This window comes from Pelophylax lessonae, assembly GCF_965119305.1.
Source record: "Pelophylax lessonae genome assembly, chromosome: 10".
NCBI classification, from domain to species: domain Eukaryota; kingdom Metazoa; phylum Chordata; class Amphibia; order Anura; family Ranidae; genus Pelophylax; species Pelophylax lessonae.
This window is the reverse complement of record NC_138777.1, coordinates 47,933,671-48,077,849: the sequence shown is the minus strand read 5'-3', so window position 1 is coordinate 48,077,849 and position 144,179 is coordinate 47,933,671. Positions and strand designations below refer to the sequence as shown.

The 144,179-nt window shown below is 43.8% G+C and overlaps 2 protein-coding genes across 2 annotated transcripts in view; one reads left to right on the top strand and one right to left on the bottom strand.

Annotated features, from left to right (window-relative positions):
- RAPSN (receptor associated protein of the synapse) overlaps nucleotides 1-52,380 on the top strand; it is a 73,543-nt gene extending 21,163 nt beyond the window's left edge. Inside the window, exons 2-8 of the mRNA XM_082270444.1 lie at nucleotides 11,559-11,897; nucleotides 30,314-30,472; nucleotides 34,346-34,444; nucleotides 36,864-36,986; nucleotides 39,375-39,428; nucleotides 45,480-45,679; nucleotides 51,364-52,380. Coding sequence (XP_082126570.1) covers nucleotides 11,559-11,897; nucleotides 30,314-30,472; nucleotides 34,346-34,444; nucleotides 36,864-36,986; nucleotides 39,375-39,428; nucleotides 45,480-45,679; nucleotides 51,364-51,436 — 1,047 coding nt within the window. The 3' untranslated portion in view covers nucleotides 51,437-52,380. The remainder of the gene's footprint in view (nucleotides 1-11,558; nucleotides 11,898-30,313; nucleotides 30,473-34,345; nucleotides 34,445-36,863; nucleotides 36,987-39,374; nucleotides 39,429-45,479; nucleotides 45,680-51,363) is intronic.
- A 6,310-nt stretch (nucleotides 52,381-58,690) lies between these two features.
- On the bottom strand, nucleotides 58,691-126,551 carry LOC309565826 (hatching enzyme 1.2-like). Its single transcript, XM_082270831.1, has 13 exons — nucleotides 126,475-126,551; nucleotides 124,972-124,999; nucleotides 124,842-124,895; nucleotides 121,075-121,215; nucleotides 110,846-110,963; nucleotides 101,697-101,875; nucleotides 92,799-92,880; nucleotides 92,580-92,707; nucleotides 90,099-90,208; nucleotides 83,782-84,001; nucleotides 83,041-83,159; nucleotides 80,374-80,581; nucleotides 58,691-58,989 (listed from the first exon to the last, which is right to left on the bottom strand). The coding sequence occupies exons 1-13, from the start codon at nucleotides 126,538-126,540 to the stop codon at nucleotides 58,976-58,978; spliced, it is 1,467 nt and encodes a 488-aa protein (XP_082126957.1). The 5' UTR covers nucleotides 126,541-126,551; the 3' UTR covers nucleotides 58,691-58,975.
- Nucleotides 126,552-144,179: the final 17,628 nt, after the last annotated feature.

The following is a 144,179-nucleotide window of genomic DNA, read 5'->3' as shown; positions in this document are numbered from 1 at the left end:
CCCTCTTTGAGGGTGTATTGTTTTTTCAGGTGAGCTTCAGTTGTTTTGGTTGAGCTCCTGTTACCAGGTTAACTATAGTTTGCCTTGGGAATTTATTTTTTGCTGTTCCCACCCCTCATGTTTAACACTGCTTTGGGATGTCCCAATGGTTAAGAAGATCAGGAGCTGTGTCCGTCAATGAACGACAGAGAAAATGGGATTTTTGACTTAACAAAAAATCAATTTCTCTGATGTTCATTTGCGGACACAGCACCCACCCCTCTGTGGAGTTGTTCTTCTGACACTGCTTGTAACAAAACTGAGTACCTATAGCAGAGAGAGAGAGGGAGTATACCTCCTGGGACTGCCCATAGGCGTAGCCAGATTCTTTTTCTGCCTAGTGCCCTACTCCTGTATGGCCAGTACAACTCAATGGTTAAGAAGATCAGGAGCGTAGCCAGATTCTTTTTCTGCCTAGTGCCCTACTCCTGTAGGGGGCAGTACAACTCAATGGTTAAGAAGATCAGGAGCTGTGTCTTTCAGTGAACATCAGAAAAAATGTCTTACGGTAAGTCAAAAATCAAATTTTTTTACATTCTGCTCTAGAACATATCCAATAAAAAAAATTTAAAAAATCAAATTTCTTCATCAATTTAGGGCAATATGTATTCTGCTTCATATTTTCAGTAAAAAAGAAAATCCCAATAAGTGTATATTGATTGGTTTGTGTAAAAGTTACAGTGTCTACAAACTATGGGATAGTTTTATTTATTTTTCTACTAGTAATGGCTGCGATCAGCAACTTAGCTTCACAGGAACACAGGATTCTAGCTTCTGTAATCACAGAATAACAGTCTGCCTTGTTTACATAGGCAGACTGTCATTCTGTCAGAGTACCGAATGATTGGTGGGTCCCAGAGGACATTGTGTAAAATCACAGCGGTAAAGAGCCGCCGCCGCCATGCGATCGTGCCCAAAACCCAGCAGTGCACAATCATGTATATATGTGATCCTGTACAGAGCATCCACCCTGTAGCAGTAAATCTGCAATGGGCGGTCATAAAGCGGTTAGATTAACTCTCTTTATGTATTAATATTTTTAGGTTTTGTTGTAAATTAAAGAATCTATGGGCAAAGCACACCTGTTCTTTTTATAAGATCAACATTGTACTAACAATACAAACAATAGTTATGTTTGACAAATATAAGGTTCATTGAAATCTCCTCATGTTGTAAGTTCTGCCTGTCTGCTGGTCATCTCTTTCCACAACTTAAAGGATTCCCTGCATACTTTGCAGTGTCTCCTCTGCCATTTACTTTAATTTTCTGAGGACTACATATCCCATGGTACCTTGGTGCCTGCAAGCAGTGATTCCTGTCCTGACTCCGCCTCATGAAGCTCCTCCTCTCAGCACCTCTGTTGTTCAGAAAGCAGTCTCTGTATCATGGGTGGCACAGCAGTGCCTAATTACAGAGAATATATGTCCCAGAATTCAAAGAAGTGAATGTGTGGGAACCTTCACAAAGTAAGTTTACAACTTCCAGAACTTTCAGATTAATAGGAGTTGGCTAGAAATATTTGAAATGCAAAGTGGAATTGAATACAGGATGATACATTTTGACCATAAATATACTTTAACTCCGTTTTAAGTGGCATATAGAATCACTTTAAACTCAGTCAATTTCCAAAACAAAAAAATATTTAACCTTGCATACAGGCCATGAATTTGAATACTTATTGTATACATTACTCTTCTGGAAAGTGAGCCGAGCAACAAAAATAGCTGCCCCCAGAGCAGGGATGAAATACATTTTTTAGCTGAGTTATGCAAAGCACATTTAAAGTATGCAGGGAAGCTCTTAAATGGCCAAATACTTATATAGAATTCTATCAACTCACATTCAAAGGAGTTCATTAGATGTCCTTAAATTAAAGTGGTATTAAAGCTTAGTTTTATTTTATTTTTTTTTTTAAATAACACACGTTATACTTACCTGCTCTGTGCAGTGGTTTTGCACAGAGCAGCTCCGATCCTCTTCTTTCCCGGTCCCCCGCCGGAAATCCTGGCTCTTCCCCCCCTCAAGAAGACCCTCCAGAGAAAGCCACTTGCCCTGGGGGTGCTGCTTGAGGGGGAGGAGCCACTCTCTGTCTCACCATAAGACACACAGCTGAGGCTCGGCCCCGTCCTTCCACTCTCTCCTCATTGGCTCACTGACTGAGGGGAGAGTGTCCTGGGAGAGCTGAGGCTATCGTGAACATCGCTGGATTGAAGGGAGCTCAGGTAAGGATGGGGGGGGGGGGGAGCGATGCACACAGAAGGTAAAAAATCTTCAGCCTTTAGAACCACTTTAATGCACTGCACAGAAAATTTATAGTTGTTTTCATTTATGAACATCTACTGTGGCAAGCTAGCAAATGAAAAGTTGTCCATAGACTTTAGGTGATAATTGGAGACAGTCCTTTGGGCAGTACAAAAGTTTGCAGACTAGTTGCGTCGTGGCATGTTCCTCCCTGTCCTCCTCGTCTCCACCTTGACTAGAGAGGCTGCCCATGGGGAGGGGAGCCAAGACAAGTGGAAGGGTGCAAGTTTTCCTGCCCACAGGTACACTATAAAGAGAAACTTCACTTTTAACAGCAGAAAATGGAACATGTTGTGACTTTGTTCCAGTTTCCTATACACTGATCATTTATAAATATATCAGCACAGGTGAAGTGAATAATAATAATTATTGTTGCAATGGCATCTAAAAGTGGGTGGGAGGATATATTAAGCAGCAAGTAAACATGTTGGCCCTGAAATTGTCTGTTAAAAGCTGAAAAAATGGGCAAGTGTAGGGATTTGAGTCACTTTGGCAAGGGTCAAAGTGTGATGGCTAGATGACTGGGTCAGAGGCAGAGCAAATATGAACCTGAATCTCTAGTGGGATGTTCCCAGTTTGCAGTGGTCAGGACTGACCAAAAGTGGTCCAAGGAAGGAAAACCAGCTACAGGGTCATGGGTGGCCAGGGCTTTTTGATTAACGTGGAGAGCAAAAGGCTGGTCTGTGTAATCAGATAAAATAGAAGAGGTTCAGATAGGTGTCAGAACACACAGTGCATTGCAGTTTGTTGTGCATGAAGCGTCATATCTGCAGACAGGTCAGGTGCTGATTAGAGGCCCAGCCTCGCAGCTTGCAGGCCTTAACCACTTGCATACTGGGCACTTTTACCCCCTTTCTGCCCAGGCCAATTTTTTTGGCTTTCAGCGCTATAGCACTTTGACAATTGCAGGTCATGCAACACTGTACCCATACAAAATTTTTATCATTTATTCACACAAATAGAGCTTTCTTTTGGTGGTATTTAATCACCACTGGGTTTTTTATTTTTTGCTAAATAAAAAACAAAAACTTTGAGAAAAACAAAAGCTTTTTCAAAGTTTGTTTAGCAAACAGGTCATTTTTCTCCTTCACTGATCTGCGCTGATGAGGCTGCACTGATAGGTGGCACTGATAGGTGGCACTGATGAGGAGGCACTAATGGGCACTGATTGGCAGCACTGGAGATGTCCCTTTTGGAGAAGCCGGTTATCGGCTCTCTTCTCCTCTCCTCATGCTGTCAGCATGAGGAAAGATGTACAGATAACCTGCTTCTGATAAGATCCATGATCAGCTGTGATTGGACACAGCTGATCACCTGGTAAATAGCCACTGATTGCCTCTTTACCTCAAACTGTGATCAGCAGTGTCCTCCAGACACTGCGATCACAAATCGTGGTGTGCAGCGGATGTGATCACGGCGCACCGTTGTATGACGGCATCCTAGAACTAGCTAGCCGTGCTGTAGCTGTCATTCAGCTATAGCGAGGTTGGCAAGTGGTTAAAGGATTTTCTACTGTTGACAGGTTATGGTAGGAGGTCAAAATGTTATGGCTGATCAGTGTATATTTTAAATATATCATTTAATAAAGCTGATTTAAACTAAAAGCCCCACACGGTTAAAAGGTACCCATCAAGGATGCCAATGCCTGGTAGCAACGCACTGGGGTGTTAATGAAGTAAATAAAGTCTCTGCTGATGTCAGCACCCATGGTACAGCGCTACTGTAGGTCACATGACCTGAAATCAGAGCAGCGTGGGATCTTTAGGTTCCAACTGAAAGGTAAGATTTACAGTCCAGGACCTTGCTTAGTCTTTTTAAATGCTCATTATTTTATATAGCAAGCATAACCTATTTAGGACATTAACCATTTAAAGCGCATCTAAAACTGAAATTATTTTTTTAAGCGTTTTGCAATGCGGTACTCTTTTGAGGATTCCCCTTAAAAAATGGATGGTTCCTCATTTAGTGGACTCCTCGGTTTCCAGGTTGAATAAAGCCACTGTAATTCCAGTTAAAGAGTCCCTGGTCTTTACAGACCCAGCTGATATGGTGGGTCAAGGCCTCTGACCTCCTATGTTCACTGTGGCTGGTTCGGCACTTAGGCCAGTATTTACTTTTATGGCACTTATTATCACTATTTTGGACTATTTTTACTATTTTTGGCTCTGAGGACTTATATTTATATTTTTATTTGGCAATATACTCCCTTTAAGGCATTTATATTTATATATATATCTACACTTATCTACACTTACTTGAATTCTGTATTTTTTAATATTTTTTATTGGCTCACTAAATATTTCTTGACCACTTTTCTTTACGGTTTTTTGGGACCTTTTTAAGGCTGATATATTTTTTTTTTGTTGATCACTTCTTGTCACGGTTCACGTTATTCACTCAGCCAGGTTCCAATATCTGTTATCACACTCATTAAATTGAGTATACTCCTGGAGGTTTTAATACCTTTTTCTTACAATTTTTCTTACATCACGGTTTAGTGATTTTATACACCACATTTATTTATTTATCTATTTTGGCTCACTCTATATATGTAATTTTAAAGCTTTATCATTGTGGGCACTTTTTTCTTTCCTTTTAAGTTTGGGTGGTGCTTACCACTCATACTGCACATATCACAACATCACTGTTCTCACCTGCACTTGAGAGGCACTAATTTGTACTTATTTTACCAGTTATAGCATCATTTATCATTTATATCTAACCTATGCTGTTTTACATGATTACGAGTTTTACATGAATATGAGTTTTATGTGGTATCACGTTACACCACTGCACTTTTAACAACGATAAGCAATACATCAGGCACAATAATTTATTAACCACTTTATTTATCACACATATATTGGCAGCGCCAAACACTTCCCCCTTTTTCCCCCAGTATTTACTTTTTCCCTGGTGTCGCAAGCTATGACTGAGTGGACAAAACTTCTATGCAGGGACCTGGAAGGGGAACCGCCCCCCCTGCCTTTGCAGGGTTGGCAGATCAGTTGGTCCAAGGGCTACAGTTGCCTGTGACGCCTCTTTGGATGTGGCTCCCTTGATTTCTAGACTGTCTGTCTCAGCAGTGGTCCTGTAGCGTATTATCTGGCTGAAATGCTGGTCTGCGGACCAGGCTTCTAAGAAGGCCTTATCTGATCTTCTATTTGTGGGAGATCGCCTGTTTGGAGCTTCCTTGGGTGACATCATCAAAGGCCTCACAGGGGGAAAGAGTACTCTTCTTCCACATGCTTCCAAGGGTAAGGAGCCCCGTCGCAGGTTCCTTCTTTCCCTGTTAAGGCACACTCTACTCGATCGCTTAGTGCCTCTTGGGCGCGTCATTGATGCAGGTTTGCAAGGCGGCCACCTGGTCATCTGTGCACACGTTCACAAAGTTTTATAGGGTGGATGTGTTGGCATCTGCAAATGTTTCCTTTAGCCTCAACGTTTTGCAGGCTGCTGTTTAGAGGACTTGGTCTTCCTTGAGGGTGTTTTTAATTCTTTTCAGGTGAGCTCCAGTTGTTTTATGGTTGAGCTCCATGTTACCTGGTTAGCTATGTTTAGCTTTGAGAAGTATTTTTTCTTGCTATTCCGACTCCTCATGTTTGACACTGCTTTGGGACATCCCACGTAGTCAAGAAGATGAGGAACTGTGTCTGTCAATGAACAAAAGAGAAAATGGAATTTTTGACTTACCGTAAAATCCATTTCTCTGATGTTCATTGACGGACACAGCACCCACCCCTCTGCGGAGTTGGGTTTTTCTTCTGACACTGCTTGTAACAAAACTGAGTACCTATAGCAGAGAGTGGGAGAATACCCCCTGGGACTGCCTCATAGGTGTAGTCAAGTTCTTTTCTACTCCTGTAGGGGGCAGTATAACCCACATAGTCAAGAAGATGAGGAGCTGTGTCCGTCAATGAACATCAGAGAAATGGATTTTACGGTAAGTAAAAAATCTTATTATTCCCGCCTCTAGGTTGCTACCCTTTATTACTGTATCATTTATCATGTATCTTCCAATACCCTGACATCTCATTCCTTTTGTATTTTACTTGTATTATAATGGTTTACCAGCCTATGCCGTGTAATTATTTAACCTTTGTTATTCTTTATCAACAATTTAATAAAATATATTGTACAGAAAAGAAGATTGTCAAAGACTACTGACGTGATAGGCAACTGTTAAAGACAGCAAAATTAGGCCATGCTAACAGTGCTTTTGAAATATATCAAGTCTAATAGAGTTGTTGAAATTCTTACTATTCCTAGAGACAATTTTGTTCATAGTTCCCTCCAGTGCTACGTAATTGACAAAAAGCTCAACCTAATCTCTCCTGTTATTGTCAGCCAATCTGAACTCCAAATCTTCTTTTTAGACTAAATGCCTGGGCTTTTCTCCAGGAAAGGAAATTGAGCCCTTCTATGCTTTTATCCATTCCAGCGAAACAATTAACATGAGTCGTGTAAACACACACTGTTTAAAGTGGTTCTAAAGTCTTAAGGTTTTTTACCTTCATGCATTCTATGCCTCTGACTATTCTATTCTCTGACCAATCAGAAACAGACTTCATAAGGGTGGCCTAATGGCTTGACGTCCTCTAGTGGGCCCTGTGCTCACTGCCTGGCACCATGGAGCTTGATTGGCATTTGCCACTGAACACCAAAATTCGCAGGTCCCCCACTGGCACCCTGTGCTTTTCAGATGAGAGCAAGTTCACTCTGAGCACATGTGATAGACATGAAAGGGTCTGGAGAAGCCGTGGAGAACATTATGCTGCCTGTAACATTGTCCAGCATGACTGGTTTGGTGGTGGGTCAGTGATGGTCTGGGGAGACATATCCATGAAGAGATGCACAGACCTCTACAGGCTAGACAATGGAACCCTGACTGCTATAAGGTATCGGGATGAAATCCTTGGACACATTGTCAGACCCTACACTGGTGCAGTGGGTCCTGGGTTCCTCCTGGTGCACAACAACGCAGGCCTCATGTAGCGACAGTATGCAGCCAGTTCCTGGAGGATGAAGGAGTTGATACCATTAAATGCCTCTCACGCTCGTCTGACCTAAACCCAATAGAACACCTCTGGAACATCATGTTTCGGTGCCCCTGGGTTGCACCTCAGTCTGTTCAGGAGCTCAGTGATACCCTGGTCCAGATCTGGGAGGAAAAACTCCAGGACACCATACATCGTCTCATTAGGAGCATACCCCGACGTTGTTAGGCATGCATACAAGCATGTGGGGGCCATCCAAACTACTGAGTGCCATTTTGAGTTGCTGCAATTAAATTTCCGCAAAATGGACTAGCCTGCTGCATAATTTTTTCACTTTGATTTTCGGGGTGTCTTTGAATTCAGCCCTCTGTAGGTTGATCATTTTCATTTCCAATAAACAATGTGGCATCCTTTCATTTCTAACACATTACCCAGTCCATATCAGTATAGAAATCCTGCATGATATTTTTCCCTATTGAGATCTGATGTGTTTTCAAAGTGTTCCTTTAATTTTTTTGAGCAGTGTATAAAGCCTGGATGACATCCCCAAGAGCAAAATGGAAATTCCAATGAACAGCCCAAGATTCCCCCTCCCTTTTTTTATTTATCTCTCCTCAACAGATGTTCATATTTAAATCAATTAAGGACTAGAACCGCTGTTGTATTTTTGTTTGCTATTAAGGGCTCCATTGAAGAGACTTTACCTAAAGAGGGAACTCTAAATCATCATTAACTATTTTTAATCTTTATGCTGATAGTAATTAGTAAATCGGAAGGTATATTATATTTTTAAACTATTTTTATTAACGGAGAAAAAGTATAAAGTACATACAACAAGGCACTCAACAGGAGCGCCAACAGAGAAAATAAAATACAAATTGAAACGGTACATCTAATCACAAAGGCATACATTAAAGAGAATTCCATGATATACTCTGTGTCTGGTTATGTTGTCTTAGAAGTCAAGCAGTATACTGCAGTCCACCATGGCAGGTATATTATATTTATTTGTTTTAACCTTTTTTTTTTTTTTTTTTTTAATTCTTTATTTGCTTCCTGGTTTCTGGCCTAGGAGAATTATACAAAATAAATAATAATAATAATTAGTTAAACCCACAAGTGCTTTTTTTGCCACTATTCCTTTATATTGGCTTTTAAAATTTACAAACGCAGCAACTTAGAAACTGGATTAAAGGTTTAGCACCGGGGAACACTTTTTGAAAGATAAAAAGTGCATTTTGTATGCAACTATATAATATAAAAAAAAAAAAGTGAAAATATACGTGACAAAGTTCCTGTCACCATTCACAGCGCATGGCTTAGTGTAATGCCAGAAAAGTTAAAAAAAAAAAACACTCCAGGGGGTCTCCACACAGGGGTAAGCAAAGGAGGGGGGTGGGGTGCTGTCCTTACATTAGTAGCATTTTGTTTAAAATGTATCATTTAAAATTTTTGTTCCGTTTTCTAATTGTTCCAAAATCAAATGTTAACCGCAAACAAAATGTTGAAGTACTTTTGAATATTTCTCAAATATACTAATGATAATATTCATACAAATTTTCATAGTAATGTTCCTACGAACGTTCATATAAAAATCTAGTATTAGTATTACAAAAGAGTGCCGCACTAGTAAATACATTAGTCCATTAGTTAGCAGGTAACCATCAACATTTTTTTTGCTAGTAGACGTTGTGAGAGGAAGAGGGAGTGTCCGGAAAGGAGCCGTCACTAGCACCCATTCACACTGCCTCCTACCCCTTGATGTGGACCCCCAATCCTGCCAACGTTGTGGGCAATTACTTTTGGTTCCATATGGGAGAAGTTGACTATTTGATCCAGTGGCTTGCTCCAGGATTTTCACAACAGTGCCTGTTGACCTTCCAGGATTGGAGGTCCACATCAAGGGGTAAGAGGCAGTGTGAATGGGTGTTGGTGAGGGCTCCTTTCTGGACACTCCCTCTTCTTCTCACAATGTCTACTAGCAACAAATTTTGATGGTTACCTTCCAACTAATGGACTAATGTATTTACCAGCGCTGCACTCTTTTGTAATACTTGTATCTTTTATGCTATTATATCTGCATACTTGTGTTGGCAGCTAATTTGTATATGATTGTAATTTTTGTATATGAGTGGTTTTCTTCTTGCGACCCTTCCATAAATCCCAGATTTGTTGAGTGCACTACTAATAGTTGTCCTTTGGACAGATTCTCCCACCTGAGCTGTGGATCTCTGCAGCTCCTCCAGAGTTACCATGGGCCTCTTGGCTGCTTCTCTGATTAATGCTCTCCTTGCCTGTCAGTTTAGGTGGACGGCTGGGTCTTGGTAGGTTTGCAGTTGTGCCATACTCTTTCCATTTTCGGATGATGGATTACAATGCTCTGTGAGATGTTTAAAGCTTGGGATATTTTTTTATAACCTAACCCTGCTTTAAAACTTCTCCACAATTTTATCCCTGACCTGTCTGGTGTGTTTTTTGGCCTTCATGATGCTGTTTTTTCACTAAGGTTCTCTAACAAACCTCTGACGGCTTCACAGAACATCTGTATTTATACTGAGAATAAATTACACACAGGTGGACTCTATTTCCTAATTAGGTGACTTCTGAAGGCAATTGGTTCCAGTATATTTTAGTTAGGGGTATCAGAGTAAAGGGGGCTGAATACAAATGGATGCCACTTTTCAGATATTTATTTGTAAAAAAACGTTGAAAACCATTTATCATTTTCCTTCCACTTCACAATTGTGTGCCTCTTTGTGTTGGTCTATCACAGAAAATCCCCAAAAAATACATTTACTTTTTTGGTTGTAACATGACAAAATGTGGAAAGTTTCAAGGGATATGAGTACTTTTTGGATGAGTAGCACCCCCCTCCCCAACCTCCAGGAGCCTGAGGGTGACCCCCAGAGACAGGGAGGGCCGACATTCCTGCTCAGGGTGCAAGGTACTAGGCATGGTGGGTGGTGTACAAGATAGAAAAATGGGTGCCAGTCACTTTTATAGAGAAGTTTATTTCTCACAACAGGAACAAAAATGGGAGAGAGGGGTAGGGCACAGGACACCCTCAGTCAAAAACGGCAGATCAGCAGACTCCTTAGACAAAAATGTAGAATAGGCAGACAGCAGTACAGAAAAAGAGCCTTTAAGCTCTGTACTTTGTAGCGTATGCTGTCTCCTGTAGCAACAAAATTCAACAGACGAAAGGTGCAGGAACTCTCTGGATGATTCCATCTTGATGCTTTCCCAGGTTCTCCATGGTTCCCCGGTTCCTTTGGTACTTCATTTCAGGTCTCCATCCTTTCCTTCGTGCTTCCGGGCAGTGTGTAGGCTCCCCCTTACAGAGCCCAGAGCACATGGTTAGGCATCAAGCTTCAGGCCTACCCAGCAGCAGCTGTTCTTCACACACCGTCTGGGTGGTAAGGACACAGATCACCTGAATTCCTCCAAATAAATAGCCTCTCCCAGCATGCTCAGCTATCAGTGTGATTGGCTGAGAGAAATATACGTATTCAAAACCTGTGCCCATTTAGGAGATATTTAATTGCGAAGCCGCCGGTGATGTCACAGCCGCATGTGTCCTGAAGGAACTGCATACCTGTGCCGTTCCTTCAGAGTCCAGTGCCGTGAACAGCGGCTCCCGTGCGTATGCTTGGGAGTGACATCATCTAGGCTCAACCAATCAAAGGACCGGGGCCCGCCAACACATAAGGAAGACCGGGTGAGATGGAAGCCCTGTCTGCGGGGACAGCATACCGCTGTAGGGCTTCTTTTTAAGGTAAGTTTCACATAATGTGCTAGTATGTGATGCCTACTAGCACATTATAACTTTGCCTTTCAGGTTTTCTTTTTTAAGCGGCCGGTTTACTACTGCTTTAAGTGAGTTTTTGTTGTTGGTGCAGGAAAGTGTGCAATTTACACAGTCTTACACAGTATGAACCTAGGCTTAGGGAACACTAGATAGAAGAAAAAAACTGCATCCTTTCCCACTCCATGCAGAAATGTAAAAAAAAATTTGGCTAGGCATACACATTAGTGATGGAAACAAAAATTCTGCTAAAATATTTGGTCAACAATAGAAATGTCATGATAGTGATGGTTGTGTGGTATGGAATTATAATGTATAAAAATAATTTAATTGATTATGCAAAAAAAATTAAAGAATGAAATATTAGCGATTCTGTGTTTGCATGTCCTCACATTTCAGCTCATTTCTGTCCTCAGTTTGCAGTGATCCAGATAGACACAGCTCGGGAGCTGGAGGACCCAGACTTCCTGACGGAAAGTTACTTGAACTTAGCCCGCAGCAATGAAAAGCTGTGCGAATTTCAGAAGACCATCTCCTACTGCAAGACGTGTCTGAACATGCAGGGGACATCTGTCAGCCTGCACCTGAATGGACAGGTGTCACTGAGCCTGGGGAATGCCTATCTGGGCCTCAGCGTGTTCCAGAAGGCCTTGGAATGCTTTGAGAAGGCCCTGAGATATGCTCATAACAATGATGACAAGATGCTGGAGTGTCGGGTCTGCTGCAGCCTGGGGGGCTTCTACACCCAGCTTAAGGTGAGCCATGACTTTTTTTTTCTTTTTACAACAGTTTATGGAGGATGGGGCAGAGGTACTTTTAATGTAACCAGCAACAATTGTCTTCATTTGGCTCATTCATTAAGAAATTGTCAAATACAATGAAAACCTGCATGGTGCAGTAATCCATATCAACTATCAGATTTTACGACTGTTGTCAGATCCAGCAGTGATTTCTGTTGGTTACTCAACCTTTGCTATTTGCGGTACCTAACGGAACATCGCCTGCATGAAAGGTAAGTGTCTATGTTGCCAGTAGCAGCCTTTCAGAGCCTCCATTTATTTTCTAGTCCAGCCTTTCTCAACCTTGTTACCCCTGAAGAACCCTTGAAAGAATTTGTAGGTTCTCTAGGAGCACCTGCTTATTATTATTATTATACAGGATTTATATAGCGCCAACAGTTTGCGCAGCGCTTTACAATGTGAAGGAAGACAATACAGTTACAATACAGTTCAAAACAGGAGGAACTAGAGGGCCCTGCTCGTTAGAGCTTACAATCTAGAAGGGAGGGTCAAGTGAAACAAAAGGCAATAACCGTGGGGGATGGGTTGATGGAGAAAAGGAGGTACATTTGTTAGGGGTTGGTAGGATAGGCTTCTCTGAAAAGGAGGGTTTTCAGAGATCGCCTAAAAGCTAATAGAGTGGGGGATAATTGGACAGATAAGGGTAAGGAGTTCCATAGGATTGGAGAGGCTCTGGAAAACTCCTGGAGGCGAGCATGGGAGGAGGTGATGAGTGAGCTAGAGAGCAGGAGGTTTTGAGAGGAACGAAGAGAGCGATTAGGTTGGTATTTTGAGATGAGGCTGGTGATGTAGCTGGGGGCTAGGCTGTGGATTGCTTTGTAAGATGTTGTAAGTATTTTGAATTTAATTCATTGGGTGAGCGGAAGCCAGTGGAGGGCTTGACAGAGAGGAGCAGTGGACACTGAGCGATTGGTGAGGTGGATGAGTCTGGCGGCAGCATTCATGATGGATTGAAGGGGGGATAGCCTGTGTAAAGGTAAGCCAATGAGAAGGGAATTGCAGTAGTCGAGGCGCGAGATTACCAGGGAGTGAACTAAGAGCTTTGTTGTGTCTTTGGTTAGAAAGGGGCGTATTTTGGAGATGTTGCGGAGGCTGAGGCGGCAAGATTTGGACAGCGATTGGATGTGGGGTTTGAAGGAGAGTTCAGAGTCCAGGACAACACCTAAGACCTTGGCATGTGGGGATGGGCTGATGGTAATGCCATTGATATTGACGGAGAAATCAGGGGAAGGGGCACGAGGTGGAGGAAAAATTATAAGCTCGGTTTTGGATGGATTGAGTTTGAGGAAGTGGTGAGACATCCAGACCGATATATCTGATAGTAAATTAGTGATACGTGAGGAGACTGAGGGAGAGAGCTCAGGGGTGGATAGATAGATTTGGGTATCGTCAGCGTAGAGGTGGTATTGGAAGCCGTGGGAGGCTATCAACTGACCTAGAGAGGAGGTGTAGATTGAAAATAGGAGGGGTCCAAGAACAGAGCCTTGGGGAACTCCAACAGAGAAGGGAAGAGGAGAGGAGGAAGTAGAATTGTAGGTAACGCTAAAGGTGCGGTTAGATAAGTAGGAAGATAACCAGTTAAGAGTACAGTCACGGAGACCAAAGGCATGGAGTTTTTTGAGGAGGAGGGGATGGTCAACCGTATCAAAGGCAGCAGAAAGGTCCAGAAGTAGGAGTACAGAATACTGTCCATTGGTTTTGGCCGTTAGCAGATCGTTTGTCAGCTTTAGGAGTGCAGTTTCAGTGGAGTGTTGAGGCCGAAATCCAGACTGAAGGGGATCAAGGAGGCTATTCTCAGCAAGGTGGTCGCACAGTCGGTTGTAGACTAGACGTTCGAGGAGTTTGGATGAAAAGGGGAGCAAGGAAATAGGGCGTAGGTTGTTCAAAAGGAACAACCTTTTGAACAACCGGGTTGTTCAGGTTGCTTAAAAGGATTTTACCTACAGCCAGGGCTGGGACAAGGGGTGGGCAGCAGGGAGGGCTGCCCTCAGCCACTGTAGTATCATGTGAGGTGGTAGGCTGCCACAAAGAGATTGGGGAAGAGGGTAATTTGTGTTAGATGGTGGAATTGGGGGGGGGGCGGCAGGGGGTAAGTATTGTTCTTGGAGGGGACATTTGGGAGGGGGAGTGCGAAGAGTGGTGATTTAGAGGGATTTGTGTTGAGAGGAGGAATGGAGGGAGGGGAAAAGATTTGTGCTAGGAGGGGCAATTTGGGGAGGGAGAGATTTGAAGTGGGAGGGGAAAATGTGTACTATGAGGGGACATTTTAGAGGTAGAGCATTTCTGGTACAGGTACGGCGGTTCGTGCAACCGAGCCAGCCTGCCGTCATATGACATCCAGGGATTTAAGTGGAGATATCTGAATGATGGGTGCAGCTGCAGACATTATTCAGATATCATTTTTTTCCACCAGCAATTCCCTGCACCGTAAGAACAATTATAGCGGCTGTTAAGCTGCTTGATCATTCTTACAGGTGGCGGGAGGGGACATCCCTCCCGTTGCCCTCCGGTGCTTCTACTGGATCGTCCGTGCGATCGGCGAGCTGGATAAGGAATCTGCCAGCGGCAAAAGTACACCATAGAGTCTGCCGATGACCAGATTGTCCCCGGCAGTCTCTATGACTCTCGGAGGCCTGAGCGTGATGTGATGTCACCACCCCCGGCCTGGCCGAGATAGTTGTTTCTCTATCGCTCATTGACAGACGTAGTCCTCGGTGATACAGCACCTTCGGGTTATGTTGCCTCCACAGGAGCAGGACTAGACAGGAAATTAAAATGCTCTGGCCACACCCTAGGGGCAGTCCCAGAGGGTATATCCTCTCTCTCTCTGCCTCAGCAAATCAGTTATTTTCTGTCTAGTTAGGAGTAAGGACCTAGATACCTTGCTGGGATCTTCGGTCCTGGCAAGATTTTTTTCTTAAAAGATTTTTTAGACAGCTTTTTTTCTCCAGTGTTCCTGTGAGATCTTCAAGCAAGAAGGCTGAACTGGGCGACGGGCTGGATGTTGAGATCCGGTGGTCACCCCAGTTCAGCCTACGAGCGCGTGCAGGCCATAGCTCCGCGCTGGGTCGGCCGCGACAAAGTCCCATTAAGGGACTGACCCCGCGAGTTAAACGTCTCGCTGAAACGCCAAAGACCATGAGTCACGGCATCCATATCGGTCGACAGCCCTCCCGCTCCGGTGGAGAGGGGTACTGTCAGGAGTTGGTGCCCGCCTGGTTCCGGTATGGTGATTAGTATGTTCCCCCTTTTCCCCTGACGGGTCTTGTGGTGAACGCGGGCCCCTCTCTGTATGGTAAGATAGAGTCCCCCTCTATCCTATAACATGACACAGATCCTCCTACTTTGAGTGTGATTTTATGTGCAAAGAGCCAGGAGGCTTGGTTTGGGAGCTAACAATCTAATTGTATACATGTTTAAAAGATTGTAATCAGTGGCATTCTGGGAATCTTACTGTGATAAGAATAAGGTACCTACCAGTCAGAAGCCACGGACATGTAGACTGCCTTCCTAAATCAGATCTCCAGCTATAAGCAGGCCTTCCGAACGGCCATGCGGTCCGCCAGGGCCGGTACCGCCAACCACGCCAAATCCCCATGCAGAGAGAGTGTTGTGTGCCCTGCAGCACACCGCTATTCAGTACAGGCCGCCGCTATTTTTTTTTTTTTTTTGCTGGATTGCACGAGCCGCCATTTTGGCGTAGCCTCGTGTCTCCAGCATGGGGGCGGCCATGTTTGAGGTGATCCAAACACCTCGTGGAGCTAGGGGAGGCGCCGGAAGGCGTGCAGAGGGGCGGAGCCGCCTCCTTTCTTCCTGGGCAGCCAGCCAAAAGACTTCCTGTTTGTCAAGACAGCGCTGTAACCTGTTGCAGTTAAACTCTGAGCATCAAGTGGTGAGCCTGGGGGTCTATCTCTCTCTCTCTCGATCGATAGGGATCCCTAGCAGGTAACACTAAGGGGCTTTTGTGGCGCTGGGGGTCTGAAAAAAAAAAAAAAAAAAAAGTTTTTTATTTTTGAATTATATTATCCAGGAAGTGACTGGAATTATCATGGACCCTGCCACACATATTCCCCCACCTGTTTATCTCGAGGGGGCCACAGGACCCGCCGGTGCACAGAGTGTAGAGGCATTTACAGCAATTTTGGAGTCTATGGTGGCTCGGGTGGAGGCGGCCTGTCAGGGACGGGGGTCAAGGAAGCGACCCCCGCCTACCCCTATACTATCTGACACCTCTGACTCAGATTCAGAGATGGTCACTGCAGTTGCAGGTCCCTCTGCAAGGGCTGTTACCTCAGGTAAAGCTCCCTCAGACAGTGAGGAGGACGTTTCTTCTCCCGCTATAATTCAGGAAGAAGCATTGGTGGACGCACTAGTTGTGGCAGTGCAGGAAACCTTAAAACTTGAGGTTTTACCGGCAGAGGCAACTGAAACAGAGATTCCTTTTGGTACTAACAAGCCCATCAAAACGGTGAAGGTTTTTCCTGTACCCAAGTGTTTTGGTAATAAGATTAAAGGAGAATGGGAGCATTCTAAACTTACCTTTACTATTTCCAAGCGTATTGCTAGACGCTATCCGTTTGAGGAATCCATCATTAAGAAATGGACGGTACCACCAGTGGTGGATCCACCTATTTCCAGGCTGAATTAAGCCACGGTTATCCCAGTGGAGGACACTTCGTCCTTTAAGGATCCGGTGGATCGAAAGATGGAAGCAGAGTCCCGCACCATCTTCTCTCTGATAGGGTCAGCATTTAGACCAGTAATTGTTATTGGTCTAGTTTCCCAGACACTTACGGAATGGGCGAGAATGGTACGCCAAGACCTTAGGGGAAAAGATATTCCCCAGGAGACATCTGATTTGATGGAACAGATTATACAAGGGCTACAGTTTATCTGTGACGCAGCCTTGGACACTACTCCCCTATTAGGGCATGCATCTATGTCAGCGGTTATCCTCAGACGTGTGCTGTGGTTAAAATGCTGGTCAGCTGACCTAGGTTCCAAAAAGACCTTGACAAATCTCCCCTTTCAGGGGAATCGTCTATTTGGGGCCACCCTAGATGAAATCATTAAGGATGCCACTGGGGGCTAGAGCACTTTTTTGCCACAGGCTGCTAAAGCTAAGGGACCTCGCAACAAGCGAGGACCTTTCTTTACCGCCCATAAAGGGCGCCCGGCTGGAACAAGCGGGAAAGGCAAGACTCCTCCAGGAGGGTTCAAGAAGGGCTGGTCGGACAAACAGAGGACCAACTCAGCCAAACCCGAAGCAAAGGAGTACACAGCCTGAAGGTGCGCCCCCACCCGGTTTCAGGGTGGGGGGACGTTTTCACCGGTATTCAGGACATTAGATCGAGCATCAACTACTACTACCGGTGCGATTCTTCCCTTCCAACATTTAAGTACTACAGGAAGCGGTAGTTACCGTTCCCTGAATAGATCTTTTCCTTTACCTTTTCCTAAGATTAGTCCCAATGCCTCACAGGAATCGGATCTGGTTGACCAGACAGGCCAAGAAGCCTCTAGTCGGGTGACTTCGGTCCCTGAGGTTCAACCAGAAAAGATCACCCTTCCTGATAACAATCAGGTATCTGATAAATGTGTGGGAACAGAAAACGACCAGACTTTCTCGGATGGTCGGGGCCAGATACCTCTAGGGACGCCTGGTCCAGATCCAATCAGCGCCAGTGGTCCTAGAAATTCTAGGCTGGCCTCGTCAAGCCGGCCTGGCCGACTTGGACATGCTAGTCGCAGACGTTCCGTGGGAACTTCGTCTCAGGGAGTGTCTGTGGTCTCAAGGACCAATTTACCATCGTGCTTTACAGTCGCTGGTTTTAATGGCCTGGCCATTGAGACCCAAGTACTGAAGGACAGAGGTTTGTCAGCTTCAGTCATCCCTACCCTTATTAAAGCAAGGAAAGCGACTTCCAGCAAGGTCTGGGATCTTAATTTAGTTTTGTCGGTTCTACAGAAACCTCCCTTTGAAAACATCAGGGAGATTCCCTTGCTTACTTTATCCCAGAAGGTAGCCTTCTTGGTGGCTATCACTTCTGCTCGCAGGGTGTCAGAACTGGCTGCATTATCATGCCAGTCCCCATACCTAGTGATTCATAGGGATAAGGTAGTACTTCATCCTAAGCCATCCTTTCTTCCTAAGGTGGTTTCAGATTTTCATCTGAATGAAGATATTGTACTACCTTCCTTGTGTCCTCAGCCCAAGCATCATCGGGAACATGCGTTGCATTCCTTAGATGTGGTTCGGGCAATCAGGGTATACCTGAAAGCTACGGAATCATTTCGTAAGACGGATTCACTTTTTGTGATCACGGATGGCCCCAGAAAGGGTTTGCCTGCATCTGCCGCGACCATTGCCAAATGGATTAGACAGACGGTGGTACAGGCTTATTCTATTAAGGGTCAGAGTCCTCCGTTCCCTGTTAGGGCGCACTCCACTCGAGCGCTCAGTACTTCCTGGGCCTTTCGCCATCAGGCGTCAGTGGTCCAGGTATGTAAGGCGGCCACCTGGTCGTCGGTACATACCTTTACAAAATTCTATAAAATTGATGTGACGGCATCGGCGGATGCCTCATTTGGCCGCAAGGTTTTGCAGGCCGCAATTTGAGGAGACCGGTGGTCTACCTCGAGGGTTTTTTTCTGTTTGAAAAAAAAAAAAAAAAGATTTTTCTTTTTTGTTGAGTCTCATCATTAAGGATGAGCATTGTAAACTTCTAGTTGGCACCGGTTGGGCCTTCTAGATTGGGATTTGATTTTCATTTTCCCACCCCTCATTTGTGATACTGCTCTGGGACGTCCCGAAGGTGGTGTATCACCGAGGACTACGTCTGTCAATGAGCGATAGAGAAAAATGGATTTTCGTAAAATCTTCCCGTAAAAACCTTTTCTCTTAGCTCATTGACAGACGTAGTCCCCGCACCTCTGTTTTTGAGTTGGGTTGGGTTAAAATCTCTAAAGACTGCTTTTTGACATAACTGATTTGCTGAGGCAGAGAGAGAGAGGATATACCCTCTGGGACTGCCCCTAGGGTGTGGCCAGAGTATTTTAATTTCCTGTCTAGTCCTGCTCCTGTGGAGGCAACATAACCTGAAGGTGCTGTATCACCGAGGACTACGTCTGTCAATGAGCTAAGAGAAAAGGATTTTACGGTAAGATTTTACAAAAATCCATTTTTTTGTTTTGTTTGTTTTTTTATTTTAGGCTTTCCAGCCTGTAGGAGAGATCTGAGGTCCTATTGACCCCAGATCTCCCCATAAAGAGGACCTGTCATTCACTATTCCTATTACAAGGGATGTTTACATTCCTTGTAATAAGAATAAAAGTGATCAAAAAAAATGAAAGGGAAAGTGTAAAACTAAAAAAAATGAAAATAAAATAAACATAAACAATAAAATGTTTGTTTTTTTTAAAGTGCCCCCGTCCCCGCATGCTCGCAGGAGCGAACGCATGTGTGCGTCGCGGTCACATATGTAAAGGGCGTTCAATCCATACATGTGAGGTATCGCCGCAAACGTTAGAGCAAGAGCAACAGTTCTAGCCCAAGATCCCCTCTGTAACTCTAAACTGGTAACCTGTAAACATTTTTAAAATGTTGCCTATGGAGATTTTTAAGCATCTAAATTTGGCATCATTCCATGAGTGTGCGCAATTTTAAAGCGTTACATGTTAGGTATCTATTTACTTTGCGTAACATCATCTTTCACATTATACAAAAACATTGGTCTACCTTTAGTGTTTTTTTTTTTTTTAATGCATTAAATATATATATATTTTTTTCAAAACAATTGCATTTGAGAAATTTCTGCGCAAATAACGTGGGAAATAAAAAGTTGCAATGACCGACATTTTATTTCCTAAAAAAAAAAATGATAATGTTTTGGGGTTCTGAGTAATTTTCTAGCAACAAAATTATGATTTTTACATGTAGAAGCGGAGTGCCAGAAATGGCCCAGTATGGAAGTGGTTAAAACAAAAAATATATATATTTTATTTATGCAATGTTTTACCCAACTAGGTATCATTCATTTAGAGTTTACAGTTACTAAGGCCTAACTTAGACAGGAAATAGAAATGGTGGAGCCACGTTATTATGCCCAGCTGCAAATTACCATAGCAAGCGACCATGTCAGTACAGATCCCCATGGTTGCAGCGTGGTGAGAATTACACAACCTGTCGAGTTTGACAAGTGGTTACAAGGCAACATAACGCCTGAGCTGTCTGTTACATTTCTTTGAAAAGTGTAGCTCCCAGAATCTATTATTGTTCTGGGGCAATGACATCACTCACGATCATGCTGAAAAGGTTACTTTAACCACTTCTGGACCAGAAGATTTTCCCCCATAATGACCAGGTCATTTTTTGGCGATTCGGCACTGCGTTATTTTACCAGACAATTGTGCAGTCGTGCGACGCTGTACCCAAAAAAAGTTGATGTCCTTTTCCCCCGAAATAGAGTTTTCTTTTAGTGGTCTTTGATTACCTCTGCAATTTTTATTTTTTGCGGTATAAAACAAAAAAAGAGCGACAATTCTGAAAAAAAAAAAAAAAATCACTTTCTGCTATATAACATTCTCAAAAAATATCTAATTTCTCTGTCGCTCATTGGCAGACGCAGAACTCATATCTTGATATCCGTAGGGTTATACTGCCCCCTACAGGAGTAGGACACTAGGCAGAAAAAAAGTTCTGGCTACACCTATGGGCAGTCCCAGGGGGTATATCCTCTCACTTCCTGCTATAGGTTGTCAGTTTTTTTCTGCCTAGTCAGGAGTAAGGACCTAAGTTCCTTGCTGGGATCTCTGGTCCTGGCAAGCTTTTTTAGATATTCTTTTTTTTAGCTAGTTTTTTCTCCGGATTGTTCCTGTGAGATCTACAAGCAATTATGCCGGATCTGGGCGACGGGCTGGATGTTGAGATCCAGTGGTCACCCAAGCCGGCCTACGAGCGCGTGCAGGCCCTAGCTCCGCGCTGGGTTGGCCGCGACATAGTCCAACTGGACGGGGACTGGCCCGCGAGTTAAATGCTCGCCAGGTCGCAAGGTCACATGCTCCCCCTTTTCCTCATGTCGGGTTCTGGGGTGGACGCGGCCCCTCCCTGGGACGGTCGGACCCCCAATTTTCCGGGTTCCCCTCTGTTCCACTGTGCACCCCCCACCTATGGTGCCCCCTTCCTCCCCCCCTCTTTCCCCCCTCCTGGGGGGTCTCTGTCGCTACTGGGGATATGTGGGGAGGCTGGATCTGCATGCAGGCCGCTGAGGGGGTGGGGGGTCCCGCCGATGCGGACGGCTGTTGTGCAGGGAAGGTTCCTACCTGACTCCCCAGGGCCCATCTGCCGGTCGATCATCTGTCAGTCAGGAGGGGGGTTCCCAGGGGCCCCCTTTACCGCCGCTGCCGCACGGGCCACCATTTTCTTGTAGCCTCCATGTGCTTCACATGTCGGCGGCCATCTTGGTACACCCAGCAATTTTTTTTTCCTCAGAGCTGGGCTTCTGTGGGAGTTCCTGGAGGCGTGTGAGGGGGTATGTTTGACCATTCTTCCAGAAGTGCTCTAATTCAAACATTCCCATAGACACACTCCTAAACCTTGTGGACAGCCTTCCCAGAAGAGTTGAAGCTGTTATAGCTGCAAAGGATGGGCCAACTCAATATTGAACTCTACTTACTAAGACTTGGGAGGCCATTAAAGTTTCATTTGTGTGTCGATTTTGCCGCAATTTGGACTGGGCTTTAAGCAATGTCTATGGACCACAAAACACGTTAAAGTCGGGCCAAAGTAGTGCAGGTCTGTACTTATCTAGTCTGATGGCTGTGGCCTAACCTTACCTAAACAATTTTGTGAGCATCCACCCCCCCCCCCCCCAGATATTCTTAGATATTATCAAGCAATTCACTTGGGGCGTCTAATCGACTGGTGACATTACTCCCCTCCTAAACTTTGGAAAAAGATTGAACAAACCTTATTCTTTGTCCCTTTGCACAGGACCCCATGGTGCTACTTGCATTTACCCTCCATGATTAGATCACACCTGACAGTCCACCCTATTGACAACCGTATAATTTCTACCTCAGACCTGTCCCCCAAAAAATCACTGCTGTATCCTTTCTTAGGCCCCTTTCACACATGTGCGACTTGTGCTGCCACTTGGGACTGTAAAGTCGAATGACAAGTCATACTTAATGATTTCCAATGAGTACCGTTCATATCTGTGTGACTTCAAAGTAGTTCCTGCACTACTTTGGCCCGACTTTGATGCGTTTTGAGGTCCATAGACATAGGCATTGCTTCAAGTCCAATCAAAATCACGGCAAAAAAGTTGCGGTAAATTTGTGACAGAATCGCGCAGCTTTTAGGTCGCACAAGTGTGAAAGGGGCCTAAATGAGAAGTGAGTATAATACGTAGAACGTGTATTTTGTGGGGCCTAAGAAAAACAGGTAATTTTTGGACCAAAGGTAATCAGGTAATTTTCAACGGATTGATCTGGCTGCTAAAATTACCAATAAATAGTCACCATCGGGGGGTCATTTATAGGAGAGTGCAGTGGTGGCTGGTGCATTGGGGGCGCAGGGGTGCCGCCCCCCCATCCATGCGTCCGGCACCCCGCATGTAGATTAGGATGGATTCCAATGGGGTTTTTTTTTTTTTTTTGAAGCACGTGATTAGAGCCAGAGGCTCTAATAGGCTTCAAAAAAGGGTGGGCTCACCCAGTTGTGTGACAATAGCAAATTAATATTCGCTATTGCCTTACTGATTCTCCTCCTGGCCAATCAGGAAGCGAGTCCTGAGACCTGTTTCCCGATTGGTCGAAAAGAAAAGCCATGCTATTGGCCAAGGAGCTGAGGAGGAGGGAGGAGACTGATGGGGAAGTCGCCGCTGCCTGCCCGCCCGCCCAGGGTGAGTGTGCCGGCGACGGGGGGGGACAGTGCAGGCTGGAGCCGGTGTGGTCTGTCTGCTGCCCCCCCGGCCCATGGAGCACCAGCCGCCACTGGTGGATAGTGCTGTCAGATCTTTGTTAAACTCTGCAAGGATATTGCATACCTCTGCCCGTTCATTCATACAAATCTGTAACTTATGTAGCAGAGAGAACTCTGTAACTGGAGGAGAGACCGTCATGTGGCTTTGACAGGTCACAGGATTGGACTTTCCTTCCGGACTTTTTTTTTTTAAAAACAGCTCCCCATTTATTACTTTTAGGCCCCATTCACACTAGTGCGACTTGTCCAGAGATTTTGGACCGCAAAATCGCATGACAAGTCGTTTTCCATTATTTTCAATGAGCCCCATTCATATCAGTGCGTTTTGAAGTCGCACCGACTTCAAAGTAGTTCCTGCACTACTTTGCCACGATTTTAATGCATTTTGAGGCATATAGCCTTGCCATTGCTTTCAAAACCGCGCCGCGAAAATCGCGGCATATCGCGATAAAATTGCATCGCATAAGTGTGAATGGGGCCTTATGCTGCGCTATCGTTTAATATAATAATGTGATAGTTTACATTTTTTTTTGAGATGTGCAAAGAGCGATCACAAAAACAATCCCCCATCTCTTTGCGGCTTCAAACCAGACATGTGTATGAAGCAGCCCTGAGACGGACTACCTTATTCCAGTTTTAGCTGTAACTCTGTGAAAACAGTATTACCTTTTAAGTAACATAGCACACATTCCCGAAGGGGTTTGGCAATGACATTCCTATAGTATGAAGACAGCTAAAGTAACCAGATATTGGTGAGCCAATAAGGAACTATAGCATTTCCCCTTCAGCCATTGACTTCTGAAGCCAGTGGATCGTAATACACATTTGTTCTTTTTTAAAAACAGAGTTTTGTCCATACTGTCCAAAGACAGAGCATAGCCATACTGCTGATTTTTAAATAGACTCCGAATAGTAAGGATCCATAGATAAGCATCAAGAAGTAGATATTCACATACTACTGGATTATGCACAACTATTCCATGTTGCATGTGTAGTTTACACCATAGGGAATCATTTGGGTCAAAAGTCAGCTCTGTGTATTTTAGGAAAGTGAATCTTTCTTCAGCCTCTGAAAATAAGCCTAGATTACCGAAAAAAAAAACTTTTACGCAAGTGCTCTGCATGGGCGTCCGCAGAACTTTTTTCAGGGGGGGGGGGGGGGGCAACATTTTAAGGTCACCCATGCTCTGCCCCTTTTCAACAATGTCATGAATGGGAGGGGCTTAGTCATTATACTTATTTTGAGTATTTATTCGTAAAGAGCAAGCAGCAGCATTTCTTTTTAAAGCATTTGTTAACCTAAAAAAATAAATGTATCCTGTTCCCTTAAAGCATTTTATACAGCACAGTGCTTGTGCTGTGTAATTTGGCCCCTTCTATCGCCTAAAATACCTGGCTGATCCTGCCTGGCTATGTCCCCCCCTCTGTAAACTGACCACACTATACCATGGCTGCTGAGCCCTGACACTGTGGTCAGTTTACGTGCCTCCGTCATCCGCAGCCTTCCTGTCCTCCTCTGTCCTCTCTCCCTACCTGTGTGCTCCTGTGGTATCATTTAAAGTTTCATATCCTGTCTACAGTCTGTTTAATATTCCTGTGTGCCCCTGTGTCTGTGTTTTATAAAAATAAGCCATTCTTTACAGGTTTTCAGAGCGCCACTCACGTGACACGCCGCCTCTCTCCTCCTCTCAGCCTCTCCACCTCTTCTCCTCCTTCCCTCCCGACTGACATCAGAGAGGAATCCTGTGCCCCACCGGCTGCAGGCGGCTTTTAGACAGGGAGAAGAGAGAACCGACGGGTCACGTGAGCGGCGCTCAGCCCTCTGAAAACTGGTAAAGAATGGCTTATTTTTATAAAACACAGACACAGGGGCACACAGGATTATTAAACAGACCAGACAGGATGGTATGAAGTGGCTTAACAATCACTTGAAAGGGGGAAGTTGAGATTCCAGGGGGGCATTTGTCCCCCCTTGCCCCTACCTGCGGATGCCCATGGTGCCCTGAGACTCAAGGTGTTACCCACCGAAATCAAAGAACATGACACAGTCTATACAGCTAACACAGTCCTTTTACCCATGTAGCAGGCCAGTTTAGGACTCCCTGGGGCAGTTAGCAATGTGATATGCCATTAAAAGACATATGTGCACTTTACAGTTATGCTTCCTAGGAAAATATGGAAATATGGAATGCCTCTACTAATAGAGACCGGATATGTGCATAAATGTTGCAACAGCTGAAATCATTTTTATAGAGGCTCTGTGTGTATTCTAGAGAATGTTAAGCCAGACAGAAAGTTGTGGAGGGGATTTAAGAAAGTTATCTACATGGACACCTGCTGTCTATTGGTGGGGCTGCCCTGCTTGGAACCCCCACCAATCAACTATATTACCCTCACTGTCAAGTAGCCCAAAGTCGTGCACATCTAATAATGCAGGCACAGAAACCTGTAGCATTTCAAAGTTTTTTTCAAGTCATGTGTTCATGTGTGCAAGCTGCTTACAGATTAAGATGTTATGGTATTTACATAGTTGCATAGTTAGTCCGGTTGAAAAAAGAAATCTAGTACATCCAGTTCAACCAATAAAAGGGGGAACAATTATACCATCCTTCATACACAATCATCCACCCATAGTTGATCCAGAGGAAGGCAAAAAATAAAACCCCAGCAAAGCATGATCCAATGTTCTCCAGCAGGAGAAAAAAATTGTTCATAAACCCCCGAGAGGCAATTGGATATTCCCTGTATCAACTTTACCTATAAATTTTAGTATCCAATTATATTATGTACATTTAGGAAATAATCCAGGCCTTTTTTAAAGCAATCTAATGAGCTAGCCAGAACCAACTCTTCAGGGAGTCTAATCCACATTTTTACCGCTCTTACTGTGAAGAAGCCTTTTCATATTTGAAAATGGTAAATCTCTTTTCCCCCAGACATAAAGAGGGGCCCCCTTGTCCTCTGTGATGACCTTAAAGTGAAAACTGAAGACCAAGTTCACTATATGGACCACTTTGTTGATCATATCCCCCCTTAGGCCCCTTTCACACTTGTGCGACTTGTCCTGCGATTTGGGACTGCAAAGTCTCATGACAAGTTGGACTCCATGATTTCCAATGAGTATCGTTCATATCTGAATGACTTCAAAGTAGTCCCTGCACTACTTTGGGTCGATTTTAATGCGTTTGAGGTCTAAAGACATAGGCATTGCTTCAAGTCCAGTCAAAATCTCGGTAAAATCGCGGCAACAAAATCACGGTAAAATCGCACAACTTTTAGGTTGCATAAGTGTGAAAGAGGCCCTATTCTCCTCTTCCCAAGAGGGAATAAATTCAGTTCTAATCTTTTCTTCATAGCTGAGCTCCTCCATGCCTCTTATCAGTTTGGTTACCCTTCTCTTCACTTTTTCCAGTTCCCCGATATCCTTTGTGAATTGGTGCCCAAAACTGAACTGCATATTCCAGATGAGGTCTTATTTTTGATTATTAATGATTTGTAAAAATCAATAGTACAGCACTCTAATGCATAAGTCGTGATTTCAAATAGACATCAATCCACTAAAGTGCATAAAAGGTTATCAATGTGTAACCAAAAAAATAACTGAAACAGTCTAAATATAAAGATGCAAAATATAGATTTATAGTCCCACAACCCGTTAAGGAGTCTTCAAGATAACCAAGGTGAAACCATGCACTCTCAGGCTCTGCTTACTGGAACAGATGTGACCCCCTAATAAGAGCGGTCTACAAGAGCTTTCTTTAACATAGCAGACCCGGCTATACAAACCCAAGAATGTTCCTTCCAGAAAGGTAATCAAACAGCGCCTCCAGAAAGGGAAGTAATATCAAATTCATCCACATAAGTGATAAGCTTCCATATATTTGTAAACAGTAAAAAAGTAAAAAATCTGCGCTCAATTGAATGCCACAAAATGACAGCAGCCACTTACTTAATTATAATACCAGCTTATGAACAAACTAAACAAAATATAAGCAGCTCTAAAGATGGATATAACAATACAAAATAATAAAAAGTGCAAGCGGGCAAATTGTGCTAGAATAACCTCCTTAAAATTGCATAAACGGTCAGATGATTTGCTAACAATTAATATAACAACACAGAATAGATAATAAAGTGCAAATAGTGCTAAAATAACCCCCTTAAAATTGCAAAAAGGTTTGTATGGCTTGCAGACATACAAATACTTTGCACATAAACGACTAGTGAAACAGCACAAATCAATAAATCAGTCTGTGAAAGTCCATAAGTAGTGAACAGTCCTTAAGTGGAAGAAATCAACCATCCAAAAAGTGTACTGTGCGATGAAAACGAAAAGGGGATCCATCACCAGCAACACCCTCTTAGCGTATTTGTAGGATCATAAATTATAATGGTCATATAGGCCAAAGATATAGCATGAACAGCTGACCATCCAGTGAAGAGCGGTAGTCAATCGTCAACGGATCCCAGCAAGTGACTCAAAAATGTAAAGAAAATAAACTGCCACAGTGAAGCCCATCAAGTATTCAGACTTTTATTAAAAGTAGTAAAAAGTACTTTGACGTGATTTGTGTTCAGCATATATATAATACAATATGGATGAAGGTTCCAGCAAGCTGTCAGCTCATACACGACCGCTGGGTAGTGGCTAGGCATGCATGATATCATCACCTCCAGGCAACTCCCTACACATTTCGTCACCAATTACGTCTTCGGGGGTGGGCCCATTTAGCACCATTTGCACACTTGTACTTAATCTATTCTGTGTTGTTATATTCATTTTTAGAAAACCATATGATCTTTTAGGCAACTTTAAGGAGGTTATTCTAGCTCTATTTGCATGCTTGCACTTTAATTTTTTGTGTTGTTATATTCATCTTTAGCGCTGCTTATATTTTGTTTATTTCATTTTTTGTAAAGCTCGTCCTCAAAGCCAAAACTGGACTTCCTCTGCTGCCACTTCCAGCAATGTCTCCTCTCTACTTCCTCATGACTCACCACTCACCTGGAACTTCCTCCTGATTCATTTCTCACCCAGAACATCCTTCGAGAGGTGAGTCAGGAGGAAATAGGAAGGAGACATTGATAGAAGTGGCAGCAGAGGAGGTCCAGTTTTGGCTTTCGTTTGAGGACGAGCTTTACAAATATACTGGAGCATATCGCTTATGTGGATGAATTTAATATAACTGCCTTTACTGATGGTGCCGATTTGATTACCTTTCTGGGAGGATCATTCCTGTCTTTGTGATGCAAGGTCTGCTATGTTAAGGAAAACTCTTGTAGACCACTCTTATTAGGGGGTCATACCTGTTCCGGGAAGCAGAGACAGACAGTGGATGGTGTCACATTGGCTATCTTGAAGACTCTTGCTTCCATCACAGGTTGAAGGAATATAAGTCTTTATTTTCCTTTTTTATATTTGGCTGTTTCAGTTTTTTTTGGTCACACATTTATAACCTTTTATGCACTTTAGTAGATTGATGTTTATTTTTAATTTCAATTTATGGATTAAAACTCTGCAATATTGATTTTTACAGTTCATTAGGTGTTGGGTATTAGGACAAGGTGTACAGCTGCTATTTACATTTTTTTTCCCTAGCGCAGGTTCCGCACTATTTTTTGCCCTCCTCATTAAAAGAAATGGGATTCCTCTGACAGCTTCTGTCTTTCATTAATCCATGCTGTCTGCTGCTTAAAATATAATTTTCCAACAAGAACTCATCTGTAGTCTTTTATTAAATTCTCCAGTATCTTCTTATTGGAATGCCTTCTCACCTACAAGCCGACTGTCCTGGGACAAAGGAACAATTGGTTGTGTTGGATTTTTCTAGGTATTTTTTTCATTGAGCGAAACTAGTGCTGGGAAACTCCTTCTACTACCTCCATCACCTTCTTCCCGCACCTTCATCCATATGCATGCAGCATATATAAGTACACTTGGCCAGTCTGAGTCTGAGTATGCATACTCTGTCCCCCAATCAACATTGATAGTTTTATTTCTCATGCTGCTAGCATTAGTAATTACATAGGAAAGTACATCTCATATTTACTTGTTTTAAACTTTTTTTACATTTCTTTACTTCTAGGTTTCTTGCCTAGGCAAATTATGTCATTAATCCCAGGAGTCTTCAGGGGAGGAGGAGCTAAGCACACTCTCCTGCATGCATACTTGAGCTAAGGGCGGGAAGTAAATGCTACATCAATCATTTGCCCTTACTCAAGATGGTCACGGCCAGAAATTCTAGGGGGGTGTTTTTCAAAGTGATTTCTCACCAAAATAAATCATGGCGACATGGATGGATGGGGGCGTTTGCTTTGAATATTAAAAATGAATTATATAGTATTTTTGATTTGTGCTGCTCAGATGCAGTGAAGATTCGCTTTAAGGAAAGATTTTTCAATAGTTCAATTATAATTGTCTGTCTTACCGCCATATAAAAATCCACTTCATTTAAAGGAAAAAATAATAATTTTAACTTTTTAAACTGCTATTTTATATCCCCTTTTATATGTTTATAGACAATCTTTGTTTTACAAATGAACATTTATTACATACCAAAAGCTTCCCAGAGGGCTATGAGTCATTACAGCAGAGCAGCTTGCTTTGCAGCTCCCTTTGTCTTATTGAAATGTTAACTGGGGTGTCTAATATGAGAGTAGTTACCACTCTTTTTAGCACAGAGAAAGCAATATGTTTTATTTGTGAAAAAGAGACTTTGGCTCAAAATAAGGCCAGTAAATATTATCTAATATTTCATACTATCATTTTATTTTTTTAGTCCTAACTGTAATAAATAAACATACATAGAAAACTACTTTACATTCCCTTTAGGGCCTCAAGTATGAACTATGTAATGAAGTTGGTGTTTCCCTTCCAGCACCCAGTCAGTTTTTCATAATGTAAACTGTGCAAGCAACAGGGAATAGAGTATTTGATTGTTTACTGGATAGGAAATACAGAAAATGATACAGTCTGTCCTCAAACATACGGTAAGGCCCATAGTGATTTATCAGGTAACTGTAGGGAATTCCAGATTTTGAGCAATAGCCTCCAGGTATCTGTAGATAAGCAGATAGAAGTACCTAGCAGGGGATGAGCCAGATATGTTTTCTTCAATATTTTTCTAGAGGTTGCATGAGACAAGATGCTCACATCATCAACTGGACTACAAAAACCTATAGATAAAGATGTCTTCTATCTAGCGATTTATGGGCCTCTCCTTATCTCCGGCAATCCTTCATATATTGTATCGTAATCTATTATAAATGTATAGCTGTGACAAAGTATAAATGACTCTGCACTATTTTCTGTTATTCTCATTCTCTTGTTTACATCAATGTAGTGGATCTGTGCTCCTCCATTCAATTTTTTGTATCTTCTCCACAGGACTTTGAGAAGGCCCTCTTCTTTCCATGTAAGGCAGCTGAACTGGTTAACGACTATGGGAAAGGTTGGAGTCTGAAATACAGAGCGATGAGTCAATACCACATGGCCGTGGCATATCGTAAGCTCGGTCGTTTAACAGATGCGATGGAATGTTGCGAGGTAATACATCTGTACCATGTACCTTGTTCTGTGGATAACCATGTAGGACCCATCCTTTGTCAGCACATTGGCTCTTAGGCTGGCCATGCATTATATAATTTGTTTCTTCAATTTCCTTTATATTTACCATCAACTATGTAGTAAGGGGTCTGCTTGATTGCATAAAAATCAAAAGTGTTTAGTTTTGACCTTATATTGTATGGTGTTGCTAAATCTAATGGAAAATTGTAAAATGTATGGCCAGCCATCATAAAAAATTCCAAAGGGGGCATTTGTTCCCTTTGCAAAAGATATCCTAGCACTTCTGGTTGAGTCTATGGGACTGCAAGTGAAGGTTAATCTCCCTGATGGGACATAGATGGCAAAAAACAATAACTGTGTTACAAAAGAATTCTGGTATTCATTTTTTTACATAGCTACATTGGTCAAGCTTGGACCAATGCAACAGGGATCCTTCTAGAAGCTGAAAATTACTGTAGTAGACATCACTACTATGGTGATCGCCACTAGCTTCCAGGCTGCCCTGTTGCATTGTGAACACAAGAGGTCGGCTGCTGGGAATGGTCGTCATTCAGAGAATGCTTTGCGTTTTTCCCAATTAATGCAAAGCATTCTCTGATTAAATGAGGTGGAGAATGTGACATCACCACTCCACCTCTCTATCTTGTCCAATCAGAGAACACTTTGCATTTATTGAGAAAATGCCAATTGATCTTTGAATGGCACCTGTGCCAAACGGCCAACCTCCTGTGTTCACAATGAAGCTGGGCAGCCACTCGGGACAGGACCCCTAAGAAAGTGGAGATCAGTGGAGTAGTGTTGTCTCATTCCCAGGTGCAAAGTATCCTGTGCCTTCCAGTGATAGCAATGGCGAATTGTATTCCCATTTAGCATTCCTGTGCATCGTGTCCCATATTTTGTACACTACTCTAGTCCTTTTGTGTGTACATTCATGTGTGCCCCTATATTTTGGAGGGATCCAAATACTTTTATTTATCTGTGTGCCACTTAATGTGGTTTCTATCTTAATTCATCTTTTATCTTTATTTTTGTCCATTTTATTTTTCGTGATAAAACTACATTGTGGTATCTTTTAAAATCTTGTGATGCTAACCCCTCTGTGTTTTACCTTTACTAAGTGTCGTGTACTATATTCTTGGCTTCTTTCCCTGCCAAATAAACTTTGATATCATTGTTTTCACTGTTTTTAAGTTTGTCTGTGGGATGTCTATTGGTAACATTTGAAATTTATATAGGATTTTAGGAAGTATTACCATCTTAACCATATTTATTCATCCCAGCCATGAAAGGGGCCCTATTGATAGATTTTTAATATCTGCTTTTATCCCATTTAACATGGGGATGTAGTTGGCATGATATCAATTAGTAAAAATTGATTAGTAAAAAATAAAAAGTCCAAAAATTTATCTCGTAGTTTGTAAACGCTATAACTTTTGCGCAAACCAATTAAGATACGCTTTTTGGGATTTTTTTTTTTTTACCAAAAATATGTAGCGGAATACAAATTAGCCTAAACTGATAAAATTTATTAGATTTTTTATTGGGAATGTTTTATAGCAGAGAGTAAAAAATATTTCACAATTGTCGCTCTTTTTTTTGTTTAGAGCGCAAAATCTAAAAACCGCAGAGGTGATCAAATGCCACCAAAAGAAAGCTCTATTTGTGTGAAAAAAAGGACATCAATTGTATTTGGGTACAGCGTCGCACGACCGCGCAATTTTTTGTTAAAGTAACGCAGTGCCGAATCGCAAAAAATGGCCTGGACATTCAGGGGGTAAAGCCTTCCGGAGCTGAAGTGGTTAAAGTTCGATAGCTCCCCGTATTTTTTTAGTTTTTTTATTAAATTTGGGAGGGTTATTCTAGGGTTAGTGATGTAAAACAGGACGTCATCGGCATATGCTGCTACTTTATGTTCTTCAAGTCCCACCTTTGCTCCCCCTATGTCTATGTTATCCCAAATGGTGGCAAATAATGGTTCCAACGACAGGGCAAACAACAGGGGCGAGAATGGATACCCCTGTCTTGTCCTGTTAAATATTCCAAAAGGTGGAGAGAGCCTTCTATTTACTTTTACCGAAGCTGTCGGGTTCCTATTTAGTGCTCTAATCCATTGATTCATCCTAGGGCCAATATCTAATTCTTCCATTGTTTCCAACATAAACCCCCAGTCCACCCTGTCAAATGCTTTTTTAGCATCTATCGACAGTAGTAGATCAGGGGCCTTAAAACCTCTAGATTTTTCTAATAAGAGTAACGTTCTTACCCAATTATCTTCCCCCTCTCTACCCCAAATGAAACCCGTCTGGTCTGCATTAATCCCTTTAGGCATTTAACTATTTTAATCTAGTTGCCAGAACTTTTGCATAAAGTTTTATGTCAGAGCTTAATACCGCTATTGGCCTGTAGCTAGAGCACAAAGTTGCATAATTTCCCTCTTTTGGAATAACCGTTACGAACGCTAGTAATGAATCTGCTCTCATTTCCTTTCCTTCTACTATCCCATTCATATATTGTATGTACATAATTTTGGTACTAATGTTTCCTTAACCACTTGCCGACCAGTCACGTTGACTGTACTGCGGCAAAGTGGCTCGATTCCGTCCAGCGACGTAGACGTACGTCGCTGGACTCCTCCCCCTGTAGGCGGCGCGCTCCCGCTGTTTTCAGTCACAGTGGGAGTCGGGCCAGGGGAGGAGCAGCGGCGATCGTCGGGGAATCTAGTTTGGAGATCCACCCCCTTGTGTAAACAGAGCGGGCGGATCTCCTAAGTGACAAACAGTGACAGATTGCAGGGTTCAGCATAGCTGAACATGCGATCTGTCCCTGTGTCACTCAGTCACCTCCCCCCACACACGTTAGTAAGCACCAGGTATACATTAACCCCTCCCTCTCCAATAAAGTTAACCCCTTCCCTGCCAGTGTCATTTTTACAGTAACAGTGCATATTTATAGCACTGATCACTGTAGTAATGTCACTGGTCCCCCCAAAAGTGTCAAAAATGTCAGTCAAGGGTCCGATCTGTCCACCGCAATGTCGCAGTCCCGCAAAAAAAATCGCAGATCGCCGCCATTACTCGTTAAAAAAAAAAACACCAAAAATTACAGAAATCTTTCCCTTAGTTAGTAAACGCAATAACTTTTGCGCAAACCAATCAAAATACTCTTATTGTGATTTTTTTTTTACCAAACATAGGTAGCAAAAACAAATTGGCCAAAAATGTAAAAAAAATTTGATTTTTACTTTTTTTGGGGGGGGAATTTCATATAAAAAATGTTAAAAATATTGTTATTTTTTCAAAATAAACGCTCTTTTTTTTTTTATAGCGCAAAAAGTAAAAATCGCACAGGGGTTTAAATACCACAAAAAGAAAGCTCTGTTTGTAAGAAAAAAAGGACGTAAATTTCGTTTGAGTATGGCGTCGCACGACAGTGCAATTGTCAGTTAAATTCGCACAGTGCCGAATCGCAAAAAGTGGCCTGGATGTAAGACAGCAAAATCCTCCAGTGGTAAAATGCCCTGTAGTAGCGAGTGGTAAACTCATCGGAACATGAAACCAATGTTCTAAAATAAATACTCTTTGCTTTTTGGCGTTGGCAGTGGTCTTCTGTTTTAGGAAAACATTCTGTACCTTGCTCATCCTAAAATTTACAAAGAGACTTGCAGGAACACAGACATAGATATATGACAGTCATGATCACATACCTTTACAGTCTTGAATATTTCTAACTGATCTGATAATGGCTATTTAGTTGTAACACACAGTTAGTGTAACATAGAATTACATCTGCTCTGGGTTTGATATTCTGCAGAATGGACAGGTGTACTTTTTAATGTTATCTCTTTGATTTAAGGAGTCAATGAAGATAGCAATGCAACATGGAGATCGTCCACTTCAAGCTCTCTGCCTCCTGTGCTTTGCTGACATCCACAGAAGTCATGGGGACATTGAGGTAATTGGTACTAAGGAAAGCTTAAATTTCTAATTGAAGAACTGCTGTAAATGATTTCTAAATGCTTAATCCAAATTTTCACCCAATCTGCCTTTTACTTGCCTAGATCACAGCATTCATTTTTATTTCACCTTTTACCTGTAGTGAGAAACAGCTTTTATAATTCCCTGTGATGTCCTCACCAGGCTTGTTATATTCTTGCAGGGCAGCAACTAGAAGTTCAGTTCCTACTGGTGTAGGCAAGCCCCCAGAACTATATCTCTCAGACCCTCCTCTCTCTACACAGTGTGTGGCCAAGCTCCTGGGATTGAGGGCAGCAGCATTGTTTTTCTGGGAAATAATCAATGTATGCAAAAGGGGAGGGACAGTGAGGGGAGGGGGGTGAGCAGAGTTATGCAGTCTAGCAGACAGGGCTGAAAATGCTGGTTGGGAACAAGAAATTTGGGGCACACTAGATTTCTGAGAGATCAACAGGTATAATATTGCATTTTTAGAGGGCTAAAACATGGGGAAATGAGCATGTATTGGAGAGATTACTGATTTTTTTTTTTTTTTGCACTGGCCTGCACTTTAAAGAGAACAAGTAATTTCTTTAAAACAGAACTGCACCCAAAATGGGAAGTACCGCTGGTTTGCCTTCTCTTCCCTTCCTCGCCACATTTGGCACTTCCACCTGCATTGCCTAGGCGATCTGTGCGGAAGTTCACCCCTTCACCCGCAGCCCTTTGGGACACATCACAGAAGACTGCTGGTCTATTCACAAAGTGCAGCGCAGAATGCGCTTGCGCAGTGGGAAGCCGTCTGTGAAGGGATCCAAAGCCCAGTGAAGAACTGACTTGGGTGGGGACAGCGCTGGGCCCTTGACAGGTAAGCGCCCTTATATTAAAAGTCAGCAGCTACAGTATTTGTAGCTACTCACTTTTAATATTTTGTTGGCAGACTTTTTAAGAACTTTCACACCCCACGCTTTTTTCCCACCCATCCATGCTACCTGTATTGCTGGGCTTTCATTAGCAATCATACCACCTGCCCATGGGATGCAGCATTATTCTGCTGTGATCCACTGATAAGGTTTCAAGGTCTCCCGTGCTGCCTCTTCCAGGCTCTGGTAGCCAGGCCCCTAGTGAAATACAGCAACTCTGCCCATTCATCACTCTGTGAATAAGCTCCCATAGGATACAAGAGAAATGGCCGCACACCAAGCGATGGCTCATGATGAAAGGCTTTATTAAACAAAAATGCAAGGTACAGAAAAATGGATGGTAGACATGTTTCACACGACTCACAGCGTGCTTGTTCAGTAGTGAAACATGTCTACCATCCATTTTGCTGCACCTTGCATCCTTGTTTAATAAAGCCTTTCATCGTGAGCCATCGCTTGGTGTGCGGCCATTTCTCTTGTATCCTGTTTGCGGTGGCGATCCGAGGTCCTGCACCCATGGCTGGCTGTGAAGTTCCAACTGCCTGAGCGGTGTACATCCGTTTCTCTGTGAATAAGCTCCCATAGCCTCCTGGGATATCCCAGGACTAAAAGGGATATCCCAGGAGGCTGCAGCAGTGGAGTGGGGTGCATGACAAAGGTAAGAATGGCGGAAGAGGTTGGGGGCCACAAAAAGGAAAAAAAAAAAAAATAGAACAAACCTGAGAAAAAAAAACATGTTGTTTAGCTAGTGATGGGGTGGCTGAGGTAGGAACTTAAAGTCCCTTTCTTGGGTGAAGGTCTGCTTTAATAGCATGTAGCACTTAGTGCTGTTTCCTCTCTAGTAAAAACGGATTCTTCTCTGTGTCCCCTCCTGTTAGTTCTTAGGGGATAAGGGGCCCGGGAGAGCCCCAGGTCTTTGAAAACTTTAGCAACTCCCTGCCTTTGATCTACTTTTTATATACATATCCATTTTCTGCACACTATCAGAAGTTTGAACGTGTTGCTAAAATTTGATAAAGCAGAGAGACCTAAAATCCATTATAATGATCCAAAGCTGAATTCTCTCCATTCTGAATCTGAAATCAGTATGATATTGTAAACTCAGAGTTGGTAGTAGAGGTATTTAGGGGCAAACAAAGGTTAGAATGTTTCCAGAGGCAGAGTTGACATTCTTTAAAAAGATAATTGTTTAAGAGAATGTAAATCACAGGCTTCAGGGTAAACAGAATTGGTGGCACTGACAAAACCAATGACTGGCTGGTCCAGTTTTGTTAAATTGTATTGTCTCCTCCTCTTTAATGGTGCTTGCTGGATGTCCACCCTGAATGCAGACAATTTGACGTAAGAAACAATATTCAGAATACATTTTACTGGAAACTAGAACAGGCACATTTCTCAAGTCTTGGTGATGTTTCATTTGGCTAAACCTAATGAACATTGGTACATTAATACGCTACATGGTAAATGATAACTTATAATTCTGCTTTGTCTTGTCAGAAAGCAATTCCACGATACGATTCTTCTATGAGCATCATGACGGAAATTGGTAATCGATTAGGTCAAACGCAAGTGCTGCTGGGAGTCGCCAAGTGTTGGCTACACCAAAAAGAAATGGACAAGGTACAATGAGTTTTATGAGAGGAAGTTAGGAAAGTTGTTATGCTAATAAAGCCAATGCACCTAAAGTGTATCTAAAGCATAGTATCTACCTTATTTTAGTCTTGGGTTGAGTATGTAATGGCTTTTGCTGTCTATGTCTGTGGGGAGATTTCTCCCCAATTCCAGTCGACAAAAAAGAAACAGGCGAAGCGCCTCTAAGTGCAGTACATTTATTAAAGTAAAAGCATACAAGATAATGGCAACTCACAAAAAGGTGAATAACAATCGGCTCGATCTGGAGTCAGACGGTGAGTAAGCAGTCCGAAGACCAATTCCGGGAGAGTGGAGGAGATGGAAGAAACCTTTCCCGTGGATGGAGATGGAGGACAGAAAGATGCCGGCTGCTGTCTTCCGGGACCGGCTGGTTCTCTCGTGGTGGGCTGGAGTGCAGCGTCAACTGCGTGACGTCAACAGGGTCAAGTGTTCAGTGAACACTTGAGAAAAGAGCGCGCATGCTCCCCACGAGCTTGGCGCATGCTCTGAAGCGCGTCGTGTACTCCTTGACCCTGTTGACGTCACGCGGTTGACGCTGCACTCCAGCCCGCCACGAGAGAACCAGCCGGTCCCGGAAGACAGCAGCCGGCATCTTTCTGTCCTCCATTTCCATCCACCGGAAAGGTTTCTTCCATCTCCTCCACTCTCCCGGAATTGGGCTTCGGACTGCTTACTCACCGTCTGACTCCAGATCGAGCCGATTGTTATTCACCTTTTTGTGAGTTGCCATTATCTTGTGTGCTTTTACTTTAATAAATGTACTGCACTTAGAGGCGCTTCGCCTGTTTCTTTTTTGCATCGTCCACAGATTTGTTCTTCCTGTGTGGTGGAGCTGGCCCTTTGCTTGCAGATTCAGACCCATCCTTCAGTCTCATCACCTTCATTGTTATTTCATCTCATGGATTTCACCTATCTTCTTTTTCATGCCATATAGGTAATCTGTTCTTACCTGTTTATTGTACCATTGTTATCTTGTCATATCCTTACATTGACCCTACCACACCAGACCAGAGCGCCAGTTAATTCCTTATTTTGTCCAATTCCAGTCCCAGACCCACAAAAATAAGTGAAAAGAAAACTACTGTTAGATAGTTGTCACAGAAGCAGATGTCCCTATTAGAAGATTTCCCATCTATTCCCGCTCTTTTGACAGTTGCAAAATGTTAGATTTCCGGTCACTCTCTGCCCTTGTTACAATGGTCACCTGGACAAAGGTGAAGGTGAATCTACCTATCCTGTGAATACAGACAGTAAAAAAAACTAGACCGAGATTACATTCTTTCCCACTGTATCTATTTAGTATTCTGCTTTTGTAGATAGTGTGGTCTTCTGCTGTTGCTGGTGGGGTCTCCTACTGTTGTAGCCACTGTGGTCTTTTTCTGCTGTAGACCATGTTATATTCTGCTGCCGTAATCATTGTGGTCTTCTGCTATACACTGTAGATGGTGTGGTCTGATGCAGCAGATGGTGGAGTCTTCTACTGCTGAGGACAATGTGGTCTTCTGCTGTAGCCAGTCTGGTCGTTTGCTGCTGTAGATGGTATAGTCTGCTGCTGCTGTAGACTGCTGTCTTCTGCTGTCGCTGTTGTGGTCTTCTGTTGTTGTAGAAAATGTGGTTTTCAGCTTGCAGAGTCAGTGTGGTGTTCTGCTGCTGTAGATGATGTTGATTTTCTGCTGCTGTGAAGGTTTAACTTACTGTGCAATCCGATATATCCCTCTGTACACTTATTGTATTGGACCTTTATCTGCAAACTGAGTTAACTGTTTTGTTTGAACCCATGTCCTTAACTCATGGAGCCAACAATAATTCCTTGGTCAGCATTACTTCGATCTAAGTTTTGACCACTTTAATGCTTGGTTGGAAACCCATTGAACTTCTTGACCATGTCTGCATGTCTTAGGTTGCACCCACATGATCTGCTATTTGTGTTATTGAGGGGATGTAAATAATAATGTTGCCACTGAGTGTGTGAAAGTGTTTGCAGGATCGAGGTTTGCTCTCCCTAATCATGAGATGGATATTCTGGCAGCTGCAAGGGGTGAATACTGATAGTTCCTCTGGCGGTGTCATGGGGCCCCATTTTGATTGATGTTGTTCTATAGCAGATGTGAGGTGTATGATGAAGTGCACATTAATCCACAGATGGTAAGCAGTGGTCTGGCCTGGTATGTACTTGCAGTCTATCTGGAATATGGAGGCAATGTGATGGTATGTCAGGGGGAGGGTGGAAGTTGTAGACTCCGCTATGCGCTGCATCTGTTCTGTCTGTAATCAGGTCAGCCTTGGCTATGGCAGTTACACAATAACAAGAATTTAGTCCTGGTTCTCTGCCTGACACGTGTGCTTAATCTGCAGGCCCTGGATGGACTCCAGAAAGCCCAGGAGTTGGCAGAAGAGATCGGCAATAAGGTGAGGCAATTGAGATTAGTGGAGAGATTTCTTCTATCCCACCTCCCTGAATCCCTCACATGATATCCTCTCCTCTTTCTTTCCCCTATAATGCTCTCAATAGTTTATATTACTCATCATAAGAAATACAATACTTCTCAGCTGTTATATGAGTATCGTTTATAGCAAAGTATTCTGGGAGCAATTTCTTTATTTCTCATTAGAATTTATATACTTTTAGGGCTTGTCTCTCAGTCTTTTCCTAAAGGGAACCCATCATTCTTGGAATTGTGCATGATTCTAAATATTCTTTAATTATTAAAGGAAAACTATAGGCAAAAACTTTTTTTTTTTTTTTTCATTTTGGAAAGAGTAAGGTCCCATTGTGTCCCATTGGGGAGATTTTTCTTCACTTCCTGTCTCATAGCCAAAACAGGAAGTGAGATGAAATCTCTGGGAATTAAGGGTATCTCTTGGGGACCCCCAGGTCACCTGAACTAGTGTCCCCATCTGAAGATTTTGCCTCTAGAACATTTCTGGGGACAACCCAAAATTTGGGATTTTCTTTAACTTTCACCTTTAATGATAATGGGAAGCAGGACAAATAGAAAGGATGGATCTCCCTAACATGGGACACAGACAGAAATAAAAACCTGACAGGTGTTTTAATCCCTCTCCACTCTATCCAAAGCGGAAAAAAAAAAAAAAAAAGTTTTGCCTTTAGTTGTACTCTAAAACTGTACATGTTTATGTATGAAAGATTTATTTTATATGAGTCTGACTCTTCAGCTTGACAGTTGGGTGGGGGTTCAACTAAAGCCTAATAGTTGCTGCTCTGTCCATATAATTATTTATAATTATTTACTTTCCTCTTAATTATGGCTCTCTTTTTTTATATTAATTTCTTGCATGCTCTTTCTTTTTTCACAATCAAATCTTTATTAAAAGTTGAACAGAACAAGAAGTTCTTAATCCCTGGATTAGGGTTGCCACAGGGCTGGCCCAAGACATTGTGCTGCCTGGGTCCAAGAATAAAATGCTGCCCCCGCCCCCCAAAAAAATCATGCCCACCAAAAGGCCCCCACATCCATTATTTTATATAAATATAAAATTTAGAAAATATTATATATCCAGATATCTTCTTCCATAACTCACCACCGGACCTGTCCACCAAATACTCACTGTCTGTCCTCAGTCCTCCTGTCACTCATGTGTCTAACACGGCCACCTCCCTAGAATATCCAGTCTGCCCTCCTTAAGATGGAGTGCGCTAATGTCTGACAATGCGCACACCAGGATCAAGTGAGGGACGTTCCCAGGAGAAGAAGCTCCATACTCATCAGTTTGCACTACGTGCGGCAGCATGAGATGGGGAAATGCGCCCATAAAACGCCGAAAGCTGATGACTCAAAAAATTGCTGGGAAAAAAATCTTGGGAGTCAATTTGCTGCCCCTCTCCAAGTTCTGTCTGGGTCCAGTGGACCCAGCGGGACCCATGGTAGGGCCAGTCCTGTGTTGCCACCTCATCCATTATGAGTAAGCGAGTGTAAACTCGGGAAACGCTTCAACCATTTGTCCTTGTCCGTGATGTTTTGATGTCCAGTTTTGGATCTACAGTGGTGAATAAACTTCACATGTTCACTTACATCGGTGTGCGGTCATCACTTTGTGTCTGAATATATTGCTGGAGACAGCGGATCTGACCTGCACCTGATTATAGATCCTCACCTGAGCGGCTCATCTGCATTTGTCTCCATCTTGCCACCTGATCTCTTTATTCCAGGACACATATTAATTACACAGGTTCTGAGGCTAATATTAATATTAAAGTGAGTTTAATTACCACCATAATCAGCCACATAACCTGTGTAATTAATGTGTGTCTTGGTTTAAAGGGATGAGGTGGCAACCCTACCCTGGATATCTAACAAGGGAGGATGTGAGATGTAGTCCTTGTCACTTGTCACATGGCTATGATGTTTACAGTGATTATATTGTTTTAAACATTTAAAGGCAATCTTTCTTCCTGTAAGAAGATACCACAAGATGCCCAATTTTACCTCTATAAGGCCTCTTTCACACGGCCGTTCAGTTTTTTTTTTCTTTTTTTTTTTTTTTCACGGAGCGGATGACACTTGTGTCATCCGCTCCATATGTCCGCATATCATCCCATCCGTTTGCGGATGATATACGGACATAATGTATGTCTATGGGTATTGCGGATGTCAGCGGATGACACCGCTGACATCCAATTTTGCATCCGTTCCGTTTTTTGAACGGAACAAAAATAGGGTTCTGTTCCGTTCCAAAAAACGGAACAGAACTGAAAGGATGAAAATCGGATTTGTCAGCAGATGGTCATCCGCTGACATCCGCAATGCCATTGACATTCATTATGTCCGTATATCATCCGCAAAAAAATAGAATGATTTGCAGACATGCGGAACGCCCGTGTGAAAGGGCCCTTAATCAGGAAAGCTTATTCTGTGCCCCTCTCTGATGTAGAGTCACTTGGTTACTAGAGACTGACTTTTCCTGACAATAATAATTACAATAATTTTTGTCTTTCTCGATTCCCCTATGTCCTGTTATTTTTCCTCCCACTTCCTATAATATGGTTACAACACCGTTTGTTATGCAGTGAAATTTCACAGCGGCATTGTCACCTTGTGGACAGGGTAGACTTAGGGTAGTTTTGATTGGACTTTTAGTAAGAGACACACAAGTTAAAGCCTAACTTCCACTAATTTAGGCAGTACCAGGAAAAGTTTTTTTTTTTTTTTTCTTTTGAAAAAAGTTAACAAGATATAGATAAAATCTGACCATTTTAAGCAGCCCTGTCAGTGTTAGATGGTTTGTCCCAACCCTGTAAGTTCTCTTTTATGCAGGCAACCGATGTCCGGTAAAAACAGGCGGCTGTGCAATGGCTTTACCACCTCACAGATACGCACCAGAATGCTAACATTACAGCCTGACAGAGCTATACACCGGCTGTAGCCGCAATGCTTTGATTTGCAGCCCTGGCATTTTTAACTTGGGTTGCAGAGTTTGACGGGCGGCACCGCCTATCAAACTCACTCATTTAGATCATTGGGCCTGCACTGTCACTACCAGCCAATTGCTTGGGATGTAGTAAGTAAAAAAAAAAGAGAGACCTAACTGAAACTGCTGGACAGCTTGGGCTGTTAAAGGAGTTGGAAAAACAAAGAAGCTACTTGAAGAATCAAAAAGGCAATAAGGCCTGGTTCATATCTAGAAACATAGAAACATAGAATGTGTCAGCAGATAAGAACCATTTGGCCCATCTAGTCTGCCCAATATATCTGAATCCTATGAATAGTCCCTGGCCCTATCTTGTATGGAGGATAGCCTTATGCCTATCCCATGCATGCTTAAACTCCTTCACTGTATTTGCAGCTACCACTTCTGCAGGAAGGTTATTCCATGCATCCACTACTCTCTCAGTAAAGTAATACTTCCTCATATTACTTTTAAACCTTTGCCCCTCTAATTTAAAACTGTGTCCTCTTGTGGTAGTTTTTCTTCTTTTAAATATGCTCTTCTCCTTTACCGAGTTGATTCCCTTTATGTATTTAAAAGTTTCTATCATATCCCCTCTGTCTCTTCTTTCTTCCAAGCTATACATGTTAAGGTCCTTTAACCTTTCCTGGTAAGTTTTTTCCTGCAATCCATGTATTAGTTTAGTAGCTCTTCTCTGGACTCTCTCTAGAGTATCTATATCCTTCTGGAGATATGGCCTCCAGTACTGCGCACAATACTCCAAGTGAGGTCTCACCAGTGTTCTGTACTGCGGCATAAGCACTTCTCTCTTTCTACTGCTTATACCTCTCCCTATACATCCAAGCATTCTGCTGGCATTTCGTGCTGCTCTATTACATTGTCCTCCCACCTTTAAGTCTTCTGAAGTAATTACTCCTAAATCCCTTTCCTCAGATACTGAGGTCAGGACTGTGTCAAATATTCTATATTCTGCCCTTGGGTTTTTACGCCCCAGGTGCATTATCTTGCACTTATCCACATTAAATTTCAGTTGCCAGAGTTCTGACCATTCTTCTAGTTTTCCTAAATCCTTTTCCATTTGGCGTTTCCCTCCAGGAACATCAACCCTGTTACATATCTTTGTGTCATCAGCAAAAAGACAAACCTTACCATCGAGGCCTTTTGCAATATCACTTATGAAGATATTAAACAAAATTGGTCCCAGTACAGATCCCTGAGGTACCCCACTGGTAACATGACCTTGTTCTGAATGTTCTCCATTGACTACAACCCTCTGTTGTCTGTCACTCAGCCACTGCCTAATCCACTCAACAATATGGGAGTCCATGCTCAATGACTGCAGTTTATTGATAAGTCTTCTATGTGGGACAGTGTCAAAAGCCTTACTAAAACCTAGATATGCAATGTCTACTGCACCTCCACCGTCTATTATTTTAGTCACCCAGTCAAAAAAATCTATAAGATTTGTTTGACATGATCTCCCTGAAGTAAACCCATGTTGTTTTTCATCTTGCAATCCATGGGATTTAAGATGTTCCACAATCCTATCCTTTAATAGGGTTTCCATTAATTTGCCTACTATTGATGTCAGACTCACTGGTCTATAGTTGCTCGATTCCTCCCTACTACCTTTCTTGTGAATGGGCACGACATTTGCCAATTTCCAATCTTCCGGGACGACTCCTGTTACTAATGATTGGTTAAATAAATCTGTTAATGGTTTTGCCAGCTCACCACTAAGCTCTTTTAATAATTTTGGGTGTATCTCATCAGGACCCTGTGACTTATTTGTCTTCACTTTAGAAAGCTTAGAACCTCTTCCTCTGTAAAGACACATGCATCAAATGATTCATTAGTCATCCTTTCGAGTGGAGGTCCTTCTCCTTTTTCTTCTGTAAAAACTGAACAGAAGTATTCATTAAGGCAGTCGGCTAGCCCTTTATTCTCTTCTACATACCTTCCGTCCTTTGTTATATATCTATGCAGTTTTCTTTTGATCTGATTCTGCAGTGCTTTTTGTGGTGCATTTAGCGATTTTGCACTCGTGTTTTTGATGCATTTAGCATTTTTATATTTAGATTAAAAAATGCAAAACGCAACAAAAATGTGGCAAAAACACACTACATACTTCTCTGCAGCTTCTCTATTTAAGTCTATTGAATCCAAAATGCACCAGTTTACATTTAGAAAGGTCCCTGACCCTTTCCAAAAATGCAGAAGCTAAAAAAAAAAGCATAGATGTAAATGTGTCCCATAGGAAACCATGTTAAATGGACTGAAGTGCGTGTCTGGGAAAAGCAAAACACTAAAAAACGCATAGGTGTGAACCAGGCCTTAAACTATGCAATAGACAAAAACAGCTTTATTAATGGAGTGAACAGACTGCACCATATACACCACCACCTACCATTCCTATCTAGTGAAATTACTTTTATTAGGGACTGGCAAAGTCCCATTGACCCCAGGCATAGCAATTGGCTGGGCTTAGCCATTAAGTTAAAGGACTTCAGGCCTTGGTAACAAAGAAAACACCCAAATCAGAAATGGATACATAGGACATTTTTTTGAGAATTAAAAGTGACAGCAGAATTTTGTGGTGTCTGCTCTTGGACAATATGTTTACTTTAAAACTATAAAAAAAAAGAACACTGGGTAGTTCATCCCTCCATAACGGCATCTTATAAAATTGTTCACCAGGAAAACATTGGGGCAGTTTGGCAATTTATAAGGACTGCATGTCTTTAATTTTTTTTTTTTTTTTTTTGCATCTTTGTTAGTTTTTCACATCCATTGGCTATGAATTCCTTCTAAATCCTACAGTCATAATACAGGCAGCCGGTGGCAGGTCCGCTAGCATATGAATAAAAAGTTTCCAACACAAATACAAAGAGAAAACTACAAAAATTGCATATTATATCAGAATAAAACTTCATATTGTCATCTCACTCATTTTTTTTTTTCTCCTGTTCTATTTTATTTCACAAAATGTTCTTTGCTGATCCTTTATATTTTTTTTATATGGGGCCTCTGTGTCTTGCTTTTCTTTTATAGCTCTGCCTGTTGAAAATTCATTGTTTAAGTGAGATCATCTATCGTACAAGACAGCAGCAACGGGAACTCCGCACCCATGTTGTCCGGTTCCATGAGTGTGTGGAGGAGATGGAGCTGTATTGTGGAATGTGTGGGGAATCTATCGGAGAGAAGAATTGCCAACTCCAGGCATTGCCCTGCTCCCACGTATTTCACCTCCGGTAAGGAGAGCTAAGATGTACAGTCGACCCCTGCAAAGTCGCGGTTCAGTCCTTCGCTGATTTTTCTAGTAAAAAAAACAATAAAAATGACATAAATCTTTCCCCTAGTTAGTAGACGCAATAATTTTTGCGCAAACCAATCAAAATACGCTCATTGCGATTGTTTTTTTTTTTTTTACCAAAAATATGTAGCAGAAAACAAATTGGCCTAAAATGTTAAAAAAATTTGATTTTTAAATTTGATTTTGGGAATGTCATATAGCAGAATGTGAAAAATATTGTTTTTTTTTTTTTTGTTTTTTTCAAAATGGTCGCTTTTTTTTGTTTATAGTGCAAAAAAATGAAAATTGCACAGGTGATCAAATACCACCAAAAGGAAGCTCTATTTGTGGAAAAAAAAAGGACGTCAATTTTATTTGGGTACAGCGTCGCACGACCGTGCAATTGTCCGTTAAAGTAACGCAGTGCCAAATCGCAAAATAGGGCCTGGTCATTAAGCAGGAAAATCTTCCGGTCCAGAAGAAGTTAAAGCCCTAAGATGCTGCCAAAATGCCCTGCACCTTTTTTATAGGCATTTTTTTGACCACATCCAAAATTCACGTTTTTTTTCTCAATTCATGGGTGCTCTAGGAATGGAACTCCTGTGAATTTCGGGGGTCGACTGTAATACAATTTATATCTTCTTTAGAAAAATCTAAATTGTTCAGTTTGGATACAATTTCTTCACCCCTCAGACACCTTGGCCTTGGCTCTCACCACAAGTGTGATATACTGTACATCAGTCAATTATGCCAAGCTCTTTGTCACCAATCCAATGCTTGATTCCCCATAGTGGTCAAAGGGGTATGAGGCAGGTAATGGTAAAGAAAGGCTCCACCTTGTCCAATGAGCACTGGAAAATTAGTAGGATGATTGGTTCCTGAAGTGATTTCCATTCTGGAAACATTAAGTCGTTTTTAGAATTTAGTCACAAATGTATTTAGTAAGAAGATTTAAAAGACAGTAAAATATAGTAATTGAAACATATCTAAACCCAGAAACAAACATGTAATATATGGCAGCATACCAATGCTCAAAGTAATTCTGAGGGTCATTTTTTTTTTGTTTTGTTTTATTTAAATAAACCTGTCATACTTACCTGCTCTGTGCAGTGGTTTTGCACAGAGCAGCCCAGATATTCTTTTTCTCAAGTCCCCTTCCAGTCCTCCTTCCCCTTCTCCCTCTTGACCATTGCCCCCTATAGCAAGCGTCTTGCTATAAGGGCACAGGGACATGCTTGCTTCTGAGCCCTGCTCAATGCCTCCATAAGACATAGAGCAGTGGCTGGGCCCCACCCCCACTCTCTCCTCGTTGGCTCACTGAATGTGATTAACAGCAGTGGAAGCCAATGGCTCCCGCTGCTGTGTCTCAGCCAATGAGGGGAGAGAGACCTGGGACAGCTGAGGCTCTCGTGCACATCACTGGATTAAGAGAGGGCTCAGGTGAGTATTGGGGGCGGGGGGGGGGGAAGCGGCACACAGAAGGTTTTTTACTTTCATGCATAGAGTGCATGAAGGTAAAAAAACCTTCTGCCTTTACAACCATTTTAAATGTGGCCATTACATGTTATTTTATTTTTTATTTTTTCCTTTGTTCCTATCTGGTGATCTGGGCAGTATGACACTTCCTGTCTTAAGGTGGTTCCATTCTGTGGAGGAATAATTAAGCCATTTTTGCACAACAGCTTTGTCAACTTGTGGAGAGGGTAGTGTTAAAGCGAAGTTCCAGCCTCTACAAAAAAAAAAAATTAAGTTAGCAGCTACAAATATTGTAGCTGCTGACTTTTAATAAATTACACTTACCTGTCCAGGGATGCCACGATGTTGGCACCCCAAGCTGATGCGTCCATGAGCTCCGGGTGCAGGCACCAGCATTGCAAGTGAGGAAAACCAACAAGCATGCATGAGTTGCTTTGAGTTTTCTAAATGGTCCCATTGTCTTCTGGGACACACACACACAGGTCCCAGAAGGCAGCAGGGGGGAAGGAGGAGAGGCCGACAGAGATCAACATGCGGCGAGCTTACCAGAAAGTGGGAGTGGGTACCTGTCGAAACCAGGTACCCACTACCCCCCCCCCAAGAAGTGCCAAATGTGGAAGTGTAGGGTGGATGTATGCGAGCTGGCTGAGCTTCCCTTTTTGGGGTGGAGCTCCCCTTTAAGGGAGCCATAGATGGTTCAAATCTCAGGTGGTTCAGCAGGGACCCGAGGAGATTCGAACTATGTATTGGCAGGCTGATTGTACCCAAGTTGATTGATCAATCAACATGGGTACAACCAGCCTGTCAGATTTTTCATGTGATTATTGTTAGCGGCTATAGCTGTCCCGGTTGTGCGTTCCCCCAACAGGGACAGCTCTCCCTGCCCCCCACTGGGAGAACACAATAGCGCAGCGGTAGGGCTTCCCCATTAAATCTGACTGTGCTGATGGAGGAATTGAGCGATTTTCTTTCCTGCAAACACGCACCAATCACACCATCTATGAACAGCTTTAGATGCATTAGCAAAGTCATTTGGACTTGACTAATCAATCAAAGCAGAACTCCAGCTAACACATTTTAAACAGTTATGGAAACAATTTAATTAAACGCTGACTATTTTAAGCATCTCTGTCCATTTTTAATTAATTTCATCCTAACTGCTACTGGACAGTTTGGTCTGTGGAAAGAAGTTGAATAAATGACAGGTTTGTTGGGAGGATCACCAGGTGAAAGTAAAGGTTAAAAAAAAAGGAAATGCATGATTGATTTTTTTTTCATTTCCTGGTAGAAATCTTGTCTCTGGTTTCCTACAACGTTTACTTTGACCCCAACATATCTTACTCTATATGTTATACAGCATTATCTGATTTGGTTTCTTCATGCATTTCCTACAATAATACCTGCAAGAGTTACGCAAACAATTTAAACAAATGACGACCATTTTAAGCACCTGTCAGTGTTAAAATAATGTAATCCTCTTAAAGCGGTAGTAAACTCATCGATTTAATCGTTTCAAAAAACAATACCATTCCCAGCAGTAACTGTCACATTGTTTGTGCTCTTAACCAATGTCATAACTGATCACATAAGCAGTTGAAGATTAACCACTGGACCAGGCCATTTTTTGCGTTACGGCACTGCGTTAATTTAACTGACAATTGCGCGGTCGTGCGACGCTGTACCTAAATCAAATTTATGTCCTTCTTTTCCCACAAATAAAGCTTCCTTTTGATGGTATTTTATCACCTCTGTGGTTTTTATTTTTTGCGCTATAAACTAAAAAAGGGACAGACAATTTTGAAAAAAATATATATTTTTTTTACTTTCTGCTATAAAACACATCGAATAAAAAAATTTTAAAAATCGAATTTCTTCGTCAGTTTTGGCCAATATGTTTTTGGTAAACAAAATTGCAATAAGCATATATTGATTGGTTTGCGTAAAAGTTATTGTGTCTATGGGATATTTTTATGAATTTTTTTTTCTTTCGTAATGGTGGCGATCAGCGACTTATAGCGGGACTGCGACATTGCAGCCGGCATATCAAATACTAATGTGACACTTTTAATGCTTTTTTGGGGACCAGTGACACCAATACAGTGCTCAGTGCTAAAAAAATATGTACTGTCATTGTACTAATGACACTGGCAGGGAAGGGGTTAACATCAGAGGCGATCAAGGGGTTAAATGTGTTCCTAGGGAGTGCTTGTACTGTGGGAAGACAGAGATCCGTGTTCACACAGGAAACACAAGATCTCTGTCTTCCCTGCTAACAAAACGGCGATCTGCCTTGTTTACAAAGGATCAGCAGGTCCTGGCGGACATCAGGTCTGCCAAACCTGCTGATTGGCTCTCGCTGTGTCCAATCACAGCAGCAGCGGGTCGCTGGTACCTGTACGGGATTCTGCCCAGAGGAGCTGCCGCCCTGCAGTAAAAGTACATAGGGGGGTCGGCAAGCAGTAAAACATAGGCCAAGATGGCAGCTTCCTTGGCTGAAAATAAGAGGCTTTACTTTTCTACTTTATCTGCCATTTTGTCTGAACAGTTTGGTCTATTAAAATAAATTGAAAATTAACAGATTTGTTAGGAAGGGGTAAATAAAGGTAAAAAAAGAAAACTAATGTTTTTTTTTTTTTTAATTTCCTGGTGGATACTTTGACTCTGGAAAGTCTTATTTGACCCTAACATATCTTACACTATATAGTGATAAGCATTATCTGATTTGGTTTCTTCATGCATTTCCTACATAAAAAATTGCAAGAGGCAAGTGACCGATCCTTTTGCCCAGCTTAAAGAGGTTCTCCATTTATAATTTTAAAATACTGTGATGAGGCAATGTAACCTTAACATAAATTTCAGCTTCTCCAAATTCGCACTCCTTGTGTTAGGTTTAGATCAGCTTTTTATCCCACTGATCTTGAAAAGGGCCTGCAGAAGTTTTTCTGGTGGCCAAGGACCATGGTTCTTACCAACCAGCCAAGATCTCTGGTCCCTCTTGATAATATAACTAGGTGAGCATTTATCTCTGGCTCCCCAGGGTTCCTTAGACCCAAAGCTAAAGCAGCCGCATTACTGATTATCAACCTATTAAAGTAAATAGCAAAAGCATGTCAAGATTGCTCAGACTGCAATGCCATGAAGGGGCAGATCATCTTGGTTTGATTAAGGGTCCTTACGGGAGAATTATAACCAAAACTTTTTTGGCTATACATCTTTCAGCCGACGGGCTAAAACCTGCTGTCAGCCAACATCACTCAGCTTGTCTAGGCTGGGGAAAGACCCTAACTTTAAATCTGGGATCCACCCAGATCCCTGGACTGAAAGCTGGCTCAGCCTCTCAGCAGCTAGCTGAGAGGCTGAGCCAGCTGCTTTCAACCCTTTCCCAGCCTGGTGCTCTCCCACATGGAAGAAAAATATATTAAAAATATATTTAAAAAAAAAACATTTTTTATTTTTCCCAAATATATTGGAAATATATTTGAAATGCTACAATTTTGGCTATATTCAATATATTTCTAAAATTTTAATCCCAAATATATTTGAAATGCTACAATTTTGGCTATATTCAATATATTTCAAAATATTTTTTCCCTAAATTGGAAATATATTTTTCTTCCATATGGGTCCATTGAGAAATGGAGGGGCAAAGCAGAGAGCCGATGACAGTCACCAGCTTTCTGCTCATGGAACACCAAGAACTGAGTGATCAGAGGTCTTTGGGGGATAGTTTCAGCATCGATCAAAGCTGCATCCACCTAGGTGAGTATACATGTTTGTTTTTTGGACTTCTCTTTTAATGAGAAACCCAACTTTTATAACCACCACTGCAATCAAAAAGGCCATTTTCAGACTAAGGTAAGGGGTGTACCTTCAAAAGGAATCATAGGCCCTTAAGGCGTGGTAAAAAGGACTCTAGATTGGTGGAAGCATGGGATTAAGGCATGAAGGAATATCTTTAATAAAAGAAGTGAGACTGGCTAGATCTTGTGAATTTGATGCAAGGGGCAATTAAACGGGCCTGAGTTATACTCTGCATGTAAGCTTTTTTTTTGGGGGGGGGGGGGGGATAGAAAAGACAAGGTTAAAATATATTTGGTTATAGAATAGCACATATTATTATGCTTATGGTTGTACTTTCTGTCCCTCTTCCTACATTTGACATTTTAGCTGTCTACAAACCAATGGATCTCGCGGTTGTCCCAACTGTCGCCGATCATCTGTGAAACCGGGCTTTGTGTGAATCAAAGGAGCGCTTTTTACAATATTCACTGAAACCTCCAGGACCAGTATGAATCAGAGCAGCTGTGCAAGTGGAACATTGTTGGTCTCTGAGCTTGTCTGTTGCCAAGACCATAATCTTGGTGCTACACTCACACTACCTGCGGCTAACCTGCCCCAGTCATACATAACCTGTTTGTGAAATCCAAAGGACAATGAAGAAGCCAGCAAACTACAATGTATGCACACCGGGCTTAGTTCTTCTTGTATTTTTTTAAATATATTTTGTACCTTGCCATTGAACAGAAAAATGCTTGATCAACTTTTTTTATAAACTTTGCCTTTTTAAAGTCTAAGATTGGTATTGTACACTCAGCTTGGGCTTAGCCATGATCTGCAGAGCAAAGCATGATGGGGCATAAGGTCAAGACTAACCAGAAATACCACCAGGCCATTAAGGTATGCCAGTTTAACATTTTATTTTAATTAAACAACATTATTTTAAAGAATTAATAGTGTTTGATAGTTATATCTATAAGTTTATGGACCTTTACTACAAACTGCCACCGTTCCAGTCTTCATGGACTAATTTACTGACATGCATGAATAGATCCACCATGTTTATGAACAGCAGAAAAAAAAAGAATGACTGCTTTTGGCTTCAAAAAGGGAAAAGGATTTCTCAAAATTGCCACATGCAATTAAAGCCGGTACTAGACTAAATCACTAAGTGTTTTTTTATTCCATACTTCCACAAGGCCTGTGGACATTAGAAGTGATTTTTTTCATCCTCTCCGGTATTTGTGTGATGCTTCTCTACATGTCCACTTCTCTTTCTCTGAAGAAAGCACTCTTATGTTCCACAAGCCTACCTCCCGCTGTAAATAAAATATGCCGTGTCTTTTTCTGGTGTTTATGTATGATCTATACTGTGTAATTTGCATAGAACCCCTCTGTACATTTACAGTCTTTATATTGTTTTTTTTTCCTCTGTGTACATATTTGAAATATTTGACCCTGAAGACATCATTCATTTTAAATGGTCAGTCTACCCAAAACTGAAATTTCAGGTTTTGTTAGCTAGTGGAGAGTTAAAATGCATCTCAGCCCAAAACCAAAAATGTGATCTATTGTAGCTTACCAGCCTTTAGATTTTTCTTCAGGCATTGTTTTCCTTTATTTTCACCCAGTGATCCTGCCAATAGCACAATTCCTGTCCTAGGGGGCTGACTAACTGTACTCTATCTATGGAGGAGCAGTGTTGTTACTCTCGGCCAGGGGTGTCCAAACTATGGCCCTCCAGCTGTTCAGGAACTACAATTCCCATGAGGCATTGTAAATCTCTGACATTTACAGACATAACTAGGCATGATGGGAATTGTAGTTCCTGAACAGCTGGAGGGCCATTTGGACATAGCTCCTCTAGGCTGCTCTCCTGATTTAGTCTGCAAGCACCTCCTCTCCATTACACAGGGAGGAGGTGTTCTGTAGGTCACAGAAGACAGTTGGGGAAGCCTGATGGCATTGTTTGAGACTTCAGTTCAGTGCAAAGGAAGTGACAAGGATACTGGAATTCTGGTGGGATAAACCAGTATTTTCTATATTTGGGTTTACAAACCCTTAAAATCTGTGTGGGAGCTTTCTGAGTTCCTGAGTCTACACAGCTTTTAGGAGGGGTTCCCACTCTCCCCGACCCGGGTTATTATTTTATATTACAAGAATTAGTTGGGAGAATTGGAAGACCTGAGACTCTGGTTGTGTCTGTATTGTGTCCCAATACACCTGAAAGATACATTTTGGCCATGTCAACTGCTGACCATGTTTACTGTATAGTTTTTTCTATTTATGCATGCTAGATTAGGTTCTTATTAGCGCTCAGTGTTTTCCTGCCAGTGTATGTTATTTATTAGCCATAAAGTATGTAAAATGCACAAACAATACTTATGTTCAAATTTAATAAAAGTCATGATTTGTTATAGAATGCTCGTGGTTCTTTTCCGACAACATCATTATTACAGCTCTAACCGTCCGAGGGAATTGTTCTCAGTGAGCCGCCCTGGGTTCTCATATATAAGTGATACTTCAAAGTGAACACCAAGTCTGACAACAAGTAATCACGTTTACAATGTTCATTATATTTAACTTTTGTTTTATACCGATCACCAACTTATTTGTAATTCCCAATCAAGTGCAACTGTATGATAACAGATACTTTATTCCCTTCTTAAACTACCCTTACACATTACAACACAAGAAATGTACAATCGCTTCTACCAAAACTATGCAATCATGATGGCTTACCTTAATGCCCAACTGAGCTTTCAGTTTGAATACATTCCAGCTGAATCCATACAAAACAAAGTTTGTTTTCCTTAGAAAACAGCCACACCCTGAGTAGAAAAGCATGTCCCCTGCCAGCTTGCTAGAGAGAAGGACCCCTGCTCTTTGTGGCTAATGGGCCATACACACTATAAGATTTTCTGAAGACTTTTTCCTTTAGACTTACCAAAACCATATAATATGAGGTCAAACCTAAACACTTTTAATTTGTATGCAATCTGGCAGATCCCTGCACTACATAGAAAAGGTAAATCTGAAGGAAATCTAACCACAAAAGTTGGATAGTGTGTATCCAGCTTTAGAGGGGATCTGTATGCAGAGATCCAACATGCTCTTGAAGAGTCAGAGCCAGAGATTTCAATCAGGAAGCATGAGCTTAGTTGATTACAGAGCTATATAGGTCTGACTCAGCTTGGGGGTATTCAGACCTCTGTAGAGGGATCACTCCCTACACACAGATAGCAATGGTCACTCTCTACTGCTTGCTGGCAGGGGACAGGATTTTCTATTCAGGCTTTGGCTGCTTTCTAGAGCAGCCTTTTTCAACCAGGGTGCCCAGGCACCCTTGGGGTAACTTGAGGTTTCTTTAGGGGTGCCTTGGCAAAATGCCTAAAATGTGCCCAAAAACTGTATACAAGCCAGCATGTGGATGAAGGCTGCCTTTCTAGTTACACAAAGCCACGGGTTTTCACCATTACAACCTTCTAGCTGCCAGTTGATGAAGAGAATGTCAGTCGCCTGCATAGTATCATTGTTTGACCCTCCCCTGCCCCTCTCCATCAGCGTTTGGGTCACATTAGCTGAGTGATGGAGAAAAACTGAGGGAGAAGCGAAACATAGGAATACTAGTCAGTACCAGTTTGCAAAAGTGTATTTGCTTTGGAAGAATAAATCGCCTCTAACGTTGGGTGTCCTACTTGGACTTGTGGAGGTTGCTGCATTATGTAAAACTATTAGAATAGGTTTTACATTTTAGAATGGGGCGCCTCAAGGCTGTCCATCATTTGTAAAGGGTGTCTGGAGACTGTCCATCATTTGTAAAGGGTGTTTGGAGACTGTCCATCATTTTTAAAGGGTGTTTGGAGACTGTCCATCATTTGTAAAGGGTGCCTTGACTGAAAAAAGGTTGAGAAATACTGTTCCAACTGTAAGACTTTAAACCTCTTTTCTTTTGATGCACTTGAAGCATATTAGCTGATTCAATGAAAAGTTAATTTAGGCTTTAACCATTAATTCATTTTGTATCCAGTTGGGCAGGCTCATATAAAGAAGGTTGTACAATCAGATTGTAATTTGTATGGTCAGTTTTATAAAATAAAAACTTGTATTTCATGCAGTTTTATGCAGCATTTGTGCCTCTTGTGATGTGCTAATCTTATGACTAGTTATATCCAGCTGTCATTTTTCAGGTTAAAAAAATCTAGCATCACCCTGATCCCCCGTCAAACCTTTGTGGATCCATTTTGTGAAATGTATGCGCCTGCCTTGCTCCTATCCTTCCGCAGTGTAACCACTCAGCATGCCCAGGACATTGCATTATGAAATGCATGGAATGTGTGAATGTATTATATATGCAAAGGGTGCCTTGAAATCAGGAACATTGGCAGAGATACTTCATGGCTCCCAAATGCTTATCATTTGAAGGAACTGTCCCTCTTTTGGAACCAAGTCTTTGCATTCTCAAGTGTACTTCTCGTTGGTTTGATGTATAAAATGGTAAAAAAATGAATTGTGTAACTATTCATAATGTTTTTGTGCATTAAACTTTTTACTCAAGCTCTAAATTATTTCATTGCTACCTCAAAAAGCGAACATAAAGAAAATAAGGCATGGGCACTTGGACAGACTAGCGGGCGGGTTGGAGGACCCAACTCTATGGCAAAGAGCTTAGTTTATGAGTTTGCCATAAATTTATTTTAAGGACATGGCCAAATCTGTATAACTGAAATAATATTGAAAGAAAGTCTATGAAGAGAAAAATTACAACTTTTATTGCTCACCTCCCTCTGAAAATGCCAATTATGTGAATTTATATCCTCAGCACTTCCTGAGTCACCAACTAAGAACAAGTATACAAACATGGAGCTCTGACTTCACTGGCTGCATGTTTTTTTCTTGCGTGTTCACTAAAGCAGCCATATAACTAGTATTTTCAAAAGGAGAACAGCACTGACTGCCTATGTAATTCTTCCATGACAGGTTCCCTTAAATCAGTCATTCATAACCTTTTTTACAGCTGAGCAACGCAAGAAATAATAATCAGATCTCGGGGAACCCCTGCTAAAATGAATTTATTGTTGGTTGTGGTCAGAATGCCTCCCTTACAAACAGCTCAAAGTCATTGGGTTCATGGTGATGGCTATGCCAAGTGGTGTTGACCCCAGATCTATGATGGCACCTATGGGAGGTCAATCAGTCACAGCTCAGGAAAGCTCTGGAGGGAATCCTAGGGTTTCACAGAGAGCTGGCTGAGAATTTATGTGTTAATGACTTCAAATAGTGAGAAAATAGAGCCAGCATTGGCGTTCTGCATGTTTTTATGGAATAGTTTCCTTTGTATTGAACCTGTTCTCTATTCACGCAGGGCAAACCAACAGGTTTGCTTTAAGGCGACTCTCAGGGGAAAACAATAACAGAAGAAAGGACACCCTGCGAAAAATACGCTGCATACTTACTTCTCCGGCCCATGTCACCCACCGCCTTTCCATTCCAACGATGCAACTTCTGCCAATGTCTTTGACTTTCCTGGGGAATGTTGCATATCTGTGTCCTCCGCGGGGCACTGAGGTTTCCTCTTCCTCCACCCTCTACATTGTTACAGGAATTGGAGGATGGAGGCATGGAACATGGCGGGGGACACAGGAATTGGAGGATAGAAGCATTGAACGTACCGGGGGACACAGGAATTGGAGGATAGAGGCATGGAACATGGCGGGGGACACAGGAATTGGAGGATAGAGGCATGGAACATGGCGGGGGACACGGGAATTGGAGGATAGAGGCATGGAACATGGCGGGGGACACAGGAATTGGAGGATAGAGGCATGGAACATGGTGGGCACACAGGAATTGGAGGATAGAGGCATGGAACATGGCGGGGGACACAGGAATTGGAGGATAGAGGCATGGAACATGGCGGGGGACACAGGAATTGGAGGATAGAGGCATGGAACATGGCGGGGGACACAGGAATTGGAGGATAGAGGCATGGAACATGGCGGGGGACACAGGAATTGGAGGATAGAGGCATGGAACATGACGGGGGACACAGGAATTGGATGATAGAGGCATGGAACATGGTGGGGGACACAGGAATTGGAGGATAGAGGCATGGAACATGGCGGGGGACACAGGAATTGGAGGATAGAGGCATGGAACATGGTGGGGGACACAGGAATTGGAGGATAGAGGTATGGAACATGGCGGGGGACACAGGAATTGGAGGATAGAGGCATGGAACATGGTGGGGGACACAGGAATTGGAGGATAGAGGCATGGAACATGGTGGGGGACACGGGAATTGGAGGATAGAGGCATGGAACATGGCGGGACACAGGAATTGGAGGATAGAGGCATGGAACATGGCGGGGGACACAGGAATTGGAGGATAGAGGCATGGAACATGGCGGGGGACACAGGAATTGGAGGATAGAGGCATGGAACATGGCGGGGGACACAGGAATTGGAGGATAGAGGCATTGAACATGGCGGGGGACACAGGCATCAGACACTCCTGGAAGTGTGGAATGCTGACTACAGTGACAGAGGCTGCTGTGCTGTAATATTGGAAGGCATGAACTGGAGAAGAGACTATAGTGCATAAGACACGAAATTAAGTCTAAGTGACTCAACTATGAACAAAGACATAGGAACTGGGGTGCAGAAAAATAGCAGCAGGACTGATGAGTCAAAATGCTAAATATTTGCCTGTAGCAGGAGGCAGCTTGTTCATCGAAGAACTGGAAAACAGTACCATAATGAGTGTCTGCAGGCAACAGTGACGCATTATGGAGGTTCCCTACAACTTTGGGGCTGCATTTCTGCAAATGGAGTTGGAGATTTGGTCGGGATCATGGGTAGATAGTTCTCCATCATACCATCAGGGAGGCGTGTGATTGGCCCTAAATGTATTCTGCAGCAGGACAATGACCCCAAACATGCAGCCAATGTCATTAGGAACTATCTTCAGTGTAAAGAAGAGCAAAGAGTCCTGGAAGTGATGATTTGGCCCCCACAGAGCCCTGATCTCATCATCCATGAAGTCTGTCTCGGATTACATGAACATACAGAAGGATTTGAGGCAGCCTACATCCACAGAAGATCTGTGGTTGGTTTTCCTTGATGTTTGGAATATCCTACCTGCCGAGTTCCTTCAAAAAATTGTGTGTAAATGTACCTAGAAGAATTGATGCTGTTTTGAAGGCAAAGCATGGTCACACCAAATATTGATTTGATGTGGATTTCTCTTCTGTTCATTTATGTTCCATTTTGTTAATGGATGAAAATAAACTATTAACACTTCTATTCCTGGAAGCATTCTTCATTTACAGCATTTTCTCACACCTGCCTAAATCGTATGCACAGTACTGTAGGTAGTGAATGCTGCTTAAGATGGGAGAAGAGTGTGCGCCTATTGCTTTTATCCTGCATGGCAAAGAACAGCTTCACTTTAATTGAAAAGAGAAAAAAATTGTTCTCATTTTTATACTCTCTGATTTTATTTATGACGCTGTGATAAACCTTTACATTTAGGTTTTATGTGCCTGACGTCTTAGTTGAAATGCAGCCAGAGGGAGGTGGCTGGACAGATAGGCAATCTTTATAAAACAAAGAAATTGTCAATTTCACATAAAAAAGGAAATGTACAAAAAAGGTAATCTTAGAATTTGCACTTAACAGTCTTTATTTTTGTCACATTTGCTACATTTTTGCAGAATTTGTCTACTCCCTGTAATTTTTTCACAGTGTGACATTTCATGTTAATTTTTCATAACATAGTAAAACAACAAGCAAAATGTCACTGCAAAATAAAGCAAAAGTAACGCCAATTATTGTGCTGACCTTTATACACAGGCCCCTAAGTAACAGCAGTAGATGTTTTGTACATAAGCAATAGTATACACACAGTATATGTCTGTAATGGGAATACATGTACCATGGCACCACCTAGTGGCCAAAATACAGACTGCAGATGTCTTTAGTTACTGAGTTAAAGGGCTCTTCATGATGCAGGAGCTGTTAAAAAACAAAAAAATATATAATTTATATTACACAATACACTTTCTGAGGCAACCTACTTTATAACTGAAAAATGTTTCACCCATTTGCAGTCCGCAGCCACTCTGAACTATATAATAACCCCTCACTCACCATCCTAAATGAATAGGGCTGAAAGAAACTTGCAGCTGAGGAGCTAACATTTCATAAGAATGCATTCCTCTACAGTGGCAAAGCTTAATATTTGAGATTTTGGATCCTCAGTTTTCCCAGGATCCCATAGGGATCCCAGAAGCCAGGCATACAGTATACTCCACATACAACTTCCAAATATTAAAGGAAACCTGTAAATGTGCAGGCTGCTATTTCTGCTGAAAATGCAGGCTCTGTCTGGCGAAGGACGGTCTATGTGGACAGCTTTACCCCAGATTTCTTCATACTTAGATGTCCCTGTTTTAATCATCAACCATGTGAGTTGCTTAATGTTGAACCTTCATTAAATGGAACCATATTGCTACACTTAGAAGCGCCTCTCTTCTCGTTTATACACTGGAGCTCCTGCTGGATTTTGCTTCTAATTCCCTTGTGGAGGCGCCATTTGTAGATGGACATTTTATGGTTACACAACCTATTACATTGCTATAATCTTTTTATATGGACTATAAACTGAGGGATTTATGAATAAATGGTTGTGAAACGAATCATCTTAGTTTCCATTATTTCCTTTGGGGAAATTTGCTTTGATATGCATGTACTTTGGATTACAAGCATGTTTCCGGAACAAATTATGATTGCAATCCAAGGTTTTACTGTACTGAGAATTTTCACAAAAAATCTTCTAGTATATGACCAGCATAACTCTGAAGAACTTGCTGCATTTTTTTTTTTTTTACAGAGAAATTAAAAATAAATAAAAGGCACCGGTCCTCAGGAAGGATGTGCTGGGACTGGAGAAAGTCCAGAGAAGGGCAACAAAAATAATTAGGGGAATGGAGGACATCGGCTATGAGGAAAGACTACAAGCACTGAACTTATTCTCTCTGGAGAAGAGACGATTGAGGGGGGATATGATATCAATGTACAAATACTGTACTGGTGACCCGAGCATAAGGGACAAACTATTCAGAGAAAGGAGATACAATAAGACACGTGGCCACTCACTAAAACTAGAGGAAAGGCGGTTTAACCTTAACCACTTAAGCCCCAGCCCTATTTCGGACACTTTTTGTTCACGCGTTAAAACCAGTGTTAATTTCGTCGACTAAAACCGACTAAAACGTTTTCGTCGACCAACACAATTCAGGTGACTAAAATACGACTAAAACTAAAATGGCATTTTAGTCTTAAGACTAAAATACGACTAAAACTAAAATGGTATTTTAGTCAAAAGACTATAACTAAAACTAAATCGAAATTTGCTGCCAAAAATTAACACTGGTGCATGCTCAAAGCATAAATAATAACATATTAGATTTTTCACTCCAGGACCAGCAGTAGTATATAATGAGTTTGGAAATTGTAGAGAAATGCTTAAATAATGCATTACAAATTACAATTGAACTACACCCATTTGATTATAGATGACTAAAATGAGTTTTAGTCGACTAAAATGTAGGGCGTTTTAGTCGACTAAAATATACTGGAGTTTTAGTCGACTAAATACGACTAAAACTAAAACACTTGCAGAAGACTAAAATGGGACTAAAACTAAAATGCCATTTTAGTCCTAAGACTAAAACTAAATTGAAATTTGCTGCCAAAATTAACACTGGTTAAAACCAGTATTTTTTCCTAGAAAACTACTTAGAACCCCCAAACATTATATATATTTTTTTAGCAAAGACTCTGGAGAATAAAATGTCGGTCATTGTAATATTTTTTATCACGCGGTATTTGCGCAGCGGTCTTTAAAGCGCCATTTTTTTGGAAAATTTTTGAAAAATCACATTTCACTAATTTTAAAAAATACTAAACAGTAAAGTTAGCCCATTTTTTTTGTATATTGTGAAAGAACATGTCATGCCGAGTAAATAGATACCCAACATGTTACAGTTTAAAATTGCGCCCCCCCGTGGGATCGCGACAAACTACGGTCAATAGAGATCTCAATCTGCGACGCTTTAAATTCATTTAACGGTTACCAGTTTTGAGTTAGAGTGTAGCTCTTTTTTTTAAATTATTGCGCACGCTCTGGCGATCGTGGCGATACCTCACATGTGTTGTTTGAACAGCGATTTCATTTGCGGCTCGACTTCCGTATACGTTTTTTTTGTGCGCGAGCTAACGGTGACGGGGGCGGCTAAATTTTTTTTTTTTTTCCCCATTTATTTTATTTATTTTTTTAACTTTATTAAAGTTTTAAAAAAAAAATAAAAAATCTGATCACTTTTATTGCTGCCACAAGCAATGTAAACATCCCTTGTGACAGCAATATGTGTGACAGGTACACTTTATGGAGGGATCGAGGGTCTAAAAGACCCTAGACCCCTCCACTACACTTCCCTGTATGCAAAACGCCGAAAACGGCATTTTTGCATACAGCCGCTTTTCAAATTTGCCGCCTTTTGCAGCACAGTAACCCGGACGTGACATCATGGACGCCGCCTCCGGGTTACGTCATCGGAGACCCGATCGATGCCGTTTCCGGCATTCATCAGGACTCCATCCAGCCGGCGGACGTGCCAGCTAGGTGCTCGGGGCTCCCGGTGGGACGGGAGCCCCGAGCAAAGCCACGGAAGGCGGCGGGAGGGGGGGGACGTCAAGGGTACCGATCGAGCGGCTCCCGAGCCGCATCGGTCGGTACCGACGGAAAGCCAACCGTCGGTTCTAAACCACGGTACCGGGATGGTGCCTCTAGCTAGAGGCATCATCCCGGTACACTACCGCAAAGTTTACTGACGTAGCCCTACGTTAGTATGCGGTAAGTGGTTAAAGTATGTAAGGGGTTCTTCACTGTAAGAGTGGTAAGGATGTGGAATTCTCTTCCACAAGCAGTCGTATCAGCAGGGAGCATCGATAGTTTCAAAAAACTATTAGATGGGCACCTTAAAGACCACAACATACAGGGATATACAATGTACGGTTAACAGCAAACACACACATACATCATAGGTTGAACTGGATGGACGGATGTCTTTTTTCAACCTCACTAACTATGAATTTTTAAATACTTGGGTCAGGAAATAATACTGAAAAAAAATCGATTTGTTCACTTTATTATACCTGAACAATTTCCATCTATTGGTAATATAAAAAACCCACACTAATTTAATATATAAAAAGTCAATGAGCAGCTGCTGCTCACCCAATGAGGGAAATTGACTAAAGAAAGGATAAATATGAACAGCACTTGCTCAAACTTCCAAATTCATGAATAGTTTGAACAATTGAATTTCCATCTATTGTCTACATAGTAGTAAGCATGGGATTAGGAAAAATAATTTTATTATGATACTAATAAACCGGTGATATGAACAGAGATTTGGGCTGGGTTTTTTTTTTTTTTTTCATGGATGAGGTCAGAGTTGCAAAATTCCACAATATAATCATCTGTCATTAAAAATGATTAAAGTCTTCAAAGGAAGAATATTAAATTGTGATCAGAGCCAAGATTGTCTCTTACAGTTACAAAATTAACAAATAAAAAAAGATTGCTGAGGCCTCGTTCACAGACGCTGAGTCCCGTACACGGTGGACGGGCCATTTGTTTATATGCCATTACCCAGCAGGAGCTTTGTGCAGGTTGTCTATTTAAAGCCTCGTACACACGTGTCGAAATTCGGCTGGGAATTTTCGCCCGACGACCGATCTGCCGATTTTCGGCTTGTTAGTATGATGCTTCCGACAACCGACTCCGACTTTTCGGCCAAAAAAAATCTAGTGTGCAGGCTATGTCCCCCGTCAAAACACGTCCAATTTTCGTGCAGTCAGTACAGATTTCGACAGGGAAAAATCTGATGAGCAAGACTGGGCATGCTCAGAGAAGAAAGCAATCCAACACATGACATCACTTCTGAAGTAGAATTTTGTCGGGCGATAAAATTTGTGTGCAGTCTAGGCACATTCCAACCAACAAAACACCACTCTGGACAAAAGACGGACGACCGGTCGGCCGATAATCGTTGCGTGTGTACTAGGCTTAAGCCTATGAGGATGCAGCGGCTGTACGGACACAATCACTCATCCTAATGTGACAGAAGTGGAAGTACGGGAGAGCAGCTGTAGAAGAAATATTAAGGCTCATTTCACTAAACTACAGTATAAAGCATGTCATTTTCCATAACAATAGGTATCGGCTGTATGTTTGGTGTTTTAGGCTCTCTCTGTTCTGAAAATAAGGATCCTTATAGCAAATAAGAATTAATACAGATTTTTAAGTGCCGTGCCTAAGAAACTGTAAAAACCTAGAACCCCTGGAACTAAGAACCCTCCAATTATATTTAGAGATCCACTTTAAACTGGAGATGTCCTCTTATGGTGACTCCCTATGCACCCCTCATAACAAAGTCCTATCAGTTTGGCACTAGCAGGTTAGGTTGTCCAAGGCAGACATGAATGATAAAGCCCTGTCTTGTTAGAACTTTTAGGGCCAATCAAGTCACATGACCAGGGTCAGATTTATTACTATGCATAGTAGGCTATTGCCTGTAGGTGGCAAAACCAAAGAGCCTGCTTTTCCCCAGATATTGGCACGTTTCCATTCTCAGTAAGAAAAGAAGTAAAAAAAAAAAACTTAGAGGACCTCTATTTGTGCCACATCCCAAAATGCATAGAAACAAAGTATGCAGAACTCCTGTTCTGCCAATGGCGAACTTTACTGGCATAAGCAAGAGACCAAATACACTTGTAGTACAAAATATCAAAAATGTAATTTTATATACATAGTAAAAAGCATATACTGTATGTTGGTATAACATCAACACAAAGACATAAACATAATAAAATCCCTCTGAGAACAGTGAAACATAGGATGAGGTCCTAGCACAGCATACCCCTTACTCCCATATACGGGGCGATGTATTCCACACAATGTGGGGTGTGTATGTAATGTATCAGGACCCCTCCAATGGTCACAGGTTGACATGTTTCGCTATAGAGCGTAGCTTCCTCAAGCCTACTTATGGGAGAAAATCCTATTGGCAGCATCAGCCAAATCCGTGGCTGGCTACATTAGTGTCTCCTAGGCAGAGTGCCCTGGCAATTGGATGAGGACACATGTGATGAGGCCTGACTATCTGGCCTAGGTGGCTTCTCTTTTGGGGTTTGGACCCATAGCCTGTATATGGATTGGATGTATGCCTCTTTAACTCTCATGTAAATGTTGAGTTGAGTGCCATGCCATAAAGTTCCGGTTGCTTAGCCAATGTACGGTGGAAGACACGTCTGCATTCCTGCCCGTCAACACACATGGATAATCTCTTTATGACAGATGGATAAGGCACAGTCAAAGCAATTTTAGATGCTCGGGTGTTTTGGTGTATGCCTTTCTTCTCCCCCCTTTACTTGGGGGATTCATATGGCCTCTATGTCCACCTAGGAGACACTAATCTAGCCGGCCACGGATTTGGCTGATGCTGCCAATAGGATTTCCTCCCATAAGTGCTCTTGAGGAAGCTACGCTCTATAGCGAAACCTGTCAACCTGTGACCAATGGAAGGGTCCTGGTACATTACATACACACCCCACATTGTGTGGAATACATCGCCCCGTATATGGGAGTAAGGTATGCTGTACTAGGACCTCACCCTATGTGTCACTGTTCTCAGAGTGATTTTACTATGTTTATGTCTTTGTGTTGATGTTATACCAACATATGTGCTTTTTACTATGTATATAACATTACATTTTTGATATTTTGTACTACAAGTGTGTTTGGTCTCATGCTTATGCCAGTAAAGTCCGCCTTTGGCAGAACAGGGGTTCTGCATACTTTGTTTCTAAAAAAAAAAAAAAAAAAGTTCTATATATAAAAGTGATCTTAGCAGAGGGAGGTTCTAAAATGTTGCGTGTCTACAAGCTCAGTGTTATAACTCTGGCCATGCACAGATATTGGAGTGTAGTCTGAGATGTAGACATGATCCCGTTGCTCTCTCCTGTGACATTCCTATAAAATAATTGCTTTGGCAAAAATGATTGTTGGACCTCAACTCCCCTCTGGAACCTGAGATTTGGACCCAAGTTTAAAGGAATTAAATCTTGTTTACCGTGTGTTCAAGCTCTGGAAACCAACCACAAGCTGATATACCGCTGGTGCTTGGTACCCGGTCATCTTGGACACATTGGAATTGATTTACTAAAGACAAATTGGCTACAGGTGAGGGAAGGAAACTTGCCCCAGAACTAGTGAATGCTGAATGGAGAAAATATCCAATTGTGTGCAGGGAAAATAAACAGCAATTTTGTTTGCACATAATTGGATGATGGAAGTCTTCAGAGCTTCACCTCATTCACTAAGCTCTGGGGCAAATTCCATTGCAAAGTGAAAGACCTGTTTGCCTTTAAGCCCCGTACACACGCACCGATTGTTGGCCGTGAGTTTTCGGCCAACGTCCGATTGGCCGATTGTCGGCCTGTTAGTATGATGCTTCTAACAACCGACTGCGAATTTTCGGCTGAAAAAAATCTGGCTATAAAATGTTTGTTGGCCGTCAACAGAACGGCCCGATTGTTCCTCAGTCAGTACAGATTTTGGCCGACAAAAATCTGATGAGCAAGACTGGGCATGCTCAGAGAGGAAAAAACACACGAAAAGTAAACCAGCACATGACATCACTTCTGAAGTTGGTTGTTGTTGGCCGAGAAAATTCGTGTGCAGTCTAGAGCACATTTCAACCAACACAACAACACTGGACAAAAGACGGCCGATCGGTCGGCCGACAATCGGTGCGTGTATACGAGGCATTAGTAAATTCCCAGGCATGGAAGGAATGGTTTTTATTTATGGTGGACTTGGCATGCTCTGTGGACAGAGGTCTACTGAATGTTTTGTGTATTATTGGGCACCAACATACCTGGAAATCCAAGTGAGGCACTTCTCAATCTCTGACTAGAAGGACTCACAAAATCTCAATCCAAGTTTATAAAACACGTTCTAATGGGCCATACACACTATAAGATTTTCTGAAGACTTTTTCCTTTAGATTTACCAAAACCATATAATATGAGGTCAAACCTAAACACTTTCAATTTGTATCCAATCTGGCAGGCACTTACACTACATAGAAAAGGTAAATCTGAAGGAAAAAGTCTTCAGAAAATCTTATAGTGTGTATAGCCCTTTAACCACTTGCCGACCGCCGCACGACTATCTACGTCGGCGGTCAGCCCCTCACAGGCAAAGTGACGTAGGGCTACGTCACTAGCTTGTGAGGGTCTAGGGAGCGAGCGCGCGCCGCCGGAGGCGCGCTCCCACTCCCGCGTGGTCACGGACCCCCCCCCGCGCGTGTGACCGGCGGACCGGATCGCCGCCGGCCACTCTGCGATCGGCGGGGGAGAGGGAGAAAGTCAGGCAGCTTGTGTAAACAAGCTGCCTGTCATTCTCCTCTCTGTATGTGAGATGATCACATGGATCTACTATGTAGATCAGTTGATCACTCTGCATACAGTTGAAGCCACAGCCAATCACAGTTAGAATCACGCCCCTAGGGACACACACAGCCCCTCCCTCTCAAATAAAGTTAACCCCTTCACTACCAGTGTATTTTTACAGTAACAGTGCATATATATAGCACTGATTACTGTAGAAATGTCACTGGTAACCCCAAAAGTGTCAAAAATGTCAGTCAAGGGTCCGATCTGTCTGCCGCAATGTCGCAGTACCGCAAAAAAAATCGCAGATCGCCGCCATTACGCGTTAAAAAAAAAAACAACAAAAATGACAAAAATCTTTCCCTTTGTTAGTAAACGCAATAACTTTTGCACAAACCAATCAAAATACGCTTTTTGCGATTTTTTTTACCAAACATAGGTAGCATAAAACAAATTGGCCGAAAATATTAAAAAATTTTGATTTTTACATTTTTTTTTTGGGGAATTTCATATAAAAAAAAGGGAAAAATATTGCTATTTTTGCAAAATTTACGCTCTTTTTTTGTTTATAGCGCGTGATCAAAAAATCGCACAGGTGATCAAATACCGCCAAAAGAAAGCTCTGTTTGTGGGAAAAAAAGGACGCCAAATTCGTTTCGGTACAGCGTCGCACGACCGCGCAATTGTCCGTTAAAGTCACGCAGTGCCGAATCGCAAAATACCCTCTGGTCGTTTAGCAGCCAAATCCTCCGGGGCTTAAGTGGTTAAAGCCACAAAGCAAACTATAATGATAGATATGGCTGACCACCTCCTCCTCCATAGCTGAGGTCAGGCTGAGATTACGCTGGATTTTTTACAATTGAAAGTTGATAGTGAAGCTACCAGACACTGTGCTGAAAAAGGTGTGAGAGCCGCGGGCTGATCATCTTTTACTGACATCCTTTGACAGATTTCTATAAGATTTATGATCCTGAGTCTGCTCACCAGAAATACCCCTGGAAGGCTCAGCAAACCACCAAGACACTCTTTTTTTTTCCCCTCTTCTATCTCTTCTTTTTTCTCTCCATCCCCCACCTATGTGAATTAGGTTTACAAATCTTTCGCTCCAAGTCATGACATTTTCACCTATTTTCTACTTCATTTTTGTTGCATGTTCCATTGGTATCGGCATGATTGTCTTATGTATACTTAGGAAATATTGTGATATTTGGAACTGCTTGTATACTTGATACCCCGGTACCTACCTATGGCCTCATTTATTCAATAAAATATTGAACAAGAAAAAGAAATGCTTGACTCAGTAGAGCATCCCTGTTCATATTACACTATCAGGAGGACGGGGGAAGGGAGGATGGGGGGGAGCGGTAAAAGTGTGAAACGGTTATGGAAACAGTTTTTTTTATATGTGAACCACCCCTTAGCTTGTAAAGCAACACATTCAGTTTAAAATACAAATGAAATGTAAAAAGTGCGTATATTTAAAAAAAAAAAAAAAACAGAAAAAATGTTTTTTTTTTTTTGTAAGTGATCACATGACCTCTATTTTCAGCTGCAGAGCTGGGGGTGGAGACTGTAGGGGGCGTGCCTTTCCAGTGAATGGCTGTGCAGGGGGGCATGTCAGAACAAGTCTGACCATTGGAAGACAGATAGGCTGTGATCCCAGCACAGACAGAAAACTGACCACACTGGGATGTATGTGTTTCAATGCCTAGTGTGGACAGTTTGAAATAGGAGAGCAGAAGGACTGGTAGAATCACCAGCTATTTCACACAAATGAAGCAATGCAAAAAAAGCAGGATACTTTTTAAAATAAGTATATGGTACAACAGACACATATCAGAGATAAAACATGTTGGAGTAACAAACACTTTTATCTAGAAGCATAGAAGAGTGACAACAAATAAAAGAACAATGGGTCCATCAAGTCTCCCCAAAATTTTAAAATAATTAATTTATATTAATTAATTGATAATTAATTTGTACATTCATGGCCACTTTATTAGGTATATCTGTTGGATTGGATGGTAACACAAATTGCTAATTAGATGGCAGCAACTCAATGAATTTAGGCCTCTATACGTGGTGAAGACGACTTGCTGAAGTTCAAACCGAGTATCAGAATAGGATAGAAAGGGGATTTAGGTGACTTTGAATGTGGCATGTTGTTGGTGAAAGAAAGGCTGGTCTGAGTATTTAAAAAAAAAAAAAAACTACTAATCTACTGGGATTTTCACGCACAACCATATCTATGGTTTACAGACAATTGCCAAAAAAAGAGAAAATATCCAGTGAGCGGCAGTTGTGTGGAGGAAAATGCTGTGTTGATGTCAGAGGTCAGAGCTGAATGGGCAGGCCACACCGAGTGCCACTCCTGTTAGCTAAGAACAGGAAACTGAGGCTACAATTCTCACAGGCTCACCACAATTGGACAATAGAAGATTGGAAAAATGTGGCCTGGTCGGATGAGTCTCCATTTTTCAGCTGCGACATTCAGATGGTAGGTCAGAATTTGGCATAAACATGAAAGCATGGATCCATCCTGCCTTCTATCAATGGTTCAGACTGGTGGCAGTGTAATGGTGTGGGGGATATTTTCTTGGCACACTTTGGGCCCCTTAGTATCAATTGAGCATCGTTTAAACGCCACGGCCTACCTGAGTATTGTTGCTGACCATGTCCATCCCATTATGACTACAGTGTACCCATCTTCTGATGGCTCCTTCCAGCAGGATAATGCACCATGTCACAAAGCTCAAATCATCTCACCACTGGTTTCTTCACCATGACAATGAGGTCACTGTACTCCAACGGCCTCCACACTCACCAGATCTCCATCCAATAGAGCACCTTTGGGATGTGGTGGAACGGTAGATTCACATCATGGATGTGCAGCCGAAAAATCTGCAGCAACTGCATGATCCTATCATGTCACTATGGACCAAAATATCTGAGGAATGCTTCCAAACACCTTGTTGATATACAGTGCCTTGAATAAGTATTCACACCCCTTGAAATTTTCTACATTTTGTCATGCCATAAACAAAACTTTAAATGTATTTTATTGCGATTTTATGTGATAGAACAAAACAAGGTGACACATAATTGTGAATTGGAAGGAAAATTATAAATGGTTTTCAATTTATTTTTACAAATAATAATGTGAAAAGTGTGAATGCATTTGTATTCACCCTCCTGAGTCAATACTTTGTAGAACCTCCTTTCGCTGCAATTACAGCTGCAAGTCTTTTTGGGGATGTCTCTACCAGCTTTGCACATCTAGAGAGTGACATTTTGCCCATTCTTCTTTGCAAAATAGCTCAAGCAGATTGGATGGAGAGCGTCTGTGAACAGCAATTTTCAAGTCTTTCCACAGATTCTCAATTGGATTTAGGTCTGGCCTGTGACTGGGCCATTCTAACACATGAATATTCTTTGATCTAAATCATTCCACTGTAGCTCTGGTTGTATGTTTGGGGGCGTTGTCCTGCTGGAAGGTGAACCTCCGCCCCAGTCTCAAGTCTTATGTAGAATCTCTAACAGGTTTTCTTCTATGATTGCCCTGTATTTGGCTCTGTTAATCTTTGCATCCACTCTGATCAGCTTCCCTGTCCCTGCTGAAGAAAAGAATCCCTACAACATGATGCTGCCACCACCATGTTTCAGGGTGGGGATGGTGTGTTCAGGGCTGTGTTAATTTTGGCAGCAAATTTCAATTTAGTTTTAGTTATAGTCTTAGGACTAAAATGGCATTTTAGTTTTAGTCCCATTTTAGTCTTCTGCAAGTGTTTTAGTTTTAGTCGTATTTTGTCAACTAAAACTCCAGTACATTTTAGTCGACTAAAACGTCCTACATTTTAGTCGACTAAAACGTCCTACATTTTAGTCGACTAAAACTCATTTTAGTCGACTAAAACTCATTTTAGCCATCTGTAATGGAATGGGTGTAGTTCAATTGTAATTTGTAATGCATTATTTAAGCATTTCTCTACAATTTTCAAACTCATTATATACTACTGCTGGTCCTGGAGTGAAAAATCTAATATGTTATTATTTATGGTATTAGGCTTTGAGCATGCACCAGTGTTAATTTTGGCAGAAAATTTCGATTTAGTTTTATTTCTAGTCTTTTGACTAAAATGCCATTTTAGTTTTAGTCGTATTTTAGTCTTAAGACTAAAATGCCATTTTAGTTTTAGTCGTATTTTAGTCATCTGAATTGTTTTAGTTTTAGTCGTATTTTAGTCGACTAAAATTGTGTTAATTTAGTCGACGAAAACGTTTTAGTCGGTTTTAGTCGACGAAATTAACACTGGTTCAGGGTGATGTGCAGTGTTAGTTTTCCGCCACACATAGCGTTTTGCTTTTAGGCCAAAAAAGTTACATTTTGGTCTCATGTGACCAGAGAACCTTCTTCCATGTTTGCTGTGTCCCCCACATGGCTTCTCGCAAACTACAAATGGGACTTCTTATGTTTTTCTTTCAACAATGGCTTTCTTCTTACCACTCTTCCATAAAGGTCAGATCTGTGGAGTGCACGACTAATGGTTGTCCTGTGGACAAATTCTTCCACCTGAGCTGTGGATCTCTGCAGCTCCTCCAGAGTTACCATGGGCCTCTTGGCTGCTTCTCTGATTAATGCTCTCCTTGCCTGACCTGTCAGTTTAGGTGGACAGCCATGTATTGGTAGGTTTGCAGTTGTGCCATACTATTTCCATTTTCAGATCATGGATTGAACAGTGCTCTGTGAGATGTTCAAAGCTTTGGATATTTTTTTATAACCTAACCCTGCTTTAATCTTCTCCACAACTTCATCCCTGACCTGTCTGGTGTGTTCCTTGGCCTTCATGATGCTGTTTGTTCACCAAGGTTCTCTAGCAAATCTTTGAGGGGTTCACATCTGTATTTATACTGAGAATAAATCACACACACAGATGGACTCTATTTACTAATTAGGTGACTTCTGAAGGCAATTGGTTCCACTATATTTTAGTTAGGGGTATCAGAGAAAGGGGGGTGAATACAAATGCATGCCACACTTTTCAGATAATAATTTGTAAAAAATGTCATTTTCTTTCCACTTCACAATTTTGTGCCACTTTGTGTTGGTCTATCACATAAAATCCCAATAAAAAACTGTTAAATTTTAATTGTAACATGACAAAATGTCTAAAATTTCAAGGGGTATGAATACTTTTTTAAGCCACTGTATGCCACAAAGAATGAAGGCAGTTCTGAAGGCAAAGGGGGTCCAACCCGATACTAGCAAGGTGTACCTAATAAAGTGGCCGGTAAATGTATATAATTTTGCTTTTTTTTTTTTTTTCCACCCTGAGACCTGAGTCATCCAATGTGAGTCTGACCAGTAATAGTCACTTAACCAGACTGAACATGACTCCACCAGGCAGGGCCGGGACAAGGGGTGGGCAGGAGGGACGGCTGCCCTGGGCACTGTGGTATCATGTGAGGTTTGGGGACATCCAGGGCCGGGACAAGGGGTGGACCGGAGGGACGACTGCCCTTGGCACTGTGGTATCATGTGAGGTTTGGGGACATCCAGGGTCAGGACAAGGGGTGGGCAGGAGAGGCGGCTGCCCTGGGCACTGTGATATCATGTGAGGTTTGGGGGCATCCAGGGCCAGGACAAGGGGTGGGCAGGAGGGGCGGCTGCCCTGGACACTGTGGTATCATGTGTGGTTTGGGGGCATCCTGGGCCGGGACAAGGGGTGGGCAGGAGGGGCGGCTGCCCTGGGCACTGTGGTATCATGTGAGGTTTGGGGGTATCCAGGGCGAGGACAATGGGTGGGCAGGAGGGGCGACTGCCCTGGGCAATGTGGTATCATATGAGTTTTGGGGCATCCAGGGCCGGGACAAGGGGTGGGCAGGAGGGGAGACTGCCCTGGGCACTGTGGTATCATGTGAGGCTTGGGGGCATCCAGGGCCGGGACAAGGGGTGGGCAGGAGGGGCGGCTGCCCTGTGCACTGTGGTATCATGTGAGGTTTGGGGCATCCAGGGCCGGGACAAGGGGTGGGCAGGAGGGGAGGCTGCCCTGGGCACTGTGGTATCATGTGAGGTTTGGGGGCATCCAGGGCCGGGACAAGGGGTGGGCAGGAGGGTCGGCTGCCCTGGGCGCAATAGTTTATTGCAGGGAGGAGGGCACCCTGAACCTAGCCCTAAGGGAAGGAGGAGGAGGGGGCACAGTTTGGCATCTTTGCCCTGGGCGCTGGATGGCCTTGTCCCGGCACTACCACCAGGTGATTGGTTACCTACCTCTAAGGGCAATCAGGACACCGCAGGTGACAAAATGGGTGATCTGAGGGGCAATGTTACACCATAAACTATGTACAAACTCAGTTACACTCAGTTTATTATTACACAAGCTTTGGATTTCTTTACACCTGTTTATGTAAAGGCTTACATCATTTTACTGCCAACTCCATCATTCTAAAGAATATTACAAGATCGCCTCGGGCAGCCTACTAGGCGACTTTTAAATAGTTAAATAATGAAACCTGAACTGCCACACCTATAGCTTCAGGAAAGTCATATTTAACATTGAAGTCATGCCGTGAGTGTTACCGAATCTCTGGAAATCGCTCTTCGACCAGATGTTACCTTTCACCTCCATATGATACAGTAAAACAGGAGAAGTTTAATCTGCCTATATTTGCCCTCCTTGGCACAATACAATGTTAAATAAAACTTTCCATTTTATCATTAGGTACCTTATTTTAGACCCAGTGAGGACATCACTGGGTCTCTGTGCTTATCTACGCAATGCAGACAGCCCATGGCTGGGGGGAGGAGCAGGCAGGGTGTTGTACAAAGTTTCCTGAAAACATCATAAAAATCCTAATGCAGTGGATGGTCTCTTGGGAGGAATTATTATATATTTCAAAATGCCTCCTTTCCACTGAGCGGAACGGTTCGGGTCGGTACAGTTTGGAAGGGTTAGAATGGTCCGGCCTATTCAGGTGAGCGTTTCTACTGCAAGTCGGACCGCCAGGGGCCATGCGGGGTTTACACCAAATGTGGTGTTTGTTTAGCGCTTTTGTTTGATAAGAGCATTGAAGTTTTCCTGTCCGCCAATCAGCGGAATGTATCGTGTGACGCCAGTTGCTCCGCCCTAACCGTACCGTACCATTTCCTATGGCCCTACATCTGAAGGAGGACCAGGAATGATGCGGTTTGGTTCGGTTGTATGGACCACTTTCATAATGGAAACACTCAAAATAGCGTACCGTACCGAACCGACCCGATCCGCTCAGTGGAAACGAGGCATTAGAGGAGTGGTTGTTCCTCGACAGACCACGTTTTCATGCAGACCACCAGGCCCGGACTGGCCATAGGGAACACCGGGGCATTTACCCGGTGAGTTGGGACTGACCTGCTGCATGTCCCAGGGCCAGGACCAGGGCCGTCTTTAATGCAGGGTGATGTGCTGTGAGGGTATATTTGTGAGTTCCCAGCGGTGAGGCCGGAGCAGTGAAACTGTGAGGTCAGATTGGACTGGAGCAGAAGGAGAGCGGGGATTGCAGTGGGTGTTCAGTGGACATCTTGGCTGTAGATTCTGGAGGAGAGGAGATCAAAACTGCAAGCGAGTGAGAGGGGATTGGAATGGGAGCCTGGTGGATATCTCTCAGTTGCATTGGCATAGAGGAAGTGATGAAGAAGGCAGCACCTGGAGAGGTGAGTGCAGCGGGAGTTGGGGGGATGCAGCAGACAGATGTAGGGGTCACCCTGGTGCAGAGGGAGTAGTGACCAGGCCTGGACTGGCCATAGGGCCATGGGGAATATGGAAAATCCCCTATGGGTGGGATTTTATTGGTGCCAATAAAGTCCCACCCATAGAGGATTTTCCATATTTTTCATATTCTAGGGGCACTATATTGAGGTTTACACTGACTATATTCCATTTATAGGGTCATGGGGCAGCATACCAAGAGCTGGCTAATGCAGGGGTACCCAGCCCCCTGTTGATGACTGAGCTGCAAAGCAGGCAAGCAGCCACTGCGGTCCGGACGGGGCTATCATAGACCCGCTATGTGGCCATGCCTGTGTGTCCTCTCCTGGCTCTCCTTGGGGCGGGAGGAGCTGGAGATCTGAAAAGAGAGCGGGAGTCTTTTCATATGACCATGCGGGTAATCACCTGCTTGTTAATATGATCCAGATCTGTAGCTCCTACCGCCCCCTATCCTGCTGAGAGGATGACATCGTCGGCAGGGCAGGAGAGCCAGGAGAGGACACACAGGCACGGCCGCATAACGGGTTTATCTTAGCCCTGTCCGGACCGTAGTTGCTGCTTGCCTGCTTTGCGGCTTGGTCATCAACAGGGGGTTGGGTACCCCTGCAAAAGCCAGCTCTTGGAATGCTGCCCCGTGGCCCTATGGCCAGTCCAGACCTGGTCACTACTCCCTCTGTACCTGTGTGACCCCTATATCTGTCTGCTGCATCCCCCCAACTCCCGCTGTACTCACCAGGGAGAGCCAGGAGAGGACACAGATCCTAAAACTGCCCTGCGGAAGGTAGAACTGCGCAGGGGGCAGAGAGTAAAAAGAGGCAAAAGGGGGGGGGGGTGACTGCAAGGGGCACTGTGATTGCTAGAGGCACTGCAATAAAAGGGGCATTGTGATATAAGGGGAACGAACTGTAAAGGGACACTGCAATCATTACAGTGCAGTCCCCTTTACAGTGCAGTCCCCTTTAAATCACAATGCCTTTTTATATTACAGAGCGGAGGACCGACTCCATGAATATCCCGTCACCAACTGCCCCTGCGGTTGGCTGCTCAGTCCTAAATATCAGGGTCTATTTTTTGTCTCAGTTCAGGCCTGAGACCACCCTAGGCAGGCTGGGGAGGAAGGAGTTAGATGATGCTGGACATCCTCCACCAGCGAGGAACTGAGGCAGCATCTGTCTGGCTGCAGCTTCTAATGCACACATAGTCATACACTGGGAAAAAAAAAGCAGCGCCCCCTACCTTCTCATTTTGCAAGCAACTTGTAAACATCTATTGCACATGTGTCAAACACAAGGCCGTGGGCCTAATCCTGCCCTCCAGGCCATTTCATGCACCTCTCCAGCAACACCGCCCTTGTCTCCGCCTCCACCTTTTTTCCCCATTTAGCCCTCCTCTGGTCCTCCTCCAGACGAGGAACTTTCTGCTTCCCAGTTCTGCCCCCTGCTTCTTCTTGGCAGCAGCACAAGGTGAGAGGGAAGGGTGCACTGTGATGTAAGCGAGGGCGGGAAACTCGACTACTAATGGTGGGGGGGCTCTTGATATCAGATGTAAGGGGAGGTGGGGTGCTCTGGACACCTAGTCTAAACAAATACAACTGGCCCTTCAAGGGCAAACATAATGCTGATGCGCCCCCCAATGAAATTGAGCTTGACATCTGTAATCTTTTGCTGGCCACCATATAGGAGTAGCACATTTGTGAAAGTTTGGGGCTCTTGGTTAGACGCCCCCTCCTCTGCTACGTCTATGTCTTTGTACTAGAATCACCCCTAAGGGAAGATTAGACCCCACACCAGCTATACTTACAATGATATCTGTTACCTTCTTAATGGTGTAACACCTGACAGAGCTGAACTAGTCACATTCCGGAGATTATATCTGATTTCCTTGTAATAGTTTTTCACCCAGGCACTACTCCATGGGTGCCGCTGCATTCACCCCCCTACTGCTTATGTCTTCACCACATACTGTACCTCTGTGCCCGTGTTGTATATCGATGGCTTTCTCTGACACCCTTCCCCCTTTCCTCCTCTTCTTGATAGAGTAAGTCTAGGTTCACACTAGCTAATGCTCTGAAAAGCAATCTGTGGTGCATCGCTTTTCAGAGTGCAACTAAGCAGCCGCTGTGAAGTGATCCTGTCAGCGCCTGAATGCCTGAATTTATAATGGGACTACAACACCTATTTTGCCCCCCATTGACTTAAATGGCTGAGTTTGCCAGGTGGTACCGCCCATTAGCTTAGCATGTTGTGTTAAATTTGCAGACAAGCAAAGCATCATGGTAGTGGGGTGATCAGAGCCTCCTCTGGCTGTTCAGCCTTCATGTCGTTGACTCAGGCGCCTGTTTTTACCACCCCCGGTCACCCATGTAAAAGAATCCTACAGCTGGCCATACACTAAGAAATTGTCAAACGAACATTGATAGGAAAATCGTTATGAACATTTGTACAAAAACCAGAGATGTATAGTAACTAAGTAGAACTACTTCACTACTGTACTTAAGTACCGAAAGGCGGTATCTGTACTTTCCTAGAGTAGAATTTTTTTCTCCTACTTCCACTTTACTTCACTACATTTTTTCGATGATTTCAATACTTCTACTCCAATATTTTTTTTTTGTGCTGCATAGTTACTCGTTACAATTATAAAAATTACCACTGCCAGAACAGTAGATGGCAGATTTCATGAAGCTCAAAACATGTGTATTATCAGCGCATACGAAAATAAATGCTACTGTATGTATAAATAAAAGCTGCATTTGAAATAATAAAAAACTTTTGACTTCTTTCTTTAATAACTACATAACACAGTACTTGTACTTTTACTTTCAGTACTTGAGTAGCAATTTTTTTTTTCAAAACTACTGGTACTTTTACTTTCAGTACTTGAGTAGCAACAATTTTACTACTTGCAATACTTAAGAACAAAAAATGTTGAATACTTTAGTACTTCTACTCAAGTCACTTTTTGATCGAGCACTTGTACTTTTACTCAAGTATGGGTTTCGAGTACTTTATACAACTCTCTCTACATTCAATGGGTTAAAAAATGTAATTCGAAAGTAGTTCAAAATGTCTACTTTTGCGTTTAACATTTGATTTTAGAATGAATGAACTTTCCTGAACAAAAACCTCATTCACTTCTAGAGATTTGTTCGTTCAAGAAGAATTTATCATCCTGTTTCTCCAAATGTACTCATCACTGCGGTCAAAAATGAATGACGATTGGACCCCACTGATGATTAATACATTTACAAAGAGAACTGTAGAAATAAATGATACTAATGTATGGCCAGCTTTACTGAGTGTAATCACTTTTATCTCTGTATTACCCCCCCCCCCCCGACCCCCCCACCCCCACCCCCACCCCTGGACTCTCCCAGTGTGGAGACCTCCTGGGGTAACTCCCTAACTGTTCTGCTGTTACCCTGAGCCATGAGATGAGAATGGCTGCGGGGACTTTATCATTTTTAATAACTTTGTTTTTTTCTTTTTTTTAAATTGAAAAACTTCAATAAAGGGAATAAATTAAAAAATGTCTACAAATGACTTCTACATTACGTTGTATTATAAATTCTAGACTATGAAACCCAAATCCTATAATATGGCAGATTACTAATCTTTAGATGTTTTGGCTGCATCAGTTTTCTTTTAGGCTTTTTCCTCTGTTTTCACCTGGTGATCTGGCTAGTAACACACCTCCTGTATTGGAGTGTCCCCAGTCTGGATGAAGGAGCACAGGGGACACAGCAGACAGCAGCATTGTCAGTCTGGGGGGAGGGGAGTGTTAGATAGACTTGCAGATTTAAATGCACTAACAAACCAAAGCTGAATTCCAGCTAACATGTTGCAAGCAGTTACAGCGAACAGTTTTTTTTTTCCTTTTGGGATAAAGAATTTACATAAATAAAAGCTGATTATTGTAAGTTCCCCTGTCAGTTTGTCTCAACAATGTAGCTGCTACATCTGCAGAACAGCTTGTCCTAATGAAAAATAACAGACTTACTGGCATGATCACCAGGTGAAAATGATGGATAGAAAATCGAAAAAAGAAAACCAATTGTTAGAGAAATTAAGAAAGTTTTTATAAGAATTTATGTATAAGACTGAAAGGGTCACACCCTGTGACTCCATTTTTATTCTGCTATAGTTTAACTATTTGACTTGCAACCTAACTGGTTTTAACTGCTTTATACTATATATGGTAATAATGTCTAGTTTCTAGAGTTTGTAAGACAAAACCCACTTCCCCTTTAAGGAAATGACAATAAAAGACATTCCAATCATTGTCCTGGGGGAAGGGTTAAGTCAGGATGTTTTAACAGTATATAAGGTATAGACAAACTTAAAGAAGGCAGACAAGTCTCAGATAGGAGCTGACCAGGCTAGCTACTATGTATGGAGCCCTATTCCACGGGTCACAGAAGGCTAGAACCTAGAATATCTGACAATATCCAATACTTGTGTCCTCGTACGAGAATAAATCTTTTTAAATTGTACCAGAGTGTGGTCAAACAAAGGCAGTGGCGGCTGGTGCTCAAAAAATATTTTTTTTTGGGGGGGGGGGGCGCAAACAGAAAAATGTAATAGGCATTGCTTTGCGGCAAAAAAACGCTGTAAAAAATTGCGTGACTTTGAGGTCACAAAAGTGTGAAAGGGGCCTTCAGTAATCAAGGTATAGCGTGCCCCCTTCAATGCAGAGTGACCAGCGTGCCCCCTTTCAATGCAGAGAGATCAGTGTGCCCCGTTTCAATGCAGAGTGACCAGCGTTCCCCCTTTCAATGCAGAGAGACCAGCGTGCCCCCTTTCAATGCAGAGAGACCAGCGTGCCCCCTTTCAATGCAGAGAGATCAGTGTGCCCCCTTTCAATGCAGAGAGATCAGTGTGCCCCCTTTCAATGCAGAGAGATCAGTGTGCCCCCTTTCAATGCAGAGAGATCAGTGTGCCCCCTTCAATGCAGAGAGATCGGTGTGCCCCCTTCAATGCAGAGTGACCAGCATTCCCCCTTTCAATGCAGAGAGACCAGCGTGCCTCCTTTCAATGCAGAGAGATCAGCGTGCCCCCTTCAATGCAGAGAGATCAGTGTGCCCCCTTCAATGCAGAGAGATCAGTGTGCCCCCTTCAATGCAGAGTGACCAGCATTCCCCCTTTCAATGCAGAGAGACCAGCGTGCCTCCTTTCAATGCAGAGAGATCAGCGTGCCCCCTTCAATGCAGAGAGATCAGTGTGCCCCCTTCAATGCAGAGAGATCAGTGTGCCCCCTTTCAATGCAGAGAGATCAGTGTGCCCCCTTCAATGCAGAGAGATCAGTGTGCCCCCTTCAATGCAGAGAGATCAGTGTGCCCCCATTCAATGTAGAGAGATCATCGTGCCCCTTTTCAATGCAGAGTGACCAGCGTAGCCTGCCCCCCCAGACCAGCACTTACCTGATGCAGCGGCGGCTTCTCCTCAGTCCCCCGGCGTCTCCTCGAGCCCTCCCGCCTCCTCCTCGGCCAATGGCATGGTTTTTGCCTTTCGGCCAATCAGGAAGCGGGTGTCGGACCCGCTTCCTGGTTGGCCAGGAGGAGGATCCGAGTGACAATAGCGAATTTTCATTCGCTATTGTCACACAATAGGTGGGCTCGGGGCGCACTGCTCTGCGCCCCCCGGGTCCTCCCTTTTCTGCAGCCTATTAGAGCCTCTGGCTCTAATCAAGTGATTAAAAAAAAAAAAAAGAGCCCCATTGAACTCCATGTGTCCAGCGCCCGCATGCAGATTAGGGGGGCCCCCCAACACACCGGCCGCCACTGGTCAAAGGTGAATTTCTCTCACACCAATGCAGCCATCACATCTAAGAATTGGTAAGCTGCAATAGAATAAAAAGGTTTAATATCGCTTTAAAATCTATAATCTTTTTAAGATGGAGGATTTTGCTTTTTATTTTATTGCTGCTCACTCTATGTTCAATAAAAGAACTACATGGACTGACGGATGTGATATGGAAGGCCTTTGTATAGGTGACTTTTGGTATATTTCATGGTGACCTGGCCTGCTGACTGCTCCCCCTTGCAGGGACATGAATGAGGGACTTCAGGTATGGCTCAGGAAATGGCAGGAAGGTAAAGTATGACCAGTCTGTCATTATACTTGTCTTTACTTACACAAGGAGAAGGTGGCGTAGAATCCTTTGGCCTGGACAGAAGAGTCACTATGAAAGTGAACCATTAGAGAACCGCTAGAGGATGTAAAAGTCAGCTTAGGAAGAACTCCGCATGTTCTCTTCTGCTTCTGTCCATCTTGAAAGAGGAGATAGTCATAGGAGCAGCCTTTGGAAAATTCCAGACTGAAAGGAGCAATGCGTACCGTCATCTGTGACAACATAAAACATTCAAGGTGAACTTCAGGTACATAGGAGAGACATAAATGAATGCAGCTCTTTAATCATTAATGCATCACTAAATGTATTTTCTTCTTCACTCTTTACAAACCCGGTTGCCAGACTTATGTTCTACCAGACATTGAAGGTCTAGGCTCCTACCATCTTCTGGCCTTTCCATCTGGAGGGTTTGCCTCTATGTGTCTCTCTAGCCCGGTGTCCCTTCTATCCCCAACTCCCGGAGGGAATGAATAGCACAAACATTTTCTTTGTGAGGAGGATTGCTTTGTCTTCTGTCACATTTGTATTTATTGGTCTGGACATAGGAAAACAGTAGTGTCTCTACTGGTGGATGTTGACCATGGTTGAAATTGCAAGCTGCTGCTGTATGTGAAGATAAATATCTGTGTTTTCTGCTGATTAAGCAAAATAGTGTTTGCTGAGCCACCTGGGATGCTGGACAGCTCCCTGGACAAGTCTTTGAATGATCCTGCCATGAATCTTAATTGCCTTGAACCTTGAACCCTTTGCTCCTCGTATGAACTTCCTGATTTAACCACTTTACCTCCGCTCACATGGAGGCTACTGCGGCAAAGTGCCGCGATCCCGTCCAGCGACGTAGACCTACGTCGCTGGACTCCGCCCCTTGTGGGCGGCGCTCGCGCGCCGCCGGAGGCTCGCTCCCGCTGTGTTCATTCACAGCGGGAGTCGGGCCAGCGGAGGAGCAGCGGCGATTGCCGCTGCTCTGCCCTGATCGTCGGGGATCGAGTCTGGAGATCCGCCCGCTGTGTGTAAACACAGCGGGCAGATCTCCATAGTGACAGGGAGTGACAGATCGGACTGTTCAGCATAGCTGGATATCCGATCTGTCCTTCTGTCACTCAGTCACCTCCCCCCCTACACGTCAGTAAGCACCAGGCATACATTAACCCCTCCCTCTCCAATAAAATTAACCCCTTCCCTGCCAGTGTCATTTTTACAGTAACAGTGCATATATATAGCACTGATTACTGTAGAAATGTCACTGGTACCCCCAAAAGTGTCAAGGGTCCGATCTGTCCGCCGCAATGTCGCAGTCCCGCAAAAAAAAATCACAGATCACCGCCATTACGCGTTAAAAAAAAAACACCAAAAATGACAGAAATCTTTCCCTTAGTTAGTAAACGCAATAACTTTTGCGCAAACCAATCAAAATACGCTTATTGCAGTTTTTTTTACTAAACATAGGTAGCAGAAAACAAATTGGCCAAAAATTTAAAAAAAATTTGATTTTTACATTTTTTTGGGGGGGAATTTCATATAAAAAAATGTGAAAAATATTGTTATTTTTTCAAAATAAACGCTCTTTTTTTGTTTATAGCGCAAAAAGTAAAAATCGCACAGGTGATCAAATACCACCAAAAGAAAGCTCTGTTTGTGGGAAAAAAAGGACATAAATTTCGTTTGGGTACGGCGTTGCACGACCGCGCAATTGTCAGTTAAAGTCGCACAGCGCCGAATCGCAAAAAGTGGCCTGGACGGAAGACAGCAAAATCCTCCGGTGGTAAAGTGGTTAAGCCATGTCTCTGCACTTCCTGTTTGCCAGAATATTGTGCCTTCACCAGCCAATATCTCGCTTGTCTCTCCTGCTGCCGTCTGTATCTTCGCTACCATTTGTTATCGACATTTGGCTTGTTCCTTGACTACGCTTCTGCTTCATCCCAACCTGCACCTACTCGTTACCGACCTTAGGCTACTCCTTGACTACACTTCTGCTTGATCCCTACCTGCTATATCTGCTATTGGACCCTGGCTTGCTCACTAACTGGTGGGGCGATCCTGAGGACCGCGACCTGGTACTAACATGCAGCAAAATCCATCTCCACCATCAGGAGCTCTGGTGAACACCGGTTAGTACTTAGATTCCGCACCTCAGGTGAGCCTCCATCATCTGCCCGAGTGACCTGTCTGTGTTCCTATCCTGCTGGTTCCTGTGTGAGCTTCCACTGCTATAGCAACTGGTCTTCGAGCCTGACTCCTGATCGCGACATATGGATGCCCCCGAATGTCCGAAAGATGCAAAATTCGGATGCATTTCGATTTGTTACAGAATTAGTTGCACACGTCTAGTTTTTAGAATATCTATTCAGAATTTATTTATAACAGTCTGGCTTCACACTGCTGCACTGCGTTAGCACACACTCCCGTCACCACGTGTCATGCCGTGCATTAATTTGCATTATCCTAAGGCAGCCCATTCCTTTAGGCAAGCTTTATAACACACCAAAATGCAACAGAAAAGGTGCATGCCAGGTTTTCAGTAGCACAGAGCCTGGTGACATATGTGTTGAGTGGCACTGGTGGGCCATTCAGAATGAATTGCACCACATTGCAGCAGCACATGTAAGTTGTGTGCCTGGAGCGTGACCATGTGGATGGGGTTTGAAGGATTCCATATGTCCACCATATTTACCTTGTGCCCAGGAGGAGCAGATAACACCCATACACAGTCCATGGAATTGGGGTACAGAGACGGAAAACCGGGAGAGGAGAAGTTTCCTGTTGAGCTGTTGAAGGATTCCCCACAATTTACTGCAATAGAGGAAAGGCACACAATGTGACAAGATACACAGGACTAATAAAGCTGGCCATACACTAGTAGAATGTCAGAAATCCTTCATTATAACGCTCATTCAATTTTGGAATTATTGGCAGGATAAGATCAATGTTTGTTTTCGACTGCAGTGGTGGGAAAATTCGAAGGAGCAGGACGGAAATTTTTTTTAGAAGTAATAGTGCCAGGACAAGGTCATCCAGCACCCAGGACAAATATGCCAAACTGTGCCCCCCCCTCCTTACCTTAGGGTCAGGGTCAGGGGGCCCCCATCCCTGCAATAACTTATTGTGCCCAGGGCAGCTGTCCCTCCTGCCCACCCCTTGTCCCGGCCCTGAGAACTAATGAATTTCTAACAGTGAAGGTGGATTTCATTCAGGAAAATGTATTTGTTTCAAAATGAAATATAAAAGCAAAAAAAATTTTACTTTCCAATGTCATTCGTCAAGTCATTAAACAGACTGAAAATTTTTGTACGAATATTTGCTTGAAAATTGACTAATGTATGGCCAGCTTAGTGTTCAGATCCACTGTAGGACTTCAGATTGATTGGATAGAGCTATGGGATAGTATGGCATCAGGGAGAGTGTTTGTACTCACTAGTATTGTAGATTGCCTTAAAGCTGACCTCTCCCCCTCTTCTGGAGGATTCAATTCTCACAAGTTTTCCAGAGGCAACGTGGCCAATCGGGCGCATCTTTCCACAGGTCCTGGGGATAAGAACCGGTGCCCCTCTGCTCATCCCATCATAGACAATCACAGAGGCCTGGCTGCAGGCCGGAGAAGACTGAACATCAAACTTCTCAAACTGCAGGAAGACCTGGAGCAAAGAGGTGACCGTTCAGCCCTTCATACCTATACGGTACACTCACTGTTATCTGTAGCAAGTTGTGAGGAGCTCTTCACATGGTACAATCTTTATACAATCTCATTTAGCTGATTGCACAAATGACAGCAGACCTTTATACAGTGTGACTCATAAAGAAGTACAATAAAACCTTGGATTGAGAGTAACTTGGTCTGAGAGTGTTTTGCAAGACAAGTAATTCTTTAATAAATTTTGACTTGATAAACAAGCGATGTCTTGATATACAAGTAGCGTCATGTCACATTGGTTTATAAAAGAGAAGAGAGGCGCCTCTAAGTGTAGCAATATGGTTACATTTAATGAAGGCTCAACATTTAGCAACCCACATGGTTGATGATTAAAAGAGGCACACCTAAGTATTCAGGCATCCGGGGTAAAGCTGTCTACATAGACTGTCCTCTGCACCACCATCAATGTCATCCATTCCATACTGCGCTCCACCAGCACTTCAAGCCTCACTTTCAGATCGCTCTACTGCAGGGTAGTCTTCCTGATGCAGTCTGACAGCGGTGAGAGCCGGCAGTGCAGAGAACGGTCTATGTGGACAGCTTCACCCATGATGCCTGCATACTTAGATGTGCCTGTTTTAATCATCAACCATGTGAGTTGCTAAATGTTGAACCTTAATTAAATGTAATCATATTGCTACACTTAGAGGCGCCTCTCTTCTCTTTTATACTCTGTAGCTCCTGCTGGATTTTGCTTCTAATCCCCTTGTGGAGGCGCCATTTGTGGATGGATATTTTATGGTTACACAACCTATCACATTACTATAATCTTTTTATATGGACTATAAACTGAAAGACTTATGAATAAATAGTTGTGGAACGAATCATCTGAGTTTCCATTATTTGTTATGGGGAAAAATTTGCTTTGATATACGAGTGCTTTGGATTACAAGCATGTTTCCGGAACAATTTATGCTCGCAATCCAAGGTTTTACTGTATACAATTTCAATGCACTATAAAAGAACAATGTAAGATATTTTATGTTACCTGTACCAGAAATGTAGGGGAATGTTTAGAGACTGTCACAGATGTTCTGTGTGTGCACCCTTAGCCCCACGACACACAGGGCTGCTGTTTAGAAATCTCAGGGCCCCATACAGCCTACCTGGCAGGCCCCCCCGAATTTATCAAGACAATATTTTCACTAAATATACACTAAAATCATTATTAGCGGACACAAACATAACAGAGAACCTGTGTGAATTAGCCCTTTTTTAATTATTTTTTACTTTTTTTTTTTAATGTATAACTTTTTTTAACAATTATTTTATTTTACAACTTTTTAAAATTAAAAAAAAAAAAAAAGATAATAGAATCCGCGCTAAGGAATCAAAGGATATAGATAAGTACTAATAAGCTGCAGCCTCACTTAAACTATAGCCAAAAGACTATATAAATAGATGAGAATGGAGGTGATGGCGCTGCTTATGTTATAAAGTGTAATTAGGTAGATATACCTATGTAAACATATATCATCGGATGAATTGTATATAGAAAAGACTATGGAAAATAGCCACAAGGTGGCGAAGTGCAATGTGCAAAGATGTGCTGAGATAAATAAATATGTGTATATATATATATATATATATGCAATAGTGATGAAAATAAATAATCAACAGAGTGAATATATATACAACATTAAATAGATCAATCAATGAATAATATAAAATGACCCAAAAATCGCGATGATAAAAATTAGTAAAATAGTGCGGGAAAACCTTGACCAAACAGGGTAAATGTGCAAATATAAAGGGGAGTATTATCCAAAGTGCACCAATAAGTGATAGTACTAATTAGTATATAAAAAATATAAAAAATATAAGTTCGTGATCAGAAAATTGTGCAAAAGCAATAAATGTGCGCCGTCACGTCATTTCCGGTTCCGGTTTTCAGTTGGAACGCATTGCGTTCCGGGACGCCAATACCACGCTGTTTACCATATGATCGATTGTGAGTATTCATTTATTGTACACTGCTGAATAAAATATCCCCTACGATATCACACTATCGAGTCTTTCCACTTCCTATGACCCTCCCATCCATATACTTGTGAGTGGCCATACTAGATCCCTCCACGGAGCATCGGACATATTGGAACAGGACCCTAGTACTGGACCCCAAGTTAGGATAACTGCTATACCCCGCGGACCCCACATCATTCTCCCCCAGGAAGGGAACCACTACACAGAGTAAAGACCAGCGAGGCATATCTCCAGTACCCACTCTATACCCCTGTGTGGGGTGGGTATATCTGGTGAGTAGGTTTTTCATCAGTAGCCACTTTGCAGCTCACCAGTCACCCACCTTGGGGGTCACCGTAAGTCACTGCCCACCTATCTCACTGGGTATACTCACCTATTTATGGATTTATTCTATTATATGAATTGACTGATCATCACTTATTGTCACACTTTGGAAAGAAGTTTCCTGCACATTTATTGCTTTTGCACAATTTTCTGATCACGAACTTATATTTTTTATATTTTTTATATACTAATTAGTACTATCATTTATTAGTGCACTTTGGATAATACTCCCCTGTATATTTGCACATTTACCCTGTTTGGTCAAGGTTTTCCCGCACTATTTTACTAATTTTTATCATCGCGATTTTTGAGTCATTTTATATTATTCATTGATTGATCTATTTAATGTTGTTTATATATTCACTCTGTTGATTATTTATTTTCATCACTATTGCATATATATATATACACATATTTATTTATCTCAGCACATCTTTGCACATTGCACTTCGCCACCTTGTGGCTATTTTCCATAGTCTTTTCTATATACAATTCATCCGATGATATATGTTTACATAGGTATATCTACCTAATTACACTTTATAACATAAGCAGCGCCATCACCTCCATTCTCAACTTTTTAAAATTATTTATTAACGTTTAATTATTATTTTTTTCTAATGTATTTTTTTTATATACAGAACAGGGAAGCCTGCAGTTCTGCGGGAGGGGGGCACATGGGAAGGGGGGGTCAAAAGCAGGCAGAACAGGGAGGGGGATCGGTGTTGGAGAAGCGATTACAGGAATGATGCCGTGTGTCTGTGTCTCTCCCTGCAGCAGGTGAAAGCTGGCAGGAGGGGCAGAAACTGGCTTTCAGCAGCTGCAGAGAACTGCACAGGGCTTTGTATTTGCCCCTCCGCCCAACCGCACCGATTCCCCATGCTGTTGGGGCCCCCCCCTCTGTGCCCGGGCCCCCTACAGGAGGACTGGTGGTCCCTCACCTATCAGCGGCCTTGATGACACACATTGAGCTGGTAATCCATTTCTGCCCAAACGCAAGTTAAGATATCTGAATCAAGTGCAGTAATAGTGGCTGTAGTACGCTGTTTCAGCTCCGCTAGATCAACAGGAAGGGGAGGGGCAAATACCTTGTCCTTTATGTACCCCCCACAGGAAAAAGTCACAAGGTGTTAAGTCAGGACTTCTGGGTGGCCATTGGGTCAGTGGCATGTTGTAGTCCTCGGCTTGACCAATCCATCGGTGAGGAAGATGTTCATCGAGGTAATCTCTCACGTCACCTGACCAGTGCGGTGGTGCATCATTCAATTGGAGAATAAAGTTGTTACTTTTAGGTTTGCACAAACCGCCCGTAGTTTCAAATTTCTATGCCAATCATAGAGGGATTTTCTGTTTGGAGGTTCTTTCCCGAATCGTGATTGAAAATGGCGTTTCACAACAGTTACAGATTCCATTTTGCTCAATTCAAGAACACAAAACACCTTCTCCACTGCAGATGCTGCCATTTTAACTGACTAGTCACGTGACAGATGCACCTACGCGCTATAGCTATGTCACCTTGCCGCTGTATCGGGACACAAACTTTATGATTTTACATCTACCTAACCACAGTTGTGGTCCGTGTCTTCATCTGTTACTGTTTTACAGCACCTGGAAGCTTCTTTTTCCCACTGTATTTACTAAAATGTTTTATTTTGTCATTGCCGCTAAAATGAAATGTGTGTGCGTCCAATGTTCCTTTCAAAAAAGGCCCTTTACTTCCTCATTGATAGTGGCACCGCTTTTTTTTCCAGAAAATAGGTACAAGAACTCATGACCCCCGAACTTTTAAACCGCACCAAATAGTGGGTGTGGTCAAATTTTACTTAAATACCAGGATTTCATTTCGTACAAAATGCAGAGTTTGGGGGGAATGGTAACAAACAGAGTGCAGAGTTTGGGGGTGCACTGCATACAGAGTGCAGAGTTCAGGGGTGCACTGCATGCAGAGTGCAGAGTTCAGGGGTGCGCTGCATGCAGAGTGCAGAGTTCAGGGATGCGCTGCATACAGAGTGCAGAGTTCAGGGATGCACTGCATACAGAGTGCAGAGTTCAGGGGTACACTGCATGCAGAGTGCAGAGTTCAGGGATGCGCTGCATGCAGAGTGCAGGGTTCAGGGATGCACTGCATACAGAGTGCAGAGTTCAGGGGTACACTGCATACAGAGTGCAGAGTTCAGGGTGCGCTGCATACAGAGTGCAGAGTTCAGGGGTGCATTGCATACAGAGTGCAGAGTTCAGGGGTGCACTGCATATTGAGTGCAGAGTTCAGGGGTGCACTGCATACAGAGTGCAGAGTTCAGGGGTGCATTGCATACAGAGTGCAGAGTTCAGGGGTGCACTGCATATTGAGTGCAGAGTTCAGGGGTGCACTGCATATAGATAATGCAGAGTTTAGGGGTGCATTGCATACAGAGTGCAGAGTTCAGGGGTGTGCTGCATACAGAGTGCAGAGGTCAGCCTTCTTCAACAGCTGCTTACCTCTGCATTCCACATCTCACTTTCACCCCTCTTCAGCTCTGACCTCTGCATGCAATCTCCCTACTACCTCCTAAAATCTCCACCATCTTCCACATGTCTTACTTTTGTTGCTGTATTAAGCTGAAGGACCTGAGCCAGAGGTAGTTCCACAAAGTTTAAGCTGAAAAAAGTCCTGGACATCGCTATTCCAGCCAACTCTCCATCTTCTGTGTTGCCGCCCTCTCTGAGCATGCTCCAGTTTTTCCCAGGGAGGAAGCCATGCACTTCTTTTCTCCCCTCCTAGCACCCCCCTATGACACTCTTTGACCGCAGGGCAACTCCAGCAACATGATTGACAGCAGCCCCTCCAGAAAGCCTTGATGTCAGATATGCAGCAGACCCCGGACAAAGGAAGGGAATATCCAGCTGTGACATCTGCAGGACACGTCACAGGGTGCAACTGAGTGCTGCTCAACTACTAAACAGTGAAGTGTGGAATTACATAGGGAAGATCATAAGACAATAAAATGAAATGCACATTAATGCTGTGAAACTGCGTGTATATTCAATCTGTGCAGATGGGGACATAATCAATTGATGTTTTCTCCAGTTTAAGTTATTTTTATGAACACAGAATAGATTGGTTCAGGACAATACCATATTATGGCCATTAGATGGAGCCAATGATCATAGTAAATTATTTTTGTATAATAAACAGCTCCATCTAGTGGCGATAATGCAGTATTTTTCAGATTTGCTCGGTTTAAATGAATTGCATTTGGGCTGGAGAGAGTAAAGCCTTATAACATTTGATTTAGCCCCACTCACACAGACATGTAGTTTCATAGGCGTATTAGCTCTGCGGGTTGTCTTTTTTTACAAATGCACCCAATGAGTTATGGCTGTATATGGTTCTCATATGCACAAAATTGTACAAATTGGTTTAAATCCATCTTCATTTATTTCCATTTAGGTAGGCCTTGCACTACATAGTTATTAATAAACACAAAGATCTAAAGAAGAATTTTTCTCCAAACTATCCAAAACTAAAAAAAAAAAAGAAAAAAAAAAGCTTTAGCTGGAATTGGCCTTTAAATTGAGCAGTATTGGAAGGCACAGGCATTGGGATGAATTGCCTGCCTTCTATTTGCAGGTAAGTGGGTTATGGTACAGAGTGGTGGTAAAAGAGAGTAAACAATATTCACAATAAGTGAATTTTTGGCATTAACTAAGTAAGTGAAAAATAAAGTTCATTAGTAAATCATATCGTCTGCTACCTTTCCCTCTGGGATCCGGATCAGCCAGACACAAGTGGAGACATTTGGATAATTTTTGGAGTCCCATGAGAATGTACCGCGATGATCTGGCAGAAGATAACCGCATGTATCTAGAATAAAAGTACAGAACCCTCGTTATGTCCTGAAATACTGTATGCAAGAGGCTTTATCCATAGATCTTATTCAAACTATTCAAAATATTCAGCTTCATGTTCTGTGAATGGATCAGGAGTAGATGAATGACATTTCTAGAGCGCAATGCATTAGTGAAAGTAGAAAGGCAAGTTCTATGAATGGAGAGGAAGGCAGATAGGGGTGAGCGGCACAACTTTTAGGCCCCATGCACACGGGGCGTTTTTAACGACGCTGTAAGTATCGTCAGGCGTTTTCTTTTTGCCGCCTAAAAACGCACCTCCATGTTATTCTATGGCCTCATGCACACACAGACGTTTTTGAGCTGTAAGTGGCCTAGGCGTTTTTAAGCTGCAGCAAGAGCCCACGGCCTGCGCGTTCTGAGGACCAGCGTTACAGCTGTAAAAACGCCTGACGCTGCTAAAGGCTGAATAACGTTGCTATAACGTGGCTTAACGTAAGTTAAGCCACGTTATACGTTTTTTTTTTTCTTCCATTCAAAATCAATGGTTCCCTATGGGAGCATATTGATTTGAATGGAAGTCGCACGACTTGCGGCGCGACTTGCGCTGTGAGAATCTTGAGGGGGAACTCCACGCCAAAATGGGAAAAAACGGCGTGAGGGTCCCCCCAGGTTCCAAACCAGGCCCTTCAGGTCTGGTATGGAATTTGAGGGTAGCCCCACGCCGAAAAAAACGGCGTGGGGTCCCCCCCCAAAATCCATACCAGACCCTTATCCGAGCATGCAGCCCGGCAGGCCAGGAAAGGGGAGGGGACGAGCGAGCGGCCCCACCCCCCCTGGACCACACCAGGCCACAGCCCTCAACATGGGGGGGTGTTGATGCTTTGGGGCAGGGGGGGCTCTGCACCCCCCACCCCAAAGCACCTTGCCCCCATGTTGATGAGGACAAGGGCCTCATTCCCACAACCCTGGCCGGTGGTTGTAGGGGTTTGCGGGCAGGGGGCTCATCGGAATCTGGAAGCCCCCTTTAACAAGGGGGCCCCCCAGATCCCGAACCCTCTCCCTATGTGAATGGGTATGGGGTACATTGTACCCCTACCCATTAACCCCATAAAAGGCAGTGTATGTGAATAACGACAGGAGACGTTTTGGAAAGTTTATTTAAAATCTTCATCCGGTCTTCTCCACTCCGGTCTTCTCCACTCTGCTCTTCTGGTCTTCTCCTCTCCGCTCTTCTGCCCTCCGCTCTTCTGCTCTTTTGCTGTCCGCTCTTCTGCTCTTTTGCCCTCGGCTCTTCTCTTCTTCTTCCTCCGGTCCTCTTCAGACGATGTCTCCGGTGATTATGCCGGTCTCCGGTCTCTGCAGCTTAATATATAGCCATTAGGGGCGTGGCCTCTTGATGACGTCATCGGGAGGCCCGCCCCCTTATGTCACAGCAGGGGACCAGAGCCAGAGAGATACCACCGATAGACTAAACACACTGACCACAGGGGGTCACTCACTTGGCACTTCCACCATTCATAGAACGTTTTGTATTTTGTTCAATGAAAATAAGGTGTTCTCCAATTGGATGAGGTGGAAAGAAGGAGCAGTGACATTATGATCTGCAAAACAAAATTGTGATGCATGACACCTTGCTCCCGTGCTCAGAACCCGAGCTCCCCGACCGCTCCTTCCACGGAACTCACATTTGGAATCCCAAATGGCCAAGGCCTTGCTGCCCTATAGGACCGGGGTAGTCCAAAAGTATTGCAAACAAAGAAGAAAGAAAGGGCACACCGGCCTATGGCATTATCTTCAATATAGGCTTTATTGGTAAAAAGTAAAAGTGACTACTCATAACCAATGGTACAGTATAAACCAGCATATTGCTGGTTTATACCATTGGTTATGAGTAGTCACTTTTACTTTTTACCAATAAAGCCTATATTGAAGATAATGCGCTAGGCCGGTGCGCCCTTTCTTTGTTGTTTGTTTACATTATGATCTCCACCTTGTCCAATCAGATATTCTTCCATTTATTAAAAAAAAAATAATAAATAAGAGATGTTCTATGAATAATGGTGGTGCTGAGTGTGTTCCCTGTGTTCTGTGTGCAGAGGGGAAGCCGCTTGCACAGAGCCTCAGCAGGATCTCGAAGATTGCGGCTATCACTGTAGTAGCACCAAATTCTACAGTGATTGTCAGCTTCCCCAGTGATCCATCAGGCCTGAGATATACATACTTACACCGTGCCAAGCTGGACCAATGGAATTGTTCAATACTCAGTTGTCAGGTTTACCTCCCCAGCATCTACTGTACCAAAAGTCAAAGTCTTGGTTCTAGGTGGACTGACCCTTTAAGTAATTCAAGCTTATACAACTCTTTTCATTCTCTTTCAACCTAACTGCATCCATAGAGTTTGTTCATCTTCACAACGTCCAGAGAACTCAACCCAACCCGCTGGCCGATCGCAGCATGAGGGTCCCCTACTGGTTCCAGGGTGGGTTTCCCAGCATCATTGGTGAAGGCAAATCTACAGGAAAACAACGAGTGACATCTTCTAAGTACCTGAGATTTTCGGGTAGCCTGTTCACTAGAACTTAATAAAAGACTGAAGGACTTACTTTCCGTAGTGCAGCACTGACAGGTAGTCGTAGGGCATTCCCAGGTTCTGAGTGCTCATTTTGTAGAAGTTACGTTCCTTGTCTGTAAGAAATTATGAGACGGAGTTATAATTATATAAATAAATAAATCAGACATCGCCATTTCTATGGAGCAATAAACACCAATGGATGTCATATAAACTATAAACAGAACGATGGTGCTGCTACTACCACTGAGACCCCATGCACATGACAAGGCTGCCGATACAATGGAAGAAGATTAGTAATAGGAGATCTATTTAAAAACAGATGCACAAATCCACCAGGTACACAGCCAATACCTTTTGATGAATTGAGCAGAGCAGAGAGCGGAGGGTGAGAACTGAGTGATCTGCGGTGTTAGAGCCTTGGACAGATGCAGCATCCACCTACGTATGTGTAAATCTTAAAAAGAACACACACCTATACTTCCCTTTTAAACTTTGCCCAACTGGGTACAGAGGAGCCAAAAAAAATACAATTTTAAAGTGCACTTTTTAATTTTAGACAGAGGGTAGACTAGAACCTCTGTTTTTTCACCGCACACTAGCACAACGCAGTGGTGTGAGCCATCCCCTCTGGAGAAGAGGCATTTCGCCTTGTCTTGTGGTGGGGGTTCACTGGAATAGCTGCCAAACACAGTCACATTATACCTGTTGTGAATGGACCCTTAGAAGGGATATTCCTTCACTTTCACTTACTTCCTGTAGTGTCTCTGGGACAGGAAGTGAAGGGAAATATCCCTGATGGTAAACAGAAAAAAAGCCTGAAATGGGTCTTACGCTTTGAGAGAGAACCCTCTGAAATGTGGCTCTGATGAAGAGGGTTCTCTTTCAAAACGCGTCAGCGCTACCAGTACAGACGCCATCCATATCCCTCTGTAGCGCTGGATGAATCCATGTCCTAGAGGTCACCAGATTATATTGGGATGTATATGCCTATTTGCTACCTGTGTTTGTGAGTATGATGTATCAAACTTTTTTTTTTTACCCTTCAATAAATGTTCTAATGGTACTGCACTAGGTCGGTGCGCCCTTCTCTTGTTTTCATTGTTTTCTGGAATGTATGGACACCCATGGTCTTGAGAGGGCAGCAAGAACCTAGACCAGTGATGGCGAACCTTGGCACCCCAGATGTTTTGGAACTATTTTTCCCAAGATGCTCCAACACTCTGCAGTGCAGTTGAGCATCATGGGAAATGTAGTTCCAAAACATCTGGGGTGCCAAGGTTCGCCATCACTGACCTAGACACTATCAACATAGCCTTTTCCTTTAAAACACAGCACCTGAGCGCAGGAGAATTACTTGGTTATGTTACACATCCAGCCATGGTGGTAATGGTGTTCATAGACAGACTTGTATAAAGTACTCGAAATTACTACTTGAGTAAAAGTACAAGTGCTCGATCAAAAAGTGACTTGAGTAGAAGTGGAAGTGCTCGCAGAAAAAGTTACTTAAGTAGAAGTACTAAAGTTATTATAGGAGACTGACTCTTCGGTCATACATTATTTAACTCTTGGTTTTGCAGAAGTACTAAAGTATTCAACATTTTTTTTTACTTAAGTATTGCAAGTAGTTTTTTCAAAAAATTTGCTACTTAAGTACTAAAAGTAAAAAGTACCAGTAGTTTTGAAAAAAAAATTCTACTCAAGTACAAGTACTGTGTTATGTAGTTATTAAAGAAAGAAGTCAAAAGTTTGAACATCATTTTGTTTTTTATTATTTCAAATGATTTATTCTAATGATTAACCTGTGTTTGTTAGTAGTTTCTTGATGCACTTTAAGCGCTGTAGCACCATTTATTTGTTTGTTTCATATTTTCTTTTTATTGGAAAGATTTGGTATAACAGCTTTTATTATACACAGCCTTTATTTTCGTATGCGCTGATTTACAAATGACATTATACACATTTTTTTGAGCTTTATGCAACCTGCCATCTACTGTTCTGGCAGTGGTAATTTTTTTAAAAGTAACGAGTAACTATGCAGCACAAAAAAAAAATATCGAAGTAGAAGTATCGAAATCATCGAAAAAATGTAGTGAAGTAAAAGTAGAAGTAGGAGAAAAAAATTCTACTCTAGGAAAGTACAGATACCGCATTTCGGTACTTAAGTACAGTACTTAAGTAGTTCTACTTCGTTACTATACATCTCTGTTCATAGATCCCCATCACCCTGTGCTATTTATAGCGCTCACTGCAAGCTCATCTATAAATAGAGGTGCTGCCTACTGAAATGTGGGGGGGGAACTAATTAACGGCAAAAGTGCTTACATTTAACACAATTGCGATGTCACCTAACAAGACAGACTTCCGGGACTTCACTATACCGCCTTGTTAGGGGACCTGTTGGTTCAGAGATCTGATTCTCATCCTGTGACTCCCAGCTTGTCTCCTTTGTTTCCCATCATTTTCACTGTCACATGCATCCTTGTGGCTTTCCGGTCTGTATTTCCCTCCCAAAGAAGAACCAGCACACAAATGATCAAAAATATTCTGGTTGATATAATCTGTTGGCTTTTGGTTGTTCTGATCTATTTAGAGATTAGATGAATGGAAGAATGAAGAGCCAACTGATCCATTAAATCACATACAGCATATCCTACAGGCTTCTTTCAGACTTGCGGCTCAGTTTACTGTCCTCTGAAAAGCCCTTTTTAGAGAGCGGTAAAGCAGTCGCTAACAGGCGTTCAGGAGGTGCTATTGTCTGCTGAATGTCTGTTTTTTTTTTTATTTTTTTTTTTTACTTTTATTGCTTTAATTGATCAGCAAATTCATTTTACAGGACCTTGCTGCAACTGCGACCTGAGCATTTGGCCCCATTACACTCAATGGGCAAGTTTGACAGGTGGTGCCGCCTGTCCAGATGAATTGTAACAATTTGATTGGGTGGCTGAACCACCATTTTTTTCTGCCACCTGTGTGAAAGAACTCTTACTAAAACTGGAGCACACAGAATCTGGTTTACCTCTAGATAGTAACCAATCAGTTTCTAGCTTGTTCAATTAAGCTTTGACAATAAAACCTGGATAAAACTATGTACAGCTGCACCAGATTCTGTGTATTCCAGTTTTAATAAATCTCAACAACCAAGTCACAACCAGTGGACATATAAGAGTAAGGCCCCTTTCACACTGTGGAGTCCTTCAGCGGACTCCGTTTATCTCAGCGGGGGATCGATCGGGCGATCCCCCGCTGAGCAGGCGGATGGCAGCCGTGTCTCTGCGCTGTGTGCGGAAACGGAGCTGTCAGGTCCCCGCTGTTCTCTATGGGGGAATCGGATGGGAACGGACCGCCTGTCCGCTCTTATCCAATCCCATCCGCTGGACGGATGGAAAATAGGGTTTCCATCCGTCCAGATTTGACGGATTGGATGTCAGTGGACATGTCTCAGCTGACATCCGCTACCCCGTAGGGATGCATGGGGTGTCCGTTCAGATCCACCTGAAAACTGACAGGCGGATCTGAACGATCCGTCTGTATGAAAGAAGCCTAACTGATATATGGACTTTAATTGATCATTGGGCACTTGATTGCATCCATTCATCTAATCGACTTAACCCCTTATGAACTGGCTCACACGGATATACTGCAGCAGGTTGGCCTTCCTGCGCGAAATCAGGTACCTATATGTGATTTCGTGCACTGGGTCTGGGGCGCGTGCTGCCGCAACCTGCTTCCTCTGTGATTGGACACAGCAGGAGCCAATCAGCGGGTCCAGTGAACCCGATGTGCACTGACACCCTGTGATTGTTCTCAGGAGAGGCAGAACAGCGGTCTGCCTATGTAAACAAGGCAGACCACCGTTCTGTGACAGGGGAAGATGGAGATCTTGTGTTTCTGCTAAGCAGGAACATGGATCTCTGTCTTCCCCCTGTCAAAGCACCTCCCCCACAGTTAGGAAGCACTCCCTAGGTGCACATATAACCCTTTGATCGCCCCTGATGTTAACCCCTTCCCGGCCAGTGTCATTAGTACAGTAACAGTGCATTTTTTAAGCACTGATTACTGTATTGGTGTCACTGGTCCCCAAAAAGTGTCACTTTGTGTCAGATTTGTCCACCTCAATGTCACCGTCCCACTAGAAATCGCTAATCGCTGCCATTACTAGTAAAAACAATAAAAAAAAAAGTCCATATATATATTCCATAAGTTGTAGATGCTATAACTTGTATGCAAACCAATCAATGCGCTTATTGGGATTTTTTTACCAAAAATATGTAGCAGTTCATATGAAAATTCAGAATCGGCTGTAGAAAGTTGTGTACCCACTATACGAAAATCGTACGAAAATTCTTTGGACGAAAATGTTCACCCTATTTTCTTATAGCGTGTACAAGCCTTAAGGAGCATTCATCCCACTGACCATCACACTAATGTATCATGAGCTGTAAATATAGACCTGAAAATTATTTCAAGGGTTCCTCTGTGTTGAAAAGGTTGAGAAAGGCTGGCCTAGGCCGAGATGTGATCAGTCTGCTGCAGGCAGAAGGAAGCATTTATTCATCCTCCTCTCCCCCAGATTAGACTGTTACATTTTAACAACTTTTTAGCAATCACACGGTGAGAGGCTGCAGCAGAGGCTGAACTGCATCACACATTTGTGAACACAGCCAAGAAATGCACTGGCATTTACATGTCAGCATTTCAGGCTGGGTTCACATTAATGAGATGCCAGACATTCCATGTGATTCGCACCACATTGCTGTGCAGATCACATGCGATGTCTATGCGATGCAAATTCAGCCATACAGTTTGTATGGCTGGAATCACATTGTATTCCGGCCGAAATGGTGCAGGACCCTTTTTTTTTTGGGTCCACACTGGAATCGGATCACATGGATATTTAGAGCTATGCGATCCAATTTAGGGGTGTCATTAACTTTACATTGACACCCGCAGCGGTTCGCAGAGAGCAGAGTGAACTGTCTGCGAGTCTGATGTGATGCGGGATTGCTGTGGTTCCCACATCGCATCAGTGCAAATCCATCAGTCTAGGAAATAGATACTAAATAGTGATTGAACAAAGATAATGCTGTCCTTATGAGCAGAAATATATCAATAAGGAGAACAGCAATAGCGGCCTTTATATTTCTATCAGTACAGGTTTCATTCAAATGTCCAGGAATAATTCTTGGCTTGCAGTACTGAAAGAAACCCACTAGGTGTAGCTGTTTACCCAGAGTTTGATATGTTTAAATAACCTGGATATAAAGTAAAGCTAAGCAGAATAAGAAGAATAAAGCCTCTATTCTTCATTTCCTTAAGGCTGGGTTTTCATTCCTACAAGCTATAACCTCTGTACTTAGAGCGCATCTGGAAAGTATTCACAGTGCTTCACTTTTTCCACATTTTGTTATGTTACAACCTTATTCTAAAATGGATTAAATTTATTATTTTCCTCAAAATTCTACAAACAATATCCTATAATGACAATGTGAAAGAAGTTTGTTAGAAATCTTTGCAAATTTATTAAAAGTAAAAAACAAAAAAAATCCCATGTACATAAGTTTTCACAGCCTTTGCCATGGCACTCCAAATTGAGCTCAGGTGCATCCTGTTTCCACTGATCATCCATGAGATGTTTCTACACCTTGATTGGAGTCCACCTGTGGTAAATTCCGTTGATTGGACATGATTTGGAAAGGCACACACCAGTCTATATAAAGTCCCACAGTTAACAGTGCATGTCAGAGCACAAACCAAGCCATGAAGTCCAAGGAATTGTCTGTAGACCTCCAAGACAGGATTGTATAGAGGAACAGATCTAGGGAAGGGTACAGCAAAATGTCTGCAGCATTGAAGGTCCCAATGAGCACAGTGGCCTCCATCATCTGTTAATGGAAGAAGTTGGAACCACCAGGACTCTTCCTAGATTGGGCGGCCTGGCCAAACTGAGCGATTGGGGGAGAAGGCCCTTAGTCAGGGAGGTGACCAAGAACCTGATGGTCACTCTGACAGAGCTCCAGCTATTCTCTGTGGAGAGAGGAGAACCTTCCAGAAGAACAACCATCTCTGCAGCACTCCATTAATCAGACTTGTATGGTAGAGTGGCCATAATGGAAGCCACTCCTCAGTAAAAGGCACATGACAGCCTGCCTGGTGTTTGCTAAAAGGCACCTGAAGGACTCTCAGACCATGAAAAACAAAATTCTCTAATCTGATGAAACAAATATTGAACTCTTTGGCCTGAATGGCAAGGTCATGTCTGGAGGACACGCCCCCGTGAGGAAGTCGGAAATACGAACCGCGTCGGGGCGTCGGGGCGTGGCCAGGCAACGTAACCTAATCAAGTGTACGAGGAGTCTGATCACCCGGAAGGCACGTTATCCATGGCGTGGAGTCTGGGCACGGATCCCGATGGGTGTACACCTCCATATATGCGGTTATTCAACTGATGTCATGTGAGTGCAATGTATGTTGTTTATGGAATAAAGTGAGTGTTAAACGTTATTACACTAGTCGAGCTCTATTCCTTCCTTACATGTGATTGCACCTGATTGAGCCTTTATCATTGGTCCCATTCCGGAGCCTTAAGTGGATGTGATTGAGATTTGGCTGGCTTGCTCAACAGTGAGAGGCACTGGGCTACTGGAGTCGCATTCGATAGAGCCTATACCATTGATCTCATTCCGGAGCCCTCTAGTGGATGTGACTGAGATTTGGCTGGTTTGCTCAGTGGCGAGAGTCATTGGGCCACTGGAGTCGGTGAGTGTTCATTGCCTCCCCCCCTTTCAGAGCACAGAGGTGGTGGTTAAGGTGATCCTGTATATCTGCACCATTAGAAGTCCCCAAGTGACACATCAGTGTGGATTTACGTGATCTATTCAACGCTGCGTTGGTGGACTGTTTTATGCAGGATATCCTGCACTGGGACTGTTTTTTGTTTCCTTTTAAATTGAATTATATTTAAGTTTTCTGTTATTGTGTGGTAGGGGAGAGAGGTTATCATCTCCTTTTGCGCTACTAGAATATATCTGATCTTGCATCTATACATATTCTACTTTTCCATGTCTGGAGGAAACCAGGCACCGCTCATCACCTGGCCAACACCATCCCTACAGTGAAGCATGGCGGTGACAGCATCTGCTGTGGGGATGTTTTTCAGCGGCAGGAACTGGGAGACTAGTCAGGATTGAGGGAAAGATGAATGCAGAAATGTACAGAGACATCCTTGATGAAAACCTGCTTCAGAGAGCTGACATCTGCCACTGGGGTGAAGGCTCATCTTCCAACAGGACAACGACCCTAAGCACACAGCCAAGATAACAAAGGAGTGGCTACGTGACAACTCTGTGAATGTTCTTGAGTGGCCCAGCCAGAGCCCAGACTTGAACTTTAAAATCTCTGGAGAGATCTGAAAATGGCTGTGCACAGACACTCCTCATCCAACCTGATGGAGCTTGAGAGGTCCTGCAAAGAAGAATGGGAGAAACTGCCCAAAAATAGGTGTGCCAAGCTTGTAGCATCATACTCAAAAATACTTGAGGCTGTAATTGGTGCTAAAGGTCCTTTAACAAGGTATTGAGCTAAGGCTGTGAATACTTATGCTCATGGGATTTTTATAGTTAATACATTTGCAAAGCTTTCAAACTTCTTGCACATTGTCATTATGGGGTATTGTTTGTAGAATTTTGAGGAAAATAATGAATTTAATCCATTTTGGATAAGGCTGTAACATAACAAAATGTGGAAAAAGGGAAGTGATATGAACACTTTATTTGCACTGTATTTATAATGCACAGCTAAATAAATTATGATAACTTTTTTATTAATTAATAACATATAATAATTAACAAAATGAAAAATGATAATTTTAATAAAATAGTCCAACAGAAACAATTAGTATTGTCCATGTGTTTCTTTCGCAAGTACACTAATATGGCTACAATCATACAATCACCTCAAGCAATAAAATGGTGTAAATGTTTCTTATCTTTGGTAATTTTCATAGATTTCCATGCACTGTCACTAGCTTCGATTCTGTATTTCTCAGTGTGTCAATGAGCAGCTTTATGATATGCTCTGGGTAATATTCTAAAGTTTCCATGGCAACACAAACTGGATTATATTTTCTCCTAATATAGAGTAAATTGTGCAATTATGGCATAATTACAATATGGCTTAAACCTTTAGGGGACCATTTTTTCTTCATTTTTTTGAGTTAACTACCACTTTAAGGGTGGTGCGGTTGGGTGGAGATGCAGCTCAACTGCCTATTTTTACCATCCTCTAACCACAAGTTTAAGGACCAGTTCACACCAAAACACGGTGTGGGAAACCTGCATTCAGCATGCATCTCCTGCACCACATTCAAAGCACACTGCGGTTGTGATCTGCAGCAGGTGTCAATATAAAGGTATTGACACCTCAGATGCATGTCACAAATGCAGCGCGTTTGACCACATCAGATCCCATGGTACAGAATGATCATGTCATGTGGTTGTTGTGAATTTCCAAAAATAGTGCATGCGTAACTTTTCAAAATGAATGGGGCTGAAAAAGCATTGCACAAAACTGCACGTGATACACAGAGCAATGCACAGCACGTCCCTGAGTGATTCCCGGTGTGATCCGGCCCTATAGTAAGCCTTATAATGTATCTCAGTGCTGTTGATTGCTGCACATGGTAGTTTTCTGCCCTTAGGTGATCAAATCTGAATCTGAGTCTAAACTGATCAGAAGGGGAGCTATGGCCAGTCAATTGTTTTGTAGATTTATTGATTTTGAGTGAAGCAGACACACTGACTAGACAGAAGTGTGTCTGGTCACCATTACATTATCTATAGTCTAAAATACATGTAAAAATGGTACAGGAGGAGAGGAGCAGAGCCTTGGTGCAGAATGACCCCTGGGAGTGGGGGGGCTCCTCAGGATGTACCTTGGCTGATGTTCCCCCAGTTGATGCGGATGTACTTGTCGCGGTCACTGCGGCACTGCTCGTGTTGGAAGCCCAGGGAGTGGAGCAGCTCGTGTTGTATTATACCCCAGTGGAGACATTTGGGTTTTGTGAGGGATAAATCCTGAGCACCACCTACACGTCCAACATATGACCAGCATCTGTGAAAGAACAGAGATATAGTACAATATATAGGGCAGTATATAGGGTAGTATATAGGACTTTATATAGGGCAGTATATAGGACAGTATATAAAGGTAGTAAATAGGGCGGTATATAGGGCAGTATATAGTATATAGGGCAGTATATAGGACAGTATATAGGGCAGTATATAGGATAGTATATAGGGCAGTATATAGGATAGTATATAGGACAGAATATAGGGCAGTATATAGGATAGTATATAGGGCAGTATATAGGACAGTATATAGGATAGCATAAAGGGCAGTATATAGGGTACTATATAGGATAGTATATAGGGCTGTATATAGGGCAGTATATAGGGCAGTTTAAAGGATAGTATATAGGGCAGTATATTGGATAGTATATTGGATAGTATATAGGGCAGTATATAGGATAGTATATAGGGCAGTATATAGGACAGTATATAGGGCAGTATATAGGATAGTATATAGGGCATTATATAGGATAGAATATAGGGCAGTATATAGGGCAGTATATAGGATAGTATATATGGCAGTATATAGGACAGTAAATAGGACAGTATATAGGACAGTAAATAGGACAGTATATAGGACAGTATATAGGGCAGTATATAGGACAGTATATAGGATAGCATAAAGGGCAGTATATAGGGTACTATATAGGATAGTATATAGGGCTGTATATAGGGCAGTATATAGGGCAGTTTAAAGGATAGTATATAGGGCAGTATATAGGATAGTATATAGGGCAGTATATAGGATAGTATATAGGACAGTGTATAGGATAGTATATAGAGCAGTATATAGGGCAGTATATAGGATAGTATATAGGGCAGTACAGGTTCATAGGTGTGATGTTGTCTTGGGATGAGGTTGGATCTGGGGGTATCTGCTCACCTTCCTGTAATCCTACATATATGTTCATATATCAGTCTGGTCATAATAAGAATATGGACACTATTCTGTACTCCTACTTCTGGACCTTTCTGCTGCCTTTGATACGGTTGACCATCCCCACCTCCTCAAAAAACTCCACACCTTTGGTCTCCGTGACTGTACTCTTCACTGGTTATCTTCCTACTTATCCAACCGCACCTTTAGTGTTATGTACAATTCTACTTCCTCCTCTCCTCTTCCCTTCTCTGTTGGAGTCCCCCAAGGCTCTGTTCTTGGACCCCTCCTATTTTCAATCTACACCTCCTCTCTGGGTCAGTTGATAGCCTCCCACGGCTTCCAATACCATCTCTACGCTGACGATACCCAAATCTATCTATCCACCCCTGAGCTCTCTCCCTCAGTCTCCTCACGTATCACAAATTTACTATCAGATATATCGGTCTGGATGTCTCACCACTTTCTCAAACTCAACCCATCCAAAACCGAGCTTATAATTTTTCCTCCACCACGTGCCCCTTCCCCTGATTTCTCTGTCAATATCGATGGCATTACTATCAGCCCATCCCCGCATGCCAAGGTCTTAGGTGTTGTCCTGGACTCTGAACTCTCCTTTAAGCCCCACATCCAATCGCTGTCCAAATCTTGCCGCCTCAACCTCCGCAACATCTCCAAAATACGCCCCTTTCTAACGAAAGACACAACAAAGCTCCTAGTTCACTCCCTGGTCATCTCGCGCCTCGACTACTGCAATTCCCTTCTCATTGGCTTACCTCTACACAGGCTATCCCCGCTTCAATCCATCATGAATGCTGCCGCCAGACTCATCCACCTCACCAATCGCTCAGTGTCCGCTGCTCCCCTCTGTCAGGCCCTCCACTGGCTTCCGCTCACCCAACAAATTAAATTCAAAATACTTACAACATCTTACAAAGCAATCCAAAGCTTAGCCCCCAGCTACATCACTATCCTAGTCTCAAAAAACCAACCTAATCGCTCTCTTCGTTCCTCTCGAAACATCCTGCTCTCTAGCCCCCTCGTCACCTCCTCCCATACTCGCCTCCAGGACTTTTCCAGAGCCTCTCCAATCCTATGGAACTCCTTACCCTTATCTGTGCGATTATCTCCTACTCTATTAGCTTTTAGGCGATCTCTGAAAACCCTCCTTTTTAGAGAAGCCTATCCTACCAACCCCTAACAAATGTACCTCCTTTTCTCCATCAACCCATCCCCCATGGTTATTGCCTTTTGTTTCACTTGACCCTCCCTTCTAGATTGTAAGCTCTAACGAGCAGGGCCCTCTAGTTCCTCCTGTTTTGAACTGTATTGTAACTGTATTGTCTTCCCTCACATTGTAAAGCGCTGCGCAAACTGTTGGCGCTATATAAGTCCTGTATAATAATAATAATAAGAATATGTGATGATCGGAGACCAACAGCTGATTCTGTGTGGGGATCACATGTGTTCTCTCTTTACCAATGAAATGAGGAGATGACGCAACACTGACAGTAAGATTAAAATCTCCACCTGCCACCAATTACATCCAATTTAGCGATATGAAAGTGAAATGGTGTTTAATAAAGCGTGTTGGGTAGAATAGCTGACTGCTGACCCTGATCACAGAGAAAAGCTTTTCTATATTTAATCCCAGACTGAGCTCATCGGTCTCATTGCCTGGATAAGGGACAGTCTGCGGTCTCATTGCCTGGATAAGGGACAGTCTGCAGTCTCATTGCCTGGATAAGGGACAGTCTGCAGCCTTATTGTTATGTGAAATCTTTCATTGGCGTTTTGTAGTATCGGAATAACAGAAAGATCTGAGGGATCAGTCCTTCATATAACAAAATACAGATTATAAGGCTCCTAAAACCTCTTCCACTGTCATTAAAGGCAATGTCTATAGTGTTTTGCTCACTATATTTATATATGCTCAGGTTAAATGTTTTAAACATACACTATAAAAGTATTGGGATGCCTGCCTTTACACGCACATGAACTTTAATGGCATCCCAGTCTTAGTCCATAGGGTTCAATATTGAGTTGGCCCATCCTTTGCAGCTATAACAGCTTCAACTCTTCTGGGAAGGCTGTACACAAGGTTTAGGAGTGTGTCTATGGGGATGTTTGACCATTCTTCCAGAAGCACATTTGTGAGGTCAGGCACTGATGTTGGAGAGAAGGCCTGGCTCGCAGTCTCTGCTCTAATTCATCCCAAAGGTGTTCTGTCGGGTTGAGGTCAGGACTCTGTGCAGGCCAATCAAGTCCCCCCACCCCAAACTCACTCATCCATGTCTTTATGGACCTTTGCTTTGTGCACTGGTGCACAGTCACATTGAAACGGGAAGGGCCATCCCCAAACTGTTGCCACAAAGTTGGGTGCATGAAATTGTCCAAATGTCTTGGTATGTTGACGCCTTAAGAGTTCCCTTCACTGGAACTGAGGGACCAAGCCCAATCCCTGATAAACAACCCTAAACCATAACCGCCCTCCACCAAACTTTACACATGGCACAATGCAGTCATGCAAGTATCATTCTCCTGGCAACCACCAAACCCAGACACGTCTATTGGATTGCCAGACAGAGAAGCGTGAGTTATCACTCCAGAAAACACATCTGTCAAGTGGTGGCATGCTTTACACCACTGCATCCAACGCTTTGCATTGCACTTGGTGATGTAAGGCTTGGATGCAGCTGCTCGGCCACGGAAACCCATTCCATGAAGCTCTCTATGCACTGTTGTTCTGCTAATCTGAAGGCCACACAAAGTTTGGAGGTCTGTAGTTATTGACTCTGCAGACAGTTGGCAACTTCTGTGCACTGTGAGCTTCAGCATGCGCTGACCCTGCTCTATCATTTTACGTGGCCTAACACTTTGTGGCTGAGATGCTTTTGTTCCCAGTTGCTTCCACTTTGTTATAATACCACTAATATTTTATCATGAAATATTTAGTAGCAAGGAATATTCAGGAATGGACTTATTGCACAGGTGGCAACCTATCCCAGGACCATGCTTGAATTCAGTGATCTCCTGAGAGCGACCCATTCTTTAACCAATGTTTGTAGAAGCAGTCTGCATGCTTGATTGTATACTCTGGTGGCCATGGATGTGATTGGAACATGTGAATGCAATGATTTGGAGGGGTGTCCTAATACTTTTGGCAATATAGTGTATTTTATTTTCAGCCAGATAAACATCTTGCACATAAAATGTATCATAATTACCATGTGGAGGAAGCAGGTGGAGCGCTAGAGTCTGCAGTGGAATATATTTTCTCCTTCTAAGTTACATTTTGAATACATTGTATTTGATGAGCCTACTACCTTAAAGCGGAGTTCCACCCATTTTTAATAGGTTGGAATACATAGATCTATGTAATCCCCTTTAAAACGGCTTTTACCAATGGAAACTTTTTTTTTTTTTTTGCTAGTAAATACCTTAATTTCTGCTTTATTCCTCCTCTCCTCACTTCCGGGTCCGATCGGCGATGACGTCATTCGGCGATTCACAGTGTCTGCTGGGATGTATTCTATTCCAGAAATCTCGCAGTAGCTGAGCTGTATTGAGCCGTGCCTGCCCCGCCTCCGCCCCGCCTCCTCTCATTGAATTGTATTGTATGAATGTATTAAGGCCGTTCTCTGCCCCGCCTCCGCCTGGCCTCCTCTCATTGAGTTGTATTGTATGAATGTATTAAGGCTGTTCTCTGCCCCGCCTCCGCCCCGCCTTGATGAGAGGAGGCGGGGCGGAGCCGGGGCAGGCACGGCTCAGCTACTGCGAGATTTCTGGAATAGAATACATCCCAGCAGACACTGCGAATCGCCGAATGACGTCATCGCCGATCAGACCCGGAAGTGAGGAGAGGAGGAATAAAGCAGAAATTAAGGTATTTACTAGCAAAAAAAAAAAAAAAAAAAAAAAGTTTCCATTGGTAAAAGCCATTTTAAAGGGGATTACATAGATCTAAAGTTCCAAAAATGGGTGGAACTCCACTTTAAGTCATATTTCTGGGGTAATAGGAGCTCTGTGGAAAAGGTTTACTGGTATAACGTGATAGCTGCTATACGGAAACTCCTTATTTATCTTGAAGGTTGTATATTGAAGGTCACAGAAGAAGAGAGGAGCTCCCCCATGGGACCCCCAAGTCTCCCAAGTCCCATGGGGGAGCTCCTCTCTTCTCTGCTTCTACAATTTTAGGGATGTGGCAGTAAGTCTTTCACTCTTCTTTTCCTACACTACAACCTGAAGTTTCCTCTTTTTATATTGAAGGTCACTAGCCTATAAACGGATACGTTTGGGTCTATATTGTATCAATCTTCTGAGATCTGAATTCCAATAACTGACCAGTTTTATCAGTCTATATATGACACTCCCTCCCTCCACATATATATATATATATATATATATATATATATATATATATATATATAATGGTGTAGCATGGTCCCCGTAGTGCTTGCTGTATGATGACTTCTTGGGTCTCCCTCTGATTACTTGCAGACAGTCACTTACGGACAGTTCACTCATCCATCCTTACTACCAATGGCTCGTTACTCAATAAACAGTGCAGGGGTTGTAGTTTTATATTTATTGTGAAACTTGGATGGGAGAAGGGAATATTGGGATACTCCAACTGGAAATATTTACAGTAGATAAGGAGAACTCTCACTTGGCCTCACCGGGTTATTTGTGGAAGCAGACACACTGCTTTCACCATACTGCCACTTGTATGGAGGAATTGAGTCTTCTAGCTCTCCCTAGCAGCTGACTTGATGTAACTACATTATCATCAGGACACTCTCTAGCATCCCCTTGACTGACACCCATCCACTGACTCTTCTAGCTGAAGGGGTGGCCCTCTCAGAACAGGCCCCATGACAGATCTGTACTCACTGTAGGCAGAATCAGATCCTTCCTGGTGTCTCCCTTCCAGTCAGCTCTGCAGGACCTCTGGGTTCAGCTTCTCTCTAACTTTCAGGCCCTCAGTTTGACCACCTGAGACCGCATGGAAACTTCAACAGAGGAGGGGCAGCCGCCCCCTCACTCCTGGACCCCACTCTACAGCTGAAAGACCCTGATCACATGTGCCCTTGGCATTTCTACAGTATCCCAGCCAATCAATGCATATTCCTCTGCCAATCACTAGGGCTGTACTAAATGCCTGTGCACTCATTTGTCAGGTTTCCTCCCACTGTCCAATATGCCTCCCAGTGTAGCTATAAATTTACCTGGCAATCTCTCTGGTAAGCAGAAAAGATCAAAATACGATATTTTATCTTCTAGCACCTACCTAGGAGGGTGCTCCAATTAAATCCCCTACATTCTTGATATCTGTTAGAAAGCATTTAGTAGTGATAGGGGATTGCCTATGTAGACTGTGAACATGCTAGGGGAGACAGTGACTTTGGACATTCTACAGGATAAAGTAAGAGACTGTGGACATGCCACTGGAGACATTCAAAGATGCTAGCGGATACCTTTGGTGACAGCAGACATGATACCATTGATAGTCAGAAAGTGTAGGCATGTTACAAGTGATAGTCAGTGACTGCAGACATGATACGAAAGTTGGTCAGAGGCTGAAGACATGATACAAGAGATATTTAGTGAGTGCAAACACAATACACATGATAACCAGTGACTTCGGACATTAAATAAGAGATATTCAGTAACTGCAGAAATGATACAAGTGATGGTCAGAGACTGCAGACATGATACAAGAGATGATAAGAGACTGCAGACATGATACAAGAGATAGTCAGAGACTGCAGACATGATACAAGAGATGATAAGAGACTGCAGACATGATACAAGAGATAGTCAGAGACTGCAGACATGATACAAGAGATGATAAGAGACTGCAGACATGATAAAAGAGATAGTCAGTAACTGCAGACATGATACAAGAGATGGTCAGAGACTGCAGACATGATACAAGAGATGGTCAGAGACTGCAGACATGATACAAGAGATGGTCAGAGACTGCAGACATGATACAAGAGATAGTCAGAGACTGCAGACATGATACAAGAGATGGTCAGAGACTGCAGACATGATACAAGAGATAGTCAGAGACTGCAGACATGATACAAGAGATGGTCAGAGACTGCAGACATGATACAAGAGATGGTCAGAGACTGCAGACATGATACAAGAGATGGTCAGAGACTGCAGACATGATACAAGAGATAGTCAGTGACTGCAGACATGATACAAGAGATGGTCAGAGACTGCAGACATGATACAAGAGATAGTCAGAGACTGCAGACATGATACAAGAGATGGTCAGAGACTGCAGACATGATACAAGAGATGGTCAGAGACTGCAGACATGATACAAGAGATAGTCAGAGACTGCAGACATGATACAAGAGATAGTCGGTAACTGCAGACATGATACAAGAGATGGTCAGAGACTGCAGACATGATACAAGAGATGGTCAGAGACTGCAGACATGATACAAGAGATGGTCAGAGACTGCAGACATGATACAAGAGATGGTCAGAGACTGCAGACATGATACAAGAAATAGTCAGTAACTGCAGACATGATACAAGAGATTATCAGAGGCTGCAGACGTGCTACCTTCTTTGTTTGCACAGATACAAAAAAGTGCTTTCAGTGAGGTATTTCTCAGACCAAAAAGGGAGCAAACAGGAGGTGTTCATTGTTAGGGTTTACATACTTACTGTACATATACATATGTATTAAATTATACAGTATTATATTATATTAAATTTTTACATGTGATTTCCTATCTCTTATAGATTGGTTTGTTTATAATTCTGTGCTTTTATTGAAATGTGTGTTCAATTTTAATTTTCTTGTCCAACTTCTTTCGCAATCATAGACAGTGCGGAGAGCGGGGATGGATAGCGGTGTCAGTAGAGGGACGTACAATGAAGTAGGATTTACATGTCCTGATTTCCCACTGAGGAATACATCACAATTATCCAGGTCATTACTTGAATGGTGGTGAGATTTATTTACCATGTACAGGCTGATTGCTCAATTAGATTTGTCAGTTAAATTACTTTTTCATTTATTTTTATATGCTAATTGTGTAATTAACCTCTGCCTGACCATTTAGTTAAAAGCAACATGTATGAGAAAAAGGGGGACTATTTGCCTCTCCATTTTTTTCCTAAAGTGACACCAAATGATATCCTTATTCTCCAAAATCTTTCTATACACATATATACATTGATAATTGTGTTACTCCTGTGCTGCCTAGTTATGGTAGTTTGAGACGTAACAGTGGTCTACAGTCTTGTGTTGGTCTAGAGCTGCTGGCATCAATGTGCTTAATTAGTGACAATTTAGATGACGTGCTTTTCCAATTTTGTGCTCAAAATAAACAATATCATAATAAGATTGACAGTGCTTATTGCACAGTCAACCCTGTTTCCTGATGAAGTCACATGACCAGGTGACGTAACGCGTAGGGCGAGCGGAGGCAGACATGGACCGGAAGTGACCCCACCCCTTCCCCACATTCATTTGATTGGAATGAGCAATGCATGTTAGTTGCATTGGTGTGCACTGCTATATGCACACTACAAATCCAACAGTCCATAGTTCATCTTGGAAGGGAGCGAGAGAACATGGCTACATTCCTACATACAGTAAGATGATGGTGAATGTAGCCACCCTGTAACAGGAAGTCAGATCACAGCAACAAAAAAGGAATTTGGAGGAGGCTGAGAGCAATACTGTAGAAGAGATTTTTGTGGTTCAGAATACCCACATGAATAGATTTTTTATTTTTTTTTGTTAAACCAAAGTTTAGCTTCACTATAAAGTAAGCCTGTGAAGAATATATAGGGACTGCCATTGCAAACCTCCTCCTCCTAATAAAAAAAAAAAAAAAAAAAAAGCTACCGTAGTTTCTTGACTTTGTCTGACTCATGCTCAAGGACACATTCGGGCAATCCGACATAAATTGTAGGCACATTTTCCCTCCCAGGAAATTAATTCCCAGCTCATAGTCATGAATTGCTGTATGCTGGCTGTATGTGGGTATATACCATTCTAAACTGACATGCGTAACTGATCATGATGACTGACTGGCTCACCCATCATAAGGTCGGATTCGTAAGTAGTTTGGCTCTTCGCGGCGAGGAACAAACCGTATGCATGTCACAACTGTCACCTCCTCCATGGCAGCCTGGATCATCGCTTTTTCCTCAAATGCTACAACAAACAACAAAAGCAAACATAATAAATGAAGACTTAAAGTAATACCAAGCCCTATTTTTTTCAGTTAATACACAATACACTGTTACCAGGCAGTGAAACATACTCCTGTAAATGTAAATGCCCCCCCCCCCATATTAAACGCAATATCTCCATGTCCTCCAAAGTTCACTCCCAGGGTACTTCTGGGTAGCGTGGCACCAGAGGACACAAGTGGGGGAGGAGGACTGGCTTTCCATTCAAGTAATGCTGGAGAATGGATGCATGCTGAAAGCACGCCTGCAAGGGTGACTCCAAGGGACCCTGTAAGAAAAAGGAGAATAAGTAGATGTTCTTTTCTATGTCCCCTGGACTTAATCAAGCAATTGACCTTTGCAGTGCAGATGCAGCCCCACTATATGGGATAATTTTTACGTTTGTTAAAGTCAGGCTTTAGGGTAGCCCATTTTTGGGTGGGTACCATTCATATTTGTAAAATAGGAGCTTGGTGCTTGCCTCCTGTAAAGGCCCCTTCACACCAGCAGCCACGCTGAACACATGGGCCCTGGTGTGTACTGGGAGAAACAGTGCTGATATGCCCAATGGGCCCTAAAGCTGCCCCACTGATACTGCCCCTTGAGTGACACTATTGTAAATACAGCCCTGAGTCAGCAGGTCATTAAAACAGCCCAACAACCTGTGTATTTTTTGGCACATTTCCTTTAAATTAGAACTATACTCCTCCAGTCCACTGATGCCGCAACCTTGAGCTCCTTTATTGCCGCCGACATCTTTGGGTGTCCAACTTCCAGGTATCAACACCGGGTATTAATCACTGGCCACTTTCCTTGGCCGGGCCAAAAGGACGTCACTCAGTTCAGTCAGCTTGGCATTGATGAATTTGTACAATAAGCTGTGCATGTGTTGCTCACTATAGGAGCGGACAAGTAGGTAAGTAACTAATGCAGAAAACACATAGCATGCCTCTTCTGCAATAAAAATCCCACCTCTTCACCCGTTTTTAACTTACCCCAAAAAGTCCCACCTTTTCTCCAAAACTATTGAAGCATAAACTTGTAAAATTGTAAAAGTCAAACTAAAAATTTCTTTAAAGTATATCTAAAGACCAAACTTTTTTTTCAGAGTAGGGAATCTCCCTTTGGGTAGACTTTACTTTACTTCGGGTCTCCAAACACAACAGGAAAAGGAGACCTTTACAAATAGTTGTCACTGGAGCACATGTACCCTTTGGAAGATTTGCCCTCTATTCCTGTTCCAGGGACAACTCAAAATGTTCCTCTCGCTTTTAGTACCAGTGACAGTGGTGACAAATACAGAGGGCGAATCCCACTAAGGGGGGGGGGGGGGCACAGACAGCAATAAAAACCTGAGGATGGATGACAAATAGGGGCACCACACTATTAAGCTAGGTTCACATCTGTGTGAGTCATATGTGCCACATTTGCAGGGCAAAGCTGCCCATTTCATTTGAATGGACTGCTGTCCCTAAGAGAAATGCAGGGAAAAAGTTCCCTTTTCTTAAAAAAATGCAGTTCCACACCATGTTTTCCGATGCATGGAAGTGCAACTAAGAATAAATGACCCCCATTCACCTGCAAAACAACAGAGCATTTTGCCTGTGGGCAAGGGAAATGTGTGCCATTTACACAGATACGCAGACCTGCTACAGTGTAAACCTAGACTAAAACTGGAGTCCAAAAGTATTTATTCCAAAATAATCACTTAGACAAAATCTGTGGGTACCGCCAACACATTTTTGGAGTCCAAAACTATCAGGCTCATGTTGGTTGCAGAAGAGCTTGTAAGCGGACCCAAAAGGATTTTAGGAACGCTTTAGGGGAATTGATGGCCACACTCATCAGCAGATGTAACCAGATTAATACGGCTAATGCGGCTCATTCTATGACTTTGTCTTTATATTATCTGGTACATATACATTATTTCTCTATTTGTAAATGCATCTTTGTTCATAAAATAAGTAAAACAGCAAAAATACTAAGAATAAAATAAATCTGGCGGAGTGGCCAGATGTGAGAGAGGGAAGACATGCTGTTGAGAGCTCTGGCTCCCTTGCATGTTAATCCTGCTTAATCCTGCGTCCAGGTGAGCCATCCTACTCAGCAAAAATCTGCCACAAGGTCGGAGTGCTCTACCCATAACATCTATGCCATCCAAAGGCAGTTCCAGCAAGATGCAGTTGCCTTCCAAGCATCGGAGCTCTCAGGACGGGACACATGCGGCGGCCACCTTGCCCCAGTCTCTGGGAGTCGGGCCAACAGCGGCAGTCCAGATGGACCTGCGGCTGCTGCTTGCCATTGAGCCGGACAGCAAGGGGTCCTCAGAGCCTGTGGTTGCAACTACTCCACCAGAGATCTCCTTCACCTCGGCTATCCTGGCTACAATAGAGGCCAGCAAGACTTGCTGATGGAACGGATCGACACTCTGGCATTAAAGTGTGGCCTCACCTGGCAAGATTTAGACAAAATCAGAGGCCGCCTCTCCACTGCTGAGTCCCACATCTCAGAGGTAGAGGACAATGCTATTACCACTATGCATGATGTTACAGAGCTGCAGCAGACCGTAAAACTCCTTATGGCCCAGTCGGAGGATGCAGAGAACAGGCTTCGCCGCAATAATGTGCGGGTGGTTGGGCTCCCTGAGGGATCTTAGGGTGCGTCTCCCACCAGCTTTTGCAGAATCCCTCTTCAAGAACATCCTCAGCCTAACGTAAGTATCAGCTGCTTACATTGTGGAGAGGGCTCACGGGGTCCCAATAGGCCCCAGACCACAGGGATCTCCACCTAGACCATTCTTGGTCTGTTTTCTTAATTACAGGGATCAGGAACTTATCCTAGCGGAAGCCAGAAAACACCCTTAGCACCATCCTAAATTTCTTCCCTGATTTCTCTCCTCTTGCAGAGGCGTCAGGGTTCCTTTGTGGATGTCAGGAAAAGCCTCGCGAGAAGGGGATCAATTATGGCATGCTCTATCCCAGCAAACTACACGTGGAACATCTTTGATCAAATCAGTTCTTTGAATCTCTGTCTGCTCCCTCAGAGTGGTTGGATACTCTGGCATAATTATCCTTGGAGGTGCTTATGAAAATACTTAAGGGCAGAAATAGCTGCTGTTGCTGCTCTCCGGAGGGACCTACAGTTCAATTCAGTGCTCCTCTTCAAACAAAAGGTTGGTCAGCATTTGTTGTGATCAGAGACCTATTTTTATTTTTCCTTTTTTTCCTTCTCTTTTTAGTCAAAACTGACATTTTTCTCCTGTCCTAACACATTTTGCAAGGACCGGAGCCCTTTTCCAGGTTTTTTGTTTTTTGAGCTTGGAACTCTAAGGTTACTTCCACTGCCACGTCCCTCTAGACTTTGCACAAACGTAGCCTTTGGCTCCTAATAGTCGTTTGTTTTTTCTGCTGTTCTGGGTAAAGGCCTCGCCGCCTGTTCTCCCAGTTTGCATGAGAGAAGCGCTGGCAAAGGCAGGGTATGTGCAGTTGCGCTTGGGAATTTGTTTGGTTTTATATGTTTTATGCAGTTCAAACATGTACTTCGTTCTGACTGACGATCATTTTGCTGCTCCTATGATAATCCTTTTTTCCCTTTTCATGCCACTTCGCTGTGATTTTCATTTACCGTATTCATGACATCTTTAGACTTTGAAACCTTTGAGGTACTGTCATGAAATGTTTGCAGCCTAAATTCCAAGTTTAAGAGGGACATGCTCTTCCAATGATTGAAATCCCACGAGCCCCACCTTTTACTACTCCAAGAAACACATCTTATGGGTAGCAAATTATTAGCCTTAAAAATCTGTGGGTCCAAAAACATATCATGCCACGTGCTAGGGGGGTCTCTATACCAATGTTTCTCAACCTTTTTTCAGTCAAGGCACCCTTTAAAATTATAGTCAATCTTGAGGCACTCTCCAAAATTATGGATAGTCTCAAGGAATCATTTAAAGCTATGGACAGTCTTGAGGTACCCCGTTCTAAAATGTAAAAACTATTCTAATAGTTTTAAATAGTGCAGCAGCATCCACACACGTAGGACACCCAACGTTAGAGGTGCAACTAGTATACCAATGTTTCTCTTCTTCCTCAGTTTTCCTCCATCACTCAGCTAATTTGACCCAAAGCTGAGAGGGGCAAGGGAGGGTCAAACAAGGATGCTATGCAGGCGACTGACATCCTCCTGATCAACTGATGATGTCACGGCAGCTAGAAGATTGTAATAGCGCACAATGAAAACCTGAGGCTTTGTGTAAATAAAAGTCAGGGTTCATCCACCCACCTACTTGTATACAATTTTTGGGCATTATTCCAAGGCACACCTGAAGATACCTCAAGGCACCCTGGTTGAAAAAGGCTGCTCTATACTGATAAACAAAAGTCTTCCTTGTGTGGTTGAATCCATTTATAGTGACCCCCAGGGGAGATTTGTTATTGAAGTATTTACATTATGGAATTGCAGGTAAATAGTTGTTAATATTTACATACCTCCGCCTTCTCTCAGGCAGTATTACATGCTGTCTTTGAGAAGACCCCCCCCCCCCATACCCCAGCTAAAATATTAATAATGGGGGATTTCAATGCCATATTGTATCCAAATTTGGACAGGTCTATGACACCAAAGCAGTTTACGGGGGACCTTTGTGCGTGGGCACAGGCAATGGGGTTCACAAAGGTCTGGAGATGGAAGCACCCATCTTTGAAAGCCTACTCCTACTTCTCTGCCTCACATAAAACCTCCTCCCGCATACATTTTGCCTTTATGAACCCAAGACTACTATCTGCTGTTGTAACCGCATCATACTTGCCCAGTGGCTTATCAGATGATAGCCCCCTGGAGGTAGTCTTCCATACAACGCCTCTCTGTGGCTATTGGCTCTCATCCTGAATTGACCAAACCATCCCCACCCCGTCTGACAGACTATTGGGACATAAATAGGGGGTCGTCCCCACCCGCTGTTACTTGGGACGCCTTTAAGGCCTACACCACAGGTCAATACATTTCCATCATTGCGCCCTCAAATCAGACCTAAATTCAGCCACCAGCTCTTTACAACAATCGGTGACAGAATGTACAGAGGCATATAATTCTGTTCCTAGTGATACTAATTGTAGTCATGTACAGGCCTCCCAACGAGAACTTAATCTGCAGTTGGCTGAACACACCCGCCTAACTCAATATCGTTCAAAACAACATTTTTATGAACAAGGAGATAAAAAAGGTCAATTATTGGTGCTGTTGGCACAACACGACCATCCTAACATCACTCTCTCCGAAATTAGACTCTCTACTGAGGACAAGGTCTCCACCCATGAGGATATTTTGGAAGCGTTTTGTAATTACTACCATGGCCTGTATACCTCCTCGCTTCCCACAGATTTCTGCCTGCACTCCCTGACCTCCACTTTAGACCAGGTGGCTTTGGGATGGCTATTGAATATGGAGCAATCAATCTTGGTAATCCCCTTTACGGCAGATGAAGTGGCGAAAGCCTTTTTCTCCTTTTAGTCGGATAAGGCACCAGGCCCAGATGGTCTCCCTATAGATTTTTATAAAATGCATGTCGCAATACAAGCTCCCATTTTGGCTTCTTTAGATTCCTATTGTCTTGCTGAGGGCGAGCTGCCTGATTCTATGTGTCATGCTCATTTTGTTTTGATTTATAAACCCCCTAAAGATCCAAGTTTATGGGCCTCGTACAGACCCATTGCGTTATTAAATAATGATGTCAAAATTCTAACTAAACTCCTTACTCTACAGTTGCAGAAATTGCTCCCTGCAGTAATTGATCCAGATGAAATTGGTTTTATGACAAATAACAATGTATAACAATGCAATTGCCTCGGTTAGACAAGGTGGTGGTCTTTCACTTCCCTTTTCTTTACATAGAGGTACACGTCAGGGCTACCCTCTATCTCCGGCTCTATTTGCAATTGCAATCGAACCCGTGGCAGAGGCACTTTGTACATCTCCACACATTAAGGGCCTCCGTGTGGGCTGGTTGGAGTAGAGGGTAGCCTTATACGCTGATGGCTTATTGTTGTTCCTAAATAATGCCAGACCATCCTTACAAGGAGCATTACAAGTATTAAACACCTATTCCACCCTCACAGGACTGAAAGTTAACTGGACCAAGTCCTTACTATTCCCCATTGATCCTGAGGCCCATGCTTCTGCTCCTTCAAATCTCCCACTCCTGTGGGTAGACCACTTTAAATACCTTGGAGTATGGGCTTCTTGACAGGCCTCGGAGAATATCTCCCTAAATCTAACCTTGGTTATACAGGATACAAGGTGTCAGTTGAAGGCGTGGGAATCGCTGCTACTCGACCTGTTGGGTCAGGTCAATTTGCTAAAAAAGAAAGACTTACCTAAATTTAATTAAAAATCAAGAATATGGCGCCTCTCCTTTCTAGCTATTGGATACCCTATGTAGAGCTCCCTTCAATTTAAGTGGTAGAACTTAAATCAAAAATGGAGGTAAACAGTGAGGCGCTACTACAAAAGGCTGTATACAAAAAAATATAAAGTGCAAATGACTATAAAAAAATCAATTTTTTTTTTTTTTTAAATAAAGTGCAAAACTGACTTCATGCACCACCCAATTCCACTTCTTAAAAGTGATGTAAGTGCCCGATGCTTCCTCAGAAAATTGATATAAAATCAAACAAAATGTGATCAATACTTCAAGTCCATAAAACAATTGTGCCAGGTGATTGGTGTTCCTATTTTACAACTTTGTGCTGGTGTTGCACGTAGTGAAAGATTGGCCACTCACCAAAAGCACTCAGGGCACTAAGGACCTATAGTGCCTGTAGTGTCCCTCTATCTGGAAAGCAAAGGTAGCCAGGATCTCATAAGGGAATATCACAATCCAGTGGTATGTTTTCTCAAAAGAAAGTTAGAAAGCCTTCATTGTGCAATGTTCTTTATTAAAAATCAAATGGCAAGTAAAATCAAATCACTCATATTTTAGAGTGCCTCTCTGCATGCATGAAACAATCAAAAAATGGAAACGCCGCTCCGCCCACATGCGTTCCACCCCACTCGGACCTGCCGCGAACCGGAAGTGATGTTACTCAGATACCTCAATGCATTTCACCGGAAGTGGTGTCATCAGGAAGTTGAGGGTTTTTAGGGTTTTGCTTCTTGTAATCAATCACTACTGATCATAGTTGTACAAACAAGCTATATACCGCATTGATTTTATGCTTGTATATTGTAAACTGTATTTTGTTATGTAATAAAATGTATTAATTTTAAAGTGATCTTTCATTTATACCCCTTAAATTCTCACCCAAGGGGGACCAACACAATAGATTTTGAGTTCCGGGATGTGGGCAGCTTAGTCTCAGCAAGCAATTCTTGATGTTCTCACAGATAAAGGTGTCAAGCCTGACCCAGAAAAAAAAACAAAGCCATCCATCAAATGCCTGCTCCAGAGAACAAACATGGATTGGAAAGGTTTCTTTGCATGACCAATTATCTCTTGAAGTTCATTCCTCACTACAGTAAGATAACATCTACTCCGTCAGCTTCTGTGCCAAGATGCCAACTGGTGTTGGACTGAACAACATGCTGTTGCTGTGAATACATTGAAAGCACAATTAACTAGTCCAGCTGTCCTATGGTATTTTGATGTGCATAAGCCAATGGTATTGTCTGCTGATGTTTCCCAGCATGGTCTTGATGCAGTCTGTCTTCAAGATGGGAGGCCTGTGGCTTTTGCATCAAGAGCCCTCACTGAGACTAAAACACGCTATGCACAAATTGAGAAGAAATTATTCAGCATCCAGTGAATGATGCTAAAGCTTCAATGCTACCACCTGAATGTAATCTATAAACGAGGCTGTGAACTGTTTGTTGCGGATTCTCTTTAAGGTGCACACCTCCCCACTTCTGATAACTCCGCAGCTATTGACGATTATGATGTGTTGCCTCTGGATGGGGTGTTGTCATCCAGAAGGATTCAGGAACTAAAGCAAGAAACACAGGCAGATGCCACCTGTCAGCGCCTCATGGACATCATTCTCAATGGGTGGCCTGGCTCCTTTAAGGAAATCCCACATAATATCCGACCATTCTACTCTATGAGGTTGAATTGACAGTAGATGATGAATTAATCATGCATGATCAGAGATATGAAATAACTCTCTCCAGAAATATTACTTGGCACAGCTCCATCAAGGTCATCCTGGCATTCATTCCACTAAGCGAAGGGCACGTGAAACCAAGTTTTGGCCTACTGTATACACTGATATTGAAAGAGAAGTTTCCAGGCATGCCCCATGCAATGCTCTACGACAGCACCAGATGAGAGAACCTTTAACTCTTCACCAAATAGACCATGGTCTATCACAGCAGCTGACATATTTGAGTGGGCAAACAAGGATTACCTGGTCTCGGTAGATTTGTACTCTAGCTGGTGGAAATTTGATGTCCTTCCAAACACTTCCAGTAACACAGGGATCAGGACATTAAAGCGGATATTCTCCACACATGGAATTCCCTATCAATTGATGACTGACAATGGAACATCATTTTCAAGTAGAGAATTCAAGAACTTTGCTCACCAATGGGATTTTCAGCATGTCACTAGCAGCCCAATTACCCTAAATCCAATGGTCTTTCAGAGCATAGTGTAAGATCAGCCAAGCATCTCCTAGAGAAATGTGCACTTTATGGTTCTGAGGTTTATGTAGCCCTACTGAACCTCTGCAGCACACCTAGAGATGGCATGCCTTCTCCGGCACAACGTTTACTATCACGACGAACCAGGACTCTGATTCCCATGGTCCCATCCCAGCTCCTGCCACGGGTTGGGACTGATGTTCAGGCTGCTTTATTTACACTCATGCAAAAAGGAAAGATAAGCCATGACAAATCGACCACACGCCTTTCTCCTCTGGAGCCTAGGCAGGTGGTAAGGATGGAGACAACCCGTGGATTTGACAAACTGGCCACGATTCAAGGAAAGGCCTGCCAACCAAACAGCTATCATGTCCATTATGATGGTAAAACCTATGTAAGGAACCGCCGTCACCTCCTACATGTACTTGAATCATACTGTACTGTCTGCCGCTGCCCATGTGCCTATGATCACTTCAGGAACTCAAGCACAGTTATCTGCTGCTGTGCCAACTGACACTTCAAAAAATGGATGTAACACACAACCACAACAAAATTATGAAGGCGACAGGCAAGAGGTTTCAGACTCGCAAGCCCCACAAGTTGGTACTACATCTGGAAGAGTGTGTAAACCCAATCCAATTACTCAGCATTTTGTGCTTTATATTGGGGGGTGGGAAAAGGAAGTAGAAAGTTATGAAGTGCAACTAAAAAAAAAAGGTTTACATTTGGCTCATGGCTGGCTGGAAATAAACAAGTTCTTTACAAGGTTCATATGACGACTCATCATTGCTGCTACAAAATCTACACTCATCCATGTCTTTATGGACCTTGCTTTGTGCACTGGTACACAGTCATGTTGGAACATGAAGGGGCCATCCCCTAACTGTTCCCACAAAGTTGGGAGCATGAAAATGTCCAAAATGTCTGCTGATGCTTTGAAAGTTCCCTTCACTGGAATTAGAGGGCCAAGCCCAACCCCTGAAAAACAACCCCACACCATAATCCCCCCTCCACCAAATAATTTGGACCAGGGCACAAAGCAAGGTCCATAAAGACATGAATGAGGGAGTTTGAGGTGGAGTAACTTGACTTGCCTGCACCTCAACCCAATAGAACACCTTTACAGCGGAGACAGCAAGCCAGGCCTTCTCGTTCAACATCAGTGCCTGACTTCACATATGCGTTTCTGGAAGAATGGTCAAACATTCCCATACACACTACTAAACCTTGTGGACAGCCTTCTCAGAAGAGTTGAAGCTGTTATAGTGGCAAAGGGTGGGTCAATTCAATATTGAACCCTACGGACTAAGACTGGGAGGCCATTTAAGTTCATGTGCGTGTAAAGGCAATCCTTTTGATAATATAGTCTATATAGCATCCATAAATACATATGTAAAACTTTGGAGATCTATGATCAGAACTGTCTGCAATGACATAACTGGGATCTGAAGAGTACTACGTACTGTAGTTGTCAGACAATGTATACGGCACATTGACTGTTCCGTCTTTGGATTTTGGCCATAGACAAGATTTTCCTCTACAGATGACAGCATTCCTGTTCCTTTTCACAGCGATATCTCCTTGTAGCATGAATCGGGAACTGCCTATAGAGATAGAAAACAATGATTGTACATCACGCCTTCCATTACTTAGACTGAAGTACAACTTGATGTATAAATTGAACCCACTGATCCACTATCATCAGTATTGCTATCACCATCATTGAAGTCCAGCTACAAGTTAAGCCAATGCCTGTGGGGTTTATGTGGTAAGATGGATCGCTGGTCGGCCTACTATATCTTAAAGACTCCCTTTGTGAGATATTGTGACCTGATCTAGTTCCAATAAAACAGCTGTTTTCGATGAGCAGTCAACTGATGGTCTCACATAACTCCAATATAATCTTAATAACAGGAAAATCAATAGGCAGACTATATGTGCCAAATTCTTACCTTCACTATAGCTTTATGAGTGGACAGAAAGCTAATCTACAGACATATTGGATTTGTGTACATTTGACCTTAAATCATAACTAAAAGCAAAACATTTTCTTCTTATTTTGGATAGAGTAAAGGAGGGTTACAACCCCATTGTTTTTTCCCCTATCCCTATCCCATTGGGGAGATTCCCCTTACTTCCTGTCACATAGCAAAAACAAGAAGCGAGACAAGATCCCTCCAAAGTTGGAGTAATCCCTGGTTGTCACCTAGGTCACCGGAACTACTCTGCCCTTTGAAAAATTTCCCTTCTATTACCGTTCTGGCATCAACCCAATATTTGGAATCTACTTCCATTTTCGATGATAATGGTAAACAGGACAAATAGAGAGGGTGAGGCAGAGACAGCAATAAAAACTGTTCTAATTCCTCTTCACCCTGTCCAAATCTAAAAAAAAAAAAAAAAATGTTTTGTCTTTAGTTATACGTTAACTTGTACAATATTTATTTTCATGGACTTTAAGTCCCGGTTCACACTACCGCGACTTGTCAACCTGACAAGTCGCGGTCCATTCTGTGCTACGGGAACCGTTCTAATAGGAGCGACTCAAGTTGCTTCGACTTACAAAATAGTTCCTGTACTACTTCGGGGCGACATCGGAGCGACTTGCATTGACTTCCATTATGTGAAGTCCGTGCAAGTCGCGCCGAAGTCGCGGTGCACGCGACTTCACAGGTTGCCCCCGAAGTCGGATCGCCATAATGTGAACCAACATTTAAGGTGATTTCCAGCTATTTAATTTCCCAGAAACAAAGATCAACAATCCTAAGCTCTTTTTTGAGTCTCTCCTCAAAGGGAACCGGTCAGTGATTTGATCTTTCCTAAATTACCAGTGCTAAGTGTATCTATACCCCAAACTTTTATTAGTTGTAGATAGGATAAGTAACGTTTAGAACCCTTGTCAAATGTTACTTCTATCCAAAGCTCTGTAGAGAGATGTCCCATCACTTACTGTCCTGGGGACAACATTTGTTACCAGACAGTTAAAATAATATCTACAAATGAGCCTTCAATGGCAGTAAAACCAGACAGAGGTTCTGATCATATCCAAAACTGAAAAATAAATTTGTTAAAAGCAGATGTAACAAAATACATTCGTGTGCTTTGGGTCCAAATCTTTTGTTCAGCCCCAGAATCCTTAAAGCGGTCTGAAAGGAGGAAGTTCTCCCTGGCTTAACTCCAACTTTGGAGCTCCAGAATGCCATCACCATCCCACAATCCAGTATGGCACCTCTCTATTGGCTGCTGAGGAGCCTTGTTAAAGGGTGAAGGTTATCCAAAGCTTCAAAACAGAAATTGAGAACTGCATGTTTTATAAGTTCTGCTACAATTAGTCACATGGACTTATGACAGAAATATGGGAGCTGCCATTCCTGATTTATTTTGGAAGGTGCTCACTTCATCCTGAGCTATCCTTCACAACTTAGTGATTCACTCAGGATGAACAAGCATGCAAAAACGGGCCGCAGCAAGATAGCTTTGAAGGACACAGCAGAGAGTGAGAATACTGTCCTGCTTGCATTTGAGTATTACTTTGCTGGTTTTGTAGCTGACAAAGCTGGTGAGGGAGCAAGTCATTTAAAACAGGTATGTGTCCTCCCTGCATTTTCTAGTGATTCTGGCAATGATTATTTCTTGATAGCAACAGGATTACTAGTGTAACATCAGGGCCATCTTATCGAATGGGCACGCTGGGAAGTTGCCCGGGGGCCCCACCTGCCCAGTGACCCAGCCCTAGCCAAGCATTAGTCCCGAATCCCGTGTGCATCCCCCTGCCAAACTTAGCAGGTGGCAAGCGCCTGTCGGTCCTGCACTGCTCTAAGGCTTCTTGGGCCATGGAGGGGGAGCCCACAACTGCAGGAATGCCTGTCCGCCTCCACAAGACCCGGCACACACAGGACAGTCGAGTCTGACTCCTGTCCGTGTGTGTGTGTTCACTGGACCCCGGACACCGAACTTGGAAGCTGTCATTAGCCTGGCACTGCTGTACCAATAAATATAGCCTTATCGGTAATTTGCATTTTTATTCTCGTGGGTGATTGTGTAGGCAGGGCCCCAGTGCACTGCATTGTCTGGGGCCCTTTAATGCTCTTAAGATGGCACTGTGTAACATGGGCCTAGGTAGTGAAGAAGTGGTAAAAATAACAGCCCTGGAGAATTCACCCTAATACAAGTCACGTGTTCAGATTCCAAATTTCTATTCTGCTCAAATCCCTTTAAGGAACATCTGCCATGAAGGTAGACGCCAATCAGATGCCTCTAAATAAAGCAACCATTTTGAATTACAGGTCTGTATTAGTTCCTGTGCAGGGATATCATATATCATAACAGTAAAAGACATTTGGGGGAAATCAATAAAGTCCTAACAACCTGTTCCTAGGAGTATGACCTTTAAAAAATGACCTGTGGCAAATTCAAAAAGCCTTGCTGTCCGTTTTGGTAGCTTTACCAACGTGCACAGCAGATTCAGAAAATTCCTAATAGCACCACTTTTACACAATGTGGCAAATTTCAAAAGAATTATCTGCATTTTGTCGATAATTAAACTGTATTTAAGACCTAAAGTAACTGGAGTACAGAAACAGGCAGAGTGCCTGTCTCTGTACGCTGTGCATTTTTCCCACCACTACCTACTCCCCTCGCCACCTTCACAGCTGGCAGCCTACTAGCAACCTGTGATGCTCGTACTGGTTGGAGCGTGATGGGGAAGCTGAGACTCTCCTTTCTTTTTGTAATTGACAGCAGGCAGTGGGGGATTTTATAGCCTACTGCTTGCTGTTAGGCACAAGGATAGAGAGGACCTGATGGGGAACCAGGATCTCTAAATCGTCATCAGATTCCTCCCACCCAGCTTCACAAATCCTGGCAGCTGCACTGTCTGTGTTACAGCTGAAAAGGCGAGGAGGCAACTCAGCTGCAATGAGGCCAGAGTGTCCCTATGGACCCTCAGACCTCAGTGTGCCTCCACATGTGGTCCTTGCCTCAAATACATGCACTTGTTTCCAATAGTTACATGAATCTGTATCCTGCACTGACATTTGTTGTGTGGTGGCATGATGGAATTCGAAATTAATTCCCCTGATAGCGTTTACCATATGGAACTTGTATGCATCTTCGCTGTTCTGGAACTAGCATACGACCTCTACTTCCTCTATGGAAAATTTCCTTTAAAACACTGGTGACACCTCCTCTTTTATATAGATAATTGACAATACTATGTTATATCCCATACCTTGATTGGATGTTAAAATGTCACTGAAAACATCATTGCTGGACCCCCGGGGAACTGCAACAAAAAAGAAAAACTAAGCCCAAAAAAGTAAAAAAAAAATGTGGAAAAAATATTATAACATATTACTCACCTGATGTATTAACTGCTTCTTGATGATCCTGCAAATTAAAGTGATTTAATCTTTATGTTACGTTTTAAGACTTTATGTTACCTGTACAGAGCATGCCATTAGGTGGCCTAGCATAAGTAGTCTTCTACCTGCACATGACAAGCTTAGAGAGTATGTGCAAATATCCAAAAAATGATTTTTCTAGTTTTGAATAAGATAGTCTTTTCCATCTGTGCCCCAGGGGCGTAACTACAGGGGTTGCAGGGGTTGCAATTGCAACCGGGCCCCATGCTCCAGGGGGCCTGTGCGGCTCCCCTGTACACCTGAATAGGAGGGGTGGCGGGGGCAGCAGGTAGAGAACTGTCCTCCTTTTTTTTCTCCTGTAGCTGCAGGAGGAAAATGGAGGAGATTGGTTTCTCTGTATGCTGCCCACGCCACTCCTCCTATCCAGTTCACTTGTGTTCTGCTGTCTCTGGGCCCCTGTGTGCTCCCCTGGTCCCCCCCCCCCACCCCCACTGTGCTCCCCTGCCTGCTGCAGGGGATGTGTCACTATAGAGAACCAGGAAGGGGTCGGTAAATATGTATTTTACCAGCTCCTTCCTTTTCTGAATTGACAGAGTCATAGTCAGTGACATTGTAACAAAATAAAATAAAATGATAAAAAAGAATACAATTAAAATACCAAAAAATAAAAACTACTGACACCAGTGGGTGAACTTCCAGGATCGCAAAGGTCACACTTTCAACCGGGCCCGGGCATTCCACCACCATGGGGAGGCCCCAAGATGGCAGGAAGGGGGCCCACTGCAGAACTTGTGAAAGGGTCCCACTGCAGGACCGTAATAAAGGGCCCCACAACAAGAGTAACAAGAGTAAAGGGCCCCAGGATTAGTGGGAACAGCCCCATTCTTGAAAGGAAGGGCCCTGGCCAGTGGTCCGGGGGGCCCTTCATGGTTTCTTGCACCGGGGCCCTGAAGGTTCTAGTTACGCCTCTGCTGTGCCCTTTTGGAAAGACTTCACTTCTTGTCCCCAAAATGCTACAGGAAGTAAGGAGAGTCTCCCCCCCCCCCCAAAATGGTTTTCTCATATTAAGAACCCCCCTCACTTCCAGTTCCGGTGACAACTCAAAAATTTTGGATAATCAATAGTCACCAAGACAAACAGAAAACCTTAACCTAGCCAGACATCAAAAAAAGTCTTACTATTGTTCCAACTGTTCCCCACCCATAACTAAAATACACTTTTTTGCCTATACATACACTTTAATGCTACAATAAGTTGAATATTGCTGGTCTATGATACACGGGAAACTAAGCTTCTTCATAACGAGAAAGAAAAGATGGATATGTTGTCACTAGCAACCAAATTCTTCCATCAATATCCTGCATTGTAAGAACAAAAGTAGGAAACTGGGAAGGACAACACAAAGCCTTTTTGCCTATGGTCTGTATAAATGAGCTGTAGTATGGCTTTGATAATCTAAGCTTCCATACGGTATACTGCAGCATGCAGAGGTCATCATACCTGTATCGGATCTCCTGCACACATGGCTATCAACATGCCTGGGAGTAGAAGGGTCAGCAGGTCCATGGTGGAGGACACCTGCCCACGGTACAATAATCAGAGTATTTCACAGCTGACTTTATACAGTAGCTGTAGGGAGGGGGGAGATGTGCGATTGGCGGTTAACAGGCAATCCACAAGGGAAAACAGAAAAGGGGGGCTAATTGTGTACCAGGAATTCAGTGCAATTTTACAGGTCTTTTTTTTTTTTCTGATTCCTTTTTACTCAGAGCCAAGAATTTTAATACTCTAATACTGGCTATACACAGGGACATTTTTTTTTTTTTTTTTTAACAATTAACCACTTTTAACCAGATTTCAATCAGAAAAAAACATCTAACAGATTAATGCAGAATTTTCCTATAACAACTTGATAAAAATAATGTTCTTTAGCAAGAAACAGACATTCCACATTAATAATTATTTTAAGTACTTTGCGTATACAGGCAAATGCACTTCAATTACTGCACTCAAATGTAACATTTTTTAATTTTTTTCTGCTGTAAAGACAGACCCGAAGCAAAAAAAAAAAATGAGCGTAGGGCCTCATGATGGGGTTTACTGGGCCACGGTCAGGTAAGGGTTAAGTTACTAGGTGCAACTTGAGGTCAAGGTCAGGGATTGGGCAGTGGTAAGTAGGTGGGTCTTTAGCCATAGGAAAGTGGGGGGGGGGGTACTTACAGTTCGGCACGTTTCCTCATGGAGCCACAGAAGAAAGGATCCTCCTCTTCCCTCCTTTTCCAGCTTGCTCGGACGTTCGTTTCATCCATGGGGGATTTGGAGGCCGTCATTGCTCGGCTGCGGGAGGCGCCTGCCATCCGTGGGACGACGTGGCTGGAGAGGCACCTGGATGCGGCCATGGCGGTGGATGACTTGGAGAGGGGGGAGCGGCATTGCCGCGCTCGGCGGTCCCGGCCGTCGGAGCGTTACAGCCCCACAATGTCCCCCAGAGCTCAGCACCACAATGGGAGCCCCTGTGCGGACCCTCCAGGGTCGCCGTCCCAGCGCTTTCGCTTGCTGGGCTCGGCGGGCCCCCTGGGAGGAATCCCCCACGTCGGCGGAGCTCTAGCGGGCGGGGCCATACTCGTGCTGCGCCTCCGGCCCCGCCCGTTCGTCTGAACCCTGGAAGCAATGCGGCTGCCCGAGGCAGGGAGGACCGGCTGCCCGGGTCAGCTCGGCGCGGGAGAGGAGCGAGCGGGCGCTCTGGCCAGTCGGGTGGAGCGACCGGCGCTGCTGCACCACGCATGCCCAGTGCGGCGGTGACACCGGAAGCGGACGTGACGGTGAGGCCCGGCAGGAAGCGGCAGCAGAGTTTGGTGGAGGACTCCAGACTCGGAGTTCCCCCCCTGTGCTTTCCAGCTCCAGGCCCGCCGGGGAGGCTGAAGACTCGGATGTCCGGTCAGAGGGTGAGCTGTCCAGCTCTGAAGAGGGGAGTGCTCCGGGACCGTCGTCAGCAGTGGCTGAGGGACCCGCATCCGCGGGGTCTCAGTCAGATGAGCCCTTTCATGTTAACCCTTCTTCTTTCCAGTCTGCGCTGTCCGCTTTGGTGGGGGTGCTGGGTTTGGAGCGGAGCAGGGGGGGGGGCCTGCAGGGGTGGGGGTGACTCCTGGGGGGACTGGGACTCTTCCTGTCACGGAGGTGGGGGGTTCGGGGCCTGCTGCGCCGGTGGCGGCGGGGGGCCTTGGGGACTTGCTGGCGGGACTGCGGTCCTTGGTACAGCGTTTTGATAGGGACAGCGTAGTGGGTCAGGCGCCGGTGGTGGCGTGGGGTCCGGTGGGGGCTCCGGTCGCAGCGACGTCCGGCGCGGTGCAGGCGGGGGCTGGGTCTACTCCCGCTGCTGCGGGGGACAAGGTGGTGACGCCGGGGGTGCCGGCTCCTGCGCCGACTGCGGGGGACAAGGTGGCGGAGCCCAAGGTGGCAGGTAAGGATGATGCGATTCGGATTGCGGATGCCGCAAAATGTGAGGTGTACGCGTGTTTCGAGGGCCCCTTGGGGGCGCACCTCAAGGCGGAGGTCCGGGAAAAGATCTGGAAGGATGAGTACATTGAAATATTTACTCTACTCCCTTTGGAAAAATTTAACCTGGATAGGGTGAAGCCGGAAGAATCTAAGAAAGAGGACGAGGAACGGCGGCGGTTTCGTTTGATTCCGCGCACGTTTAGTAATTGGCTTCAGGCCTTTGCTATCTTCACGAGTGTGGTGGGGGAAAAGCATCCGGAGCATTGCTCCGCCTTGTTTTGCTATTTGGACGCGATCGGGGAGGCCCACAGGGTGTATGGCGGGGTTGCGTGGCTCCGTTATGACGAGCAATTCCGGCAGCGTAAGGCTGTTCGCCCGTCGTTACGGTGGGACCACAAGGACATCAGTCTGTGGATGCGCCTTATGACGTTGGCTCGGGCGGCTCCGTCTTGCTTTCCGAGCGGGGTCGGCGGTCCGTCCACCCCTGGACAGCCAGCCGCGAAGCGCCGGGGGTTTTGTTGGCAGTTTAATGAAGGGACGTGCCGATTCGGGACTGCCTGTCGATTCAAACATGAGTGCTCCGGTTGCGGGGGCTCTCATCCCTTCTTGTGTTGTTTTAAGCAGAGCAAGCCCCGTGCCGGTGACGCTCAGCACAAAAGGGATGATGCCGGTGAGGGTGGAAAGGATGCGGCCTTTTCTAAGTAAGTACCCGGACCGGGCGGCGGCACGCTTATTGGAGGAGGGGTTTTCGGCCGGCTTCCAGATTCCTTGTTCTCTTGGCCGGGTTCCCCCTATGGCGGACAACTTGCGTTCGACGCGGCTGAACCAGGGGGTGGTGTCCGACAAGTTGGCGAAGGAGGTGGAGTTGGGCCGCATGGCTGGTTCTTTTGATGACCCCCCCTTGGCTGACTTGGTGGTTTCCCCTTTGGGTTTGGTTCCGAAAAAGGAGCCGAATAAGTTTCGCCTGATTCACCATCTGTTCTTTCCCAAGGGGGGTTCGGTCAATGATGGCATTGATCCTGAGGCTTGTGCGGTGTCTTACACGTCGTTTGATGCGGCCATTTTTTGGGTTCGCCGTTATGGGCAGGGCGCGTTGCTGGCCAAAACGGATGTGGAAGCCGCGTTTCGTTTATTCATCCGGACAGTTTTCGCCTTTTGGGTTGCAGGTGGTTAGATGCCTTTTATGTTGATCGCTGCCTACCCATGGGCTGCTCTATCTCCTGTGCGTTTTTTGAGACCTTCAGTTCGTTCGTGGAGTGGGTGGTCAGGGAGGTGGCGGGGGTCAATTCGGTTATCCATTACTTGGATGATTTTCTGTGCATTTGCCCCCCGTCTTCTCCCTTGTGCGGAGTTCTGCTGGCCACCATCCAACATGTGGCGGAGCGTTTCGGCATTCCCTTGGCGCCTGATAAAATGGAGGGTCCGACCGCCACGATCAGTTTCTTGGGCATAGTTATTGATTCGGTAGCCATGGAATGTCAGTTGCCCGAGGACAAGTTGCGCAATCTTAAGGCGGAGATCAGCCTGTTGGTGGGCAAGTGTAAGGTGCAACTCCGGCGGTTGCAGTCGCTTCTTGGCAAATTGGCATTTGCGTGCCGGATTATGCCTATGGGTCGTGTGTTCAGCCGCCGCCTGTCGGCTGCTACGGTGGGGGTTAGGTCTCTGCATCACTTTGTCACGCTGTCCGCGGAGTTGGTAGACTACTTGCGGGTCTGGCACGTGTTCTTGTCGGCTTATAACGGTCGTTCGCTTTGGCTGCGGGGTCCGGTCAGCAATTGTGATATGGATCTGTTCACAGATGCTGCGGGTTCCACGGGTTATGGTGCGTACTTGGGGGGTCGGTGGAGCGCCGAGCGTTGGCCGACGGCTTGGCGGGTGGAGGGTTTCCTGCGGAACCTGGTCCTGTTGGAGTTGTTTCCTGTCATTGTCGCGGTGGAATTATGGGGGGAGGTTTTCGGTGACAAGAAGGTGCGTTTGCACTGTGATAACATGGGGGTGGTGCAGGTGATTAACAGGTTGTCGGGTTCTTCCCCACCGGTGATACGGTTGTTGCGCCATCTAGCTCTGCGATGTTTGCAATTAAATGTTTTCTTGTATGCGGTACATGTCCCTGGTGTGACCAACTCGGTGGCGGATTCTTTGTCTCGTTTTCAGATGGACAGGTTTCGGGAGTTGGCGCCGGATGCAGAGCAACGGGGGGAGCCTTGTCCATCGGAGCTGTGGACGCTTGCGTTGGGATCGCCGCCGACTTGGTCAGACGGTCCTTGAGTGCTGGGACTTGGGCTGTGTATTCTAAGGTATGGAGGGAATGGCGGGTCTTTTTGGATCAGACTGGTGTGGGCAGGGTGAGTATGGGCTCTCGTTCCCTTTTATTGTACTTTGTGTGCTTGAATTTTGAACAAGGGATGTCGGCGGCGGCCATCACTCGGAAGTTGGCTTGCTTAGCGTTCTTGTTCAAAATGTCCGGGTCTGCGGATTTCACTAAGGACTTCATGGTGAGGCAGGCCTTGAAGGCATACAGGCGGGGTGTCAGGCGTCCGGACGGACGCAGACCGGTCTCATTTTGTTTGCTGGGTGAATTGGTGGATAGGTTACGGAGTACGTGCTCGTCCGACTATGAGTCGCTTTTGTTTACGGCGGCCTTCGTTTTGGCCTTCTATGGGGCATTTCGCATTGGGGAATTGGTCAGCCCTTCCAGGGGGGTGCACAGCGGCCTGCAAGACGGGGAGGTGAGTTGTTCTGATTCGGCTGTTGTGATCTTTCTTCGGCGCTCCAAGACGGACCAGGAGGGCAGAGGTATATATGTGCGCCTGTACCGGGTGCGGGGTTCACCCATTTGCCCGGTTGCGGTGGTGGAGGGGTTTAGGCGGGTGCGTCCATCTTTGGTGGGTTATTTTCTGATGCACAGGGACGGTACAGCGTTGTCCAAGTTTCAGTTTGTCTAGGTGTTCAGGCGGTGCCTGTCCGAGCTGGGTTATGACGCCTGCAGTTACGCTTCTCACTCCTTCCGCATCGGGGCGGCTACTGAGGCGGCCAGATGGGGTGTGGATGAAGCTACGTTAAAGCGGATAGGCAGGTGGGAATCTTCTCGTTTTAGGTTGTATGTTCGTCCTCATTTGGTTTAAGTTGGGATGTGGGGATTGGGGGTGGTGGCTGGTGGTATTTCTGTTATCATTGCCGTGTGTGTTCTTTCCTTACAGGGGGAGCCTCCTGCCTCGTGTGGATTTTGGGGCATTCGTTTGTGTTCTGGGGGGCCAGACGGGCGGAAGTGAGGCATGATGGGCGGCAGTTGGGTTTCACCAGGGAGGAGGCTACCATCAGGTGGATAGGAATCCCGGGTTTGCTTTGTTGCAGGGTCCTGCCGGAGGTTAATCGTTTTGTACAGTTGGAGAGGGCTCCTGGTATCTTGGTGTTACACGCGGGGGGCAATGATTTGGGGGTTCGGTCTATGCGCCACCTCATACGGGACATTAAATATGATTTTCTCCGGCTGCGCACATCCTTTCCTGGGATGGTTGTGATTTGGTCGGAGATTGTTGGCCGCACCTCATGGCGTTTTGTGAGGTCGGTCGCGAAGCTGAATAAGGCTCGTATCAAGGTCAATTCGGCGGTCAGCCATTTTGTCATGAGGAATGGGGGGTTGGTGGTCAGGCACGGGAACTGGAGGTGGATACCTGGCGGTATCTGCGTGGTGATGGAGTGCACCTGAATGCGGTGGGGACGGATTTGTGGTTCCTTGGCATTCAGGATGGCATACAGCGGGCTTTGCGTTTGTGGAGGGGCTCGCAGGTGTAAGGTTTCACGCCTGCGCGCTGTGGCGGTTGGGGGTCTTTGGAGGCGGTAAAACAGTTGTTGGAAAAAAGTGCATAGGGTGACCCATCTAAGGTATGGAGCCCTCTAGTGTATCCCGGTTAATAGTGGATTAACGGGAAGTGGTAACAAGGAGGTATCAGTGGTCAAGTGGGTTTGTCCCCGAGCTGGTGTTGCGCGGCTGGGGACCATTTAACGAGTTACGCTGATACATTGTTAATTGGAATTTTGTGCCTCCCAAGACCAACAACTTATTTCATGGGATACTGGAGTATTTATGTTTCTGTTAATAAATAATGTTATTTGGTATTTTGTTAATAAAATGGCCTACCGGGCCAATTTTTCTCCAATCTGGTGTCACTGGTATTTTGTATAGGTTTAGTTATAATGGGGTGTGGTTAACCTGGAGAGTAAGCATCGGTAATACCCTAATCAAGACAGGCCCGAAGCAAAAAAAAATGAGCGTAGGGCCTCATGATGGGGTTTACTGGGCCACGGTCAGGTAAGGGTTAAGTTACTAGGTGCAACTGGAGGTCAAGGTCAGGGATTGGGCAGTGGTAAGTAGGTGGGTCTTTAGCCATAGGAAAGTGGGGGGGGGGGTACTTACAGTTCGGCACATTTCCTCGTGGAGCCACAGAAGAAAGGATCCCCGCCCTCCCGCTCTGGGTTTGTGCGTGTTTTGTAAAAAAAAAAAAAAAAAAGATTTTGCATTACGACAGTAGACATTATTTGTAACCTTGGGTAGTTTGGGATTGTGTGGATTTTGTGGGGTATTGGTACGCATAAGCTGTGTTGGATGGTTGTGGCGGTTGGGGGTCTTTGGAGGCGGTAAAACAATTGTTGGAAAAAAGTGCATAGGGTGACCCATCTAAGGTATGGAGCCCTCTAGTGTATCCCGGTTAATAGTGGATTAACGGGAAGTGGTAACAAGGAGGTATCAGTGGTCAAGTGGGTTTGTCCCCGAGCTGGTGTTGCGCGGCTGGGGACCGTTTAACGCGTTACGCTGATACATTGTTAATTGGAATTTTGTGCCTCCCAAGACCAACAACTTATTTCATGGGATACTGGAGTATTTATGGTTCTGTTAATAAATAATGTTTTTTGGTATTTTGTTAATAAAATGGCCTACCGGGCCAATTTTTCTCCAATCTGGTGTCACTGGTATTTTGTATAGGTTTAGTTATAATGGGGTGTGGTTAACCTGGAGAGTAAGCATCGGTAATACCCTAATCAAGCATTTCTGCATTACGGATCTTTATACAGCTGTGTGCATTGTCCCATAGATGACTACATGATGTACCTGTGTTCAGAGCTGTACAAATAAAAAAAGCTACATGGTTGTAAATATGGCTTTTTTTCCCTGTGTGCAAGAGGCTTACCATGGACAGTTTATCTTGATGGCTATCTATATGCAGGGCCATCAACAAGGGCGTACAGACAGCTCTTCTGTACAAGGCCATCAGATCACCAAGTCCCATCAGATCAGCAAGGTGTATCTCAGTCCACAAGCTTCCTAACCCCAGATTGTAGAAAAGAAAATTGCTTAATTCTCCCATCAACACAGTCAGTATGTTGATGGGGGAATCTCTCTTGCAAAGCTATTGGGTTCTCCCCAGTGCTGTATTTTGGCCTAGGCCAACAAGGCCCAGGCCTAGGGCAGCACTTTGCAGGGGGGCAGCAAAAAAGCCGCCCCCTCTCCACCTGAGACTCTTTTGGCCACTGGTTGCTAGAGCCACCTCTCCCACCTCTCTCTCTCTCACCCCCCCCTCTCTCTCTCTCACCCCCTCTCTCTCAGCCCCTCCTCTCTCACCCCCCCTCTCTCTCACCCCCTCTCTTTCTTTCTCTCTCACCCCCCTCTCTCTCATCCCCCCTCTCTTATCCCTCCCTCTCTCTCTCTCTCTCTCTCACCCCCCCCCTTTCTCTCTCATCCCCCCCCCTCTCTCTCTCTCACCCCCCTCTCTCTCTCTCTCTCAGGGGTTCATGCTGGGACTTGGAGTCCTTTAATTTTGGAGGGAGTCACGTCCGTTAAAAAGGAAGGAGTGGGGCAAATTTACATAGGAGTCGGAAGGGGGTGCCCAATTTTAGTCTTGCCTAGGGCAGCACAAAACCAAAATACACCACTGGTTCTCCCAGCAGGAGGGAGCCGCCCCTGCCAGGAGAGCAAAATGATTACTGCTAGCGGCTATAGCTGCTGGTAATAATCGCTTGCTAAAAATCCGACATACTGCCAGTATCCAAGTCGATCTCCTGCTTCTTTTTAATAAAAAAAAAACACACAGACCCGAGAAGTCCCCCAAAATATATAGCAGACCCCTAAAAGACAATGCATGTCTTTTTTGTGGTTTTTATTTTTGGGTAGAAGTTGGATGTGGTGAGGGTGAGCCTAGGAATTCTTGACAATGAGGACTCTAATTCTGCACTATGACTTCAGGGTGAAGGCACCCCCTCTGAAGTGTAAATCTGAACAGTAACAAACCGGAATCTCTCAACAAGAATACAGTCCTGAATGTGGAAAGTAGTAGCTAGTGATCTCCTAGGACTCACTGAAGTCTGGTACTCATTGTCTCCTGATCTCCAGGCAGCCATGTGCAAGGTCAGTCAACTTCAGTCCTCCAGCAGCCTGTGTCCTGGATCTTTAAGCGGCTTCCTAAGAATGTCCCAGAAGGACAAACAGAGGTCTCCCAACCGTATCGTAGCTTGGACCCCAGAACAGCGCTTGCAGTTTTAGGCAAATCTCCCAGGGTTGCCAAAGCAACAGGCTAGGTCTTACTCCTCCAGGACCTGCTCTGTGCTCTGTCCTATTTATACTTCCCTCAACCCCCTGCTGGTAACCTGCCATATTGACCAGGGATTGGCTGGGAAGAAATTAAAGTTAAATTAAAGGCAAGGTTTTTTTTTAAAAAAACAAAAACAAACATGTTATACTTACCTGCTCTGTGCAGAGAGCAGCCCAGATCCTCCTCTTCCTGGCTCCCCGACAGCACTCCTGGCCCCTCCCTCCTGCCGAGTGCAGGCTCACTCCCAAGCCGATGCTGTGCTTGTCTATTTAGACACAAAGCCATAGCTCAGCCCTGCCCCTTTCTCTTCTCATTGGCTCACTGGCCAATGAGTAGGGAGAGTCCCTGGAGAGCCAAGGCTCTCTGCACATCGCCTGATCAAGATGGGGCTCAGGTAAGTATTAGGGGGGCTGCTGCACATAGACGGTTTTTAACCTTCATGCATAGAATGGATGAAGGTAAAAAAATAAACTTTAAAACCTTTAGGACCACTTTAACATTCAGGCAGGGATCATCAATCTCCCACCCACCATGTCCCAGGGTCCCCTGGGAGACAGGGGGAAGTAATCAAGCCCTTACCTATAGACCCCAGATCAGACCTAACTAATCAAATAATCCTCTCCCTGCTTACAGGGAGGCCAAAAACTAGATTTAACAGAACAGTAGCTCTAAGGGACGTTACATACTGTATGCAAATCAAGAGCAAAAGATCCTACAAAAATTAGTTCTGCATTACCATATGTGCAAAAAATAGAAAAAAGGCTCTGGCAGCAAAAGGGCTCATTCACACTTTAAGTTGGGGGGGGGAGGGGTAAAACCTCTTGGGTTGAGCCACACTTTTGCCCCAGCACCCCTGTCCCCCAACAGCTACCCCTTTAGCTGCATAGGCAGTGGCCGAAGAAAGGATTATGCCCCTATCGATTACGATGATTTGTTGGGCGACTGGTTGGTTTTGTTAGCACTTCAATCATCTCGACACCCTGCTGGATATGGTGTCAAGATGATTGAATTACATTATTTATATTACTATATTGTCTGCCACCACATGCAGCGTGCCACTTGCCACCATTGCCTGCCACCAGATGCAGCGTGTCACTTGCCACCCATAGCCTGCCACCAGATGCAGCGTGCCACTTGCCACCATTGCCTGCCACCAGATGCAGCTTGTCACTTGCCACCCATAGCCTGCCATCAGATGCAGCGTGCCACTTGTTACCATTGCTTGCCACCAGATGCAGCTTGTCACTTGCCACTGTCACCTGCCACCATATGCAGCGTGCCACTTACCACCCGTAGCCTGCCACCAGATGCAGCTTGTCACTTGTCACCTGCCCCCAGATGCAGCTTGTCACTTGCCATCATCGCCTTGCCACCATTGCGTGCCACCAGATGCAGCTTGTCACTTGCCACCATCACCTGGCATCAGATGCCGCTTGTCACTTGCCACCATCGCCTGCCACCAGATGCAGTGTGCTATTTGCCATCGTTGCGTGCCACCAGATGCAGCTTGTCACTTGCCAGGAACATTAGGTAATATTTTTATTTCCATCTATTACTTCCTGTCCTAGTAAAACACTACCCTCTCAATTTCTTGTATGGGTGTCGCTGGTAAAGCACTAAGGGAAAATCTCTCCAAAGGAGTTGTAGAAACAAATTACCTCCAACTGTATTGGAGGTACAGCATGTGGTGTGTGACTTCTGCTACAATGTATATTAAGGTTTGCTATAAATGAACACCAGGGGATTGTTGCAGACTTTTAAAGCCAGCTGACTGGATGAATCCTATATGTTGGCTAAACATCCCAGGTGGGTGTGTGCGTTCTAATGTCTTGCAGATAAAGAAGTCAGTGGAAGACTAATGTAATAGGTCCCCAAAGATGTCACAGCTCACATGTTACAGGGCTCCTCACCTTTCTAGAAATGGTGTACTCAATTTTTTATAATGTTCATTTCCGGTTACCTTTTCATTGCAGTATATACAGTACAGGTGCATCTGATAAAATTAGAATATCATCAAAAAGTTAATTTAAATCAGTAATTTATTCAAAAAGTGAAACTCATATATTTTATATAGATGCGTTACACACAGAGTGATATATTTCAAGCATTTCTTTCTTTTATTTTTGAGGATTATGGTTTACAGTTAGTGAAATCCAAAATTCAGTATCTTAGAAAATTAGAATATTACATAAGACCAATAAAAAAAGATTTTTAATACAGAAATGTTGGCTTACTGAAAAGTATGTCCATGTACAGTATAGTATGCACTCAGTACTTGATTGGGGCTCCTTTTGCATGAATTACTGCATCAATGTGGCATGGCATGGAGGTGATCAGCCTGTGGCACTGCTAAGGTGTTATGGAAACCCAGGTTGCTTCGATAGCAGCTTTCAGCTCATCTGCATTGTTGGGTCTGGTGTCTCTCATCTTCCTATTGACAATACCCCACAGATTCTCTATTGGGTTTAGGTCAGGCGAGTTTGCTGGCCAATCAAGCACAGTGATACCATGATCTTTAAACCAGGTATTGGTACTTTTGGCAGTTTGGGCGGGTGCTAAGTCCTGCTGGAAAATGAAATCAGCATCTCTATAAAGCCGGTCAGCAGAGGGAAGCATGAAATTCTCTAGAATTTCCTGGCAGAGGGCTGCGCTGACTTTGGACTTGATTAAACACCATGGACCAACACCAGTAGAGGACATGTGCTTTAATGCTCAGTAATGGAGTGCTGGCAAAATCTGCTCTGCGTACCAGTCAGCATAGTAGAGGAACCATTCCACTGTTGCTCTTGTATACAAAACACCACATGGAACGCTGATCCCTGGTCCATTCCCTGTACCACTATGTGGACACAGCATGTCAACACAGAGGTAACTGGTTCTGGCACATACATCAGGGCTAACTCCCCTCCATTATCATCAGGGACCTCCACACAGACTTTTTGGGCAACCTGTCCACAGATACTCTAAATGCGCTCCAGCACCATCTCCTGCAGAATCTTTTTTTTTTTTTTATAAATTCTATTTTTATTCATATTGCAAAAACACAATAATTACAGTAATGGCCAGTAGTGAAAGCCCCCGCCTACAAATATAACACACAAAAACAGAGAGAGAGAAAAAAAAAGGGACCAAAAGAAAAATGATATGTATTAAACAGCAGGATTATTGCTCCATAAATACAGTCACATTGGTTGCCTCAACTACCAGTAGTAGGCGCCAAGACGCCTTGCAGGAAAGAATAGGCAGGAAGTAACGATACATTAATCACAAATAACTGTCTCAAATATGAAAGAACTTCAGGTTTTCACAAAGTTGGAGGATAAAAAACAGCTGTAAAATGAGTAGTGTTAGGCCCCGTTCACATAGGGGCGATCCGACTTAGAGGGGAGACCTCCGAGGTCACGGTGCGAGCAGCGCGCCGCGACCTCGGAGCGGCTGCCACGGACTTCATAACATTGAAGTCTATGGCGGTCGCCTCCGGGTCGCCCAAAAGAAGCTCCGGACCCTTTTTCTAAGTCGGAGCGACTTGTGTCGCTCCTATTAGAACGGGTCCGCAGCTTCCCTATGGAAGGCGACCTGTGAGGCGACCAGGTCGCCTCACAGGTCGCCTTAGTGTGAACGGGGACTTACACTGACACACAAACCCCCAAACATTATAAATATATATATATTTTTTTTATTTTTTTTAGCAGAGACCCTAGGGAATAAATTAGTGGTCATTGCACCTTTTTATGTCACACGGTATAATGAATGATCGCCGGGTGCTGGCAAACATCGGGTCCGCCGGACATGCTGATTGGCTCCTGCCTTGTCCAATCACAGCGGGTCGCCGGCCGCGCAATGCGCACACCTCAGACCCAGTGCAGGAAATACCGTACAGGTATGTCATTTCGCGTAGGAGGGCTGCCCTGCCGCAGTATATCTACGTGGGGCGGTCCAGAACAGGTTAAAAATTGTCTTTAGCATGGTGATTAGGGTGGTAGGAAGGAAGGAGGATAGGAAAAATATGAGTAGATTAAACATTGGCTTTTAGCTGTCGGTGGAGCTTGTTACTATGTTCTTCTTCTTGTTATTGATGCTAGACATACTGTATGGCTCATATCACGCTCCTTCAAATCCAATTTCCTGTATAATAGAATCATCCTGTAATAAAAATACGTCAGACACAGTGGTAGGGATGAAAGAAAGCCTGTGTAATATGGAGTGACATATCTACTGGAATATACATATCACTCGAGATATTAACCACTTCCCGACCACCCACCGCCTTTTTACTGAGGCAGCGTGGCTCTCCTGCGCCAACCGACGTAGGTCTACGTCAGTCGTGTGCAGGAAGCTAGGGGACGAGCACGCACCTCTGGCGGTGTGCTCCCGCCCCCACTCGGCAGCGGGGAAGCCGAGGCATGGGTCAGGCGGCTCCGATTCCCGTCTGACACCCGCTATCGCTCCCCACTGAGAGAGAAGAACGGTCAGCTGTTGTAAACACAGCCGACCATCCTTCTCCCTGAAATGATCACAGAGCTCCTGTGATCCTTCCATATAGGATCACAGGTCTCTATGGTCATTTCACAAGCCATGCCCCCCCCACAGTTAAAATCACTCCCCTAGGCTCACATTTAACCCATTGATCACCCATAGGGTTAACCCCTTTCCTGCCAGTGTAATTATTACAGTAACAGTGCATATTTTTAGCACTGATGACTGTAGTAATGTCACTGGTCCCCCGAAAAGTGTCACAAATGTCAGTCAGGGGTCCGCAGTCCTGCAAAAAATCGATGAGCAAGCGAAAGTGAAAAATGTGCAGACTGGGGGACAGTGTCTCAACTGGAGTCCAAAATAGCCCGAACAGAAAGGCGGAGGCCAATCAACAGAATGCTTAAGACAGAGAGCCCCTCGGCAACCTTACTCCCAGCAATGGATGTACACTTTTTTCACTTTTGCTTGCTCATCGATATTTTCCGGCTTGCTGCAGGCACTAAACCTTCTCCCTATAGACAAAGCTGACAATACTCTTTGTGGGTGTCGTTAATATTCCATGTTTTTATCCTATGGCGAAACAATTTTGATGTCCATACGTTCTTCAACCATAAAAACTATTTCCACTAAAATCCCTGAAGAAGAGGTTTTTACCTTGAAACGTCGGATCTTGCATGGAATAGTTGGTTGAGTGTTATGTACATCTTTTTATAAACATCAGTTTTGCCAATTTTACCATTTTTCATCATATACTGTTGTATATTAATTTTCTATATTTTTGTGTAATAAAATTTATATATACTTATCATTATTACTTTTTCAATTGTATATTTTTGTTTTAAGTGGCCTTAAAAGTCCCACCCCAAGGGGATTCTCCAAATATGCTTTAAACAGGAAAAGGTGAAATATTTGGAGTCGTCTCCTAGTGTGGATGCCGCAGTGATGCGTCTGGCGAAACACATCACTCTCCCAACGGAGGATACAGCATCATTTAGAGATCCTTTGGATCGGAGGATTGACGCTGATCTTAAGCGAGCATACCTATCAGCCGGCATGGCCTGTAAGCCAGCAATGGCTTTGGCTACAATTTTCAAGGCCATGGAGGTTTGGGTTAATGCCCTCGAAGATACTCTTGGAGGAGTTTCGGAGGAAGTGCTCCAAAGTTCTCCTATCCAGGAGCTGAAGATGGTTGCGGGCTTCTTGGGGGAGGCTTCCTTGGACACCATTCGCCTCTTGGCCCGGGTTATGCTGGCCTCCGTTACGGCCAAACGTGCCCTTTGGCTTCGGCCTTGTGTTGCCGATGCTGCCTCTAAACAGGCTTGGTGTAGGATTCCCTTTGAGGGTTCTTCCCTCTTTGGGAATAAACTAGATGCAGCCATAACCCAGGCCACGGGCGGAAAATCTGGGTTCCTTCCTCAGGATAAACGCCCAAGCGCTCAGAAGCGCTCTTTCCCAAGGAGACAAAATGCTAATCGCTCTAGGGAAACACGCAGCTACAGACCAGGGAGAAGCTGGAAGTCAAGACAGTCCTCCTTTCAGAAAGGTCCCAAGGGCCCTTCGTCAGGTAACCGGGAGGCCACCAAATCCTTTTGAGGTTGGACCCGTCCAGTCTGTTCCGGTAGGGGCCAGGTTGCTCCAATTTCGGGACATCTGGGCGGCCTCGATCCAGGATCCCTGGGTTCTAAATGTTGTGTCCCGAGGGCACTCTTGGGCGTTCAACAACGTTCCCAAGCCCAGGTTCATTGCAACTTCCCTTTCTCCTACAGCAGAAAAGAAGAAGGTTCTTCTCAGTTATGTGGATACCCTACTGGATCAACGAGCTGTAGTACTAGTTCCCGAAGAGGAAAGGGGTCAGGGAGTATATTCACCTCTCTTCCTCGTCCAGAAAAAGAACGGCACATGGCGCACGGTAATAGATCTCACTTATCTAAACAGATCTGTCCGTCGAGAGAGATTCAAGATGGAGTCCCTAATTACAATACAACATTTGGTTCTCCCAGGAGATTGGTTGGCATCAATAGACCTAAAAGATGCGTACTTCCACGTTCCTGTGGCAAAAGAGTATCATCAATTCCTCCGGTTTGCTGTCAATCATGTCCACATGCAATTTACATGTCTTCCCTTTGGGCTCTCGACTTCGCCTCGCACCTTCTCCAAGACGTTGTTGGCAATCGTGGCTCTCATCAGAACCAGAGGTATCAGATTACATCATTACCTGGACGATCTCCTTCTTCTGTCCCAGGACAGGGCCCAGTTACTGATACATCTGGAACAGGTGATCCTTACTCTTCGGGAGTTCGGGTGGATTCTCAATTTGAAGAAGAGCCATCTGGTGCCCACGCAGTCCCTGGTATTTCTCGGAGCACTGTTCAACACGTTGAATTGCACCATATCTCTACCAGAAGAGAAAATTCCAGTAGTCCATTGCAGAGTGGCTCTCGCTGCCTCCCATCTCACTGCTCGTCAGTGTCTAAAGGTGGTAGGGACTCTAGTGGCTACCTCGCCCATGGTGAATTGGGCTCTGTGGAGGCTGAGACCCTTTCAGAAGGGGTTTCTACACCAGTGGACAACAGAGAACCTGTCACAGATTATTTATCTAACACCATTCATGAAAGGGTGTCTTCCTTGGTGGTTACGCCGTGCGAATCTAACCAACTGCCACTCAATTGCTCCAATTTCCTGGGTGACGATAACCTCCGATGCCAGCAGTACCGGCTGGGGAGCTCACTGCCGGTCAGAAGTGGCACAAGGCAGGTGGAACTTCTCCAGTCACGGAGTGGTGTCCAACATCCTAGAGCTACGAGCCGCCTTCAAAGCCCTCCAGGCTTTTCACCATCTGACTCAAGGGGCCTCAGTGTTACTCAGGATGGACAACACCACGGCAGTGGCATACGTCAAGAGGCAGGGTGGAACCCGCAGCATGACTCTACTCCAGGAAACAGATCCAATTATGTCTTGGGCCCAGCAACACCTGGCCAACCTCTCAGCGGTCTTTGTCCCGGGGGTGCTGAATACGGAAGCAGACTTCCTGTCCAGATTTCATTGAGTTCTGTCTCTGGGAGTCTCACCGGAGGTGGATCTCTTTGCGAGTCCACACAACAAAAAACTTCGGAAGTATAATACGAGGTTCAGGGATCCTCGAGCCTTCGGAGTGAATGCCCTCACGGACAGATGGAACTTCCAGGTTGCCTATGCCTTTCCACCGCCTAAAGTACTCCAATTCCTTCGGAGACTGAAGATGGAGGAAGTAGAGGTCATAGCGATAATTCCCTTATGGCCCAACAGGCCTTGGTTTCCTCTGCTGTCCCTTCTCAGCTTCAAGGATCCGATCCCTCTGCCTCTCAGGCCAGACCTTCTATCGCAGGGGCCTACTCTGCATCCATGCCCTGCGCGTCTACACCTCAAGGTCTGGTTCTTGAGAGGGAGAGGCTGGAGGCCCTCGGATGTCCAGAAGAAGTGATTCCCACTCTTATGAGCTCAAGAAGGGCTAGCACCAACAGAGTGTATGAGAGAATCTGGGCAAGGTTTTTGAGTCATCAATCCCAGGGTTTGGGTCTGGCTGGTGCGCCTACCATTCAACAAATCTTGAGTTTCCTGCAGTCTGGTTTAGATCTGTCCCTCTCGGTTAGTTCTCTCCGGGTGCAAGTTTCTGCCATCTCAGCTTTCACCGGAATTCAGTGGGCAAGACATCAACTGATCCAACAGTTTTTTAAGAGCGCAGTCAGGCTCAGGCCCCAGAGAAAACCCAGATTCCCGAAATGGGATCTTCCGTTGGTCCTGGACTTCTTTGCTTCAAAAGAGGTTGCTTCCATGTCCATCAGGGAGCTTACGTTGAAGACGGTATTTCTGGTGGCTATCACCTCTGCTAAGAGGATCTCGGAGATACACAATTTGGGCTGCAAAGAGCCTTTTCTGACCTTCTTTCAGGACAGAGTGGTCCTAATCCCTATGCTGGGGTCAAAACCTAAAGTAACATCTGTCTTCCACGAAAATTCTGAGATAGTTCTGCCCACCTTCAGAACAAATGAAGAATCCTTAGTCCATCCTTTAGATGTGGGTGACACTCTGAGTCAATACTTAGAAACCACATCCTCCTTCCGTCAATCGGATTTCCTGTTTGTTCTTCTCCATGGGAATAAGAAAGGAATGCATGCTTCTTCAAGAGGGGTGGCTGCATGGATTGTCCAGGCTATACAATGGGCATATAGAGCTAAAGGCTTGGCTCCTCCAGAGGCGATTACGGCTCATTCTACCAGAAGCATTGCTACATCCTGGGCAGTGTCTAAACACGTCGCGCCTGATGTGATCTGCAAAGCAGCCGCTTGGTCATCTGTGAATACCTTCCATACACGTTACTGTGTTGAACCTGCTGCCTTATCTTCAGTTAACTTTGGCGTTCAAGTTTTGTCAGTTGACAGTGCCAATTAAAGTTTTCTTTGTTCAGCATCTTCCCACCCGGGAGTGTATAGCGAGTTATTTCCCGAACGTATGCTGCCATGGAGTCTGTCAGGAAAACGGAAAATTGATATCAAATACTTACCGTAATTTTCCTTTCCTGATAGACTCCATGGCAGCAGGAGTCCCCTCCCAATTCCTGAGTAGGCTAGTTACAGAACACTGATGCTGAAAGGGAGCAAAGATTTA

Bases quoted from the DNA above. Each gene is read 5' to 3' on its own strand.
- LOC309565826 (XM_082270831.1), bottom strand. From the start codon at position 126,540: ATGGACCTGCTGACCCTTCTACTCCCAGGCATGTTGATAGCCATGTGT. The intron at 84,002-90,098 runs GTAGCAGACGAT...TCTTTGCTCCAG, and splicing joins TCCGGATCCCAGAGGGAAAG to GTCTTCCTGCAGTTTGAGAA. The intron at 83,160-83,781 runs GTGAGTACAAAC...CCTCTATTGCAG, and splicing joins TAAGGCAATCTACAATACTA to TAAATTGTGGGGAATCCTTC.